The sequence below is a fragment of the Fistularia commersonii genome, chromosome 9 (genome assembly GCF_037954325.1).
Source record: "Fistularia commersonii isolate RoL2024-O1a breed Wild chromosome 9, RoL_Fcom_v1.0, whole genome shotgun sequence".
NCBI lineage: Eukaryota > Metazoa > Chordata > Actinopteri > Syngnathiformes > Fistulariidae > Fistularia > Fistularia commersonii.
This window is the reverse complement of record NC_141292.1, coordinates 10,789,344-10,932,568: the sequence shown is the minus strand read 5'-3', so window position 1 is coordinate 10,932,568 and position 143,225 is coordinate 10,789,344. Positions and strand designations below refer to the sequence as shown.

The 143,225-nt window shown below is 41.2% G+C and overlaps 9 protein-coding genes across 13 annotated transcripts in view; 2 read left to right on the top strand and 7 right to left on the bottom strand.

Annotated features, from left to right (window-relative positions):
• Positions 1-13,695, bottom strand: part of nsmfa (NMDA receptor synaptonuclear signaling and neuronal migration factor a) — a 48,580-nt gene extending 34,885 nt beyond the window's left edge. Inside the window, exon 1 of the mRNA XM_086152463.1 lies at positions 13,348-13,695. Coding sequence (XP_086008589.1) covers positions 13,348-13,418 — 71 coding nt within the window. The 5' untranslated portion in view covers positions 13,419-13,695. The remainder of the gene's footprint in view (positions 1-13,347) is intronic.
• A 25,953-nt stretch (positions 13,696-39,648) lies between these two features.
• pnpla7a (patatin-like phospholipase domain containing 7a) lies at positions 39,649-62,756 on the bottom strand. Of its 2 annotated transcripts, none has more exons than XM_086152460.1 (36): positions 62,632-62,756; positions 60,893-60,944; positions 60,502-60,576; positions 59,602-59,689; positions 59,228-59,310; positions 59,036-59,136; positions 58,760-58,900; positions 58,513-58,672; positions 58,270-58,350; positions 57,376-57,504; positions 57,194-57,274; positions 56,365-56,491; positions 56,202-56,273; positions 55,931-56,007; positions 55,645-55,800; positions 55,429-55,506; positions 54,949-55,154; positions 54,724-54,855; positions 54,454-54,577; positions 53,701-53,814; positions 53,390-53,456; positions 53,031-53,180; positions 52,480-52,543; positions 52,079-52,247; positions 50,196-50,378; positions 49,936-50,054; positions 49,011-49,167; positions 45,951-46,067; positions 45,767-45,836; positions 45,559-45,675; positions 44,475-44,623; positions 44,192-44,344; positions 43,962-44,081; positions 42,501-42,585; positions 41,865-41,980; positions 39,649-40,396 (listed from the first exon to the last, which is right to left on the bottom strand). In XM_086152460.1, the coding sequence occupies exons 1-36, from the start codon at positions 62,661-62,663 to the stop codon at positions 40,259-40,261; spliced, it is 4,083 nt and encodes a 1,360-aa protein (XP_086008586.1). In that variant the 5' UTR covers positions 62,664-62,756; the 3' UTR covers positions 39,649-40,258. The 2 variants fall into 2 exon arrangements, with proteins under 2 accessions (XP_086008586.1, XP_086008588.1); XM_086152462.1 differs by having other exon boundaries at positions 40,262-40,396; positions 41,843-41,980.
• A 644-nt stretch (positions 62,757-63,400) lies between these two features.
• Positions 63,401-68,267, bottom strand: clic3 (CLIC family member 3). 2 transcript variants are annotated; one of them, XM_086153090.1, is made up of 7 exons: positions 68,155-68,267; positions 67,926-68,049; positions 65,799-65,908; positions 64,813-64,938; positions 64,609-64,715; positions 64,355-64,530; positions 63,401-64,204 (listed from the first exon to the last, which is right to left on the bottom strand). In XM_086153090.1, exons 2-7 carry the CDS (start codon positions 68,001-68,003, stop codon positions 64,040-64,042), a joined length of 762 nt encoding a protein of 253 aa, XP_086009216.1. In that variant the 5' UTR covers positions 68,004-68,049; positions 68,155-68,267; the 3' UTR covers positions 63,401-64,039. The 2 variants fall into 2 exon arrangements, with proteins under 2 accessions (XP_086009216.1, XP_086009217.1); XM_086153091.1 differs by lacking the exon at positions 68,155-68,267 and having other exon boundaries at positions 63,893-64,204; positions 65,799-65,861; positions 67,926-68,032.
• Positions 68,268-71,400: 3,133 nt separating this feature from the next.
• On the top strand, positions 71,401-75,421 carry fut7 (fucosyltransferase 7 (alpha (1,3) fucosyltransferase)). Its single transcript, XM_086153088.1, has 2 exons — positions 71,401-71,511; positions 73,307-75,421. The coding sequence occupies exons 1-2, from the start codon at positions 71,458-71,460 to the stop codon at positions 74,390-74,392; spliced, it is 1,140 nt and encodes a 379-aa protein (XP_086009214.1). The 5' UTR covers positions 71,401-71,457; the 3' UTR covers positions 74,393-75,421.
• A 1,530-nt stretch (positions 75,422-76,951) lies between these two features.
• On the bottom strand, positions 76,952-78,993 carry pou5f3 (POU domain, class 5, transcription factor 3). The gene is made up of 5 exons (XM_086153089.1): positions 78,262-78,993; positions 78,031-78,142; positions 77,810-77,940; positions 77,352-77,516; positions 76,952-77,273 (listed from the first exon to the last, which is right to left on the bottom strand). The coding sequence occupies exons 1-5, from the start codon at positions 78,991-78,993 to the stop codon at positions 77,013-77,015; spliced, it is 1,401 nt and encodes a 466-aa protein (XP_086009215.1). The 3' UTR covers positions 76,952-77,012.
• A 4,358-nt stretch (positions 78,994-83,351) lies between these two features.
• npdc1a (neural proliferation, differentiation and control, 1a) lies at positions 83,352-107,448 on the bottom strand. Of its 2 annotated transcripts, none has more exons than XM_086152458.1 (9): positions 107,042-107,448; positions 94,290-94,436; positions 86,499-86,612; positions 85,656-85,796; positions 85,284-85,353; positions 84,928-85,018; positions 84,705-84,784; positions 84,499-84,598; positions 83,352-84,362 (listed from the first exon to the last, which is right to left on the bottom strand). In XM_086152458.1, the coding sequence occupies exons 1-9, from the start codon at positions 107,145-107,147 to the stop codon at positions 84,291-84,293; spliced, it is 921 nt and encodes a 306-aa protein (XP_086008584.1). In that variant the 5' UTR covers positions 107,148-107,448; the 3' UTR covers positions 83,352-84,290. The 2 variants fall into 2 exon arrangements, with proteins under 2 accessions (XP_086008584.1, XP_086008585.1); XM_086152459.1 differs by having other exon boundaries at positions 85,284-85,350; positions 107,042-107,305.
• A 2,587-nt stretch (positions 107,449-110,035) lies between these two features.
• On the bottom strand, positions 110,036-124,050 carry LOC147231204 (ER degradation-enhancing alpha-mannosidase-like protein 3). Its single transcript, XM_086152457.1, has 21 exons — positions 123,944-124,050; positions 123,131-123,634; positions 122,951-122,996; positions 121,968-122,068; positions 121,237-121,276; positions 120,905-121,017; positions 120,575-120,728; positions 120,285-120,419; positions 120,030-120,135; positions 119,820-119,917; positions 119,543-119,668; positions 119,329-119,412; positions 118,419-118,502; positions 118,011-118,135; positions 117,652-117,817; positions 117,293-117,450; positions 117,080-117,197; positions 116,692-116,862; positions 116,387-116,552; positions 116,079-116,270; positions 110,036-112,210 (listed from the first exon to the last, which is right to left on the bottom strand). Exons 2-21 carry the CDS (start codon positions 123,223-123,225, stop codon positions 111,933-111,935), a joined length of 2,556 nt encoding a protein of 851 aa, XP_086008583.1. The 5' UTR covers positions 123,226-123,634; positions 123,944-124,050; the 3' UTR covers positions 110,036-111,932.
• A 2,008-nt stretch (positions 124,051-126,058) lies between these two features.
• On the top strand, positions 126,059-131,489 carry anxa3b (annexin A3b). Of its 2 annotated transcripts, none has more exons than XM_086152455.1 (14): positions 126,059-126,163; positions 126,376-126,426; positions 126,507-126,554; positions 126,671-126,761; positions 128,420-128,514; positions 128,585-128,698; positions 128,897-128,987; positions 129,080-129,159; positions 129,482-129,538; positions 129,733-129,826; positions 129,938-130,033; positions 130,106-130,164; positions 130,517-130,639; positions 130,980-131,489. In XM_086152455.1, exons 2-14 carry the CDS (start codon positions 126,415-126,417, stop codon positions 131,037-131,039), a joined length of 1,020 nt encoding a protein of 339 aa, XP_086008581.1. In that variant the 5' UTR covers positions 126,059-126,163; positions 126,376-126,414; the 3' UTR covers positions 131,040-131,489. The 2 variants fall into 2 exon arrangements, with proteins under 2 accessions (XP_086008581.1, XP_086008582.1); XM_086152456.1 differs by having other exon boundaries at positions 126,075-126,163; positions 126,379-126,426.
• Positions 131,334-142,848, bottom strand: rcl1 (RNA terminal phosphate cyclase-like 1). The gene is made up of 9 exons (XM_086152454.1): positions 142,664-142,848; positions 142,225-142,296; positions 141,438-141,613; positions 140,040-140,114; positions 139,821-139,945; positions 139,138-139,263; positions 138,842-138,998; positions 132,602-132,705; positions 131,334-131,643 (listed from the first exon to the last, which is right to left on the bottom strand). The coding sequence occupies exons 1-9, from the start codon at positions 142,791-142,793 to the stop codon at positions 131,490-131,492; spliced, it is 1,119 nt and encodes a 372-aa protein (XP_086008580.1). The 5' UTR covers positions 142,794-142,848; the 3' UTR covers positions 131,334-131,489.
• Positions 142,849-143,225: the final 377 nt, after the last annotated feature.

The following is a 143,225-nucleotide window of genomic DNA, read 5'->3' as shown; positions in this document are numbered from 1 at the left end:
TTTTCCTGACATGCAGGATTTCTCCGGAGAGGCCCGTGTGCGGACCCGAGCCGCTTCACGTGTTGAAATGAAATATCCTGGGGGGACAAATTAACTCGCGCAGCAAGTCAATCAATGTTAAATATGCGCTTTGGAAACACGAGTCAGGTATTACAAGAGAAACTGCGGTAATCCCTCGTGATGTGGTGTCCGGTCCCTGCAGTGGATTGTGAAAATATGACAGCAGAGGTGCTGCAAGAAAAAAAAAAAAAAAAAAAGCAACTGCTCAGTCTTTATTACTGTGCATCCAGTTCCACCCTGCTATCTTACAAATGATAGCTCACCATTTCATCTCCGCCAGCATCCTCATACATAAAGCACGCAGCGCCAAAGAATGTGCGCTAGAGGACAAAGTCATCTGATAAAACATGAAGCCTCTTCTGGCAAGCCTGACGCCAAAGTCTAACATTTTTTCCTGTGTCTGAGACTGAGATCTGGGGACTCGGTACATCCCGCTGTTACCCTTTTAACATGTAAAGGACACTGCATCATTCTTCATGTGACAAGACTTTCAGTTATTTATTCATTATCTAGACCGCTCTTCCAGCACTTAGGGGTGTTGGGATGCCGGAGCCAATGCCCAGCTGTCATTGGACAAGAGGCAGTGTTCACCTTGGACTAGTCGCCAGTTGATCACAGGGGTACAGATACATACAACGATTTGCTTGCTCATTCACAGGATTGGACAATTTCAGGTCCCCAATGCAGCATGTTTTTGGACTGTAGGTGGAAACCAGAGATCACCTGAACCACTCAGGCGGAGGAAGAACATGCTAACTCATGGAACAGGCCCACTTCAGGCAGAATTGAACCAGGGATCTTCTTTCTGTGAGGCGGAAGCGCGAACCATGCCGCCCCGTTCTTCGTTTCATTTTGTTGGCATTTCTTTTATAAATTTGATTTTTTTTCTTTTTTTTGCATTTTTTCCCAGGAGGGAATGTCTGAATTTTACTCCAGTTGCTCAAAATACACAGCGACATAGAATAGAATAGAATATTCCTTTAATCCCACAATGGGGAGATTTCAACAACTCACAGCAGAAAGTGGACATTTACTGCAACATATGAACATCATCTGTATAAGACTGAGGTAATTTCAGTTGAGCGCAAAAGTGAAGTCAGTGAAAAATATTTCAGTTTTTGACATTTGTGCACATGCCAATGATGTAGTATTACAACCTACAAATTACCCCTTTCTGAGTTGGATGTTTACATTTGTAACAGGTTGGTTTATGAGATTTCATATATGCTTATGCTGCATCTCAGCATCACATCTTCTTTATCTATTGGGCTAATCCTGATAATTTCAACCTTTTTTTTTAAAGCTGTTTACTATATTTGTTTTGACCACAGATAACAGCACTTTGCAGTGACAGAAGAGAATCCATGACACTTAGCTGCAGTAGCCTGATGAAGATTGATCTTCATAAGGATTGTAAACTGAGAGGGTATTGTTGATTTGTGTAAGCTTAAGTGCAGACATAATATTAGACTTAAAATACATCATGAGACTGGATAATGTATAAAGGTAATATGAATTCCACAAAAATGATCACTCTCAGAAATTCATTAGCCATAAGGAAAGTCCAGTGATCTTAAGCTACATCAAACATTTTCTTTTATTAATGAAAGCACATAGTGCATGTGCAAATGAGATATGATATCTACCTTAATTTCCGGACTTTTACACTGATTTGAACACTGCGACTTAAACAATGATGTAGCTTATAAATGGAATTTGTTTGGGCTTCATGCCGCCATACACTTTGCCTTGTCACATCAGGACAATGAAATTACTGTGTCGCAGTTCAATTGCGACACTGAAGAAGATGACTTTAATGGTTTCTGGGCGCAGGAAGAAGACAAAGATAGTGATCAGCTGGAGTAGGAAAAAGCGGGGATAGAAAATGGATGGATAGATAGACTTTTCCTTGTGTAATTTATTATCAATCTCTTTCATCAGCTGTGTTACAAGCACTGTTCAGAAAAAAAAGCACGGAAAAAAAGCATTTTCAGTTCATATTTGCTGATGTTACCGGTATGTATTGAATTACAAGGGGAAAAAGTTTAGTTTCTATGTAACATCTTTCAGTGTAAATCTCATGTTACAACATGGACCTATGGCTTATAGACAAGTGCAGCCTGTATATGTACACATATATTTACTCATCTATTTTTTGCTGGTACGACTCATATTCAGGTGTACTCAATAGTCCGAAAATTACGGTAATCTGATAAGTTTAAAAAAAATAAATAAATAAAAAATCATGACAAATAGACTTTTAATGTTTGCAGGGTTGGTAGCGGGACTAGGATCAGGTCATCTGTTTGCAACCCATCTAATTTAAAGCTTTGAACGGTTAACAGAACCGTCACCCATTTCTCCTCCCTCACAAGTCATCCAACAGTCCCACTCGGACTTGTTGTTTCCTCAAACCTTCTACTGCCGGCCGACACACAAACTGCTCACAACTTAACACATAAACGTCAAGGTCTGGCTGTCACCACTGAATGAGTTGATGGCGTACAGGAATTAATCTCGCCTACTGAGGGCCCCATTTTCAGGGCCGGGAAAAGACAGATCATGGGTACGGACAACCACAGACCCTTGCTGCAAAAGGTCTGTTCATCAGGTTACTTTTGGTCAAATATTCCTCATTCTTCCCTCTAGGCTGTCTCGCACGCAGTGCGAGACAGCCTTTTTGTAATAATCTCACATTATTAAGCATTGATAAGGCATTATTAAAGGCCTAATCCCTAATTCATCAAGAAATTTTCTTAAATGAATAAAGAACAGCAAGTGATTTACATAGAGAATGAGTCCATCGAGGCCAGTACTTTTTAGACAATTTGGAGATAAAGTCAAATAGAGATGGTTTGGATTTGTACACAGGACTGGAGGTCCAGACGACCGAAGAGGGGGTATATGGGTGTAAGGACAGAGGACATGAAGTTAGTTGGTGTAAGAGAAGAGGATGCATGGGGGGCTCACAAATATACACACGCCCCCGCACACACACACACATGCGCGCGCGCACACACACACTATTACATCTATATTCGCTATTTCCTGATAAATAGGATAATTAATAATATGTTAATTGATTGCATTATAACAAAAAACAATATGCATACAATATGTACTATCATGGTACTGACAGGAAGAGAAATGGAGTAGAAATGATCTTGAAGGAGGAGTTTGTTAGGAATGTTCTGGAGGTGAAAAGAATGTCAGACTTATGAGTCTGAAACTGAAAATTGAAGGTGTGATGCTCAATGTTGTTAGTGGCAATGCCCCACAGGTGGGATGGGAGTTAGAGGGGAAGGAGTGCAGAGGAGAAAATGGTGGAAGCTGAAAAGGTAGGAGTGTTGGATGGTTTTCAGGGAGGAGTTGAGAAAGACACTGGGTGGTCAGGGAGAGCTTCCAGATGACTGGACAACTACAGCTAATGTGATTGGAGACCGAGGTAGGAGAGCATTTGGTGCCCATTTTTAAAAATAAGGGGGATGTCCAAAATTGCGGCAACTATAGAGGGATAAAGGTGATGAGCCATACAATGAAGTTATGGGAAAGAGTAGTGGAAACTAGACTGGGAGCAGAAGTCAGCATTTGTGAACAGCGGTATGGCTTCATGCCTAGAACGAGTATTACAAATGCAGTATTAGCTTTGAGAATGCTCATAGAGAAGTACAGAGAAGGTCAGAGGGAGCTGTATTGCGCTTTTGTAGACCTAGAAAAAGCATATGACAGGGTGCCAAGAGAGGAACTCTGGTGTTGTATGAGAAAGTCTGGAGTGGCAGAGAATTATGTTAGACTGGTGCAGGACATGTATGCTAGCTGTGAGACGGTGGTGAGATGTGCTGTAGGGGTAACATAGTTACTGGTGGAGGTGGGGCTTCATCAGGGATCAGCTTTGAGCCACATCTTGTTTGGAGTGGTGATGGACAGGATGACAAATAAGGTTAGACAGGAATCTCCATGGACCATGATGTTTGCAGATGACATATATGATATATATGATGATATGTAGTGAGAGCAGGGTACAGGTTGAGGAACATCTTGAGAGGTGGAAATATGCTCAGAAAAGAAGGGAAATGAAGGTTAGTTGCAGCAAGACAGAATATATGTGTGTGAATGTGAGGAACATGGGTGGAACGGTGAGGCTAAAAGGAGTGGAGACCATGAAGTTGAAAGATTTCAAGTACTTAGGGTCAACAGGCCAGAGCAACAGAGAGTGTGGAAAAGAGGTAAAGAAACAGGTTCAAGCAGGTTGGGATAGGTGGAGAAAAGTGTCAGGGGTACTATGTGATAGAAAAATATCAGCCAGAATGAAAGGAAAGGTGTATAAAACAGTAGTGAGACTAGCAATGTTGTATGGTTTGGAGACAGTGACACTGATGAAAAGACAGGAAGCAGAGCTGGAGGTCGCAGAGATGAAGATGTTGAGGTTCTCTTTGGGAGTGACAAGGATGGATAGGATCAGGAACGAGACCATCAGAGGAACAGCACATGTTAGATGTTTTGGAGAGAAAGTCAGAGAAGCCAGACTGAGATGGCTCGGTCATGTGCAGAGGAGGGATAGTGAATATATTGGTAGACGGATGCTGGACTTGGAGCTGCCAGGCAAGAGGTCCTGAGGAAGACCAAAGAGAAGATTTATGGACGTAGTGAGAGAGGATATGAAGTTAGTCAGTGTGAGAGAGGAGGATACAGAGAATAGGGTTAGATGGAAAAGGCAGGTAAAAGAAGAAGAATAAGCACACACACATATGCATAAACACACACATACATACATGCATATATACATTTGCATACATATATTCACACGTACGTACATACATATAGACATACACATATGCATACCCTTTTTCTTGATAGCTAAGATTTTCATTGTTACAAATGGTGCATTGAAGACTTCGAAACCAAGTATTTCATCAAGTATAAACCAGCAGTCAATAAGTCACTTACAGTTAATTATCCGATAACATGTAAGTTTAAATGATTAATGACCTATATAGGTGCACTGGTATGGGTTTAACAAAGCTTTCTACCAGGGATTGTTATGCAATTGCTACCGACCAAACACACACACTTTTGATTTCAACTCCGCAAACTAAGATGTCCTCTTTTGAAATCACTTTCAGCAGCGAGCTGCCAAAGCAAACCAGACTCCTTCGGAGTCTCAGAGTCTTAAATGTCCTCCTCGGAGGCTCGGCACGTGCCACAACATCATCCCGCTCCCCTCACTACATACTAAAAATAGCTCGCCATGCATGCCACTGCAACTCTGGCGTACCGCAACCCTCTTCCGGAAGGGGGAGAGATCGTTTGTTTGTGTCGGTGTTTACTTGCACCCTTCCGGGGACATATTTTCATTTTTTAAACTGCATTTCGAACCATTGTCACGGACATGTTTGGGTTAAATCAAGGGCAATTAGGATAGTCCTCGCTTTCCAGAGCATCTTCAAAGGGCTTTCTGATGCCCGGGTAATTCCTAAAGTTTGAAGTTACAGTCGACGGATGATTATGGCCGAGAGGAAATGGGAATATTCACAGAAAAATTATGTGTATTAACAAGTGGCAAACGACTGAGCAGTGCCGGCGGGACGATGGGGAAGGAGATTAAGTTGACAACAGGCTCCATCTCTCCCCGGGGACACGCGTCTTACAAATGAAAATCACCCGAACCGTAACCCTAAAGCCCTTCCTCCTTCATTCTCCTTCATCTGAATGCAAAATGAGGGAAATAAGATGTGCGTTACTCCATGTGGGCTGAAAATGTCATTTTCATTGGGAATGATGGTCCAAGTACAGTTGCGCAGTTACATTTTTAACTTCTTGAAACTTCTGCATATTTGACCTCATTCAGTTATACCGCATTAACTGTATTTTTCTGGCTCAGTTATTTTTCTCTAAGTGCTTTTTCTGTCATTTGACATCATGGTTGTCAAGGAATCGTAGATGTTCACATGGTTCTTCATCTCCCCTGGGATCAATATGCTCTTTCCTTGGACTCCATCTTGGTTGCTACCTCGGAAACTACAGTAGGTGCTCTGAGGCTTTGGCTCATCACCAGTTGTCATGTGTGCAGAAAAGTTCTGTTCATTTTACTTTAAGCGCCAAGAATATATTTTTACGTACAACCCACAGGATGAACAAGCCCTTCAACATATGGAGTTTCTATATATTTGTACTCGTGCACTCCTTCATTTATTATCTTTACTGCTTATCCTGTCATAAATCCCCTATACTTATATAGCATTTTCAACACCTGTAAGCTGGAATCGCACATTCATCCAATGTCACACCGCTGGCGGCGTGAGATTCCCCGCAAATCGCAAAACGCACCATAGGGAGCACCTTGGGGACGGACCGGTTGCCAGTCAATGACAGAGTCGGAGAATCCAGAGTCCCCGTAGAACCCACTGCATGTTTTTGGGCTGTGGGAGGAAACTGGAGAACCCATAGGAAACACAAGGAGACTGTGCAAACTCCCAAATTTGGAATGGAGCCGTCAAAGTACGAACAGTTGCCACGTTCTCCCTCCAGTCTTTGACTCCCAAAGCTTCTCCTCCTGGTTCGTTTTACATTGGCAAAGGGGCTGAAGTAACTGTTGCTCGTCTTTCCCCCGTCGTCATAGAAACTCATTAGGTTCATCAGTAAATGTGCGTCGTGACCTTTTTTCTGAGCACCTGGGCGTGATTCTGATTGTGTTTTTGCATTCGTCTGCATTAGGTGTGAGCATGCATTTGTCAGATTTATAAAATAACGGGTAAATAACTTACCGTAATTTCCGGACGATATATGGACTTTTTTGGGTGGGGGGACGCTAACGAGCTTCACGCCGCTAAAACATTTATCCTCGTCACATCGGAGCAATGAAATGACCGGGAAATTCTGAGTCCGTTCAAGTCTGACACCGAAGAAGACGACTTTGACGGTTTTAGCGCGCAGGAGGAAGCCCAAGATAGCGATCGGCTAGCTGGTGCGGCTTATATTGAGGTGCGCTCAAAAGTTCGGAAATCACGGTACTTATACATGTAACCTGGAACATTGCACACATTCACCAAATGACCTGATCTCTGTAGTGTCATTGAATATTGGGAATTAAAGTGGAATCGAATAAAACAGATCTAAAAAAAATATCGCGGATCCATTCGAGGCTCAGGCCGGATTCTGACGACTCAAAAGGTTACGCAGAGATAAACGGCTTCGCGTCGGGAAAGCTGAGTTCTTTGAGAAAAGCACCGGTGATATATAACGGCGCCATGTATGGTATTTCACTGGTTATTGATCCATATCTAACAAACTCATAGCTCTGCCCAGTGAGTTCTAATAAGATCTGACAGAGTGACCATATATCTTTAGAGGACAACAGCCTTGTGGTTGAAAACAGGCCATCAGTCCCCTGGCCGTGTTCCCATCGGTCTGAATATCATCAGAGCTAATGTCTCCCCAGGCATCTCTCCTTTGTAAACAATGAGCTGCCAAGCATGGAGATCCCTCACTCTTAATGCTCCTTAATCGAATCCTCCTCGCGGACGGACTAATTGAATTGGGTTTCCCACAAATAAACACACATGCACAGCTGGCGTGATTAGAACCTGTAGAGAGGTCTGCGGTATGTGCTCAAAGCCACGGGGACTTTTGAAATTGCAGTCTTGAGTTATTAGGTGACACATGGGAGGGGAGCTCCGGGAGCCGGGAGCCAAGGGAAATGTCAACGGCTCACTGGTGAAACAATCTGGGATACTGTGAAAAAGAAAAAAAAAAAAAAAAAACACAATCCACTGCTGCTTCTACCATCAAACCTTATACACGTCTCACATAAATGGGTTGGTCGGCCTTTTGGTACCACGTTTGGTAACTTAAAGAACGACTCCCATTCAATTAACCCACACCCGAAGTGTTATCTTCATATATGCTCTTTCCTGTCAATACTTTTGACCGTATTATGACATAATGGGGGGGATTCGTGATTTATAAAACTGGGATTTATAAAAAAAAAAAGGAAATGTGGCTCTTGGTGGCGTCTGAGATCAGTTGTTGAATGAATGAACTCATAAGAGCAATTTAGTAGATGTGTGTTTTATTTCTTATTGGGTACATTTATTGAGAAATAAATGAATATGTACTTTGTGAGATTTGGCCGTGCACTTTCTGTTGCTACCTTTTAGAGGGAATAAAACCCAACTTAGTTTCAGGCAAGCTCGCTGACTCTTGGGAGCTGAAATGCTCATTCTGTCACTGTCAGGAAATTAAAGATGGAGCACTTTAGATTACCTTTCAAATGGGAGGCATCATCCATCATATTAACACATTTGGAATCTTGATGTCTGAATATCCTTTTCAAATGTTTTTTTTCCTAAAAAAGGATATTAAAGATAGGACCTGGAATTTACCTATCAACCTACTACAACAATGTGATGACTTTTTCAATGTATCTATAATCTTGTGCATTACACACAGATACAGTTATTATGACATGGAATAATGATTTTTTGTCTTTTTCATGCCAACACCAGTCCTTCACAATTTGCTGAAATTAATGAAAAACATAAATAACGTTTGATTGACCAAAGAACAGCTATATTCGGGGTTACAGTTTGGCTTTGGCCACACTTTCCCTTTGTGCATTGAATTGGCTTGGCCCTCGTTCAGGTTTATTTATATGGGGCCAAAATTCTCATCAAGGTACTTTACATTACAAGCACCAGTAATAAATTTCAAAAAATGCCATTAGCTGAGACGCTTGTTGAACATTAAATTATACCTGTAATAATGTGTTTTTCTGTTTTGTTAGTTTTTTTTTTCCTAAGGTTGTTGTCAAACAAGTGTGAGGTACATTAACACCACCTTCTGGTGAGAGCACGAGATGCTACATGGGACGATAATTGGATTATAACGAAACTAGTATTACTTTGATAACAACAAAGATATTTGTATTATTTGACTTTATTATTTTAATTATATTAGCAACAAAGTGACTAAATGTGAGTTTCTGTCCTCAACTGGGAATCTGACTCCAGCTCCCAGGACGACGATCTGAACTGACCGTAGATGAAGCAGAAGAGCGATTTTTTCCAGGTATTTGGAACACAAAGCAAATATTTGTGATTTATAATTGGAGGGGCTGGATAGGAGATTATAGATAAAAAAAGTAAAGTTATGAAGGGAAGGTCTATATTTGTCTGAGAACAAAAAAATAAATAGAAATCACATTGAACTCTGAATGCACCTCCTGCCCTCTGCCTCTTCATCCCAACCCTGGCCACACGCTTCTCCGCCTGGCAGAACTATCAACGCTTTTTCACTTTGAATTTATAAAAACAATTAAATTGTGAAAATCGGTGTATCCCGGGGGGGGGGAGTTTGGGGTGGGGGGCGGGGGGTGTTTCTCATAAGTAGGTGTGTGTGGCCATTTAAAAGGCAACGTCCCTCAGATTCTTCACATTCTGTTTGTCCAATCCATTCCCCTCCCTAACACCATGCACGGTCTTAATACTAAACTGTGACACCTTCAAATGTTGATATTTTTATGGCTTATTACTAATAATGCCCACTCTGTGTCATATTTCATGATTTGCCAGTCTGTTTGAGATTAGCGGTTAGTTTAATGTGAAGGATTGACAGAAATACCCAAGTTAGGGTGAAACTAAAGCAACAAGGCGCAGCTTATATAACAGACCCGTCAGTCATCAGTCGCAAATCAGCATTGACGTTAAGCTTATTCTAAGTTGGATTATGAGCATGCACTGACCAGAAAATGGTAATCTGTGTTCCCAAAATTCTATAAATGCAGGGACCCTTTTTTCAATATTATTAGTTGCTTAAAATCAAGTATCTGCCACACCACTGACTATATTCGCTATATTGGTCCAACAGGCTACTGAGAAAGTTTCCCTCTTGAGTGCAACTTGTGTAAAAATTGACTTCACTGATTTTATTTCTTTTGAGCTACAACCAAAGGGCAAAATCATGACTCATATTAAGATTGTGCAGAAAACAAATGCCACCATAACAAGTCAGGGTTTGAATATATTCAAAATCTCAATATTTCTCTTCTAAAATGAACAAAGCAAGAATATTGTAGAGTGCTATATGTACTGAGGATTTCAAACTATAATGAAAGTGTTATTGTGCTTTGCATTAGCCTTCATTACATTTAGCCTCCAATATGTTTAGCAAAACCTGCTTTAGTAGATAATGCGACAAGCCAGAACACTTCGAGCAACGAGTTGACAATTCATTAATTCATTCATTATCTCTACTGCTTATCAAGCACATTTGTTTTGCAACAAACCTGAAGCGTCATGTCTACACTAGCACCCGTCTCTATTTCACAACCTAACATTAATAAAAGCAGAGTTTTTCATTTCCAAATATTTCTGTTGTAAATGAGAACTTGTTTTCCCTCCACTGACACTGTACCAGAAAATAGATGCTTCTCATGATGTTTCAAAGAAATCAAGCTCCAGGTTCATTGAAAAATTACAAAAAAAATGGGCGTCCAATGCATCGGTATGTGACGCGAAGGGAACTTGCACTCAGGATGGGGGTTCGGGGCATCTTAACGTGTTGAGACAAGCAACCATTCACTCTCTCATTCACACGTCTATGCAATTTAGGGTCTCCAATGAACTTTTTGGATGTTTTTGTTTTGTCCACGAAGAAAGTCCCCCCCTGTTGGAATCGCACCAGGGACCTTCTTGCAGTGAGGTGGAATTGATCAACACTGCGTCTGACTGATTATCCCTTACAGCATTTTGGTGTTTTTGTTTTTTACTATTTTAGGCAGCGAGGAATTCCTGTAAGGTTGAAGTGCAACAACTCAGCAACTGCATAAACAGGAAATGAATGAGTGGAATTTTTACAACTTGAACGTCTCTGCTCCTCAAGGCTGGAGACGCTCAAAGTGCATAAAACAACACAAACACACAAACACTTGAGAGCATTATTGGCTTTGCAAATAATTCAAAGAATCCACGGTATCATGCATCTGTTGACGAAATGCACGTTGTAACCACTCATATCCTATAGTGTCAACAAAAATGTATATTTGGTGACATGTACTGTAGTTGTGCTACAGTAGCAGTAAGTGAAGAGCGAGCAGCATGTTTCATATCACTAACATCCACAAGTCAGGCTATTTTACATGGATGGATGGATGGATGGATGGATGGATGGATGGATGGATGGATGGATGGATGGATGGATGGATGGATGGATGGATGGATGGATGGATGGATAGATAGATAGATAGATAGATAGATAGATAGATAGATAGATAGATAGATAGATAGATAGATAGATAGATAGATAGATAGATAGATACATACATACATACATACATACATACATACATACATACATACATTGATAGATAGATACATTGATAGATACATAGATACATAGATAGATAGATAAAGTGTTCAGCAGTAATATCTGGGTTCCCTGTCTAGAGCATCTGCTGTTTGCCAGTAGCTGAAGCATCTGGGGACGACCGTTTCATAACTCCTGACAAATTTTCGTGCTCAACTGAAAGGAAAGCAGCAAAAAAAAGAAATAAAGTAAGTTAGCCGGTGCCGTGTCTCAGCGATAACTTTCACTGAGCGCCGCCCGCTGCTCATGATGTGAGAACTATACGCCTGACGGGAAATCCAAAAATTGAAATCGTCCCGATTGGATCGTATCTAGAGCCACCTGACTAGAAGATGAGAAAACACTGCTCGGTTCTGAAGATCAGACGGGAGCGACAAAGCAACGTGATTTTTAGGAGGAATTAAAGTGAATGTAATTCCTCCTTAAATGAACGCTGGCAGCCATTCACTTTTTCCCGAAGGGGAACCGGACGGGCCGGCACACGGGACAGCGTGTGTGTGTGACCCTTGTGCATTCAGACGGGAGGGCACGTGTTGAAACCGTGTGTCAGGGCTGAAAATCATTCGATGTCAATGTGCGCCGCACCGATCCGAGACGGAGGCCAGAGAGCTGGAACGTTCCAGAACCACGGAGAGAGGAGTCCAGCCTGCCCTTCAGACAGAATGGAGATCAGAGAGAAACATGCAGATGAAACACAGTGCAGAGGACACACACACACACACACACACGCACACACACACACATGCCTGACAGTCAGCATGAGGACATGAAGTTGTGTTTAAAACCTCCCCTTAAAAAAATGCCTGCTCACAAATCCTCGGGGTCACGTGTCAGAGAAACACTCATGAATACTGGATGTGACTAAGCTGCATTTCCCATCAATCTATCAACTCAGACGTGTGTGTGTGTGTGTGTGTGTGTGTGTGTGTGTGTGTGTGTGTGTGTGTGTGTGTGTGTGTGTGTGTGTGTGTGTGTGCATATGATTCTGCCTCTATCTTAGACCAAAATCAAACACACCTTCTCAGGGCACCCTCCCACGTCATTAGTATGAGCGACACAAGTCCCCCTTCTTTAAAAGGCAGTGCACATGCAAACGTGCACGCTGCACCCTACGCGCACGCATGAGAAAAATCCAAGGGGGATGACGTCATAGCACATCAGCCAACATCTGTAGGTGCACGGCGAAGTCAAGGTCATTCAGAGAAGAGGGGATTAGTATTAGCAGCTCAGTGGGGGCTACAGCTCCCCCTCTTGCAGATGAAGATCATAGTTACACGTGCTTTCCAGCGAGCTGCGGCTCAGAGATGCGCCCCCCCCCCTCCTCCCCACGCACACGCGTGTACCACCAAACCTCCACCTCCATCCCTTCCCTCCCCCTCCTCCTCCACCCCTCCACCTCTCCAAGCCAGACGCAGAACCAGCACTCCGTGGCGCTTCAACAGCTGGGTACACATGCAAGAAATAAGAGCAGAAGAAACAAAAATCCACGCGTGTCTCTCAAGAACGAGTCGCACTCCTGCAAATAAGTCCATTTTACCCTCCCACTCCCACCCAACCCCCCCCCCCCCCCTCCCCCGACCACTGCAATCGCCCACGAATCGATCCATCACACCTGAAACCAACTGCGCCGTCCGGCCGGCGTGACGGGCCAGAGGCCGGTTCCGGTTCTGGTTGTGGGGACACGGTGGCGGTCTCGGGTGACGCTTCCACGGAACCGCTACTAAGATGTAACGACACGGTAATAACGCGTAAATAACACCTTGAGAGGGGGAGACCCAAAGAAGAGGGGGGGGGGGGGAGTCACGGCAGGACGGGACCCACGGAGAGTGAAGATGCTGTCCGACCCCGCCACGCGTGTCCTTCTTCGCCCACAGAACTGCAACTCTTCCCCGGGAAACCGAGCACCGGGAGACCGGAGATACTCACCGAACTTTTGCCGCCACGGAAGAAATGGCATCGTTTCCTAGACTCTTCCTCCTGGACGCGGCGGTCCCCATGCTGGGATGGAGACGGCGCACATAGGAAAACACTTCATTCCACTGGCAGGAGGAAGAGGAGGATGGAGGAATGCGACGGCGATTGCAAAAAAATAAAAATAAAAGAAGGAATACTGAAAAAAAAAAGAATATTTGGAGAAATATTCGTGGGCGTGGGGGGGGGGGGCGTGGGTTAACGCGTGTGTTTGCTGTGCCCGCGAAAGTGGGACGTCTGCGACTGGTGGCGCGGAGCTCTGGGACGTGTCTGCCAGGATTGGAGACGCGCTTCTGCGCCCCCCCCCCCCCCCCCCACCCAAACACACACACACACACACACACACACACCCACGCTACACCCGCCCCCACCCCCTCCCTTCCATTGATGTGGAAATACACGGGTGGGGGTGGGAGTGGGTGACTCCAGCATCATCGCAGTCGTGATAGAGAGGGTGGGGCTGGGTGGGGAGGCGGGGGGTGTTGTTGTCCTGAATGAGGGACGGTCAGCCCACACCCACGCGTGAACACTCGGCTTTGTGAGCGCAGACCTTTTTGGTGACGGCGACGGAGGTGGATTCCCGCCTTACACGTACGCGACCACGCTCTCCACGGACACACGCATCAATGGTAGAGGAGGCTGCGACACACACACTGACACAAGGTCAACAGATCGATAGATCGATGGATCAATAGATGAATAATGGTCATAAATACGACCTGACCCTGTACAAATGTTATTACTATGTAAGCAACTCAGCGTGAAAACTGCTGGGAAAACAATAAAATACACAATCCTAAGTAAAGATCATGTGAAGATTTTAGTTTTTATTTTCAGGATTTGTAAAGTGTTTACTTGAGTTTAGATATAAGTTGTGGCAATCAATGATGATAATTCAATAATCATAATTCCATAAGTTCATTCATTTATTATGTAAACGGCTTTGGGCTGCAGGATCCTATCCCAGCTGTCATTGGGTGAGAGGGCGCATTCACTGGACCAATCAGAGAGCTGCATATTGAGGCGTGTGCCGTTCACCCTTTCATTCACAGGACACATGGAGACGCTTTCATTCATGGCAATTTAAGGTCTCCCGTTTTGCAGACGAAGCTGGAGGAAACCCACGCAGAGACGGAGAGAACATGCAAATTCCACAGAAAAGTCAGGATCGAACTTTCTTGCTGAGAAGCAGTAGCATTGACCAATGCGCCGCCTTTATTTTGATTCTGATATAAATAAAAGAATGATAATTCATACACTAGATGACATTCCTTTTCAAATATTCATGATATACAAGAGAGTCTTAGCAACAATCGTCGTCAGACATTTTCAGATCAACTGGCAAATCAATATCAAAGCAGTTCACCGTGGCCACCGGTAAATCGCAGACCATAATATCCGCTTGGGTCTAATAGTCTCGATGTAGAAATGGGCGTATTCTCAAACCTCCTCCTGAACCCGTCCGAGAAGTTCAAGTGTATCTCCCGCCGTTACCGAGTTCCAATTCACAATGAAAGTTCCGGATCTGACGGTATTTCCCAATCTCAAGCGCGACTAAAAAACGTTAAATATATTCAGTCGCACTTCACCACATACAATAGTAGGTCCGATTTTCACCTGACAACAATTACCCAACCGGATGACGGTAAAGACCTCATTTCATTATTTGCAAAAGACATCCTGTTTCACGTCGAAGAATTAATCTTTTGCCGGTAAATTGGTTCCCATCACGTCTAAGTCACGGGGCCGGGGTGAGACGCTCCCGCGGCGCTGCCTATTTAAAAACATACTCTCTTAAGCATAACTGACAGTTTCACGGGCTCCCTTCACTTAAAGACGGAGAAAAGACCAAAATAAAAAAACATCAGTGTTGGCAAAACACCAAGCAGTAAAGGAAATTGTTGCCTCCCTCTTTATAGCCACCGTGAGTGCTAATCATGGTACACACACTTGCACACACACACACGCCTCTATAGTGATAGGAGCACTGACATCAGATGAACTGCTCGGAAACAACCGATTAGCCTTCAAAACATCAAATCAATCAGTTCACCAATCGACGGGTCATTTTACCAGCAGCGGGAATTTGCAAGATGTCCTTGGGCTTTATACAGGCTTTATTTGCCCGTGCACACACACACACACAGTCACACACATACACAAACACAGTCATACACAACGGGGGGGGGCAAAGACAAAAAGTAATGAAATCAATAAATAAAATCAAGCACCAGCCGGGTGCTGTGAGCTCCTGCTGGCCATTAAGTAGTAAATAATCCCAAGTAACTCAGACAATGTGGGGGAGAAAGCGCGCGTGGACGGACTGTTGATTACCGAGAGCTGGACGAGGGTGAATGTGGAGAACGCCGAGGCATGAATGAATCGCCGCGGCGTTGGACTCGGAAGAGGGTACGTGGATGGCACGGGGCCAGGGTGACGGACGGATAAAGAGACAGGCGATGAATGAAAAAGGGAACGCCATCATTTCCTTTCTAGCAAAGGAGCAGCAATCTTCTCCCCGCTGATAAGGCGGCGGGGGGGGGGGAGATGGGGAATACAAGACAAAATACATGAAATGAAGTGAGAATTGGACGGCGCGAAGGAAACGCCGGGTCGTAAATCTCCGTCCGCTCTGACGCCGGCGAGTTCTTAACGTTTGATTGACCTCAAGGCAGATCAATACTCGAAGATGCGACGGTTCCAACAGCCGGCCGCCGGATTTCCGTATATGGCTCCTTTTTTGAGGCAAAGCAGCGACTAAAACCGAGCAACTGCAAAGTTTGCCGTCACCTCACCTCATGGTTGATTTTCCCGGAGATTAAAATTAAAAGCGCTTCGTGTTACTAAATACCTCTCGGCCAGCTGGCCACATGGCTTCGATCTATCAATCAATCCATATTCAATACTCCTATCCCGTCAGGGCCCATTGTGAGGCCCGTCCTACCATTTTTCACCCGGTTAAGATTATAGTAGTCAGTGCTCGCCTCGTCCCCATATGTCCCTGGGAAAAGCTGTATGGAGGGCGACTGGAATTCAATATGAGGCGACCTTCCTCAAAGATTTACGGCCTGTGTGAAGGACAACGTTATAGATGGTTGAATTCCACTGTAAACCCTGAATCCCAATCCATGCTAGCGCCCAGACATATTACCTTGCTGAATTTTAGCCCATCAACCAGTCAGTATCTCTGCAAGGGCAACAACCGGGCGTTATCGCGGTCTTGTGGTTGCTAACCTTCTTTGATAGTTCAAGTTTTATCGGCGGAGCGTCCGCAGCATCTCCCCCCCGTGGCCATCGACACAAGGGGTTTGAACAAAGCTGTTATTTATCGATCCAAATTCTTTTGTTCTGAGACAAGTTTTTCTTCTCATCGGCCACGGCGAGGTCTAAGGATTCTCTCCGGTCACACGGAATCAGAAAAATAAAAGTGCAGTCTTTTGGATGTTTTTTTCTAATATTAATCACATCCAGACTCATTGTATTCAGGAGACGGGGGTTCCAATTCTGAATTTTTAGCAACTCACAACCGGGTGAATAAAATGTCTTGTCCGTCAAAAACCTTTCAAAATTGTGCATGTTTGCTTTGCCTCCTTTTCCTGTGTGCAAAGTAGAAACTCAAGTAAAATATGAACAAAATGACAAGGCAGGTCCTATTTTTAAATAATCTGAGGTGTTATGAGGACACTTTAGAATAAAAATTGGAGGTGTGGACATGCTGTCACCAGTGGTATGGACTACATAGTAGTATATCGCTATTACAACTTTGAATGCTCAAGATGTTGTAATTAGGAATATATTAAACCTCTGGTATCAACCAAAGCGATTTAGGATAAAATGTTGTATGCACATCTTTATTTAAGATTAATTATCCAGTGTTAGACCCACAGTAAGGAACGGCACCTCCCAACTTTAATGAATTCTGATTTTGAAGCACGTCGTCATTTGCTTTGTTTGGCTGCTTGATGAAGTCGCTCATCCTCTCGACCAGTGGAGAGGATTTAACCCGGTAAACCCAAAATAATAAACGATTCATTGCAGAGCATCTCCTGTGAAGTCTGACCCTCTGCAAGAACATCTAAATGGATAATCCCTTGCATATAAGCCAATATTTCTAGTATCAGTTTCATACATGTCCCTTATATCTTTGAACTCAGTTATTATTATTATTTAACTGTTATTTTTTTTTTTATTTCCCCCTGGGTCTCGCCTTGGATAAGCATTTATCGTTTGAAGAAGGCTGAGTTCTGGTTAAGGTTGATCCCTCTTCAAAAGCCAGATGAGGACGGCAACGGGGTTGCTTGGGTTTGCCTTTTTTTCTTTAGATCTATACTTTAGAGTGTTAAAATTACACAAAGATAAGTTAAAGGACTACAAGTAAGCTGCAGGTACCGCGTAAAGAGACTGGGATTGACTTGAATCGAATTATCAACTTCTATGCAAGTGCTGGATATTTTGAAAGCATTTTGTATTTGCAATGTCATTTGGAATTTTTAACCTGCACAGCACGTCATGGAATTATTTAACAAACATATCAGTTGATTATCTTTTTGGTGTCAAAAGGGTGATCCCAAGTATGGTTTTAGAAAGATGGCTAGCGCTTCCAACCCACGGCACGAAGGACCCTGGTTCGAATCCCGCAGAGGGCTTTTCTGTGTGGAGTTTGCATGTTCCCTGTTTGGGTTTCCTCTCACACTCCATACAGAAGATTAAGCAGAAAAATTGCCCAGATGTGTGAATGAGACCGTTTGTCTCAAAGTGTCCCTGCGATTGACCGGTAACCCCCGCCTCTCGGCCAATGACAGCTGGGATGGACTCCAGCCACGTCGCACCCTCCTCCAAGATAAGTGATATAGATAATGAACAAACGGATGGTTACAGCGGACGGTTTGATTCCAGAACGGTCAGAAAGAGTTACGGTTGAGATGCGACATCTTTGAATTTCACAGGGGCGCTGCCAAGGCATCACGGGGCAGTAAATAGCATTTTCATACATTTTAGATGATCCTCTCACCGTCTTGCCGCCATGGTTGATCCCCTCCTGAGAAAGCATTTCAGTTACACTTCTGCGTGGGCTGTGGGCGTCGTACTGCCCGGCCACTTTTCCTTTCCCGCCGGACTGCTTCATGCTCAGCCTGGAGAATTCCAACCATTGCTTAGCATCTTTGCTGCCAGCACTGACAATATATGATCACAAAAAATAGAAAATGAACAGTTGTCCAGTCATTTACAGGCAACAATTACCTTTTGCTCGCTCTAAGCGATCTCAGGCAAAACTGTTCTCAGTTCCACTACCTCAGTGGTGGAACAAACTTCCAGAAGCAACAAGACTAGCATGATCTATCTCAACCTTCAAGAAACAGGTAAAAACTGTTCTCTTTCAGGACTTTTTACTGCGCTGATGCCCCAGATCAGGTTAGGCAGCAAGTTAGGCTATGCAGTGTGTGTGTGTGTGTGTGTGTGTGTGTGCGTTTGTGTATGTCTTTGTCAAAAAAAAAAAAAAAAACCTCACTAACCCAAGCTTACTGTTCTGTATATTTCCTGTGCATTGTGTATTTGCAAGTGTATTTGCAGTCCCTATGTCCTCTATTGTAAGTCGCTTTGGATAAAAGCGTCTGCCAAATGCAATGTAATGTAATGTGATGCAACAATTATATCTTGACTTATTTTTGAGACTAGGAGAACGAGCTCATTCGCAGTTGATTTTTGGGATGTATTCTGTCTCCGGTGATTTGTGGGATATCAGTTCAGCACCGAAGGAACTGATAAATCGACTGTCACGTAGCCGTCACATATTAGCACGGAGTTCATCTGAGACCAGCCGAATGTATTTCCACAGCTTCAAAACATCTCAACCCATAAAATAAAATTGTAGAATTGACTTGTGCAGAGATTAGACGGCTACTTAAAACTAATTATAAATGAAGCTAATTAAAACAGTGACAGAAGTCAAACGGGTTCGGAATCAATTGAAATGTCATCTGTTATGACTCAAAGGGCGGCTGTCGATAAGAAGCCAGAGTGAAGGAGGACGGGGTTCGGTATCATTGTTCTCCGACTTGGCGCTGAAGCCTCCCAGCTGTGGACGCTTGGGTGGAGAAGAACATGGTGCCGGTTAGAGTTTTAGCTGGTCACGTACCTTCACGTAACGGTCAGCTTGCGTTAAACCAACGCTCACTCGCTGTCTCTTCACCGCAAATCGCACAGGTTTAGTTGAGCTAAATATAAACACAGAAATGTAAAACCGAAGTACGTGAGAAATGTAAAATAGTTATATGCAACTTTACAATACCGAGCGGGAAATCTCAGCAGCAGAAGATGTCCCACTCTGACACAGTTTTTCTCAGTATCCTATTTTTTTATGGCGTGTTTCAAATATTTTATGGTTGGGGTTTATCTCACAGTCGGCCGGTTCGTTTCCATTCTGTAAACTATATCTGTTTTCTGAAATGTCAGTGGCGTAAATGAACGATAAAATCAATTCCGTGACCAACACTTGAAAAAATGGGCAGTCACTGCCGAGCGTTTCTGTTTTTGTTCTCCCCCTTCGCCCGTCACTCCATCAGGCTTTCTGATATCTTCACCACAGTAACCATTTCCTTTTCCAAGCAACCGATAACCTTTCTCCGACCACATGTCGGTAAACTGCACCATAACCGCCTCTATCTCTATGTTAAAACTCTGACCTTTTGTTAGTTATGAATTTCAAAATGATGTCCAGCACAGCACTTTACCACAATTATACTGGCTGAATAAGGTACTTGCGGTACTTTTCCAAGGAAAACAAATCAAGAACACTTTCACTTTGCAGGCCTGCTTCTAAGGTTGTCGGTCAGACAGCTTCGATTTGAAAGAACCGCTTAGATTACAAAGACATCAGCTACCCACGACTGCATAGAGTACATTAGTACTACACATTTCATCTGATAGTTTTGGGCGTTTGGTATCGTACGTCATAGTTATGTATTCAGGTTTCGGTGTATTTTTCCATGTTTTTCAGGATTTGGGCTTTTACAGCCTTTTACTTTCTCTGTGTGTTGTGACCTTCGCCAGTGTGTCTTCCTTAAATTTCTATTGCTTTTATAAATATGCGTTCTAGTGACTTTCTTAGATAGTTTTTTTTTTCGCTGTGAAAACCTGCAGAATGTCTTTTTAATAAGTCGGACGAGAACGATCTGCCTTTTCTCCTCCGGTCAGCTTCCAATCCGAACACGTTTTCCACCTCCATCAAAAGGTCATTAGTAAAGTTCTGTCTCCGGTATTAATTCCTTTCGGTGTATCGCCTCTGTGTTTCTGGAGTTGTTTTCCACTTTAATCTCTAACTGTTTACCAGTCATCTTCGATAAATACAGGATTCTTCATCCTGCCCGGAGCTGTAACAGAACCCCGCCTAACCCTTGTGGCTCAGATCTGATTTAAGAGTCATTTATGTCGCCGTCCCATGGTACTACATAGCACGTTAGCCACACAAACTTCATATATTGCTTTATAATAAGATCAACTACTTTTCTAGTTAGACTGTTCTCTTGAGGCTGGCTGTCAGGAGATGAGAGGGAGTTGGAAGAAATTAGGGAATAGTTTGCGGAGGTGAGACCTGGATTTAGAAGCCGACGAGAAAAGACAGCGTTTTGTTCGGTGTATTCAATATTGAAATTACAAATCGTCGACACCGGTCGCTCTGTTTTCATTCGTTTGGTCAGTCCCGTGCAATACGATTCACGTCTGTTCACAGAAAGAAGCAGTCTTTTCCTCTGACCGTGCACGTGAGGACGGTGCTTACCTGAAAGAGCAGGGAGGGAAGAGAGGAGATGGATGACAGCAGTAAATGTGACAGAGCGGAGGGAGAGAATGGCTGCTGGAGTGGGAGATATTCATGAGCAGAGGCAGAATGTGGGTTTAATGCATGTGTGTGTGTGTGTGTGTGTGTGTGTGTCTGTAACTACATCCAAGCAAGTGTGAGTCTAGACCACGAGAAAATATCTTCCAATTCCAAGTGAACAGACAACACAAAGTACACTTTAAAAAGTGTCAAGAAGAATGACTTCGCAAGACTGGAATTGGTTGCAGGCTCGCCAAGGTCAAACTGTGCTCTTACATGTTTTGTGATAAAGACTCCGGAGCGCTAAAAAGGAGTGACCACCATTCTTCACCCTACTTGTCTATTCTTCTCAACCCTGCAAGGATCCTTGAATTTCTACAAATATGGGAATATGGCATATTGTCTGGCACAGGGATTTTTTTTTTTCTTTCTCCTCTGCCTCTCTGGCTTACTTTTCCATGCCTTCTCCAGCCGCGCCAGCGGGGCTAGCAGAAAAATATACACGCAAACAAGGTCGGCGCAGAGACATTTATTCACTCTGTATACGTGAGCCAGCCACCGCATCAATCTCGTGTCAAGAAGCCTGCGTGAATACAAATACGGCGGCGTACCCTACAGCTAATAAAGAAACCATGAGCGCTTTCACGGGCACGAAGGCATGCCGTGAAATACGCTGCAATGAGGGAAGATCCCTCTTATGAAGTGCTGCGTGCACACAGATTTGCGCTTGATGTTTGTGCCTCGTAGCGGAACGGCGGACAAGCTGTCAACAGCGGCTTAAGTAAGTTGTTCAGTCTATCTAAATAGGTAATTGGGAATTATGTTAATGTGGCTTTTGACAAAAGAGCCAATTTAAAATGACAATGACACTGCAGTTTTGTTTCAGAAGGTGACCCGTTCACACAGACAGGAATTTTTCTTTTTTGACGACAATTATTACTGCATAAAATGGGTAGACGGGAGTGAAAATATGCAGTGAAAGAAGAATAAGAACCGACCTATATGAATCTCTATTACAAATTCTGCCGCAAAGCCAATTACAGTATTGCTCTCTGTCCCACTGCTCCTAATCCTGTTGGTTAGTTTTGACTAGTGACTTTTGTTCCCCTCCCTTGACAGAGTTTCTCTGTTTGGATGTTGGCGTTTAAGAGCGCGACCCCATGTCTCCATGTTGGATTGATGAGGGTCTTTTTTCCAACAGACAAAATGTGCGATTGCAGCCAAAAACGCTTTTTGCCTCTTCGAATCTGTTTTTATTGCTGACAAGATGTGAAATCTACATTATACATCCACCCGTTCTAATCCGCTTATCCGGGAAAGAGCGATAGCAGACTGGGTAGTTCAGCCCAGCCGTCCTTGTTACCAGCAACGCATCCTGTCCGGGGGGGAACCCAAGGTGTTCCCTGGCCTGACCAGACAAGATATATAATCCCTCCAGGGTTCTCTGGATTGAACGTTGGGCCTGATGCCAGCTAGATGTGCCCAGGACACTTTAGACAGGAAGTATACAGGGCTCATCACGACCAGATGACCTAACCACTGTTCTGGATACGAAGGAGCGGTGCTTCTTCTCCCCCTCCCATCTTTAAGGATAAACCGGACCATTCTGAGGAACAGGGTTTATGTCTGTGCATCTGCAATCTGAGATTATTATGCAGAGCCTTCCCTTTTCCCCTCAACAGACCGATGAGCTGCTCGAATCATTTCTGACCCGTCGATGAGCCCCCTGTCGAAATGTGCCGCAACTTTCTCCCGTGCTCAACCCTCTCAAAATCCCGAGATACCTGAAGTGCGTCACTTGAGGGAGCGACTCTTGCCCAACTCGGGGGCGGCGATACAGATATTTCACGGTCTCTATCTTGTGCCTGCTGGGTCTCATCTCTGCTGCTTCACCCCTGGCTGCATACTGTCCCAAAGGTCTGCGTGGCGTGATGGAGGGACAGATGCAGTCGAAAGAGGAGATGCCATCCTGAAGTCTCCTTACAGGACACTTTCCTGTCCGAGAAGACGACCAGGAGGATCAATGACAAAGATCCATGATTGTGGCCGGGATTACAGACATGGCTATCAATCTCAGCAGTTAAACACTAATGGGATGGCTTCTGAGTGCGACCACAGTAACAATACGTCCATAAAAATTCCAAAAGTATACAAAAAAAACAAGTCTATCGCATTGGTGAACTTCTTCTACAAAGACCCAATGTTCCATAAACAGAGACGGATCATCTTCAGTCCTCTTGAATTAAAGGTTTGAAAACTGGGTCTTGGGCCTCCTTTCAAGTAGCATGACATGAGTTGTCCCTAGAGAGATAAGAAGTATGACCCTTTGGTTGTCTTTCTCCATGGCTTCTCCAAGCTTCTAACACTCACTCAAGCATCCAAGGTTGCCAACATATCACGCCCCACCGACAACAGGCCATTGGCCACTACTAAGACAGATGCTTTAGACATAGCACAATACTCTATAGTCATGGCCAAAAATTTGAGAATGACAATGTCACAAAGTCTATCCCTTCAGGGTTTTTAAGTGTTTGCCAGATGTTTCTATGGTTGTGTCATTCTCAAAACTTTTGGCCATGACTGTAGCATCCGCAATGATTTAGCTGAATTTTCTCCACGTCTATATGAAATACCAGAAAAAAAACAACTTTGCTTGATATTCCCATCCCAAACTCACAATCATTTGGTTTGTCAATTTTTAGCAGCACAGCTTCCCACTGAGCTCCTCCCCTCACCCAGCTGTCAAAGATATACAACCGCAGATTTTACAATTTAACCGCAAAGTCAATGGTCAGTCTTCGGCCTGAGGTTCCACATTCGTTAATGAACATCCTCATGATCCCTGTTTCAGATGACCTTAACCTGACCAACTCCGTTTTGCAAAGATAGTTCCAGCTCCTCTACCCACCACAGCTCCCTCCCCAGCAGGGAGCCCAGGCCTTCACCTCTGTCTGATGCCAATGTGGTAAGACAACAGTCTCTGTCAGCATTTAATCCCCTGCTAGCGTAAAGGTGTCAATTTGCTCTAAGGACAAAGAATTGATAGAGGTTTTTTCCATAAATCCTGCAATGTTTTCAAATCATAGCTATATGAAGTGAGAGTAAACATTTTGTGCTGTTGTTAGCACTACATATGGATTTAAAGTCTTTTTTTTTAGAATTTTTTCTTGTAGATTTTCAACAAATCATTTCTTGCATTGTCACACATAAGATATCACCAGGTTTGGGATAAAGTAGCTACTCTGTGAAATTTTATTTATCATATTTGTATTTGGAAAATGGACTGGGCTAGAGGAACCACTGAGGCAAATAAGGACTAAGGATATTAATCTTGTATTCAACCTGCACAGGGCCTTTTGTAATCTAGGAAAAATATGGCAGACCTTTAAAGCCCAAGGAAAAAAAAGGAAGGCCAGAGCATAAATGTTGAAATAGAGGTGCAAAGCATGTACAGATTGGTATTGGAAGGGAGATGGGCTGAGGAAACAGATAAATGAAACAAGATGTTAGACAGAAATACTTGAATACTACAATCTGTGCCAAAGGGATACCTTTTTCCAATCCAAATATACGTCTTGTGATAAGATTCAATTCGCCGTGCCCTCGTCCAATTCTCCAAGCCTCCACAAAATGCGGGGATATCCTTCAATATTTATCACCTCAGGGTTCGAACCTTATTAGGAAACTAAAACGTGTTTCCTCTGCCGGTGACTCATCCGCCACTGCGCCGCGTCCATTCCCTTCTGCACTGGGCAGAGGTGGCAGGGCGGTAATTGTCATTCTACCCCGGTTAACGGGAATCCCCGCAGTCACGTTGTCCACCCACGTCCCTCTGACATTCAGCTGACAAAGATGAACGAGCCCTGGAATCCCACGGATGATGTGGGGGATTAAAGGTCTCAAATCTTTGTCATGATGAGGGAGACGATTACACGGCGATGGATGAAACACTGTCTGCACCTCCAAGGCTCAACCCTTCAATCTAATATGATGTTCCTTCTTCACAACCCATAACTCTCTCTCTCATTCGCTATTTCAAACCTCAACTCCTACTCATGTGTCCTCCTGATTCAGTGCAAAGGTGACATTAGCTTCCTTAAACAATCCTATTGACTAATCGTAAACATTAATTCATTCATTATCTATACCGCTTGGAATTGGAGCTGCCAGGCGGGAGGTCTCGAGGAAGACCAAACGGAAGATTTTAGCGAGAGAAAAAGTGGAGGTAGTTGGTGTGAGAGAGGAGGATACAGAGAATAGGGTTAGAAGTGGCGACCCCTGAAGGGAAAAGCTGAAAGAAGAAGAAAAAGATTCTCTATACCGCTTGTCCTGCACTCGGGGTTGCTGTTATTGCTGTAGGTGGAGTTCACCCTGGACTGGTCGCCAGTCCATCACAGGACCGTATATATAGAGACATATAACCATTCGCTCTTCGTATAGACATAAAAAAAACGTTTGTTCACTCATCCACAAGTCACATAGACAATCATTTATTCACACGTCAAATAAAGACGTCCAAACATTCACTCTCTCATCCAAAAGTCCGGGCAATTTAGGGTCTCTAATCAACTATTGTGCACTCCTTACCTCACTTGTTACTAAGACACTTATAGTTTTATCACTTGTTTACTAAGACACTTTATAGTTTCACTGAGACACTTTATAGTTTATAGTTTATTTTTATTTCTAATTCTGCCTTTTTCTTTTCATTATTTATTGCTGTTATATTTTCTGTAACTCTGGCACAACAATTTCCTTCGGGATTAATAAAGTTGTTCTTATCTTATCTTATCTTAACCTATTGCATGTGTTCGGACTGCGGGAGGAAACCCGGAGGAAACCCACGCAGACTCGTGCACGGACGAGCCCTCTGTCAGAATCCCACCAGCAAAGCGCCGTACCACCATGCTGCCCCTTCTAACGAAAACGTTTCTTTTTAGCGCAATTTTAGCCGCATCCCTGTCAATGTCTTCTCCAATGTCACCACCACTTTCATTGTTATTACAAGTATTTTCCACTCAGGCTCGGCTCGACACCGACGGGGATGAGATGTCCCTTTGCTCGGAAGAGCTCGCTGTCACCGTCAGCCTCGTCATCTGTGTGGCGCAAAACTAAAAGTGGCTCTCAGGAAAGACAGAGGAGAGACAGGAGCTCCCTCGGCTGCAGAGGCACTTATTGCTACTTTCAGGTTAGACGCGATGTAATGTTTTTTCATTCAATTAGCGGATATTAGGGATATTTATAAGAGCCTAGGTGTGATGAAAAAAATACATGTCTTTATTTGATATTAATCAAAACCTTTCAATTCAGAAGATATCACAAAAGGTAAAGAGGTAAATAAGAATTTAAGGACTGTTGGATTTCCATTTGTAAGTTACATTTAAACATAACGGTCCCAAAGGTTGTTTACGCAAATTGACTTGTTTTTGCCACACTTTGTTGATATCCACTTTGTTTTTATAGATAAGTTCCTGATTCTTAAGTGGGCTTTAAGAAAGGGTAAATAGGGCTGAAAAACTCTAAACTCCATAGAACGTTCATTTTTTTGTGGCACAAGCAGCAACAAAGTATAAATGGTATTTCTTCTATAAATAAACGGCGCAGAGATACTCTTTTTAATATGCAAAGCTATTTACGTTGGTTCAGAGCTGTAGCAGGAGTCCCGTGGTATGTGGAGGAGTTATTTAATAGAATGGACACTTTTAGGTTTACCAGCAATTATGTAGATCCATCAATATTAGAATAGCTCTTCTCTTAACAATTTCATATCGTCAAAACTTTTTTTTCCTCTTTTCTTGAATGAACTTATATATTATAACTGTGTGTTGATATGTGAAAAGGAAATAAAAGGTAAAAAGTTAGCAGCCAAAGAACGATTCATTTAATGCGTTTACTATTTTAGGTTTTTCAAATATCAGGGAAAAAGAACAGTAATTTCTCAGATTACCCAACCTTCTTATAATCACCAATAATCTGAGATATTCCCCCAGTTGAGAATTCCCACTTGTCTTACCTACAGATTCTGAAATCCTCTCCCAGTCAGGCTCCACTTACACCACCTGCAAGATCGAATAGGTCTAAAGTTTGATATGTTTCATTACTGATATTTTACATAAATCCAGCTTGAATCCATTGCACTTTAAAACGAGCTCTTCCCCGCGACCTCGGATGTCTGGATGATTATTTGATTGTTTGTGGATTATCTCGGATTTCTCCTCTTAACAGAGTAACACCAGACTTACCTGGATTTTCATTACTCAGCCGCGCCGCACATTTTTTTCCATATTTTTTCCACTTAAATGAAATATTTATCTTTATTAATGTTTGCTTTGTGATCATGCTTTTATGTCTCAAGTGAAATTATAATTCATTTAAATGCTGAATATTGATCAGTGAACCTCTTACTGGCATTGGGCCTGCTCTTTTTCCGAAAAACAAGATTCACTTCGCTTTGGCTATTATAGGTTTGCTGGGCTTCTCTTCCAATAATCTTTCTTCTAGTCAGGTCTCATTTACAAAGTCCATGGCCTCAAGCACAGTGTGACGTTATCGGATTAGAACAGCTCTTTGGGACAAAAACCTAATAATTCTGCTCCATGCTTATAAATGTAATGGTAGCCTATATACTGTACATATCCATGAGGGGAGGATATTCTATAACTTGATACATAAACGCTGCTAATTCTAATTTTGGTGTCTCATCCGAAGCCTGTTATACAAAATCAACATCCGATGTCGGCGTGTTGTTAAAGATCCCCTATTCTGATAGGCTTCTGTCACAGTTACAATGCAATAACATCACTTTGGTCGGCTTATAATATTATCTGACCGGATTCTGCTTCATTGATTCCCTTACAAACCTGAATTCTAGACACATTAACATATTTAAATATGTTACATTTGGTGTTTTCCTCACAAGTCACACATCTGTACCCTCCACTCTTCAAGCCTGTATAGTCTGTGAATGCCTCGGGGTGTCTGAAAGGACAGAAAAGACACTTTTGATGATATATCAGTTTTATAATAGTCTAATTTTACTCAGATGTCTTAATGATCCCGGATAATATCCACCATCGCACTTTCAATGGCTGTGACCGGGAGGCTTCAAATACCACCAGCTTTCACAGGTTCCTTTCGGTCATTGCCTTTCTTACAACAGCAAGTCCCGAGGCCCGAAAAGAAATCACTCACAGAATGAATAGGTCAAGATTATTCAGTTCCTGTTATCTAACAATTAGTGCCTGATATCAAAGCAGATTTTTTATTTTACTTTGAAAATGCCTGAAAATTTGAAATAATCACAGGCCCGTTTCTGATCTCGGCTCCGGTGTTGGGGACCGAGTCTCTGGTGAGCGAGCGAGCGAGTAAAAGAGCCGTGCAGCTCCCTGCTCTCCCGCTATTGACTTTTCCACTTCCCTCTAAAAGGAAAAGCTGATCTCCTCTGTGTCCTGGACCCTAAACAGCAAACCTAATGCTAATTGAATCCAGGAAATATGGTGAGGAAGGAATCCTTTAAGAATCTGTTGCTTGCATAAGATGAGGAAGACCTAATCATGTTTGGACAGGTTTTAACTGTCAATGGTTGCCGTTCTGAGGACGGATGAGGACCGACGGGAAAGCGCGGCATGACATAAACCTCACGACGTGCCCAACAGGGGAATAACGCCATGAGGATGTCCTCACTGACCCCAGAGAAATTAAGCTTCCTCTGTATTTACTGCTGCTGCTGGCATTTCCCGAGGGTCTCCTCTGTGTTGGAGGTGGGCTTCAACAGTGAACGGCTGGTAAGGTATTTGTCCCCCATCACACACACACACACACACACACACACACACACACACACACACACACACACACAGATGCACTCAAACCCCCCCCCTCCACAAAAATCCTGTCAGACCTCCTGTGGATTGTGGTGGTCACTGCCTCTACCAATCCCCTCTGTTTGTTTTAGAAGGTCACAACCACCTCCATGGTCTTGTTTGCTCTCAGGTGCGGATTGTACCACCTGGTAAATTCGTTGAGACACGAGGCTGTCGTTGCGTAACCATTCTGAGAGCAGAAGCAGGAGGACTGTGTTGTCAAGGAAATCCATCAGGTGACAGCTTGGCTGGTTGGAGTCGCAGTCAGCATCGTAAGAGGGGAGGGGCAGTTGAGACGGGACACTGATTTGACACAATCGCCATTTGAAGTTAGTAATGGTGCAATTATTTACCAGATCTCTGTAAATATATAACAAAAATGAGGGGGGGAATTTTTTAGGATGTGCAGCTGCATCTCTAATCTGTTCAGTATAGTACCAGAAGTAACTTTCACTGACCCAGGAACTGTCAACCCCCAAATCCGGTCCCGAGTGAATTCAAAGATTCAAAGTGTTTATTGCCATATGTACAGTGTGGAAACATTGTTTCCCCGTACAATGAAATTCTTAATTTTCTGTCCACAGTGCATTTGGCCGGTATGCAACTGCGGAGAGAGCAAACACATCTGCCACGGAGGGGAGAGGAGAGGGGAAAAAAAAAAAAACATTCCTAAAATAAGCTCCCGTAAGGGTGCGCAGTTTGGGATTAGGAAAAAAAAACACCTCAGCGCATAAGCAACATGATAACAAAGAAGACATTACAACAGTGCTCCAGACTTGCACGTATGGAAAGGGGGGAGAGTGTTGGAGTGGGTATAGCCAAAAGTGTCGCAGCACAGTCAGTCAATTGAGGTCGTTTGGAAAAACGTGCTGGACGGCCTTTGAGCATAGTTCAAAACTGTCTTTTTCATCAACAACTTGGTGATGAAAGTCATTTTACCATCTTTAAATACTGAAATCAGCATTGTTTGATGAAAGCTTGAGCAGAAATTGTCAAAAAACCAAGTTGCTATCTTCTTTTAGGAGTTTTTCATTAAAGGTCCAGTCAAATATTGTGCATGGGCGCGTGTGGGGTGCTGAGATTCCTGATAAAAAGTGGTTACCCTTCATTGATTTAAGAAAATAAAGCATCATCATCTGGTTTAAAGAAAACTTTGATATTTTAAGTTTATAGAAAGGTTTTGGTCTTTGAGACTGATCTGTAACATCAGATCCCAACAACCTTTACTGACCTGAAAGCTCTAGTGAAACCAAGCCTGTTGCAAATGTTTTAAAGACTCAACTTTAATCCAATTAGGGGTTTTTTGCCCTTTTTGTAAGGGACTTTTAATGTTGAATGTGCAATGGTGCAATTCTTCACCAGGTGTCCCCGGGAAAAGAAAGATCCTTGTATAGACAGTCTCTGTCACAAATGCTTAGACATGGGAAGATGAGGTACCATGTATGTTGACTGCTGAATAGTCAGCTGAATTTTGTGCGTGTGTGTGTGTGTGTGTGTGTGTGTGTAAGAAGTAGAGGAGGGAAGGCCTACTCTGTACGTGACAGTCATGCCTATACCCACCTTGCCTCACCTTGGCACTGCAGCACATCCTCTACCCTCCTCCCCTCCTTCTCTCCCTCCCTCCCCCACTAAATTGCTCATAACATCGAATCCCGGGTGACATATTTCCCCCATGGTGCTTAATAGTTACTCCTCTGCCCAGCAAAGAAGCCCAGGATGGGAGGCGATGGGAAAAAAAATGGTGAGTAATTGGACGAAAGCCAATGGGAGGGATCGCAGATGGAAAATAGAGGGATAAGAGAAGAGAGCAGAATAAGGGAAAAAGAAAAGTATTCTATACATAAGGGGAAAAGGGGTGGCAGCTTAAGTGACAGGATCCAAAACATGTCACTTTTGAAAGGCTCAATGAAGGCATTTTGTAAAACACTTTTTAAAAGATCAACTCAACTCTAATGTAAAGTAACATGTCAGCTTAAAATGGATCTTGAAGGAAAAAATAGCCTCATTGGTGAAAATTGCAATTGACTACATGCATATATCAATCTAATATCATTACATGAACGCACAGGATTAGCTTGAGGACATTTTATGGTTGTCATTTTATCAAGAGAATAGGTGGAAAAATTATCAATGACACCATTTTTGTGTTGGGTGTATGAATGAGTTGCAGCACTTACCGGAACTGCGCTGCAGACTTGGCAGGTATTTCAATACAGATCCATTTGTACACGTCCTCCAGGGACGTCTACCGGGTGGATCCAGGCTCTGCCCGGGGTGAACGGGGCTCCGCCACAGCTGTAACACGTTGCGGATGAATGAAAGTCCGAGGCCAGCACTGGCTGTCCTCCCGGAGGCTCAATGATGAATTACGGCGGCCCTTATTGTGTCTGTTTACCCCGACAAATGTGACTTTGCCGGTTTCATTCACTTCCCGTGAAGGAGACAGGAAGGCGAAATCACAAAGGCGGCATTCAGCTGGGTGATGTCACCAAAATCTCTAACACCTGCACCTCTCTTTCAGTTTAGCCATTGGCGTGTCAGCAGCAATACCTCCTTGGCAAGGACCGCAGTGATTTGCTGTCAGTTTTGGTTTCTTTGTACAGTTACAGCTGCTCCCTTTGTGAGAGATAGTCCTGTGCACTTCGTATTGAAAATTATTTATTTGTTTCTGGGTTCTTGCTTTGTGCTTTGCCAAATCAGTCAATCTTGACAGTTCCTACCGATAAAGTAGGAACCTGGGCGACTTGGACGAAGTTGCGGTGGCCGTTCGCTCCCTGGAGGTGGGTCTTTTTCCGAGTCACCCAACGTCAGGCTGCCGGAGCTCCTGATCCGGAGCCACTGGTTCCCTCCTCAGGAAGTCCCCCTCCCAGTCTGTGTCGTTGCCGGGGGAGACCTTTGCACCTCATGTTGTTACCGTTCCTCCATGCCAGGTGACTAGAACAGCCTGGGTTTGCGGGAATTCTGGTCCCCCTTCCAGTGCTTTCGCTTGCAACATCAGGAGCTGTTTCTTGAGGGGAGGCTACTGTCATGACCGGGAAGACTGACTGTCCACACCTGTTTTTTTTTCGCTTGGTCAGGGCACGGTTCATCTTGTTCTCTTTCCGATGTCTCAGCATCATGTCTGAGTTTTGTATTTTTGATTTTTTATGTACGGTTGTCCTCATTGAGGTTTTTCATTGGAATTTGCATGATAGTTTAGTTGCATTGAGCTGTGTGTTTGGGTTCTCACCTTGTGCTTCATCAAGTGGGTCCTTCTTGAAGTTCTGTGATGCAAACCAGGCTTGTTGTTTTTTAACACATACTGTTGTAGAAAAAAAGAAAAGATGAACAAGTTGATGTCAGGAAGGGTGAATTTTTGAACAACATGAGAAATAAATGAAAGCTTAAGTGGAATACAGCAGAATTGGTTCAACTAGAAATAACATTCAGTCCTGGCAGACAATTAAATTGTCTGGTTGTTTTGGCAAGTTATAAAATGAACTCAAATTCTAAGGTTTTGAGATTTAAACAGGTGAACAAACAATCCGCAGACAAACAGGGAAACCAATGGGCGAACCGTTACATAGGCTGACAGGGTAGACAGCAAAATGACAAAGGGCACATTGATCTGATTAAACCCCTTTGCTTCTCACTTGGCTGTTCTGTCTCTCGGCTCTGCGGGGAAAAGGTCAGATGCTCCTGACTTGGTTTCTCCCTCACTGTGGCCCGATGCCTCTGAGGGCAGCCCTGCCAGGACGTCTCACGGGCCGACGCACGATGAGCCAGAGAGACAGTTTACAGTGGGAAGGAGATTCTTTTTTATCTTAAAAGACAACTAAGAAGTAGGGAAGAGCAGAAAGATAAAATGCATGGAGAGGTACAAAGGATGGGGACGGTGCATTAAATAAAAGAAAGTTTTCCCAGAGAGAGAGTGAGAAGGTAATACAAAGCTATGCTTGCAGATGTGGGAAGCGGCGTAAGAGGGGGGTTATTGAGCTCAGCCTTGAAATGGCGCAAAGCAGCGAGCACGACGGTAGTAATGAAAGGTCAGGCCCTCCTCCCCTTCTGACACTCATGCACACGTATATATCCACCCTTGTGCCTGAACTAAGAAAGCCAAAATATCGGTCCATGTGCACAGACAGCGTGCGTGGTCTCAGCTAATGGTACAATCATTGACCCCGGGGAATAATACCGGGAACTATCGTCTCAACTTCTGTTGATTTTTGCTATGACAGAAAATCTGTTATTTCTCCTCTGTTCAGCAAAAGCTCACACGTTGATCGAGTTGAAAAGTGACACTTGTTCCACAAGGATCCAAACATGCATTCAAAGTAGCTACAAGAATTCAATTCAAACAGCAACAGCCATGGGTGCGGTTTGCACAACAACACGGTAGAAGCAGGTCACCGAAGTCCTTATCATCATTCTTTTCATCTCTTTTCGGTTGGCCTGTTTCTCACCGGCTGAAAACGCAAAGTATCGACCACGATCTTACGCCACTTGTGCCGACCGAGGCCAATGCTGTCAATGAAAAAACAATTATTTGCGTTGAAACAATCAGCTGGGTTTCAAAGAAGAAATTGAAAGTCATCACCGAAAGTAATATATTTTTTTTCCAAGCTGAGGAAGCCGGTTTCAAATCCGTATTGCACATGATTGCATTCTTTCAGGAGGAGTTCAGGAATGTAGAGGTGTTATTGCTGCTGTTAAAGGAATTTTCAGTCTCTATGTATCGGTCTTGATCTTACTTGAAGCAGATTCTAAACCTTGTGACATGTTTGGGGCGGCGAGATGCTCTCACCGTCCGTTCCCGGCAGCATCAACAGGATATTATTTACCCGGCAGGGAAGCTGCAAGAAGAAACAACAGTGGCCCGGACTGACCACACCTTAGACGACATTGTCCTGTTAATATATGATGGAATGGATGACGTGCACTTCCTCATACACACATTCTAGTCATATATTACACCCCCCGGCGCACACACACACACACACATTCATATGGGCACACAGAATATTTAATATCAACTAGTAATATTTTCAAGCTTCTTTGGGATGATATTGAAGACATCCTTCATGTATTTATGTATTTTGTTTTGTTTTTGTTTTTCTGGTGCTTGAAAGTAAAATAGTTTCAAATATATTTAGCTTTCTGGCCAACTTCTAGATTCAGGGTCAAAAACTTTTGGGTGCGATAAAGGGGGCTCTGTTTACGACAATATCTTTCACACAAGCATGAATTATTTGTTTTGGACTGCACATTTTAACATGATAGCAGGCAATACAATCTTTGTTCATTTATATAAAATGAATTGGCTATATTAAATACCCATTCAACATTTTGTTCACTGCAATGATATTCATTTATTCATTCATTATTTATTCACTCTTCACATACAGACAAACAACCATTCAGTCTCTCATTCACGCCTCTGGGCAATTTAAGGTCTCCAATGAACCTACTGCATGTTTTTGGACTTTAGGAGGAAACCAGAGAACTCGGAGGAAACCGCAGACAAGGATAGCACATGCAAACTCCAAACAAATCTAACCATGGACCTTTTTGCTTTGAGACGGAAGTGTTAACCGCTGCGCTTCCCGACCGCCCTGCATTGACATTGTTTATTTAAAATGTGTAGGCTGATGAAAGTGAAACTAATATGTATTACAGGCTACGTCTAATGTTCATGCCAGATGCATGTACGTGCACATGCGTGACCCGCCGCCACCCCAAGCCCTAGCTTAACTTTTCACACTAACGACAAAGTGTGTTTTAAGTGGATTTCCGGCTTAGAGCTGCATGATTGAGTTACGCATGAATATTACAGCAGAGTGTTCACATCTAAGTGTTCCATCACATTGCTGTAATGGGCAAGCATCTCATTTATATAATATCACAAGTAAAAGTGAATTATCTCCCCCGTTTGATGACCTGCGTCTGATATAAAACGGAAGAAGCATCAGTCGCTGGTTGATGGTGTCAAAACATAGACAGAAGATCATTTTCTCGATTCATCACCTCAATTGAATGAGAAAATGTGTTTGAAAAACGGGAGGACTGAAATGAGCCTGTAGCCCACAAAACAGTCACTGAGATAAATCCCGGCATATTATCTCTGTGTAAATCTACTCGTCATATTTTTGTTTTTACACCCAAGTCACCTTCCGTCTCGTCTGTTAATAAACCTCCGACAAGGATGGAGGTTACACGGCGGTGCAAGTGTTTGCACTGTTGTGTTTGTAAATGGCCATTTTTTTCATTTGATTGTTAATCCAATAATATTGTTGAGCATTTTTTGGGCACCATAAATAAACAGTTACACTGTTTTACTAAAGAAGATTTCATATGCTGTATGTCCATACAGTATAAAAACGTATATACTTCCATAATAGATATGACGAAAACAGCAGTTACACTTATACCCAGAGGCTACTTGGATGAATGGATGAACTCTTTGATTAAAATTTGATTAAAAACTATTTGATTAAAAACTTAGATTTCATTTAGATTCACATTTTTGTCTCGCTTGAACATCTTACATCAGCTGTGTCTTTGGATTTGGATTCCAACAGGTTGACTTTCCTGCGGTATGTTAAACCTCTAAGTGATAAAACTCTTGCCAACTATGCATGCTATTTATATATTTTTCAATTCACTCAGTCATTTATTATCAGCTATTAAAACTACATATCTGCTCTGACAGTCTATTAATGACACATAAGACATTTAACTCAGATTGGACTTGTAACTTCAGAGGCGTTGGGATTTTTCGGTTTCTGCAGTCTTTTATAAAAATGACATCTTTCACACAGACATTCATCCTATGCTACATTAATGAGACACCAGCAAATACAAAATCTGCTTTTTCACTTTTTTGTCACATTCAGTTATACATGGAGCACAACATCAGCCAAATTTGACCGCTGAGCCGCGGACAGAAGAGCAGCGCGTTCCCCCTGGTTCGTCTTTCTCAACAACACTTCACAGACCAGAAAGTGGGCTGTGACAGTAGAAACAAGGAAAGGTGAGTTTTAGATATAAAACGGGTTTGTCGGAGATGGAGGGAAGGCCCAGGGTCCCCCTCTTTACTTTTGTCTTTTGTCTGGTGTAAAAAGGAACAAAATCGTATTTAAACTGCGAAACGTGTGGATGTCAAGTTAAGAATATATTTTGTTCTGTTTAATTTTCTACTTTCAAAGTTTAACACCATCTACTTTGGTCCATGGACATTCAGTTGATTAAATGATCTATCCCAAAAAGTTAACGATAAGGGAATAATTCCTGAATCTGCATCGTGATTGGATCCACTCCAGAATTTAATGGATTTTCTCTTGGCCCTCCTTCTGCCGTCCACTGAGTCTAATGATCTTCGGTCTGGTCATCTCCGTAAAATCACAGTAACAACACATGCTATCATGGCTCGGTGCTAATTTTTGATATTATAAAATATATTACCTCTCTCCTTTCAAGTTCAAGTTTCGGTGTTCAAGTGGCAGAAATGATTTCGATCCTGTTTAAAGGACACTTTTAGCTCTGACGGTATTCAAAGATATAGAAAATCCAAAAGGCTACAAACAAAAACCTGTACCTTTGTCAGCCAGAAGAAATCAGTGTGATGCTCACTCATTTCCTAAGTATTTCAGATGACGTTATAACCATTCGAGGAACGAGGCACAAAACATTTCAGAGCCCCTTCCTCCCCCACCCGCCCTCATTTTCCTACGTTTCTAAGTTGAAAGAATGGCATTTTGCCTGTTGAGTAATTGTGGCTGGAAATACTTCTCGCAATGTGTTATTCACCTACAAATACCAACAAGACCACTTGCCATCAGGGAATTATTTCCAGCGGTGCTCGTGCACAGGGGGATGAGGGGACTTTCTGTTAAGCAATGCATTTGTATCCACGTGTTAGATTTACTTCCAGAACAACAAAGGCAGCAAAAAACGGTGACCTATTTACCTGTTTAGGTCCTTTTTATGTCCCCATTTCATTTAGGCCTGCAGGGGGGATGCTGACACCAAAGGAAAAGAATGGCGGGGAGCAGTGGTGTGTGGAGGGGAAGGATGGGAATGCGAAACGTGCAAAGCATCACACCCCGCTCTCCCACTCAGGGACACAAAATTCAACCCTCTATAAATCAAATGGTCCACCTTTTTTGACATCTGAAATTTTTACCTCATGTTCATTTTCCTCACTTTCCTATAAATTACTCTCAATCTCCCGGTGTCTGCTGGAGTAATTCAGTGGTGTGTGTGTGTGTGTGTGTGTGAGAGTATGACCTCATGTTAACCATCACCTCTGGCTTTCTGTCAATGCACCGATTTCTTGGAAGTGTGTCCCCATTCACCCCTTTTCTTTTGTCCTTCCATGACATATATCGATTTAAGCCAGAGCTGCCTCCCCAGCCATCCTTTTTCTTTTCCTCCTCCTCCTGCTCCCAGCGTTTCTTCTGACCTAAATTCCCCTTTGTCTGCTCATTAATTAGCTGTTGCACGTCTAAGTTCCCTGGGGAAGGTGAGATTGAGGAAGCTCATTACACAACATCAATAAGGTGGATCCTTTTTTTTTTTTTGCTTTTGTTGTTGTCATCGTAGGTATGTTGGATCTATCGCTTTGTGTATCTGTTTATATAATAAACAGGCCACCGTAAATCTTAATTTATGGTGAGCTCCTCCTGCACCGTTTCTCCCTCGAGTTCATAAATGTCTACTTCTCCAATTTTTATTCACTGATGCAGCAATTCTGTCTCCCCGCAATGTGGGATCCTACTTTTTCCGTCATTGTTGTGGAAGGACTTACACAGGAGGCGCTGCAGGAGGATCACACCTGAATGGCTCCTCTTCTTTTCATTTTGTCCTCAGGCGTTCCAGCTGGTCAGACATCATGTCACAGATCCTGCTGTCAGATATATAATTTTCAGAGAAAAACATTACAAATCTGACACGTATTTCAAAATATTCAAGAGTGAGATCATCTTTCAACTACAATCATGGGCTGAAGTTTCTATCTCCTCCCGTAACTTCTTACAGAAAATAGGATACATTCATTGTGACTTTCTGTCATTGGCTAGGTGGCCCATGAAGCGTAATTCTCATTTGTAGAACTGCTCAGTTTTATCCTTCGTGCAGATGTTTTTTATAGGAATTAAAAAATTATTAACACGTCTGCAGACGAGCGGACGGTCCTAGGTGTTCTGCCATGCAAACAGCAAAAGAGAGGTAGCAAAGACACGGTCAAATAGTGTTTTATTAGTCATTAGAAGACATTATCAAAAACATAAATATTAGATGTGGAAAATATCATACCTTACAGGCATAGTGGTGAACATCAGAAATCATTGTATCGTCAACGCCATCTGGGGGCAACCAGGCCTGCCGCTCAGTCCGGGTCGGCTAAGGTTCTATTACAGTACCTTGGCACTGTCTCACATTACATCACCACCTCCTCCATTACTGGGGCCGATGTAATAAACTAATGAAGCCTTCATGCTGCCAGAATACATCACTCATTGTGCTCTGAGGTTGTTTTTTTTTTTTTTTTTTGGAAACCAACCAAAAGTACAGCGCACACCAGTGCGAACAGATTCCCCGCGCCAGTCGGCAGCATCGACGGCGCTTGACCCAGCCCTACCCACACGCTCTGTGTCCGATACTACGGCCACATCCGATATCAAGAGTGTCTCTTTCGGTTGGACTGCAGGCCCTGGAGGCTCACACATGGTGGCAGACACACACAAGCAAAAGCATTGACGCACACACACACACACGATTACTGATAATACCAAGGTATGGCGTGGCATCAGTCTCTGATGTGTAACATGTTTGCTTTGAATACTATCTAAATAGTACAGGTTTTTCAGCTATCAATTATATGGGATAACAGCATAATCACCATGAAAATGAATAGTTTATTTTAGTTGATTTAGTTATTGCTCTGCATGTGATTCAAAAGCATATTAATGAAGGCCACAAGATTATTAATTCATCTTTGCATTGTACTGCATATCAGGGATGATTGTCCCACTTTCCTGACAATCATTGGGGTGAAGGGTTCTATACGGCATAAAAAATAGATCATTTAGCAGTTTATTGATTGGCTCTTACACATTCATTACCAAAAAACATTATCTCAGTATAAGGCTGTTTCAAACGATGCCTGAAATCTCTGTAAAGGAAAAGCTATGAGCCGAATGTGTCAAAACATGATTCCACAAAGAAGACTCAGGCTTAATGTAACATTGTAATACTCATAAAAAAATGATTTGTAAAGACAGACTCGTCAATAAAAACTGAACTTGGACCTTTCAAAACCACTACTTCATTTTAAGTCAAAGCTTCAACTGCAGTGAATGGACGGATTCTCCCCTCGGTTTCTGAGCTCATCTGTTTCGCTGAATCCAAGGCACACTTGGTGAACAAAGCCCTGGTGGATGCGTTCCACACGCCATAACTGCAAATTCAGGGTTGCGGGTTTGGAGAGAGGAGTCCATGGCATTTGCGGTTTGAGGGACAAAAGTGTGGAGTGCAATTATTTTGGTCTCTTTCAATGACAGCCTATTTTCTGAAGGGCTAGAGTTTTTGTTACAATCTGAATTTTTCTCTTTTTGCAGGTAATTTAGTGATTATCGCTTTAATAATCTTTTCTTATTTCATTCAAATTTTTTATAACCCACACACTAGGTAACATGTTCATCAGTTTTCTGACATGTATAAGCAACTATTCAAGCCAATCATTTTTCCTTTTTGGGAAAGATTCTTTTGAAGCATTACTTTTCAGGCGTTTAACAAAATCCTTTTAAGATAGAGTTGTTAACTTCATTAACTTTTTGAGGTTGTCTAGGTTTTGCTCCCATTTTCCACATGTTTCTTTCTTAACAAGATATTTGGAGAACTGCTCTCACGGGTAAACTTGTTCTCTTATTGCACTGGATCGGTGCCGTCATTGCAAATCAACAGGAAGCTGTCTCGACTAAACCAACAGAGATGATGATTAGTATTGGCAGCACGACAACACTTGAGTCAAATTTTTTTGTTTGCTTGTTTGTTTTGTTTTAGATGAAGACGCCCATTGGATAAAACAGCAACAGATGTAAAATCCTATCGCACATATGGCGCCTATAAGAATGGCAGGAAATCAAACGAGGAAGAAACGGGCAGGTTATCCTGATGCGACTTGTTCCACAAGCATTTAAAAGGTTAATCTTCACTGCGTGGACTGTTTGGAGGCGACTTGCTGATTTGACAAGATGTTCTGTGAATGGTCTGGGGTGGTGGAGGACTGGCGTCCGCCGCAGGACAGAGGGCTAATGTGGTGGGTTTGTCTTCCTTCTGGCTCTTCATCCTAAAATTTTCAAATGATTTTTCATTAGCAGGGTTCAAATTTTTTTTTTTTTTTAAGTGGTTACAACAGCTTATCAAGGACTGAATGTCACATTTAAAACTATATGTTCTCAGACTAATTGTGTTCCCTGACATTTAGAAAGGAATAGAAAAAAAACTAACTCTTACTCAGGGGAATATTACTTGAATTCATTGTAATCACTGAGCTCTACTTTTCATTAAAACACTTAAAATGTCCAGATGATTATCCCTGAAATAATAAAGCACTGAAATGAAAACTTACAGCACTTTGTAGCATTTCTAAAAGTCACTTCTATGAAACAAACAAAGAATTCCACCTGCGCCAAAAGAATACTTGTTTTTCAAAAGCCCTTGTGTCGAGGATTCTAAATTTTTGGATCAAATGAGTCGTTTGTTTCCCATTTATTTCCCCGCTTGATGTGGGTGATCTCAGTCTGCTGCTCAAATTAGCAGTGATCCGACTTGAAAAGAAAGCAAATCAATCATTCCTGAATAAAACCTCTAATACACTTCAGTTCAAGTACAAGATGCACATAACTAGATCCAACACTTCACTGCATGTTCTCTTTTCAGAATTGTTATGTATACGTATAAATGTGTGCCCCATGCGTTCAACCTTGAATGGAAACTGGGAATCACTTCCTTTATTTGCGCTCCGGTGTGTGAGGCACAACACCAGGGGAGGTACAATTTCACCCTGAAAATTTCTATAATCACCTCAGGAAAAGAAGTGCATTTGCTTTAATCACATTTTTGGGAATCACAAGTAAATTGAAAATTGTTCAGGAGAAAAAAAACTGACCTGGGTCCATAAAATCCTAATTCACAGGAATTTATAGCACCAATTATTAACACTCCTTCCCTTAATTTTTTCCTTTCTTTGACTTGATTAAAAAACATGCAGTGATAGTTTACTTACCCCCATTGGAGAAACTTGTAATGATTCAGAATAAGGAATGTTTTGTGACTGCTTCAAAATTCTTTTTTTGTGTGTGGGCTTATTTTTCTTCCCTATCACTTATTAGCCTAATTGGCTTTGCATGTTTTGTCTTGAATTGAATAGAGTTGTTTTTAATTTTTCAATGAAAGAACCCATGAAACTCTGAACTTATCAGTGATTCCAGCACGATACCGCTTTAGTCATTTGGGGTGTGTTTGAATGTTAAGCTATGTTTGAATATTAAAAAAACAACTTGGCTAATACCTTACTGAGCATATAATTTTAATTAAAGTGTGTGGACTCAAAGTGCTTTCATATCATTCTACAATATATTTTGTTTAAATGTAAGCTTCTGCATGGACCCCCAAATGTAATCTTTGTTAAAAAAAAAAAAAACGAAAACTCATAGGGCTAAATAAAGAAAGCAATAGGTTTTGTGTTTTTGTTATGTGTTACTTGAGTGCTGTAGTTTGAAGAGATCCCCACCAGAATGACCAGAGGTTCCCACCGTGTCTGCAGTCTCCTCGCCCTCAGTGTGATCGCCATAGCGACCGTACAGTTCCATGTCAGACAGTGCGCTCTCTACTACCTCCTCGTCATAGTCAGTCTGGTAGTCTGACTCCTCTGACAGGGAGAATGTGAAGACAGGAGAAAGAATCATATTGTGGTTGGAGAAGCTAGAGATAGGAGTGTGTAAGAGGTAAAAGAAAAAATTAATGGCTCTGGACTGAAACGTGGTACCAAATGGAAATTTAAAGCAAGCATAAGGACTGAGTGAAGAAGTTATCTTGTCTTGCCTCCTACGCGCCAATCCAGAAAAAAAACAGGAGGAGAATCAACGGCTGAGTGTGGCAGAGGTGACAGGTGAACATGGGTGTGAATGAGTCAAAGTTAGTGGAATTTAAATGGAGAAGTTTGATGTGAGACAGAGAATGGTTTACAGGGGAGACAGATGTACAGCACATGCCACATTTATTTATATATTCCCTGATGGCAGAACATGCTGGTTGAAAAATGTATTAACGTATAAACGACCCGATACGTTAACTATCATGCAAAATATCAGACACGAGGGAGGATGCAATGCCTTCTCAAAATATTGTGTGTGCCAGTGTTTATTGACAGTGGTTGTCAGCTGTTTTACCCTCCACTATGGCAGGCTTGACAGGCTCGATGCGAGACACGATTTCCGCCAGGTCAGTAAAAGAGGCGTTTGGACATGTCACCACCTGAAAGACAAGCGGCGTAGAACATATGAGCCTAATTACGGAGTTCTAATGTAACAAATTGGGGTCTGTCAGGTCTCTGCACCTACAGTATATTTTAGAGGGTTGTCACGTGGCAAACTTATGTGATTCAGCTCAAAAAAAAAAAAAAAATCAGAACCATGTCCATATAGTGTCTCACTTCTTTGAATAACATAAGCAGCACGTGACAGTGTGCCTGGGGATGCTGCACGAGGAAGTGCAGATGTTGGTGACAGAGCTTTGGCTGTAGCTGTAAGCACCGAGACATTTTCTATTTGTGGCTCCCTTTTTGAGTTGTCTTGCTACCCCTGTCTGTCAATCAAATCTTATCCAAACGCTATGATCTCAAATCCTTCACATTTGAATTCAATTTTATATTTGGACTAAAGGAAGGTTTAGCTATTCACACATACCTGTAAGGATGCTAATCCATTTTTGCCAGACATGCTCCATTTTCAGAAATCATAGAGAGGAATTGCTTAGTTGGTGTTTGTACACTCCTGGCTCTCATTAACTGACTTGCGAGGGAGAATAAATGTATTACAACAAAAACAGCCGGTTAATCAGTGTGGATTTAAATGTTCACTTGCATATGTTTTGATCATAACTCAAAAAAGTACAGAGTTGGATTCTTGGACATTTTCTTTAAGTCAAAGAAACCTCCCACATTTGTGGTCATTACGCACTGAACACAGTGGGAGTCAGTGGCAACAATTCTAAGTTGCATGTTTTGTTGTTTGTTTGCTGTAATTGCTGATATGTTGAAGCAAGTCAGTTTTACTCCCAGATATTTGTAGGAGTAAAACAAAAATAAGGAGCAGCCAGTGTGCTGTTCAATGAAGAACTACAGGTGATAGACTGGAACCTCTCAGCAAGGCACCACACTCCCTTTGATCACCCGCTATTCACAGAAAAGGATCAATAACTCTCAACCATTTCTAGTCAAACAACAATAGTTTGTTCCAATGTTTACAGAAGTTTGACTATTGCTGTATTTAACCAGGATGTTTAAATAGAGTGTTGCTAAGTCAACCAAGGGTAAGGCTGAAAAGATTAGAACTCAATGACAGAAGATAAATTTGTAAATTGGGGTACGTATTTTGGAACCAAACCATCCATGGGGATGTGGACGTTACAGAGCAAACCCTAATGAAGAACTGAGTTAAAGTTTTACAACCTGTGAATTGAATTTGTTCAATTATCAGCTGCTTTACTTGTTGATCTCCATGTGTTTTACTGCTGTGTAAAACACCTGTTTTATAAGTAACAGGAATGCTTTTAAAAATATGCAAATTTGAGATTCCCTCACAAACCTGTTGCAAACATATATGGCAGCTCAGTTGGCAAAACGAACTTACATTGTTCTTGCTTTGTGTATTGTGAAACTCCTCTTGGTGTCGGTCTTTGATCATTTTGTCCACCACACCACTGCGACTCCAAACGTCAAACACAGTCTTGCCATGCTGGTATCCCACCTCCTTTATTATGCAAACACAAGGCATATCATTTTCATGGCATATAAAAGTAATTTCAAAAAGTGGAAAATGCTATTTAGAAACACAAGATGATTCGGTTTCCGGAAACTTACGGCGATCTCGTCAAATTTTCCAAACTCCAGCGTACGGTATCTGTCAATCGGAGGTCTGATATACTCGCAGTAGTCGCTGTTCTTCACCGACTCCAGATGCCTGACACAGCAGACGTAGGCCAGCCTTGTCTGGATCTCTGCCATGTTCAACACCTGATTACAAGTGTAGACAAGAATATATTTACCACTGATGAAAAATATCCTAAATAAAATTCAGTCCTGTTTTTTCAGCATATCGCTACACAATCTGCTATATTTTTTTAATTAGCCATCATTTCTTTACCTTTACTTTCTCCGATAGGGGGTTGAGGCGTTTCCATAGCAGCCACCACCCTGAGAGGGAGTCGCCGTAATTGGTGAGGTTGGTTTCATCCCGGCTGCCCACATCAATAGCTATCACCACTTTGGCCCCCATGGAGCGCGCCACATCAGCTGGCAGGAGAGGTGGAAACAAAAGTTGGGATATGTAAAAAGAGGAAAGAAAACAATAAGCAGCTTCAACAAGCCCTGATCACATATAAAGGTGTGAAAAATTCTAAGCCACCCTGCCAAACCCTGTGACTTATAAGATATCCCTTGGATTAATTTTACTTGGCACATATGGATGTATTGCTCACATCACTTGAGGATAGAAACAGCAGTTTCACCATTATATTTTGGGGGATCATGTTTGAACTGGCACTTCTTTTTAATGAGACCACTTACAATTTGAAATCATTCTCAAGGGAATACCACTTTGCTTAAGATGATCAGGGCGGATGATTGCAGGGGGGAAGAGAAGTGGGGGGGGGGGGGGGTCGCTGGTTGGTTCCTACTGAAGTTGTCTTGTGCAAACAGCTTTTAGTTACCTTTCTGCTGCCATTCAGACAGTGTATTTTTCAGGTATGTCCTTCTTTAATCCAGCAGGAGTGCACTGAGCCACACAGTGCATATAAACTTTTTAGATATCTATTTACCTAAATATATCATGATCTAACTACTATACTTTATCAAGTGCTTTTTACGTACAATTAAGAATTGAATTGTAATTTAAGGAGTCCTAATGAAAGGAGTCTTAAATCAGGAAATCCATCGTGTTAATATTTCTTTCACAAAAGTTCAGGAAATTCTTTCTAAAATATAATTTCTCACCCATTCCTATCTCCTTTATAAAGAATTCTTTTGGTCATTTCTCACAGTTTTTTGCCCTGTTTTCAGCTAATTCATGGACAATGTTACTTGATGGTTCAGGCAAGTCATAATATATATCAACCTTAAAACGCCTTCCAAGCATTGTAAAAGATTCTTTCATTCCATGCCATTTACTTTCAGAGAAAAATAACATCAAACTACCGGTACTAAAGATATTAAATAGTAAATCAGAAAACCTGGTAGGTTATTGATGTAGCCACCATCCATAAGAAGGTGTCCATCTTTCGGATCACAAAGAGGAGGCAGATACCCAGACAGAGACATGCTGGCACGGACATACCGCCATAAAGAACCTAGAAGAACAAACCAACATGATTTCTGCCTATTCAAACACTTTTGAAAAAACAATGAAAACAAAACAAACAAGACAAAATGCTGACCTACCATCAGTGTGTACTCTCATGGCCGAGGCAGTGATGTCAGCTGTGATATTAAAATAGGGGATCCAGAGATCCTGCAAACACAAAAGGTTCAAATTTATCCATGTAATTCATTTATGTGCCTTAAATTAGAGGATTGTTCAATTTATCGTACTCTCTACTCCCTTCTGTAACCTTGTTTCACTTACCTCTATTTGTTTGCCCTTGAAAACATTACTGATGCTGGAGTTGAAGGCAGCACCGGAGAACATGGATGTCACTGGGTATGTCAAATCTAGAACCTTCTTAAACACAGAGGTCATTTCCTGGTGAGAAATAAGGTGAGACCAAGGCGAGAAATGAAGCATAATTGAAGTCACTAATGAAAGATTTTCAGTAATAACCTGTTGGATGTATTCACGTGATGATCTGTGTTGTTTCCCTTTAGGGTGGGGCGGGGGGGAGCTACCTACTCTCCCAGTGAGGATTCTCTCCATAACAGAAATACATTTTTCTCTGAGTATTTTTTAAAAAATAATGAAAAGAATTTCACTGAAGATACAAATATTTTGTCACAGCCACCTTTCCAGCTTTCACTTTGGTTGCTACGGGCAAGACTAGCAAATCTTGAAAATGTGATACTATAGAAACCAAGCCAGCTGTTTGTAAAATTTAGATTCAGAACAAAGGACAGAGCCATAGGGGAGGAACATACTGTGACAAAAATAAATCCCAACACAATATCTGCCTGCAAACCTGCTGTCATGGGTGGTTGCTGCATTCAGACCATATGGTTGAATTAGTTGCGGTGATAAACTAACATAGCATGTTTGATCAAAGAGAGAGAGAACCCAATTAATATTACAGTCATCCTTACTAAGAAAGTTTTCAGGTATTTTTCTCTGAGACACAATGCTGGAATGTGGAGGTGGACCTGAGCTCAGCCTGTCACCAACAAAACTAATTAAGGACATTTTAACTGCATCGTTTATTTGTCCCAACTGTTATACTTGGAAAGCTGACAATGGGAAATATGTGATCAAGAGAGAAAACCCACAGTTCTGCCATAAGCAAACATTATGAAAATGCATAAAAGGCATCTGTTCAAGGACAGGAAGCATTACATTTTTACAATACATGTTCAATTTAGGACATTAAAATGTTCCAATAATAATATCAGGCATAGGCTTAGCATTTTAAAGATACTGTAAATGTTTTATATCTGAGGCTCTCTGCTAGGATACCATGAAGCTAATCAACACATGATCAGACTCTCTTTTGTGGTATTTAGGTTTGTTAAAAATCTTCTTCTTCCTCTTTCGGCTTTTTCCGTCAGGGGTCGCCACAGCGAGTCAACTTTCTCCATCTAACCCTATTCTCTGTATCTTCCTCTCTCACACCAACTACCTTCATATCCTCTCTCACTATGTCCAGATATCTTCTCTTTGGTCTTCCTTGAGACCTCCTGCGTGGCAGCTCCAATTCCTGCATCCGTCTACCAATATATTCACTATCCCTCCTCTGTACAAACTGAACAATCTCAGTCTGGCTTCTCTGACCTTCTCTCCATGACATCTAACACGTGGTGTTCCTCTGATAGACTCATTCTTGATCTAATCCATCCCGGTCACTCCCAAAGAGAGCCTGAGCATCTTCATCTCAGCAATCTCTGTCTATACCTCCTGTCTTTTCGTCATTGTAACTGCTTCTTGGGCACACAGCATCGCTGGTCTCACCACTGTCTTGTATATCTTTCATTCTAGACGATAGTCTTCTATCACATAGCACCCCTGACCCCTTTCTCCACACATCCCAACCTACTTGAACCCGTTTCCTTTCCTCTTCTCCACACTCCTTGCTCTGGACTGTTGACCCCAAGTACCTGAGATCTCCAAATTCTTGATCTCCACTCCCTGTAGGCTCACCGTTCCCCCCCGAGTTCCTCTCATTCACACACATATATTCTGTCTTGCTGCAACTAACTTTCATTCCTCTCCTTTCTAGTGCACACCTCCAACTCTCTATATTTTCCTCTACCTGTTTTCTGATCTCACTACGGATCTGAATGTCATCTCCAAACATCATGGTCCATGGAGATCCCTGTGTAACCTCATCTGTCAGCCTGTCCATCACCACTGCAAACAGGAAGGGGCTCAGAGCTGATCCCAGATGGAGTCCCACCTCCACCTTGAACTTTTCTGTTACCCCTACAGCACACTGCACCACTGTCTCACAGCTAGCATACATGTCCTGCACCAGTCTAACGTACTTCTCTGCCACTCCAGACTTCCTCATACAATATCAGAGCTCCTCTCTTGGCACCCTGTCATATGCTTTTTCTAGGTCTACAAAAACACAATTCATCTCCCTCTGGCCTTCTCTGTACTTCTCTATACCATTCTCTAAGCAAACACTGCATCTTTCTAGGCATGAAGCCATACTGCTGTTCACAAATGCTGACTTCTGCTCCAGTATAGTTTCCACTACTCTTTCCCATAATTTCATTGTATGGCTCATCAACGTTATCCCTCTATAGTCGCCGCGATTCTGCACATCCCTTGTTCTTAAAAATAGGCACCATCACACTTTGTCTACATTCTTCAGGCATTAACTCACTCTCTAAGATCCTGTTGAATAATCGAGTCAGAAACTCTACCGCTGCCTCTCCTAGACACTTCCACACCTCCACAGGTATATCATCAGGACCAACTGTCTTTCCACTCTTCATCCTCTTCAATGCATTCCTCACATCACTTTCACTAATCTCTGCTACTTTGTGTGCTATAATAGTCACCTCTTCTACCCATGCCTCTCTTTCATTTTCCACATTCAGCAGCTCTTCAAAGAACTCTTTCCATCTTCCCATCCCTCTTCTAGCATCTGTCAATACATTTCCCTCTCTATCCTTAATCACCCGGACCTGTTGTACATCCTTTCCATCATTATCTCTCTGTTTCAGCAACCTGTATAGATCGTTCTCTCGCTCCTTAGTGTCCAGCTGAGAATGCAGGTCATTGTGCGCCCTTTGTTTTGCCTTTGCTACTTCTATCTTTGCCTTACGTTGCATCTACCTGCACTCCTGTCTGTTGTCTTCAGTCCTCTCAGTATCCCGCTTCTTTTTTGCCAACCGCTTTCTCTTTGTACACTCCTGCACTTCCTCATTCCGCCACCAAGTCTCCTTATCTACTTTCTCTCCTTCCTTAGGTTTGTTAAAAATATTGATCTAAAATTAAAAATGGTCATTCCTATATGCCATTTTTAAAACTCACCATTGCCCATTCTCTGGCTCTCATCCTCATACGGCTGTGACTGCGACCTTCAGCGTAAAGCGCCCCCATCAGGGAACCGATAGAAGTGCCACCAACAAGATCCACTGGGATGCCAGCCTCACAGAGGGCTCGAACAATCCCCACCTGGGAGCAACCCCTGAAAAGGAGGATATAGAAATAAACAAGAAGAAATACGATTCAAAGGCAAACATAAATTATCTTATCATAATAACATTAAGAGCAACAAATGATTGTGGTGGTGCTCTGAATTAGAATGTCAAGATCACAAGCATTTGAGCAGTTATGGACATTGTAATTGCAGTTTTGCATCTACACCATCACAAGGATTTGAGATGTATGTCTTTAAGGGAAGACTGAGGTTGAGACCTTCAAACAATAACACTGGGTACAACTACTTAAAAGTACAAAAAGTCCTTCAATTGCAGAGACTCAAAAGCCTATTTCACACTTTGTGAAAAAGTGACCAGTCGTGGGCAGTTTCCTCATTATTCCATGAAAAATAAGCAGATAAAAGATCTGGCAATACTCCCTTCTGCATGTTTTTAGACTGTGGGAGGAAACCAGAGAACCCAGAGGAATCCACACAGACACAGGGAGAACATGCAAACTCCACACAGAAAGGATCGGAACAAGAAACCTTATTTAGGCTTCTCTAAACTACAAATTAAATTATCAATAAAATTACAGAGGGTTTACAACAGCTCTTAAACTGCTGTAGAATTAATGCTACTCCACAATGTAAACTGTAACGTTTTTGTGAAAGTTAGCATTTCAAAGAGGTTGTTATAAATTTATTTCAAATCTATTGTGGTACTGCACAGAAGCAATGTTCAAAAGTTGTGTTGCTGGATCTGACCGTGTAACAACAGGAGGCATTCTAGAAACCAGTCAAGTTAAATGTTACCTGGCTCCTCCCCCTCCTAAGACAAGAGCAATAGCATTTCCAGTAAGGACTCTTGCCAAGCGGGAGAAGTCTGAGTGACGATCTGCAGGCTTCTCAAAGACACGTTGATACAGTTCCAGCTGGTACAAAGGAGAGTATAATTAGTCTCAATAAGTATGTGGATGGATTTGCAATGAGTTGATGGCAAATTACACATAGATTTTGTATGTAGGAGATGGCATCATGTAAAATGAGAAAGCAACAATCTTTTTCATTCCAACCAATTTAGGGAGGCTCCTCTTTGAGAAGACCCTTCGCGGACAGGAGAGGTGGAGGTGTCGAGAGATCCAGCTTCGCATGTTGAGCCAGTCCACAGTTCCTTTGGGTGGTGGGCCATCTTCTCTGTGCAACAACACCAGCTGCTTCTGGGCACGCACAGCACTTCCCTCCAACATACGCTCCAGCTAGAGCAAACAGAAACAGATGTTTTAGAAGATGTTGGAGTTCTCCTCTTTCTAAGAGAAGCTTCTGTGCACTACTTACTTATTATGAGAGAACCAAACATACTTATTAACTAATAGGGTCTGAGTAAACCAGATACAACCACATGTGCACAAATTAACATTAAATTGGGGCCTAATGAATTTATATAGTACCAAGATTAGCATTAACAGATGAATGGGAAGGTTATTAGAAGAGGATATTTTTGTCTCATGAGCAGTCTGTGAAATAAAAAAGAAAAAAAACAACACACAGATAGGAAGGTCAGATTCGGCAGTCAATGAGCCATCTGTTAAAGGTTTAGAAAATGTGAGAGGTGAGAGGGCACCTGTGTGTGCGCGCTCAGAAAGAAAAAAGGGAGGGAGAGCTATGACTCACTCTCTACCTGAGCTTTATTGATCCATCCCTCCATTTCTCCCACCTTGGCTTGTTAAATGAGGATAAATTGCATTCTTTTCTATATGCCCATTCACCCCTGTGAAAGCAATTACTTCTCTCATCCACTGGACATGCACTTCCTGCCCCTTTCACAATACCCGTCCATTTGCTCATTTCTCCTCTATGCCCAAGGGTCAAGTACATAACCATTCACAACTCTTTGACTGTAAATCTGACTTAAGACCTCGTGTATATCTAGGCTTCCAGAGAATAATGATCAAAAATGACCTAAATACCAGATGAGAGCGACCTACTCTACCCAGATATATGCTTGAGTGCCAGCCCAGTTAAAAATAATTGCTTGGGGGAGGAGTTTTCCAAAGAAAGAAAAAAAAACTCTGTAGTCAGCTATAAGACACCATAAACTTATACCAGTAGATGTTCTTATATTACTTCACAGGAACAAGAAGCCCACATTTGAAAGTCCATTTAATGTATGAATCCCAATTCATAAAAATACCATTTCTCAAGAATATTTTAAATGTAATAAAGAATATTGACAATTTGTAATTACTTTTAAATAAATCAACAACCATTTTCCAAAGCTAGCCACTAGTATGTGAGGATTCCAACTGTAGATACAGGTCAAAAGATGATCAGTAAATGGTAAATAACTTGACTTCGGTATCCACCATTGCATATACTGGCACTTTTTACATAATATTATAGTCTAGCCAATTATAAAAAAAGAAGAATTCCATTATATTACCAATTTCCCAATTTCTTTACAGATAGACAACAACATCCACAATTGTTTGAAGCGGATTTCAGTTCAGGGTAACTCTGTCACAAACTTCCTCTTAAAAATCAACACATTCTATGCTTTTGTAGACAAAAACCTTGTATGTGAATGCTGCTATTTTTAATCATTCTGGTCACAACAAGTCATTTTAGCCACATTTATTTGTGTGCCACATTGATTTCTGGCAGTTAATAGCTGATATCATTCTTGAAAGAAAGAAACAATGTCAGTCAAGCTGAAATAATACGTATAAATAAATATGTAAAAATAAATATTTGGAACTTACTAATTTGACTTTCTTCATTCTTGTTTTGCTTAATAATAAGGCCACATTGGCTGAAACATAATTACTGTAAATTCTAATTAAGTGCGATCCCAAATAGAAACTAAACCCCTAAAGATGGTTAAAAGCAGCCTTTTTTAAACTGATTCTGGCACTGTTCACATTTTTACACCTGTCAACTGTCAACTCTAGCATCTTACCTCCCCAACAGTGGGGTCCTGCTCCCCTAGTCCCACAATAATAATGCAGTCAGCTTGGCGAATGCAGCGCTGAGTCCATGGGGTCAGTGTAGAGTCCGTCTGGTAAAGGACTATGCGATGGATATCTTCTTGTTGACCCAGCCAGCTGGACAGTCGGTATTCATGGACACTGAAATGGAAAAGAGTCCATTAATGACAGATCGCCTTACTTAGCTGGAAGCACACAGTGGATCCATTCTGCCGTTATGCCAGGAAAGCATGGACAAACTGAATAGAATGAGTGAGTCAGAATAGCCAAAGCTACAAAAGTAAAACCAGCTCTTCAGGAGAATAAACGTGTCCAAGCCTAAAAATGTAAATGCAACATCCCCCAAAAATGTTCAAGCTGCCATAAAGCATACCTGTCTAGTGCAGCGACTCCAAGGCGCTGCTTGATAATATCACTGGTGAGCAGAAGAGTGGGACCTGGATGTGTGACACCGCAGTGGTTACATACCTTGCTTGTTTTAGTGTGCATCAATAATCTGCTGTCTCAAAAGAAATATTGGAGGGTTTTCTTAAATACTACAATTACATCAAATCAATCAGACAAATATGTAAACCAAGTTCCTTAGATTGAATAAAAAACTTTAAATAAATATATTGGTCAACTGAAGAAGGTTTTGGGAGCCATGCTGACATTTCAGGTATCATAGTTCACCCTGAGTGTTATGCCACAGTGCGTCGAATGTAAATTCTAATGTCTGTCTTAATTTCATTAAATAGACCCTCACTTTCTTACTTAATCTAAAGTGAGTATCTTTGCAGTCAGATGAAAGCAGATGAGGTCACCATTAACATTCAAATTTAAAAGGATATTGAAAACCCATGAACACAGTTTTATTGTTGTATCAGGAAGTAACCATTAAAAGAAGATAGACAAACTATTCAGAACAAGCTTTTTTTGTTTTACCTATTGCCATGAGAGCATGCCGCAGCTCCAGGGTGAAAGCAGTGAGTGGTACCTCTTCTGATACAGGCAGGACCGCCACCGTGGAAAGGTTTGAGGCTTGGTTTCCCGCATCCCATTTACTGCTTGGGGTGTGGAGGGCCAAACTGCGAGCTGTGGGACAAATATTTATACAAACATATTTCAATAACAGTATTGGAAAACCACCCGAAGAACAGGAAGTCATGAAAATATGTATGCCAGTGGAATAATTCTAAGCAAATGCAGAGCTTCACCATGCGTATGTGTTGCAAAGCAAGGAGCCAAATCCAAATTCCTATGCAAAGAAGTGAACATGCAAATACGCAAACACCTCCACTCACCTGTCAGAGGGCCGTTGACTTGCTGCAGGATCTTCTGTCCTAGTAAGTGTATTAACCTGGTGACAACCTAAGATGGAGAGATGTGTTTTGAGGCAGCTTTGTCTCTAGACAAACAGCTATAATCTCATACGGGAGTACATCTGCCTATCCCACTCAAAAAGGTTTCGAAAAGACATGACAAGCCTTTACACTAATTATGAATCAAATAGATGATCAAAAACAGACTTTTGTTAAGCTGTAATTTCCATAGATAGAAAATAAGTTTATCACATCAGCAGAAATGCAATTTTAGAACTAGAACTTGGCCTAACCTGCGGGAACTTTCTCTTGATGGAGCTGAGAGCACCTTCCGGTAGCTTGGCAAGCTCAGAGTCTCGAACGGCATGGACAGTGGTGGCTCTGTTCTGATGGGTCAAGGCTTCCACCTGCAGAAACATGGGACTCAGTGTTACCCTTAAACTTCATTTGCCGCAATGAGCATTCAAAAATACTCTTAACTGGCATTTCAAATCAGGCCAGTTTAGTAGGATACATACAGAGCAAACTACCTGTACAACACCCATTTGTGAGGTTTATAAACCCATTTTCTTTGTATTGATTTATCTTGATAGTCATTTAGGAGGCTTTAACTTGTTGTGTTGTAGTACTATAGTGAGAAGTATCTTTTATATTTGTCAAGCCTAATGATGGGGAAAAAAAACAGATGGGTCAAATGACTTATTGGACAAAAACTAAAATGAGGGGCAAGTACTTAAAAAAACTGGCTGGAGAATTGATGAAGTATCCTTACATCACTGCTGAAGCCAGTGAGAAGACTGAGAACATCTTTTGTGTTGAGAACAGCTTATAGCGCAACGGTTTGCGGAGTCTCAGTTGCTGCAACAGTGGTTTGATGGCAGACTTACAATAGCATACATGCTGCCCCATTGTTCTTTATCAAACAGTGATTTGATTTATGCATTGATTCAATAAAATGTGCACCCAGACTCTCAATTGAAGAAAATATGAATGAAGTGTTTCTGCCTATAAACATCAGTCTTCTATCCCGTCTAGGCGGCCCTTACCACTCCAATTAGGTCACCACGACCATACTCTCCTATCAGCTCCTTCTTCCCGTCCTCCTTCATAATGACAGAACGCAGTCGACCACTGAGCACAATAAAAGTGCTGTCTGATTTCTCCCCCTGCCTGTAAATTACACAAACGACTTCAATCAACTCCAAATCTGCGAACACATTTCAGGCATAATGTCATATTATGAAGTCAATGTCCGCAGTGGATAATTGCTTTTGAATGTAATATCCAAATCGTGGAAGATGTCCTCAGTAACATACCTGTAGACAGCCCTGCCAGCTTCCACAGCCATCCAGTCGAGAGCAAAGTCTATCTGTCGGACAAAAGATGACATTCTCCTCACCACTGTGTGGGCAACATTCAGCACGACTTGTGGCTCCACACGCATTATCCTAAGTAGGGAAAAAACAATGCATAGAAAATAAACAAAAATACTTAATATCTGTGCCAAACCGGTCATTATTGCATGCATCTCTGTGACTGACTCATAGAAGTGGGTTTTGGAAATGGAGAGGAAGCAGCAGTCTCGCTGAGCTCGGACGGTAAATATGAGGGGCTCTCCTGTCAAGACAGCAAGGTGGCCAACAAGTTCTCCGGGATGTGTCACAAACAGTCGTGTGTCTTCTTCTCTGTCAATCATCCGCTGGTAGACGTGGAGGAGCCCAGAGATCACAAACTGAATGCTAACTTCCTAAAATAGACAAGAAGGCAAAGAAGCATTTTGTGCTTAAGAATCAGATTATTTTTAATAATGTAAGAAATAAAAATTGTATTACAAATATCCCACTTATGTGGCCATTTAGTTTAGGTATGTTTTCCTGTAAAATGTATCTAAATTTTCTGTGAAAATGACATTTAAAAAATGATAACAGGAGATGTACTGTACATTGGGTGCAATTTCACATCACATCATTCACAAAATCCTGAGACAACAGTGCAGCTGAGCGCTGTATGTTTGGTCTGACCTGATCTCCCTGACGAGCCACCACAGATCCCGCTTTGACATGGTGAAGGGTAACCCTTCCCTCGAGCAGGTTTGGATCCTGCAAAAAAAACCTTTATTCAACCTGCTAAATTGCATTCTTAAACAGACATGTAGTAACAAAGTGCAATTTCAATCCAGTGAAGGTTAACTTGTTTTTTCATAAAATAATATAAACCCTGAAAAATCTGCCTCTCACCTGCAACTGAATAACTCCCAGCAGGTCTTTTTTCGCGGCCTGGAGGATGGTGCTGCTCTTGCTGAGGTGGATGGCATCAGACTGCCCCCCACTGTCTGTATAGTGAAAGACTTCTGAGGGTGTGTGCTGCATTGTCACACTCTTCTTAAGACTGGACTGCAGAGGCAGACAGAAGCAATCAAGCCCAAAGACACAATACAGTAAGTTGAAATATGAAGAAACCAAATCTCATGTATTTGTGGCTGAAACTAAAGCGCAAAAAACTGCAGTTTCCAATGACTCTTACTTTAAGAGTGGCTGGGCTGGGAGGAGTTTCATCTACAGCAACTCGAGCTCGTTCATAAGCCATGTTCAAGTCACCACCTTTAACATGGGGAGAAACAGGATTTTATCATTTGATATCATCGTAATTTTTTTTACTGCGTTACAGCGTGACGACAGTACACCGTCACCTGTTTAATAAGTCTGCGTGTCCCATCTCTGTGTTATGTGTGTTACGGAAATTAATGGAGTGATACAGTGGTTGGTAATTGAATACGTCATGGGTAGTGTCAAACCTTTGTGGTCAGCGGGCGCTGAGATGGATCGTACCCTCTTGTAGCTGTTTGACGGGCTGTCCTTTGTACCATCTGTGTGATGTAAATAAGGGTGGCAGCTTTAGATTAGCTGCATCACAACAAAATGCAAAAGTCTTAATTTGTGTTCGAGTGGGAGAGGGACCTGATTCTGTAGGGCTCTCAGTCCCAGCAGAGAACTCATCTTGGAAGTGCAAGCGACGAGTTGGCTTCAAAAAGCTTGCATCTCCAATTACACTGTTCACATTGGACAAGGGCACGGCCTGACTTTCCTGTCAATTAGGCGACAGCCATGGACATACATTTCAATTAGCTGGGACTTTATTCAGTCTGTCATTTTGTCACTTAGACAAATGTAATACATAATACATTTGGAAAACAGGGAAATTGGCCTATTTACACCAGGGGGTAGAGAATTACAGTTTAATTACCAGTAACTAAAAGAAAAGATATAAAACCTAAACCCACATATATAAAGAAAAATGGACATACAAGTGGGCTTTTACCTACCTATGATGAGTAAATTAATATTTGTTTTCCAACAAATTCTATTTGGAATATAATTAGAAGAGAATGGGTGATCTATTTACATATATTAGATATTCTCATGACAAAAACAATGTTCTAAAGCCTTTAGGTATTGACTACCCATTTCGTCCATTTTTGGGTGAAAATAAGTTCAAAGGTGAGTTCCTTTTTTTATCTCCATGAAGAAGTAATAATTAGTTCATGTTTTCTGCGCTATAAGGACATGGTTATGATGTGGTGAAAGTTATTTGAAAGTGCATGGTATGGGTGTTTCAGTAATATTTAATTGCCAACAGTCTTACATACCAATGTGCACTACCTATGTGTGTGATATACACACACACACACACACACACACACACACACACACACACACACACACACACACACACACACACACACACACACACACACACACACACACACACAAGAAATTTCCTGCTTACTGGATTGAAAAGCTCAGTCGTTAAGCCTAGATAATTATGTAATGCCAGGAAGGTGACTCTTTGGAGGCGAACCATGATTATCTGCAACACAGACAAGAATAAAAAACTGAGGTAAACAGAGCCGGTCATATTAGACTGTAGCCACATTCAAAGGGGATATAAACAACCAAGCAATACTTAACCTGGATTACGCGCACAAGCATTTCTGGATATCTCTTGAACACAGACTCAAAAGCTGATGCAGGTAAACGTAAGATGGTGGACCGAGTGGCCGCTCGTGCTGTGACGGTCTTGTAAGGGGCAGGATAACCCTGGAAGAGAAAGGAGAGTTAATAAAACATAGACAGCCATTTCTATCTTCATCAGTAAAAAACAACATTAAGCTGTCGATTTAGCTTTCTGTGTTATATCACATTGTGGTACTCTACTGGTATTTCAAATGTATTTAAAAAAAAGAAATACATTTACCTCTCTGTTTATACTGACGTAAGTCTCAATAATATCACAGCTACTCTTCAAGTTTTTGCTAACAACTTGAGTTTGTCCAGAAACAACAAAAGACTTTTGATTGTACTCAGAATAGAACAGAACACATAATAAGATTTTATTACATAATAACAAACAACGCATGCTCCTGAATGTAGCAAGACAATACTTGAGGGAATAAACAATAACAAAAAAAAAACAAACTTGTCACAAAAAAAGATCAACAATAGGTTGGAGGTTTTAGTCCAAATGTGAGACAATTCTTATTTGAGAACAAAAGTGTTTTCTTTAACTTTAAAACTATATTTCTGATTATGAAAGTACTATTCAATAAGGGGGCGAAGTTTTCTCTCACCAGAATTATTTTCAACTGTCAATAAAAATGTTTTACAAATTCTAGCGTTACTTGTGTAAAGTGCATCTTGCTGGTGACTGGGCAAAAGCTAAAAACAAGTCTGATCCCATACTTTGTGTTTCTATATCTTCTTAAGGTATTTGATTTTTGAGACCAAGGGAAACAGGGGTGAAGGGTCAAGAAATGGAAAGAGAATTAGTATAGACACAGGCTGTAATAGAAAACCGGAACTCACGGTGATGATGTCCAGAATACTGAGCAAGCTGTGGACACTGTCTCCTGGGAGAACATCCTTCACCATTGCTTCTGGGCCATCCTGGAATGGACAGTGAGAGGCAGTGACTTTTCAAAACTGAGTAAGAAGAATCTAATAGCCCAACAAAAAAAAAAAAAACAGTCTGGACCGTCGGTATACCCTTAAAGGTCTAGGTCACCCCACCTAAAAAAACAATAGTGAATTAAATAGTAGTCCACTTACATTCTCAAACGTCCACAGCTCAAGTCGTCCATCCTGGACCACGTAGATGCTGTCATCGTCATCTCCTGGTCTGAACAAACATTCACCCTCCTGGAGCTCGATAAACACCATGTGGCGACACAGTTCCAGAAACAGGGGCTTGTCAAAATGGCCCAAGACCCTACAGCAAGTAACAGAACATAATTCCAGCTTCAGTAGGTATGACTCAGGATATGGACAATAGTTCTCCTGTCATAGCCAAACACACCTGACATTCTTAAGCATATAGAGGACCTCGGAGGGCAGATTTGAGCTTTGTACATCAAATTCTGTAAGGTCAGCCTCCAAGAGAGAAGGGGGCGGTTCCTTTGGCTGCAGGGTGGGAGGATCCTTACGAATCCTAAGGATTCTGTAGAGATAAAAATGACAATTTCAAAGTATTACATTTCTCCTGATAGTGAGCAGACCTCCAAATACAGATTGACAAACATGTCAATATTTCATTTTCCATGGATAAAATATAAAATGTATTCAGGGAGCATACTTGCGAGCTATGCTGAGAACTTTGGTTCTTTTGCGAACACGCTGTGGCTGTTTTGATACTGAGGTAGAGGAGGAAGGAGGGACTGAGGACAATGTCTGGACCTTGAAAAATAAAAACAGGGCAAATATTTGAAATGGGCTCTTCTAAATGTTTCTGTAACAAGTGTGAGAAAAAATTGTCTGAAAAGTAGACCTTGCGCATTATTTTCCTTCCATAAAAGAGCACTTTGTCTCTTTTTCTGAAGCGATAATGAGGTACACCAGGCTGTTGTTCACCTTTACAGAGGAACAAAAAACATAAGGTTAAACCAATAACAGCAAATTATTCTTTTGTTTTTTTTTCATGTAGTTTAACTGGTTTGTTGAAAAAGTAACAAACTTCAGTTTTGATTCACAATGATTCAGAAAGGATTTTAGGCAAAACATTATGAAGAGACAGGTTAAAATGAACTCCACCATTAACATCTTAGCCTTAAAAACAACATTAAAATGAGAATGAAGCTGAAAGAACATCTGGATAAAGCGTCTGCCAAAAATGCAAGAGAGAAGAACATCTGGACTGCTTACGGGCAACTTTGTATCTTCTATAAAGGAAGAGCACTACAATCCCAATAATCAAGACTGCAATTCCTGCTCCAATCAGAGCACCTGTGAGCTGACAAATAAAAAAATAGCCATGAACAATACATCAACATGATGGTTATTTTGAAACATATTGCAGTGTTAGAACAAATAGAAAGGGGAATATCAGCTGCTAGATTAGTTGAGTCAGCCCTTGTGTCTGCTGGTATACTGTATACAGATTTTCCATTTAAAAACTTAAGAGTTGACTGATAAAAACTTCTTCTATTCTTACTAATAAACATGTTTAATTTAATAGAGCTGTTGGTTTGTTCACAATGTTTCTCTTCAGAGTTTAAAATATTTAAACACATTATGTAAAGTGGTGGATCAGAACAAGGATGATGGATTTAATGTTGTATGTACGCATTTTATTCTATCATCTCTTTTTCAACTTTTTCAAATTCAATTGGCATGTCACATTAAGCTTGCCAATACTGAGAAATGGAGCCTGGCAATCATTTTTTTTTTTTATCAGGATGTGGTTTCCAAAGATCATAAGAGCAACAAGTGTGATTATAGATAAGGAGTCACACTCCATTTCCAAGTGATGCTCATGTAAAAGAATGACAGAATGAAACTCTTTAGGCACTGAGAATAATAAATACCAAATCGGCTGTCTTTTAAGCTTTCATTTTGAAAATGTTTGTTGGGAAAAACATACAAGAAAGTGCCATCTTTCCATTGTTTTCAATTCAATGGATGGTGATTATTATAATCACTATATCGACCACAAACATCCTGTCTATCATCTTTGTTGTAATCAAGCAATTTGTATATTGATGTAAGTACATTTTTGACAAAACACTGCAACCATAAACACAGGAAAGGGCAAAACTAACGCACCATTGTAGTCTGCATCCTCTCCTCCACAAACTGTTGCACTCGTAATGTGATCTCACTTTTGGTGGTTGCCAACACCTGCAGTCATAAGAAGTCATAAGAAAACACTGTAGAATTCATGACAATCAAATATAAAACATGGTTACTGACGATGAACTTTTGATAGATGGAATCAGCAGCCAACAGAGCATCACTGTCTCCAATGATAATTTTAAAGAAAGCCTAGCATCTCTTCAATGGTTTTTGTCTTGACCCTTCACAAGATATTATTGCAACAAGAGGCATCAGCAGGTTGGTGAAAGTGGCAGCTCCACCATCTCTGAAGTGAGACATATTTTTTGCAGTTTACCTACACCCAAAACTTAACATTTATAAAATAAGGAGAGCTACTTACTGAAGGGGCCCATCTGGAAAGCTCATCCTGGCCATCATTTTGGCAGTTCATCCTGTACAAGCAGAAAGATTTAATCTTCAACTTTAGTAGGGGGCGTGATGCAGTTGGACTGAACAAAAAGGAACAACTCCAATTTAATAGTTAAGAGCATAACTAAGGGACATAACAGTCCCTCAAAGAGATATTCCCAATGTTTTGTACATTGGAAAAGTAACTAGATACTGTCTTTTTTTAAGAGTCAGAACTGAGCCCTGAGTCTCTTCTTAACCACCGAATCTGAAGATGTGTATGGCAGTGTCAACCAGGAGGACAAGGATGAAACACTGGCAAAACACTAGTCTAAGTTCTCTGTGGAAGATCCCCACAGCACAAACCTTTCAGTTTAAATAAAAAGTTTCATTGGGGTAGATTACTCATTCTGCTGTTGGATGCTTAGTTCCTCCTGCTCTTGATCAGTTAGAGGAAGACAATATTGAAATTTTAATGGAAATTTTAATAGAAAGATAAATAATATATATACATACCCATACCCATACACACATACACACACACACATGTATATATATGAATATATATATATACTGTTTATATATATATTGGTACACAAATTCTGAAATTGGAGTTGCCAGGCAGGAGGTCTCAAGGGAGACCAAGGAGAACATTTATGGACGTAGTGAGAGGGGATACAAAGGTTGCTGGTGAGAGAGAGGAGAATGTAGAGAATAGGGTTAGATGGAGAGGGTTGATTTGCTGTGGCAACCCCTGTAGAAGAAGATATCTATATCTACCTATCTATACATATATATATACCTAGATACATACATACATACATAATGAGGGATGAGAAGGTATGAATCCAAGTAAATCATTGAGTGACTTTAATCAAAATACACTTATTTCATGAAAAATGACTCAAACTTCAGAGGTTTTGTCTTTTTTTCAATGAAATTATTTCCAGGACACCAGTGGTCTTTGAGGTCACAAAACGGAACCTTATTAATGTTAAGATTTAAGAAGGCAATATAATCAATAACATTTTCCAACACGGGAAACTGCATATAAATTGATCTCTGGTTATCTAAACCAGGTTGGACCTGTCCTGTTATAATGGATTGTAACTAAGACAAGGTCTCACGTAGTCTACTTAAATTTTATGGCTTTATATCTCACGTGTGGATTTCACAAACAATATGCGCCTTATAAAATTCACCATATGAATCTGGCAAATCATGAAAGCCTTCCTCAATACTCGAACCAGTCATGTCAATAAGAAAACAAAACAATAACACGACAAGCAGTGCAATGAAGGCTGTGTCAGAACTGAGCCCTCAGTCTCGACGTAACCGCCGAATCTGAAGGTGTGTATAGCAGCGTCAACCAGGAAGACCGGGATGAAACACAGGTCTAAGTTGAAGGCTTAAAAAAACGAGCGGCTAGAGCTTTGTTTTGGAATGGCAACCCGTACAGTTTTCTAGAAACTTAACCACAATCTCACGCCACAAAACCCGCTATACTATAGAGGATATTAATAAGCAAGCAACACATGAATTAGCACCGAGTAGTGACTATCGGTAATGAGCCTCCCTGCGGGTCGTCGTTAGCTTGGGTGTTTCGTTACCATAACATTAGCTTGGGGCTGGCGGGCTAGCGTTCGCGGTGTTGATCAATAACTATACACAAAAGCGGTATCAACATCAGACTAAGAGCGCTTCTACGAGTTCGGAAACGGCTGTGCTTACTGCTTGTAGATTTTTGGTGTGTCTGCTTCCATCTTTTCACACTACATTCTCCAAACAGACGGTGGAACGAAGTTAGCAAGTAGCTAACAAAGTTTCTCTGTGCTGTCACTTCCCTAGCTCCGCCCATGTTTATTATCCACCAATGGACAGTTTGATGTCGGCCGTTGCCATAGAAGCATTGAAGCCAGCTGTCCAATGAGGAAGTGATCAGGCACACTGTGCTGCTCCAGATAGCATCTGCAGGAGAGCCGCCTTGTTTGCTCAGCGTTCATCAGCCCCATTCTTCTCAAAATCTTGTCACTGTTAATGGAATCACTTTACAATACTATATGTAAGCCTATGTTTAGAGATAATATACTTTTTGCCTAATTTTTCAAATACTCTAAATTTATCACCACACAAATGTCACATAAATGCTGTGTTGAGTCGAGGACATTTGAATTCATAATTTTAGATTTTCTTTCTACAAAAATGTTGTTATTGTTCTTTAATTTAAATAGCAAAAGTCATAACTTCTTTTGGAACATTTTTAACATTATATGAAACTTGAAATATACTTAATCAGTTTAATATTTCATTCTCATTAGCAAATTCCAGTGACAGATACAATCATATTTTAGACTTTATTCAATTGTTCAGGGGAAGGTAGATAAAACATTTGTATACATCATTTGTATAAGAGAGTGGAAGCAAATACATAGAGAAAAAAAATGCATATGTTTTTTCCACATTCTGGTTTTCTTTCAATAATTATTTCAGACATCAACGCTTCCTTTCAAAACGGCCATTTTTTAGCATACATTTTATGGGATGGAAAAGCATTTTGTCCACAACAAATAACTGCCATTTGTTTGCTCGCAAAGGATCCAAGAAGGACAGTGATGCTGTGTGCCTCATCTCCACAAATTCTATATAAACAGCATTCACATGTGTAAAATAAGATAAATATGTCTTCTGATTCAAACCACACCGCACGGTTCTTATTGCAGTGTACATCGAACACACACACACACACACACACACACACACACACACACACGCACACAAAAACACATACATATTCACACTCATGCACACACATACAAGCACAAAAATATATATATTTCTGTGTGATTTACATTGCTTTTGTGTTCTTACTGAAGTTGAGGAGGTAATCTGCATAACAAGAGAATATAATTGGAAAGACAACAAATACTAAGCATCTTAGCGTAGGAGTTTGATCACTATATCAAAAAAAATTCTAGAACACAACACGAGATATTTTTAATAGCAGAACATGCATTTAATCAGTTTGAATGACAAAAAATGGAATATGAACAAACCATTAACAGTAAGCATTTTTTGCCTTTCTGTGCCAACCTGGCTGTTGTCATTTTTGTCAGTTACCAAGGTGCGCGCCCCCCTTGACCTATTTATTGAGGTACTTTGCCACAGAGTGGTAGGCAGCAAGGATCTCTGAGTCATTTGGGCAAGTGTAGCGAAACTCATCTTGTTTGGAGGCATTATCCAGATAACGTGTCAGGCCTTTCAGCTCTGCAGGGATGGCAAAGTTCCGGTACTCCTTACACACCACCTGTTAGAAAAAAGGGATTTAAAATAGTGTGCGTGGTTAAAACTACATAAATAAGTAAACAACGGCTGAGGACTTTCCAGTCCACCTCCGGTTGGTTGTAGACATCGCTGAGCTTTGCATGAATTATGTTCACTGCTTTACACAACTGACCTTCACAATGTTGAGTTTTGGGAGCAAGTTGCAGTCGGCCAAAGTGAAGCTGTCCCCATCCAGGTAGAGACGAGTTGACTCTGTGGCATTTCGGTTCTTTTCCAGTTCGTGAGGGAGAGGCGACTCAAGGAACATGTTGAGCTTCACCAGAGTTGTAAGGAACTTCTTCTCCAGCACTGAAACACAGTCAGGTGGTCACTTCTGGTCCCACGTCACTATGAATAAATCGCCAGTAAATCAATTGTGACTCTTACTGTCATTTAATCCAGGGCTGGGATTCTTTATATATGCTGAGAATTTACGAAAGATGTCTTCTCCGGCCCCGTTGGACTCTTTGTACCGGCAGTATAGTTTTGGATAGCTGCCATTTAAAAAAAAAAAAAAAAAAATGTGTGTTTATAATTCAGTCTATGAGTTTGAATATCTCCACATTTGATTTTTGACTGATATCGTCTTACTCGGGTGGCGCTAACACGTCCTCCAGGAATTCTTCGATCTTGTTGGTGTCTGTTTTGACATCATCGTTGTAGAGGAGGAAGGGAGGCTGCGAGCCGGGAGCCAAATCCTTCAACACATCAGGTGTTCTGTTGCACAACAAAAGAGACAAACATTGTTTACTTCAAGTTAATTTGTGATGACTAGTGACTGCAAACAAAGGCAGGATCAATATAACAGAGAAACTGTTTTTTTTTTTTTTTTTATGAAAACTGCCATCCAAAATGGTCCAAAGTGGTCCAAAATAATATTACAGTCACTCGAATTCTAGGTGTTTCTACTTATTTTTGAACATTTTTTAACCTTTATTACCCCAGGTACAGTATGTTTCATTGAGAGTAATAGTAAGAAGATATTCCTTTATTTTGTCACATTCAGTAATACATACAACACAACATTAGCGAAACATGTCCTCTGCATTTAATCCATTATGGCAGAACCATGAGCAGTTTGGGGGTTTGGTGTCTTGCTCAACAAAACATCTATGGGCTTGGAGGAGCTCAGGACTTTAGCCAGGAACTTTAAGTTACCCAACCACTGCACTTGGTCCATGCTGTAAGAATTCTGTAAAAGCGGCCTGGTGGGTCCAGCAACTTTTTGACACAAAATGTCAAATGTCAAATATGTGCAAATATGTGTAAATATGTCCAGAAAGTATTACACCAAAAGCATAAACAATTTCATGCAAAATTCAGAAACAAATAAACCTTGTGTTTTCACCATGTAATTTTGTTTGTTTTAGATTCAGCAATATCCATCCCAGTTTTGAGAGGGAAGTTTGTGTTTCAGCGAAGTGATGCAGGATAACTGAAAGCCAAACAGTATAAATATACAGTAGTTTTCAGCTCACGAAGGATCACTACAAAATTTTCTAGGTACTCTCTAGAGCAGTGTTAAAATATAGTTTGATGATGATCATTAATATAATCAACAATCAGCAAAAACTTACCTCCTCATGTCCACTGTGGTGAGTGTGAAGTTAGCGCCCTTTAACCAGAGGATCATGAAGAGTCTTTGACAGAAAGGACAGTTTCCCACGCTTTCAGCATCCATACTGGCCTAACACACAAATAGTCACTGCTTACATGCCACCTTTTATATTTATAACTCAACAATGTTAAGATAATCAAAAGTGATGTTAACACATTATAAGGTGGTTATTCTATTAGATCTGTTATGATCAGATAACATATACTTTTGATTTTTAAGCATTCCTTTTTTTCAATAGTAATTTACTGCAGTAACTTGCTCTATGCTTTTGACAAAGCAAGCAATTTTCAAGGCCATTTTCCAGATCTTTTTGAAAAAAGGGATTTGCTTCAACCCGCTATCGAAAATAGATGTGTTTAAAGACTCCAGGAATAAGATGCAGGGAGAGTTTAGCAGGTTCCCCATACGAGCAAGTGAAAAAACATGGTTCCAGGTGCGGGGCAGGTTGTCCAGATCCAAATCTAGAGTAACACATTTATGACCGATGTCAACAGACGGTAAAATACGGCAACGGATAACCTCATAATCCCAACATGTGAGTCTGAAACCAAGTTCATTCCTAAACTGTGACTTGCCAGTGTTCACCTGCCTGCACACGACCAGGTATTTTGATAGTTATCTGCAACTACATAGATACTGTAAACTATAGATTGGCGTTTTAATGGTATAATGAGGACAGATTCTGGACATTCTGGATTCTGTGACAAGAACCCAGTATTCTTTGACAGTAATGTATGGAGGCAGACTTGCAATGCCCCCAAGGAAGCTTGGATCACAGAATCAATCCCAAATCTAACATCTCCACAACTCTTTCACGTGTGTAGTTTCACTTGAGCTCGCGCAAAAATGTGCTTGGCGAAACTGCAGGAGCCTGTAGGTTTGTCGCCCGTAAAGAACGCACAGTTAGGAGAAGCTCGTTTTATTGTTATTCTTGTCCAGCTGAAAGGATCACAGAAAACAGGACGCGATCGCTGCTCGCTCCCTTCATCATGTTGATAGGGGTCAGGAACTCAATCTGGACGGATTAGATAACACGCTTTAAAATCAAGTGCGGGCCTGTTGTAAGGTAAACATTGCAGATAAGGAAAAGTAATTTTAATGTTTCAACTTCCCAGCAATCCCTGTCATACCAGAGAAATATGGCATTCTTTTTGCTCAATCAACTGATCGAAATCTATCAGATTGAAATGTCCAAAGGCGGGTATTCATTTAATTCATTCAATCATTATCCTTCATTAATCCCCATTGGGAGATTCATTCTCTGCAATGAATCAATCATGGATGAACCATGGGCAGTAGGTTGCCGTCCACCAGCGCCAGGGGAGCAGTTAGGGGTTCAGTGTCTTCCTCAACACTTCGACACACTCAGGAGCCGGGAATCGAACCAGGAATGTTCGATTCCAAAGACAAAAACGTGCAGCAACTGGTAAAAAAATTTTGGATCCAAACCATGTCCACTTGAGGTACCCACGGAGATCCCACACCTGCTTTCTCTATATCTTTTACACTGTCTCCGTAATCTAAAGATAAACCTGATTTTCTTTTTTTTTTACAAAAGGCAGGCTTTTGATGACTTTGCCAAGTTTTTAAATGTATTGGCCAGAAGGTATAATACTGGAAGTGATATTCTCGAAGAGCCTGCTCCACTCTGACATTGTGAACCCAACAGGGAAGAATTTTCAAACTGGGGTTTAACGTTCACACCCACATCAATCACATATTTAATCCCAGTCAGCCATACATGGTTTACTGTACAGACAGATACGGGTGTATTATCAGTATAAACAAAGGGGTATTCTTCTTGATTAACCACAGTCCAACTTCGAATTGTATCTGAAAGTGCTTTACCTGCTTACACAGAGATCTTCGATACACCCAAGGAGACATTATTTAAAATAACTCAGAAATTAAATCTCCCTGAACCGATTTAATGTGAATTAGCCGTTGATGACTAGATCATCAGAGATGATTCCATGTCAAAACAGTACTTTTATCTATTTGATAATCTAATAGATTAGATGGATTTTCGCTGCATTTTCTCACAATACTGTTAAAAGTGCAATAGAACTACTATTAATGGCCTCACCTTGACAAAGAGTTCGATCTTTGGGGCATCTTTGCTGTTTTTTTCCCGATCTCTGTCTTTCTGTCTCGTGACATCCATCTTTCTGGACCAGATTCACCAAATGTTTTGTTTTTGTCGCTTTTCCCTGCAAAGACACAACAGATATCCAAACTGAAATATTTCATCGGCACGTCTTTTGACTAAGACATTTTCCGTCGCAAGCTACCGAAATTAGTTGTTGAACACTCACCGAGGCAGAATTCTTCTTTATATCCACACAACCTGTGTTTTGCTGTTTATTTCCAGAATTTCACTTTGACTCTCCTCCGTCTCTGTTGTAGTTCTGATTTTCCTACCACACCTACTGAGCTCCCAGAGGCATCCCTCACGCCTGTCCCTGCTTTACCAGTCAAACCAGCAGATCTGGATCTCACCTCTCGGCCACATAGTCTCGCTGCACGCTGAAATCTGTTTCTCTTTAACTGTACCTGTCTCTGTTTATCACTGCTTTTATAATTTGTTGATTATTGCTGTATATCATTGCTGTATAAAAAAGCACAAGATGACCCATGGATAAAACATCCCAGCGTATTCTTAGCAAGTCAACTTGGATCAATGGGGGGGGGGGGTGAATTACATCATTACACATCTACAGTAACATAAATTAAATGGTAATGGAAAATAATTATACCCTGCATTTGTGACCCACGTGCGTGCTACATGACTAAGTATACAGAATGTGTAAGTGTAAATCAAGGCATGAGCCGAGATTTAAGGGAGTGTCACACCATTATTTCAATTCATACTTTGTGCATTTATTTAGGATCAATGTTGTAGTTGTTACATGCCATTGACGCGTCAGCACTGCGAGCTGAGATGCCGGTTGGGGTCAGATGGCATAAACATAGGTCGAAAGAGAAACGGGTAGATTTGAAGCAACCAAGCGAACTGTGTGCAGAGATGAAAGAAAGTGCATTAAAGGGAGGTGTATGAAAGTCTAATTCAGAGGCTGAACAAGCATCCATTCAGGACCAGGTGAATTCTTATATTTTTTTACCCCGCTACAATCCAGTTGGCCCAGTTGTCTCTGCCAGTCTTCATTATAAGCGTATGAATCTGCGGTCACTTTTTAAAAATAGCAGATTGTACTTATCCATTAAAATGTACTTTATTCACAAGTCTTTGTTGGCATCATGATGCTGTTTCTCTGCTATTCCGTTTTTCCACGTCGGTGTCGGATGGGCTCGGGAGTCTGATCCAGGTCTACAGAACCAAACATGAACAGCTGTTATCATAACCACGTTATCAATCAGTTGCAGTTGTTTCCTGGTTGTGTAACAAACCTCTTTGAATGTGAGAGTGTGTTTTCTGCTTTTTTCCGTGCGTGCTTGTGTGTGTGTGTATATGTCCCGGAGCGGACTGTCAGTTGCGGATCAGCATTCATGTCAGGTAGAGAGTTCTCTCACGTTACAGGTATTCATGGAGGACACAGAGACACCTTAAGCCAAACTGATGCTAAGATAAACAAAGCTGCACACCAAGAGTGGATACACACATCCTGGAATATAAATATAACGTGAAACCCCGCATTGTCGCTTATCACAGAAAAAGGAGAGGAGAATCGTAGATGTGAGAGTCAGTTACAGGTGACTCTGTGCTGCAGAACCCACTTGGTGGGATCTGCTGTGTTCATTGGAGTGAATCTCCTGGGAGTATCTTTATAAGGACTGGATCAGAATCAAAATCAAAATATTTGATTGATCTCCAACAACTATATTTCTCACACTGTGAGAGGATTTTAAATTTAATTTTTTTGTTCATGTTGACAAAAAAAGCCTTTAACTGACAATTTGACGACAATGAAACATAAAATGGTTTATAGATTTTTATCTATTTATTATCTATTCATAATAAACCGATTAAGAATCATACAATACGTAAAGAAAACAACTGGCATGGTGTTGAGCGCCCTTCTCTTGTTTTCCATGTCACCCACTTTGCAATTCAGAGTATTTTCTGCCTCCGCTTTTTTAATTTGATTTATTTTAATTACATAAATTAAACCTGATAGTTGGTCTGGGCTCATCGGGTTTAGAATTTTTTTAAAGCTTATTTCTGGTGCCGTCATAATACAATTCATTTTGTCTTTATGAAAGACTGCATCGTGTCAAGAAAATGATTAAAACTAATAACACGTCTACGTGTGTGAATGGTCTGGGTCTTGACTTCAACACTCCCGCACTTCCTCATTCCACCACCGCGTTTCCTTGTTTACTTTCTTTCCAGATGACACACCAGGTCTCTCCTTCCTGTCTCCTTCATCACATTAGCAACAGTTGTCCAGTCATCTGGATGCTCCTCATTCCCGCCCGGGGCTTGTTTCAACTCCTCCCTGAAAACCCATTCTACTCCACCTCTCTCAGCTTCCACCACTTTGCCCTCTCATCTGCATTTGTCCTCTTCATCTTCCTCTTCATGAGTCATCCTACAAACCGCCATCCTATGCCATCGGACTACACCCAGTCGCCAATCTCCTACAAATCGTCCTACATCGTTCACAAAAGATGTAGTCTACTCGCGTGCTCCTGCCTCCGCTCCTCCCTCTTCTAGAGGAAAGTAAACCTGAGCAGCCATTTCCATACTTTTTGCAAAGTCGACCACCATGTGTCCCTCTGTGCGCCTATCCTGGATGCCAAACTTGCCCATTATTTCTGCATCACCTCTATTTCCTGCACCAACATGACAGAGGGATATTCTGCATCACTTCATCGAACTCACTCCAGACCTCCACGACCACTAATAACGATGACCATCAACCTTTTGGTTTCTCGCTCCGGACTCATTCTTAACTCCTGCTCCTTTTCTCTTCCCAACCTATCCTGTTTATTCATTCCTGCAAATCTCTTCGAGTTATCACTCTTGTTTCTTTCTGTTCAGAGCATCTGAGGTCAATCAATTCAATCTGATACAGAGACTTACAACCATCATCCTCACATTCACGTCACAATTTTGGGTCTCCATTGAAGCTTCAGCAGGCTTTTTTGGAATGTGGGAGGAAACCAGAGATGCCTGAGGAAACCCAGGAAAAAAACAGAGGGGAGAACGTGCAAGCTCCGCACAGAACGACCCCCCGCTGGAATTGAACCACGCTTCCCTTCAGCAGAGGACCACAATTTAAACAAAACTAGGTAGACGGAGAAAATAAAGATGAACAATTCAACTTTTTAAAAAAGAAATCAACCAATCGCAACAGCAATCCGTCAAAGCAGGAAGCATAGGAACACCGAAGTCGTCCTCCTCTGCTCTCTTCAGTAAATACATACGGAAAACACCTATTCAAATTCCAATTTCATGCAATAGGTTTACAGAGCATTTTCAAGAAAGGTGGCAGTGACTCAGGCGGGTCCAGTGGGTGACAGATCGTGTAGCATATATGACTTTACTTTATGCCCACCTCTTTCAGACAGAGACACACCCCTTCCCTGAAATGTGCCAGGTTTGGTTTGTACAGCTTTAATGCTCATCATCATCTCATGCAAACCTCCGACCAAGGATGGTATCAGCTGTAACCGGGGGACACCATGTAATGGTCTCGCGCTGTCATCAGGTCAGTGGAGAAAACTGGAACAGTTTTGGAAAAAAATAGCATATTATCAGCCTTATGGTAAAGCAGTTATGTAGCTCTGGGTATGTAGATAAAATAAGGTTATGTACTCCGTGACCTCTGGGCTTTTGTGATATCTGCAGTGATAACTGAGGGAGAAAGGAGGAGAGAAAGATATGCCGATGCCATTGTAAATACTTTCACCACATCCTGTTCAGAATTGAAAAAGGTATTTCAGTTTCAGTCACTTTAACACTGCTGGTGAATTCTTCATGTGGAAAATTTGTTTTAAAGGAATGAGCAACTTAAATGTGATTATTATAGATGGGCTAAGCGACTGATATTCTTATGTTGTTTTCAATTTAGGAAGAGTCAAGTCTGAGTAAGAGCTAAGAGCTGAATAAGTCTGACAAATGCTCATATGTGGCGTTTCCTCCATGATATGCGGACTTGTGTGTGACATTTCACAACTTTACCGGGATGGGTGCTGCTCCTTGTGTCAAATGCAAGACAGAATATTAAAAAAAGATCATTTTAACAGTCAAAAAAAATGAACTGCAATATTATGATAGCAGCAAGATGAGGTCTTTGCAAATCTGCTGCTGCTGCTGCTGGGGCTTCTCTAATGTTAGACAATGTGACTACAATTAAATTTCACATTGCCATGAAAATGTGCACTATTAAAATGAAATAAAATTAAATGTAATCAAGAGACAGGTAAAGGGAATCCTTTTTTAAGATTTAATCACCCCCTCTTCCATCACAAATCAAACAAAATAGTTTCTTTAACCAAGCCGTTCTTTGGCAGAGCTTCTGTGTGTCCTGTGGCTCACAGTTCTCACATCCTGTGACTCTTTCTTAGTTCCTCTTTTTTAACCAAAATTTGACCTTCTGAAACGTCTGCTAGGCCTGCGCCTGATGATGCCACCTACGAGCCAAATCTGCTTTCTGCACATTTCAGGGATTTCTTTTTCATATTTTCTTCAGTGAAGATTTATTTTAACCTGGGTGGCCAAATACATGATGGGAAAAAGTAATCAATCAAAATATTTATAAAGGATCTGTTTATATGATCAAATGAAAATCATGTACTTTTAATTTAAATGCAAATCAAGTACAAGATTTTTCATCTCAAAATGCTTTTGAGACCTTCCATCTTCTGTAACTTGCTTTTTAATTGTATCCCAAGAAACTAGCTCTGCATGAATTTCTTTTCTAAGAAGTACATTTTACTTCAAGAAGGAAAGTCAGTTACAAGATTGTTAAGCTTTGTGTTTAAGTCACACTGAACTGTGCAAGGCTTTCAATTTCCTTTATGGTTTGTGCATGTAGAAAAAGGAAGCTTTCGCAAGTTCTTTCTGAGAAGTGGTAAAACAGAAAAAAGGACTGTTTCTCTTTGACTCCTGGGTCACGTTTTGAACAAAAAAAAAACTTGAGGGCGAGTCCTAGTGAAAGCCTCTTCACTACCCAGTGAGTGGACAGTGCTCCCAAAGGTCCTTTAAACATGTATAAAACAAGAAAGAAGTACCTTTTGATTGGCTTATTGGGTCAGCTACCCCAAATACTAAGCCCAAGATAGGCTGACAAAAATATTTTCTTGTGATTCTACTTTGTAAACAATAACCGCGCTGGCTCCAAAATATTCACTCATTTATTATCCATACCGTTTATCCTGCAGTAGTAGTGGTGCTGGAGCCTATCCAAGATTTCATCAGGCAAGAAGTAGAGTTCACCCCGGACCGGTCATCAATTGATTAAAGGGTTCTAAATCAATTTTTCATTTTGCTTGTTCCGGCAGGGTTATAAATACGTTAAAAAGAATTTACTAGTCTCGACGAAGAAGCACCTCCTCTTCCTCTTCCTCTGTGTTCTATCCCTGTGTGTCCTCAAAGGATGGCTGATTGGGTTGAAGGCCAATATCTCCCACAGCTTGAAACACAAAAACATCACCGTTTTGCTCTGGAACTGGCCCTTCGGTTCAAGACAACACCTGGAAGGCGATGTTTGCTGGGACCTTTACCACATCCCCAGGTGCCGTCTAGTGGACCGCCGGTACCTGTACATGGCTGCTGACGTGGTGGTGTTCCACAACAGAGAGATGATACAGGGATTAGTGTTGCCTCTTGAGCTTCCCCGACCGAAGGGCCAGAGGTGGGCTTGGATGTCCCTGGAAGCCCCGCGTTTCAACGGAAACCTGACCAATTATGGAAATATCTTCAACCTGACTATAAGTTACCGGAGAGATGCTGATATCACTACACCCTATGGGGAGATGCTACCAAAGGAGGTCAAAGGAGGTCTTGAGAAGCACATCCCGCTGAATAAAAGCGCTCTGGTCTGTTGGGTGGTCAGCAACTACAGGAGCAGCCACAGGAGAAGCAAAGTGTACAATCAGCTCAGAGCTCTAGTTCCAGTACAGGTTTACGGACGCTGGGCATACAAGCCCCTCCCCTCCACTGCCCTCTTACGGACCATCTCCCGCTGCTACTTCTATTTGGCGTTCGAGAACTCCATCGCCAAAGATTACATCACGGAGAAGTTATGGAGGAATGCCTATGAAGCGAGGGCGGTGCCTGTCGTCCTGGGACCGCCGCTGCAGGACTACCAAGCCGTGGCGCCGCCCGATTCTTTCATTCACGTTGACAATTTCTCATCGCCCGAAGACCTGGGGGCTTATCTCCTGGAGCTCGCAGGCGACGAGAACCGATACAACGAATACTTTAAGTGGAGAAACAAATGGGATGTCAAGCTGCATACCGGCTGGAGGGAGAGACTGTGTAAGATCTGCGCAGAGTACAACAACCTACCTCAGTACCAAGTTTACACTGATCTAAATGCCTGGGTCTACTATGATGATTTAGGAGGAAGGTCAACCCAAAAATAGAAAGTCTGGCCGGTGATCCCGTTCAACTTTTGTTTTATTATAAACCGTAACTATTTTCACCAAATGAATGTGTTCCCACTAGAGTCTAGCTTCCCATGAGTCCAAGAGGTACTTTTGCTTTTAATGTCTAACACCATTTAATTCAAGAGGTCCAATGTTATATCTCAATGCCAAAATGGTTACTACAGGAAAGGGGGGTCTTTACTTTTGGTTAAACTGCCATTGGGTCCCTCACTATATAAACAAGGGTTTTGTCTCAACATATTAACTGGTGTCTCAAGTGATTAGCAGTGCTTATCTCCATTCATTCCCTTTAACTTAAATTAGTGTTTATTCGACGAATTATGGCAATCAGATCTACAGGGAGAGGAGGTACCATCTAAAATGATTCGTTGAAATAATTAGTCCTGGCAACTGGACTTTTACTTCACGGGCTCCTACAGTTCCAAAGCTCATGCCCCCACTAAAATTTTTGCTTGAGTGGGTGGCAGGTGATTTGAAGTTAAGCAGCGGTTTTAAACACATGTTGCAAGGGACTCCTCTGTGACAAACTTGTGTCTGTTTTTGCCTATGATGGAGAAACCCCTTGTAAACTTCAACAGTGTAGTAATACGTTACATTAAGTTACATTCAAACAGCCGGTCACTTTGTTTGTCCCTCTCTAATGGGACCGTGATAGAACATTCAACTAACTGAGCACAAAAGCTGACAAATACCCTGCACGTAGACATAGTTGAAACGATGCAAATGATTTTACTTTTTCGGCATCAATAGTATTAGAAGGCTGTTGGAGCTCCAGCAACTTGGTAAGGGCTAAAAATCAAGATCCGGTGATTTGATCGACACGTGCACTGCTAGCACTTAGTTGGGAGCCAGGTTTGTGGGTTGTCCTCTGGTTCACAGCTGGATCCTGCACTCTTCAGTGGACTCTGAATAAAATCTGCTAAACAATCTTTTTTTAACGTCCCTTGAGTCCAGTTTCTGTGCATCTGACGCCACAGATAGACATATAATTCAGCACTTTCCTAGAACAGGTAATATATGTCCTAAAATAAAGCTTCTATTGGAGTGGTCAATCACATTGGTGAAAAGTCAATGGCCTGACTGAATTTGGGAGAACATATTAGCAATACTGTGGCAGCCGGGTAAGAAAGGGAAATGGAACAATGACAAATGAAGTGTTTTACTCAGAATGGCTCATACTAATACCCTCAAGATCAATATGGAGTTGTACACTTTGGCATCAAGAAAGAAAAAACAATTTGCAATTCATAAGTAAAAAAAAAATCATGATAAAACAATCCGTCAGTCCATGCACACCCCTGTTCAGAGAAGATCCGGTGAAATTTGTAAAATAAAAGCCTGGAGTTCACTCTTATAGATGAGAATTCCTACCAAGCCCTTTGAGTTGAAACTTCAAAACCGCAAAAAAAAAAAAAATTTGAGAGCCCCAACGGTTAAGAATAAGGTCCATGTCCATCCTTTAGCAGAAATGAGTTTCGTTCCTAGTCTGACTTCTCACTTAGACCCCGTAGTACCTTATAAAGTACAAGCAGAGCAGGTCGAGCTCCAAACTGAGGTGTGAAACGCCACCTCCATGTGGGGTTTTAAAGATAGATCAGTTCCCTTGCAGAGTTGGAGAAATATGTGACCCTGTTTGCCACAGCTGACACGTCCAGGAATCAACAAACCTTTCTACCCAGAGCCGAGGATGCACTGGCTTCGTGTGTAAATTTCATCGAAACTCTCAAAATACAAGACCGATGTAACTCAATCGAATCTTCCAAAGTCCATTATTCGATAGTTGTACAGTAAAATCCATTGACAATTTTTTTTTCTTTTAAAAGTGAGGTGTTGCGAGTACAATGCAGCTAATAAAGTCTTCTCGAAAGGTCAGACCTGGGACGTCAAGGACAATGTGCAATACAAAAGGTAAACAAGACACTTAGCAGCAACAACACCTGTGAACGGAACACTTCCACATTTCCCAGCAATTAATTTGGACGCAGCACTCCTAGCGACGATTTTAAAAAGAGAAAAGAATCAATGTTGGTGGTGATTGCATGTAGTTTGGATTTGGTCGACAAACATTCCTAGAGGCAAAAAAAAAAAAAAGTCTATTATATTCAATATTATGAAAGGCACTTTGCTCGAACAAAAAAAAAAATTCTAGGTGAGAAATGGCAGTTAACACGTTCAGTTTGATGACGTGGAAGTGAGTTCACACCTCGAATTGAACATCTGAATCGATCACAAGATGAGACGACGCCTCTAAAACCCTGGCAACTCATTTCATTACCCAGCAAGCAGTCATCACCTCAAACCGATCTTTGGCATCATTATTTTTTTAAGCAGCATTGACTGAAGCCTATTGAATAACTTACTACAGATAACCAAGATTTTTTTTTTTTTAAATGGGGGGGGGGGGGTAAAAACAGTAGTTCCACATCAGCTCAAGTTTCCCCTCCCAGCTCTGAAGTCAAAGTGGTTGTTTTTGTGGAGCTGCGGGTCAACCTTTAGGATCCGCTATATCGTCACCAAAAGAGGACTCGCTCCTTATCCCGCCATCCTTCCATGTGAACTGCGGATCTGTGTTCTGGTCGGGGTTAGCCGGGCCTACCTATCCAGTCAGGTGATTAACCAGTCCAGAGTGTAGGGCTTGCTTAAGGATGTCAGGCCGGTGCAGAGGGGGCATGTAGAGCGTCGGAGGCGGGGCTCCCGGGTAGCCGGATGCGGGGTAGCCCTGGCCGGGGACCGGCGAGGTGGTCATGTTGAGTGGGGACGGACTCTGGTCGTAGTACTGGCCGTCGCACTCCTCATCCAGCGGCAGCGCCAGGCGCTTTCCCTTCTGCCTACGGTTGCAGAACCAAACCCGCACCACCTGGAACGGCGAGACGGTTTAGCGTCGCGATCGACGAACGGTAGGTTTAAGAGCACCTTGAAACCGACTCGTACTCACATCTCTCTCCAGGCCCAGGTCGTCGGAGATGTGCGTGATCTCCTGGGTGTTTGGCTTCGGACATTTCACAAAGTAGGACTCCAGAGCGGAACGCACCGCTCCGTCCAGGCTGGTCCTCCTCTTCCTCTTCCTCGTGTCAACAAACACCCTTTCGATCTTGTACATCTGGGGGAGCAGAAAAAACAAAGAAGGGATCTTGCCATAATGAGACTTCCGGTTGACTTTTTGATGTTCACATCAAAAAGGTAGGGGTTGCGGCGGAGGCCTTTTTTTTTTCTGTGGCCACCTAGTGGCCGATCCTGAGCGGTTCACAGGAGACGGCGGCCTCTATCGAGACACGCTCAGATGGGTGCGGGCAAGTTCCTAGAGGCCGGGCCAATCACACCGGCTTCATCTGTTGTCTTGGTTTAAGCAGAAGGGGGATAGAATTCGGCAGATGTTCGATGCAGCAGACTTACATCTTGGGGGTTGTCCGAGGTCTCGGCCTCGTTCAGCCAGCGCTGCAGAAGGGGCTTCAGCTTGCACATGTTCTTGAAGCTCAACTGGAGGGCCTCAAAACGGCAAATGGTTGTCTGGCTGAACATCTTACCTGTGCGACAGAGACGAGCGGTGTCAATCGATCATTAAGAAATAAATCTAGATTTCCTGATAACAGGTGTTTGAGCAGACTAAGACGTACCATAAAGGTTTCCCAGGGCAAGGCCGACATCAGCCTGAGTGAAGCCCAAAGTTATACGTTTGTGTTTAAGCTCTTTGGCAAACTGCTCCAACTCCTCCGTGGAAAGATTTTCCTGTGGAATGGGGTATGCGACACATAATTCTTTTTTTTTTTGCATTTAAAAAGAAGCATTCAATGTTTGACCTTTCAGTTGTTTTCTGCACAGGGTTCCACATAGATCCCCCACCTCACCTCCTCTGAGTCGCTGCAGCCGCCGCTGGAGGAGCCGCTGCTCCGCGTGGAGGAGGCCGGGTTCTGCGTGGGTGTCGCACCGGGCGTCGCCTGGGTCGCGCCGGCGTTGAAGAAGGCGCCGCCGGGGAGGGAGCTACCCGGCGGGGAGGGGGACATGGACGGGGACGACGCAGCCGACGTCGGGGGGTTGTGGCCGTGGGAACCGGGTGGCGTGATCTGGGTGATCCCGGGCCATAGTGGGGGGTTCCAGGAGGCCGAGTAGAAGACCCCCTGGGGCACGGAGGCCGGCGCCGCGGGGTACTGCTGGACCTTCACCTCCGTGGAGTATTCGTCACCGGTGTCCTTCTCAGTCTTTATCTCGGGCAGCTTGATCTGCTCCCGGGTCTCGGCGATGGGTGGGCTGAGGTTGGCGGGCTGAGTGGCCGCGGTCACACCGGGTACCTGGCCGGTGTACTCGGGCGCGGCGAAAGGGTACCAGTGCTTGGGCTGCCCGAACTCGTCGGAGCCCCGGTAGTCGCCGCTGACCGAAGCGAAGGGGAAGAAAGTCTGCGCGCAGGCCGCCGGGATGCTCCCGTAGGCGGGCTTGTTGTAGAGCAGGCTCGGGTCCGGGAGGACGCCGTGAGGGAGCTGCAGGATCTCCGGGCCGAGGACGCCGGCGCACGGGTTGACCCGACTGAAGTCGTACGGGCGGCTCTGGCACTCCGGACCCGGGCTCTGGGGCCTCTCCGACATCGTGTGCAAATGCAAAAAAGAAAAAAAAAAAAAAAAAAAAAAAAAAAATCCCAAAAAATTAAATAAATAAATAAAACTTGAAAGTTTTTTTTTTTTTTTTTTTAAAAAGAAAATGCTGCTGGTTAAGTTGACATCACTGGAGAGGAGTGACGGGATGTCTCGTCCGAGCAAAATGAATGAAAGGATTGCATATGATGCGTTCAGGCTCCGTGCGTAACCCCCCGGATTCGTCCGCGGCCTCTGCTCCACGCTTACCGCTCCCGTCACGCCACCTCACAACCAATGCGCCTCCCCGCACGGCGCCGCACGTTTTCCTAATCAAAGCCTGCGGGAGTCAGAGGTCGTTTCACCTGCGCGCCGATTGGCTGGCGGACACAATTACGCGCAGCTGATGGTGAATTTGTGAATGACCTTGATGCCGCCACCCACCTCCACCTCCCACCGTGGAAGAAAATAGGAGGCGTAAAGTCGGAAAGAAAGTTTCTACATTTTTACAATAATAGATCACCTGGGATATTTAAGATTTAAGTGCCTGGGGGAAAAAAAAGCCAGCGCGCCTGCGTGGAAATGGTTTCCGCGGCAACATGAATTACCCGTGGGTGGATTATTATCAGATTATTTCAAGTCTCGACCTTGACTGCAGACAAAAAGAGCTCCATTATGGATCCACTGGATCCTGATCCGGTCGGACCGAAATCCGGATCAACACCGCAGGAACAAATTGATTCATTCTGGATAAATGTCGTTTGTACTCAGATTACCGTAACTCACCGAGCGAATGGCCAATCACTTTTCTACTGATCTCGATTAATAGTTGACAAAGACACCACACAGTATTTTTGTATTTATTTTTCGAAGTGAAATCATATTATTCTCATGATTACCATCGCTGAATCACTTCATTGATGCCTGTTTGGATGCGTGGCGGCTTTGGGTAAGATTTTGGGGGGCTACTTGAACTAAAAAAAAACTTTTCTTTTTGGAGGAGGAGGGGGGTTGGAGGTTTATTTAAAAAGAAAGAAAAAAAAAACTCCATCCAGCATTCAGGTAAACTTTTTCCTATTCAGCCCTGATCGGCGGTCGTTCAATGATGGGGGGCCTTGGATGGCCGCGGCTCCTGCACAGTTGCGCTCCCCCCGGCGCGGGTCGTCGGCCGCAGATTGCAACAGGAAGAGGCGCTGCGGGAAAGGAGAGGGGGGGGCTCCATTGTACGACCTGGCCCCGGAGGGCACCCCGTGGATTTCAGATCCCGAGTTGCGATGGTCGACCATTAGCTCCTTTTCAGATTGAAACAATAAGTCTCAACCCTTTGATTCCTCCTCACCCCCCAGCCCCCTCCCTTTCTCTGAAACAAACACCAGACTGAAGTTTCACCCTGGTCTGGAGGTCCCAAACAGGCCGGGGCTGCTCAATCGGTGCAATTGATTTAACCACGCATTCAATTTCTGGCTTGATAGCGATGAGAAATAAAACTGACAAACAGCTAAATAAAGGGTCCCGCAGGAAATGGGAACATTGGATTTTTTTTTCCCTTGAGCCTTGAAAGAACCCCTATCACCAGAGGTGTCCTCCCGGATACAAAGGCCCCTGTGGGTCTTGGGGAACCTGAGGGAGACGCGGGAGACGCTCAATAGCTTGAAAAGGTAGAAAACGCCGGGCTTGCTGGCATTGTCACGGCTGGGCCATGGACTTGGGAGGACGATTGTCATGCAAAAGACAGACGGCAAGAGTGATAGAAGACTTCAGGCAGGCCTTTAAAGAGCCCAGCTCTCAGGGTGTCCGCGGCTGGGGAGGGGGATTGATGTTGAATAGCTCAGTACAGTGGGGAGATGTGTGAGGAGGGGAGTATCTGGGGATACAGTTGGAAGCCCCTTCCCCTCCCCTCCCCTACACCAAGATGCCTCAGATCTGTTTCTTTTTAAGTGGCCTCTCGAAAAAAAAAACACCTCAGTGATCTGCTTTGCTGTTCACAAGTTTGACCTCACGGGAGGAGGGGGAGTGTGTGTGTGTGTGTGTGTGCGGGGGTGGGGGGGCGAAGGAAAGCGCATTGTCAAAACGGCCGCGTGAAGATAAAAAAAAATAACATATCTCAGTTTCACGGAAAATCTTGAGCTTGTGATCAATGTGACCGCATTTCAGATTGTTATTTTTCTTTTAGAGCTTGGCATAAAGGATAAGTCGCTCAAATTGAATGAATGCTGATTGATTGTGGTCTCTTCCCTCAGTGATACCACCAACACACACACACACATACACACACACACAGCACTGTCATTTAGTAGATTTGGTATCAAATGGTTTTAGATATGCTCAGGACTTACATGTATGAATGTTCTCATAAATGACAAAATGCTCTCCCTCCCGATATGTACACACACACACACACACACACACACACACATGCACACACTGAGGTCGTTGGGGGCAAGAGTCTCTTTGAAAAGGAGCGTGAAGAGTTGCAGCACACTCACTGATGTATAAAGGAAAAATTTGATTTTACCATTTTTAAACCTGTCTATCTAACCATGTCTATCTTTTGTATTTAAAGTAACACACACAGGTATATATCTGCACACTGGCGAGTAAGGGAAATAGCACATTCTTTATTTTTGAATCTCACCCAATGGAGGAGTTTTAAGATCATGTCAGAAATTGTTTGATAAAGGGGTCAAATATGCATTTAATTCATTGGACCAAAAAGGGGTAATCAATGATTAAGTATAATAAACGGAGGCAAACACCTGTTTTATCACTGACGTTTTCATTTAATTTGAACAATCCATAACACGTTGGTTCAGAATTTCAAATAAAAGCTTTTTGTGTAGCTGCACTTCTCTGAAGAGACATTTGTGGGCCATTCAGGACATTCCATGTTAGCAGTGAATTAACCGAAGCCTTGAATTTTCAAAAATGGATTAGAAGTGTCACATAGACCACATTTCAGCTGTATACTTGGAAATAACAGCCAGATAAAGCAATAGGGCTGGAATCTAAGTACTGTCCCTCCTGTTGGGTAGCACAATCATCCCCCACAAACAAGTCTGATGGCTTTTTGATTTTCTTCCAAACGGCCCTGCCTTTGACACTAGCTCTCTGAGACCCCCCACCCTCCCAGGTTTTCATCCTGGCGGACCAATGGCTGCCTTCCCTCCACTGTCCACCGGCACAATGGGCTTTAACGGCCCTTGGCATGCCGCTCAATAGGGAGAGGAGACTGACCTATCCCCCTCCCCGACAACACGGACATACACAAAACCTACCAAGAGCTACATGCAGGCCTTTTCTCTGCCCCTACCCCCAACACACACACACACACACACACACACACACACACACACAGACACACAGACACACACACACACTTTCTGCAAGTGTGGCCATTTGTGGCCTGAAGGGAAAACACAAAGTCAAACAGGATCAACCGGGATTGGGCCGGAAGTCAGCAACGGCAGAGGAAACTGTACACTTGAAAACACACGATATGCACTACTTCTTGTTTGGAAGGTTTTAAATCTCAAGTGTGTGTGTGTGTGTGTGCATGTGTGTGAGCCTTCGTCTTACACAAAACAGACAAACAATCCTTAAAGTCAGTTAGTTAAACGGATCGGAGTGGATCTTGAGTCTTTCTAGATCCCGCTTACCAGTCCGTCTGGACACGGACACGACTGCGATTGATCGAATTAAAGCTTTCAGAAATGGTTCGTTTGACCTGGGAACATATCTTCTTCGCTTTAAATGATTCCCCTCTGTGTTTCATGAATGGGCCCAGTCGGCCTGTCCCATCACATGTCGAATACTTGCACTAACAATCTCATCCTGTACAAATAATTGCACCAAAAGGCCATATTTTCATGGTCCTGTTCAGCTTCTTTATGATTTCAAACTCACTCTAATGATAGAGTTATTAGGGGCTCACAACACTTAATATCCAAATGATTATCTGAATTGCAACACATTTCGACTTATTTGGCTGATGATCCATTGATTTAAAATCTTATAATTAGTATTGTCACGAAGGCCCACTATCAATCAGAGACATGACTATCCAAAATGCACACAGTCAAAGGGAAAAACAAGAAAAGATTTATTCATGAATCATTAAACCTGGTGAAGACCATTGCCGCCACTTTGCCACATCTTAAATACCAGCAGAGAAATAGCCGGCAGTGTTGGTGACATGCAGGGAAAAACACTAAAATATCCATTTCAATTCGATCCAATAGTTATTAAGAAAAAAAGAGTCTACTTTCTACATTCAGTGTACTGATGCTCTTTATTTGAGATGCTTTGTTTCTCTCCACAAATGCTTTCTTGTTTCAAGGTGAACAAGAGAGAGAAAAAAAATGATAACACACTTGTTTTCATGAGGTAAAAAGTTTTATTTCTGATTCTTGTTCTGCATGTACAAATATCTATAAAAGGTGAACACTTTCACTCTTTTATGTACATTTTGCAGAAGGTGGTTTATTTGGGATCAATGAGAAGGACAAATGGGAAAAGGGGGGAAATACAAGTAAGTGAAAATCACCATCTACAATTTTATCAATATAGTCTATTGCCAAAATATCATTCAGATGCTCAGAAGTCACTTTTACTGTACATTCCTCGTCCGCCAACTGGATGCGTACATACAGGAGGCGGATTGTTAAAAGCATTTCCATGATTCAAACACAGTACGGTCAAACCATGCAGAAGACATCAACAAGTACTCCAACTTCCTATATATTGATTTTCTTTAATCTTAAAATCTTTATTTGCAGCTTATATGAAAAAAAAAGTTCTAGTAACACAAGTTGTAATGTTTTCCTTACTAACCCTTGTTGTGGTAAGAGTATTTCTTCCTTTTTTTTTTTTTTTTCCAGGTGAGATATCAGAGGTTTGAAATGATTTCCTGGGTATGTGTTAGGAATGTGGTTTAGCCATGAGCTATGCGGGATGAAACAAGGGAGGGCACCTGCTTTTCAACTTATGTATATGTGATTCGGGGTCGTACATTTGTCTGGTATCACATTCTTTGGAAAACAGCTGCGGAGGGTGACAGGAGAACAGAGGTGTGGAGGATACAACCTAAAGTTTGAATTTTACATTTAAAAGACGGCTGTGGTCCCGAAAATAGACACAGAAATAAATTAACAAGGAACCAAACACATTTAGGATTAAAAGCTGTACTTAAGGAAGAATTAGTAAAGGGGCAAATAAGGAACCCATCACAACATATCACCTCATCATCAATCAGGACCTTCAATTTACCTGCAAGCAGTTAAAGATCAAGTGGTTTGCACCAGATATCTACATGTTCACTTCTGACTCCCTTGATAATGCATTGTTGAGTCATCAAAAAGAGGGTTCTTCACCTCCATCTCTCCTGTCTGTAAAAGAGAAATGAAAAAATGAATCATGCGGCAAAGTTCTGCAGTGAGTGCTGTTTCACATAATAATGTATTTCGGTTGGAATATGTGTGTGTGTGTGTGTGTGTGTGTGTGTGTGTACGCCTTTTTGCTCACTGGTGCAAGTCCAGGACACTCATATACTGTGAAGTCCCCTCCCACTTCTTCCTCATCAGATGTGACCTCAGAGTCAACCGCTTTTTGCTCAGGTTTGTGGCTGGAAAAGAAAAAAAAATACAAGCTGAGACAGAGAGATAACAAAGTAATGGGATCAGTTTGGTAAAAAAAAAGGTGGGGAAGTTCCGATTTAATTACAAACCTACTTTGCCATTGAAAGCATCTGCTGTTTTTGATGTTGGTAGTGATACATTTGAGCACTTTGGGCCAGAGTTTTATCCCCCATCTGAAAAAGGGAAAAGGGATGCATGTATGTGATGAGTTTCAAAGAAGCACATGGCCGTGCTGCTATGGTTGCAGGTTTTGTTGGGGGGGGGGGTGAGAAACTAAATTGGTCACAAGTCCACGAAACAACAGCTTTCCACTTACTGCTGTGCCGTTGGGTGGATCAGGGGGTGAACCACCACCTCCATAAGCCGGGTAGTCAACCTTTTGCGCAAGACGAGACTCTCTCTGCAGCCTAACACATGGACAAGGGGTTAGCAATGATTGGATGTTTTTCTTTTTCCAATCTTCATAGAGGCTCCAAATATGAAACTAAGGCTAAAGAGCTAAAATTATTGAATCTTGAAATAATCTGGCGCTTCCCAAAAAACTTTGTCCGAAGTGAATGAAACACACATACAGCTGGCATATTTATTCCACTGTCGAGGTTCAGTGTGCTCCTCTTGGTTTCAACTGAATGCATCAATGATACAGTCACACGCAACAAAAATACAACTTACTTGATGTAACAGACAGTCGCCAGGATCACGGCCACCGAACCCACCGCGACACAGAGCGAAATGATAACTGCTGGTTGATCAAAAGGAAGAGGAAATGTCAGGACATAGTATGTTAACTGGTATAAAGAGTGATTGAGTAGCTGGCAATTAATAACCCAGCAGAGGTATTTATTTGAATTAGTTTGAGATTTGGATTCCGTAATGTGTAGTAAAACATCAATAGACTCTAAGCCGGTGTAGTGAATTAAAGGGATAAAGTGATACTGGCAGAGAAGCAAAGAGTATGAAACGTAGATGGGCTGAACCAAAAATGAAAGTGTCACAAGACCAAGCCAGACTGCAATTCCAAACCGAACGCTGGATCATACTCACTGACAACAACACTGTCGCCCTTGGGCCCTGGCACGAATATGGGAACGACTCTGCCCCCTGGTCCGGTGACCCTTGGCTGAGGGGTCATGGAGGCTGTTGCGTGAGGGCCTTTAGTGGTGGCATTCCAAGAGGTGGCAACCACTGGGGAGAGGGAGGAATAGTGAGATGCATCATCAGTTTTTATGTAGAATTAAATTTATACCATTGTTTAATTTTTGCAATTTTTTTTTCTGTTTTTTTTTATTTATGTGAAATATGCCACTGAATATATATGAAAAGGCATCACAGATAGCACAGAAAAAGCATAATCTGGAATGGGATATATACTTTAGACCAAAGCAGGAGATTAATCGTGCAAGTTGAAAGGGGCACATCCTTATCAAACCTTAAACTGAGCTTTTGCATTCTTTAATTCATGTAATTTCATTGTTGAGTTTTTGGGCTTTTTTTGTTTTGTTTTGTTTTTTGCTTATTTTTCAGTAATTCTATTTCAATTACATTGTTCTCTTACTTCATTGTAACATTTGGAGATCTGATATATTTCATTTATTTATTGTCAGGGATAGAACTTCGGCTAGGGTCGGGTGTGATTGATGTTGTTTTGGCACTTTGCCTTCCAGTTATTTCCTAGGAATTCTTTTGTGACCATAAGATTTTTTTTTCCTGATTTTCAGGTCAGTTCTGCTGATATTCAGCTATTCGTTGACATGTGTTGCCCCGCTCGGCACACATTGTTCTATCCCCTGGTTGCAAACCAATTGCCCTTCAGGGAAGTTCAGTTGAAACGTAACAATTCCCTTTAAACTGACCGTCACCGCCCCCTGCCCCCCTGCCCCTTCTCACCTGAAGCTTTGGGTTTCTTTTTTGTTGGTTTGACTCCTACCAATTCTTGTTTCTCAATGTAAGCGTGAAGGATGTCGATCTCTTCATCCAGGTCTGGGTAAGATGTCTCTTTACCTGTGGAAAAGACAAGACTTTCAGAACAAGTTTCATGTATATACAATATGGATGGACAATTTAGTTGTTTTATTTTTTTATCTTATGTTTTTTTCTTCTCAATTGAAAGTCAAATGTATCAGTAGATCAAACAAGCTGTAAAACAATAAACACAGAATCATCTAGATTTAGGGAGATGACCAAGAAACTTTTTGGAAGAAGAGGTAACCTGGCTTTCAAGACACAGCCACTTACAGATTTACACATATTCCTCAAAACTTGGGACATTCTTGAAAACACACATTTCAAGCTTCTTAGTTGCTCAAAAGGGTGTGAGGGAGTGCTGTAGACAGTAATGTTTCCCCTGGGAAAGAGAAAGCGTATCAACGTTACCAGAGTGTGTTAGAGGGGTGCAGACATGGAGTGTGCCTTTGCATGTTGTTTGTTTGCAGACTAGATACAAACAGAAGCAGACAATACTAAACGGCTGTTTAAAAGCCCTTTGGGCCAGACATTCCAGTCAAGCTGCCAAGGTCTCTGGGGTGACCAGAGCCCATACTGTGTGTGTGAGTGTGTATGTGTGTGTGTGTGTGTGTGTGTGTGTGGCCCAGGGGGTGGGAGGAAGCACAGCAGGGTGCAGGAGCAATCAGCCAAAACTTTGCCCCATTGGATTTCAGTTTGCTGTGTTCACAACCCAGCCTCTGCAACCCCTTCTCCAGGTCATGCTTCAGTACATCATATTTGACATGAAATACATTTTACAACTGTGCTGTCAGTACAGAGTACAGCAAGTCGTGGAAAAGATAGTGAAGAATATAAATTGTCCAACATGAAGACCTGATTCACTTGATCATGAAACTATATGAGGACTTGACCAAAAACTTACAGAGCCTAATTTCAAACATTTTGCGTGAGATAAATGATTTCACTCTGTACAGTCATATCATTTTTTTTCCTCATGTTGCTCAAATGAGCAAATATTTACTAAGAGTAAACATTGCTGATGGGTTCCCCTTAAAAATCAGCAGGCATCCCTTGAATTTTGATAGACAAAAAAAAAATCAGAAAATTAATTACAAGGACATGAGTAAGAAATGATCTAAAAACAATCAGGAACTTATAATTAAATTGGACACTAGTTATCAGCAAGAAATGAGTGTGACCTCACCAAAGTGGGATCACTGATTTCAAAAGAAAATGGCAAAAAAGCTGAAATTGTTTAAAATGTCATCTTCAGATTTTTTAAATTCAAATGCTTGTAACTGATGCCAGTGCTTGAATGTGAGCTCAACCTACTCCTCATTACACTGGAGATAAATTAATTTATCTCCTATCAAAGCGCACATTTGTACCAAACATACACATACACACGCACACACATACACAGACACACGTGTATTAAAAAGTTGGCTTCTGAATATCCCTCATATCCACTTTTTAACTTTTATACTACCCTTCCCAATAACATGCATTGTGCGATACGGTGCCGTGAATGGCAGCCGCATTGCATATGTGGCGAATAAAAAGGCAATGAAGGAGGATATCTGAACTTATACGTAATTATTCATTGTTACTCAACATGCACGACATTAATGATTACATTGCTACTTTCACTCCATAAGACTGGCCATCTGGCGGAGCTATTGTGTATCATACGACATGCCAGTACTTTCACTGTCCCCTTTGTTATTTTCTGACCCCCCTCCACTAATGGCCATTTAGTGCACTGCATAGCAGGTGTCTGTGGAGGCGGGTTTAGCCATCTGTACTTTGCAGGTGGCTGAGAGCTCCAACAGGGCTGGGCTTGGTTGTGTTTCACATCTCGGTTTTCTTTCTAACGCGTGGGGTGTTTTTAAATCCTTGGGGGAAATTGGCTTAATTATAATATAATGTTATATATATATATTTTAGTAAGGGCAACCCCCTAACCCACCCGGTAGGTCCTGTCCGGGGGCTAGTTGATAATTTATGTAAGAATCCGGCTAGTGCTTGAATTTGCGTGGTTTGTCACACACTGACAAAGCACGCACACCTCAGCTCATGTAAGAGAGGTTTGTCACTAGCCTGATAATGACCCATAACCTCTTGAGAGGCACCCAGGGGGGCACTGGGTAACTACAAACAAACCCTAAACAGCTTAAAGGGAATTTAGTGTGACACACATCTGTGCATTTCTCTTGTCCAACTCACGCCATTCACATCTCTTCCTGCCTCAAACCTCATCTACATGCACACAAAACACACGCACCAACACAGTCCCTTCCTGTACCCTGTTTATCCAAATTGTAAATCAAGTCAATTTTCCCACTTAAATTACTACTGTCTCTAATTGGGATTCAGATTGATAATTTTGCAGAATATCCTGTATAATAGAAAATTAAGGGCACTATTACCAAAAGCAAAAACAAAAAAAAGAAAAACAACCAACACAATGAAGGCAGGAGGAGAACAATGTGATGCTGTAATTCAGTTTATGGTCGATCAGGTTTTAACTCAGAAATGTAAACCTTAACATTGTGTTTGAATATTCAAAAACTTAAGACTGAAAAAAGAGTGAGTCAAAATTACATAAAACACAAGTGTCCAGAAGAGATAAAAACATGATTTATTGCAAGGCACTTTGTTTTATTAATGCAGTGACGCTGCAGCTTCCTGTCTGACTTGACTTTCATGAGTCAACTGATGAGTGTTGCTTCCCTCTTGTGGGCAATTCTAGAGTGACAGGGAAGTCGAGGGAGATAGTAGTGGAGGAAATCCAAGCCAGAACAGTTAGGTTTAGGGTTAGATAAGCGTTCCTGTCTGAACGGAAAAAAAAAAAAAACAGGGAGTTGGTTTAATTAATCTCTGAGCCTTCTATGGACCCAAAATATGGACCTGGGAAAATGAGGTTGAGTATCTAGCTGGTTGGAGCACCGTTGTCTTACACTCAGCCCCTTCTCCCCCAAAGCAAGAAGATTCCCCGTTTAATCTAGTGGTTCACTATTGTGTGTCGATCTTGATTCTCTATCTTTCTCCCACAGTTGAAAAAAAACATGCAGTATGTGAAATTAAGAGTCCAAATTGTCCATGACTGTGAATGGTCATCATGTCTATATGAGACCTTGTGCTCTACACTTGTTCAGGTTCAGGTAAAATCCCATCCTATGTCGGCTGGGATTGGCTTAGATCCCCTTGAACCCTACAAAAAAGGATAAGGTGTGTAGACAATGCATGTCTGTTTTATACAGTATCATTGCACGGTTTGAGAAAAACTGTCCTGTTTTGGTTGTTAGAGATTTATTCAATTGTGACTACTACTATATGTTTATTACCTCGTGGCGTACCTACAGTAGTGAGAACAAGTATTATAAACAGAAGCCAGAAAATCACATTGTATGACTTTTAAATAATTAATTTGCTTTTTATTGCCTAAGTATTTGAGAAAACTCTGACCAACCAGTAAGAATTGCATCTCACAGACCAATTAATTCTAATCCTCCTGTTCTCCACTCATAACCTGTATTAACTGCACCAGTTTGAACTCGTAACCTGAATTAAAGACACCTGTCCTCACATTCAATTAAACAATCCAACCTCTCCACAGTGGCCAAGACCAGAGAGCTGTTTAAGGACATCAGGGATAAAATTGTAGACCTGTACAAGGCTGGGATGGGCTACAGGACAGAAGGCAAGCATCTTGGTGAGAAGGCAACAACTGTTGGTACAATTACTAGAAAATGGAAGAAGTTCAAGATAATGATCAATCTCCCTCGATCTGGCGCTCCGTGCAAGATTGCACCTCAGGGGGCATCAATGATCATAAGGAAGGTGAGGGATCAGCCCAGAACTACACAGCTGGACCTGGTCAATGACCTAATAATAAGTTCTGCAATTTTGATGTATCAAATACTTATGTCATGCAATAAAATGCAAATTAATTACTTAAAAATCATACAATGTGATTATCTGGATTTTTGTTTTAGATTCCATCACTCACAGTTGAAGAGTATCTATGATAAAAATTACAGGCCCCTTCATGCTTTGTAAGTGGGAAAAGCGGAAAAATCAGCAGTGTATCAAATACTTGTTCTTCCCTCCGTATGATGACAAAGTTTAATTAAAAAGAGATTTCCTCACATATTCCCTGCTTTGATTCTCTGGCTAAACATGACGCACATCTATATCAACTGACACAGATGTAAAAAATGAATACAAAAAAAGACAGTAGAAGGACTGACAGCAAGCAGTAGAATGCAAAGTATCCGGCAACATGGAGACACCTTTAGTACATACTAAAGAATGGCATACACACTCGAGTGTTCTGAGCACTGTGGCTTCGAGGCGTAGCAACAGTGTTTACCAGTGGGAGTGCACGCCTCAATGGCAAACAGAAGCGACTCCTACTACCAATAAAAAGGCCTTTCGACTCCCTCATTAAGCTTCTGCTCTCTCGCTCACAGCTCCTTTGTCACGAAAGCCACTTTCTGTCTATTGTAGTCAATACATGAATCTCTCAGACATATTAGGTCTCACAGCTGAAATGTTCATACTCACATCTTGATTTTATATTATACCCGACACAGATTTTGGAACGTGGGTAAGTGTTAGACCCAAACATATAGCAGTGTTAATGAAAGTCAGCTTGTATCAAATTAAATGACAGATGGAAAAAAAATTTATTGATGGAAAAAAAAAAAAAAAAACACTGCAAAATACTTAAGCAAACATTTATTCGTACATAGTGATGGAGTTCATCAAGGCTCACTCAACGGGATGAACAGACATAATTCATTGCATCTAAGACTTTTTTATGTAGTTTTCTTATATTTCCATTGCTTTTGTTCAAGCTCAGCATCATATTCTCTGAATCCTCTAACCCAATAGAGCTTTACAGTATTATTGTATTTATTCAATCAGTGTAGAAATTCAGACTGTGCTGCAGGACCAGAGATGATTTCCAAAGGTGAATTGAAGGGAAACTGGTAGAAAATCACTTTCTGCATTTTTTGAACTGCGCTCCTCTCAAATGGATTACGTGGTTACAACTGGGAAGATATCTAATGATAGTAGGAAATTAAAAAAATCACTTTCATCCCTTAAATTCAACATTCTGTGTTTCTGTTAGTGTGGGGAGAAAAACAGATGTGGATTTTCAATGCGGATCATTCTGTCCTGTTGTGGCTCAGCACTTTATGTAACCACTTTAGGGAGCTTAGCCACAGCCTCTACTGGATGCATTAGCAGATGGAAAAAAGTACAAGAATACAAATACTATAGTATGCAGAAAAAAACAAACAGACCACATCCTCTGACACTGATAGATAGATAAGATCTATAAATACAGCTTCCTCTCTTTAGCACAAGGTGACTTTTTCAATCAATACTTTGACATGTTCTTTCAATCATCCCTTCCAAATGTTTAAGTCTCCCTGTCCTCCTGCCAAGTCCGTACTTTATCCTCCGACCACACACCCATCTAAATTATTAATCCCTTCAGGACACACACACGTGCCTACTAAACTACTGAAAGACACGCACAACACACACACACACACACACACACACACACACACACACACACACACACACACACACACACACACACACACACACACACACACACACACACACACACACACACACACACACACACACACACACACACAAGTGGTATTTCAGACATTTCAGCAAGGGCACAGGTAAAAAACAGGATCACACTACACCTAATGTGTCATACCAGACATGGACAGAATAAAGATGGAGAGCAATGGCTCAAACTGAAATGTACAGAGATGAGAACTAAAAAGAGATCAGGCTGAGATGGATAGGGGAAGAGAAAGGTAGCACAGAATCAATAGCAAATTGAAAGGAAACAACTGAGTGATGTAAGCAACAGGATGTACACGTTGGCAAAAAAAGAAAAGACCCAGTGAGAGGGAAAGCGGTGGGCACGGAAATGCAGGGGAAAAAGGCAGAAGAATCAGTGAGTACGTGTCTCTTCAGTTAAATAATTTGATTAGTGAAGCAATTGTCGCACAAAATGGTAACGGCTCATTTTGTAAAAACAACAGTTATCAACACATACCTCCTCCCCACCCCCACCCCACCCTCGCAGTGTGAAGTGCTTGAGTCCGTCTGTTCCTCTGAACAACATCATCACAACGACTGAGCTGATTTTCACGCAAGCCACTGGATAGGCAGAGCAGGAGTGGGGGAGGAAGACTTATGGAGCACCTCTGGCTCAAAGAGATTTATATCCACATTTGTGTTGAACATTGTGAGATGGAGTCATTTTATAATATCTTGCTTATACCTCAGGCAATAAAACATGCCTGCAAAAGGTTTATTTACAGTTCTCCAAAACTCCTTTCTTGAAACACAATACCATCATAGGTATAACTAACAATATAAAACGCAATTAAACTGAGGTTCTCTAGCCTAAGTAGGAATCACTTTTATTCAAAGTGACTCATCAGGGCTGATCCGAATTTTAAAATGGTACAACATTAATTAAACATGACATTTTCCACACTGTTAGTTGTATCCACTATGAATTTACTGCTTTTCCGAACAGATTATTTCTGAACAATTTTCATGTGATTTTAATTATAGTTTGAATTTGAATTATATCGTTAATATTCAGTGGATCTGTGAATTACCTTTTTTGTAAGATAATTTCTTGATGATACAATATGTCAGGCAGTTCCTCATAAAGCAAGTAGCAAACATTTGGGAAAGAAACCACAAAGAAAAAATTAACGCAATCTTCAACAGACAATCAACCATGTCTTATCGGTTATGTTAACAATAGAATGAAAAGCATTCATAACCGAAATTCATCAAAGGAAATCAAAGTAATAAAATCTTTAGTGCAAAATCCAGCCTTACATGTTAAACTTATGATGTGATTGATTGTCACTGATGGAGGCCTCTGCTATCCAAATGCATTTTTTTACCCCAAAGAGAGAAGGTTTGGGGTTCAAACTACTTCAACAGAAATAATTTGAGGGATTTTCTATCCCTTAAAAATGTCTTACATGTTGTATTTTTCAAAGAAGAATGTTTCAAATAATAAGCACCAACCCCAGTGTCTTTGGCAGGCTGCAAGAGATCCATGCATTCTCCTTGCCCTTCATTGTCGTTATTAGATGTTGGCCATCAGATTGCTAGATGGACCAGCCACACAGACTGACACTCGTGTCATGTAAACAGCCATCAGTCATGTTTTCAGTGTAACCTGGTTTATTCACTGTAATCTAGTTTTTGTGTGCTTTGAGTATGAGTTAATGTATTTCAGTTTGGGGATGGATGTCATTTTTGTTACACTATCGCTCTGTATCTAAAGAAAGAGAACTGTTGTTATTAGGTCTTGGTCATTTGTTTAACTAATTTCTCCATGTATCAGAACCAATTTTAATTGGTATTTGCATTTAACCTAATCCCTGTTCTATTTTGTCTTTAACAAATCTAAGCAACACATACATAGTCAAAGCAATGAGACAGACTGGAGAGTTTTGTCACAATAAAAAAACTCAAAAATACAAAAGTTCAGATTGTGGTCATTACTTTTAAATGGACACACGTAGTACTAAACCGTCTGGTATAAACTTCAGTAGATCCCCTGGGTATTTTAATTTACATGATGTGGTATTTGAACTGCCACATTTGTCAAATCCTTCAAAAATGAAAGCAGTCGGTAAATGAGCGTCAAGTCTTTACCATGTGGATGGTGTCTCCTTCGGGTCACACAGCGTCCCTCCTCGTTCTCCTCCAGGGGGTAATGGCAGGGACCACAGTGGGAGGAGCCAGGCTTGCAGACCTCGCGTCTCGCTTTGGCACAATCTATATGAGGGCACTGACTGCTGGCTGTGTGAGACAAAGAGGCAACGGCTTCATTAATATTCCATGTGACGCTTCCACTGCAAAACAGACATGACTAGATACTTGGTCTCCGCAGCTCCATTCAGAATCCAAACATTTGCCCAGTAATCTAGCAGATACATCCCACCTTCAAAACACTTCTTATATTAGCTGCTATTTTATTGCAATTGAAAAATAAAAAAATAAAAAAATAATTTAACTTTTGGCTACAAAAAAATATCAGTTTAAATTTCTCCCATGCTTTCCTTTACTTGCCAGCATTGTTTTTAAAAATAAATGGCAATTTCTTTATTTAAAAAAAGATAAATGACAATTGATATTTCATCTGGCAGTACAAAAACTTAAATATGAACTTTCAAAGCCTATAATGAGATTAACATCTGGATTCAGTTAATTGATATTATATTTACACACAGAAATACTGCAACAAAGTGGTACATAATATTTTTTCTCCTCATAATGCACTTTGGGGTTTATGGCTGTCGTATCAAACAGAGTATGAAATCAAATTCTAAATTCTGAATGGGAAGAACAGTACCAGACAAAATGTTCAGATATATTGTATGTCATATCACGCAGTACATATTTTTCATTCTCAGAAAATTAAGCTCAGGTGAAACTTCCCAACATGTATCTGAAAATGAAGGACTTTTAGAGTTCAGAAAGACCTACGTCTCTGACTTCCTGACTGAGTTTCTACTGAAAGGGCAGTAGCATTGGAAGGATGTTAACAGTCCAAAACAAGAGTGTATGGTATTAGATGTATACAGGACCACAAGTGAAATCAACATCCAGCTAAATAAGCTTGTTTTTCAGGTAGAGCTCTATCCTGCTTAGACAGCTTAGCTTTACCTGACACGTCAAGTGGGTTGGTGATTGGATGAGCCATCTGTTGATTACCGACCACCTTATAAACTAACACCAACTAATCAGATGCTAGTTTAGAGAGGAGTGTTTTTATTCTTTCCCCCGCAAGAAAGCTTTGAGTGCCATTATTTGGAATCGACACTATAGCGGTAGCTAAACTAATTTCCATAGGAGCCCCCTCTATTGTTTAAGCTACTTAAACTGATGTGTTTCACTGTCATCACAGTTTAAAACCTTGTAAAAAGAAGCTAATTTATCAAATCCATTCCTGTGTGGACAAAAACAAATAATCCGAAGGACTGCCGGATGGATTCTCATACAGTCTTGCAGACACAGCTACAAGGTCATAGTTATCTAGCCAATTAATCAAGGACTAAAGCAGCTTGCTTGCCTGCGACAATGAAGCCTTTTGCACGACCCTTGAATCGGTTAGCCGGGTTGTTGTTGCAGTCACTGTGCACAGTATGTGGTTTGTGCTTAGTAGACAATCTGCTGATTTCAGTAATGTTAGACAAGTATACACTGAAATTCAGTGAGAGGATAGGGCGCCGTGGGAAGGTCTTGAAATATACAACATACCAAGGATACTTTTACTGTGGTTTTCTCCAATCTGAGATCGGAACAGTGTTTGACCTGAAGAAAAGTATATTTTGATTGGCATTTTGCACCCCAATCAGCCCCACCTCTTAAACAATCCAAGACAGGTTCAACCAAAGTAATTTGCGATTAACACAGCTGCGCCCTCACAGATACCGTCACTCAGGTTAGATAACCATTTGACTAGTTTGCCACAAAAGCTGTGCCCACAAACCGTGCATTAAAATAAAAACAAGCATAAACACACAGCTTGAAAGACGTACATAGGAGGAAGTGGGTCACAGCATCACAGCAGGTGTCTCTAGTAACAGAGTGCAGATGGAGCACTGAGACGCAATCAGAGCGGATCATGAGCCTAATAGCTGCACCGCAGCACAGTCAGTATGAACACTCAGTGTGATGTTGTGGCAGACAGACGGTTAGCCAATGGGTAGAGAACAGTGGATCAGGCCGTGACTGTTGTCACAGAGTAGATTTCAATAGCCAGGGTTGTGGATTACTTCAGGTGAGGGATCATTCTAATAAAATGTTTCACCATTTTAGGAGGATTCAACGATTAAATATAATGTATGTTTTTTTAAGCCTTTTCTTGCCAATTTATAACGGGAGAGAGATTTACACGTGATAACAGATTACTGCAGCAGAGACCGAAAAGAACTCTATGGCAACATGGTTTGTGGTCTGAGGAAAGATTTGAGGTATGGAAGGTACAGTTTGTCATCACAAATGTTGATGAAATGAAGAGCAGATAGCAAAAGGGGGAGCAGACTGATATTGATATTTTATCAACCTGTGTATTAAATGTGCATGACAAATGTGTTATTATCTATCCATATTCTTCTTGGCTGTCAATGGTATTGTTTATAAATCCAAGAAAATCTTAACTGAACCCAACAACTAAGCAAAAGATAACACAGTGTGAAGAATACTAACGATTTTAGGACATATTTTGATCATGGGTTGGGCTGTAGTGTTATTTTCTTAAAATTGATATCCGCACTTACCCTTCACTGATACACATGATATACGGTATTTAACTACTTGCATAGCCACAAATGATATTGTTGTTTTCTCTAAAGTGACAATTAGTACAAAAGCTTGCACAGCACACACGTTTTGATGAAGGGTTGGATCAAGAATGCACAAATTCCCAGGGTTCGATAATCTGATGAATTACTGAAAAAGTAATGTAACAACACAACACCTGCACAACACCTGTGACAAAAAAGATAATAACACAAAGATAGTATTAGTTTCTCCAGGGAATCCCTGCGACCCTGTGTGTTCGAAATTGAATACATGAATACATAGTGTCATCTAACTCTGACATTGCATGAGGCTTTCCTTGAATTCGATCATACCATAAGTGAATGAACGATAATTATCTATATCACCTATTTACTTCGATATTTGATCATGAGTTGCATTTAATCAACGAGAGAAATAAAAACTAATGCTTATCTTGATGAGGTCACGATTAATTTATCTTTCACGTGTTTAAATTACATAAATTGATATTAAGATGTAAATTGATTTTTTTTATTCTTTATTTGCTTTAGTCCATCATTAAAATATATCAGATCTTCCCTGGAACTTCTGTTTTACTGGCACTTCAACTACAGCAGCAGCACAAAGAAAAACAGAAATATTATTAACATAAAAAGCATATGAAACTTTTATGACTTGTGTTAACTCCAGAATACATCAAACCATGTAGGAATACATACATTTAACCCACAAATGTTGACATCACGACACAACTAGACACTACGACAACACATAAACACCCACCCACCCACACATAACTTGTCACTGATAACTCTGTTGCCTACAGGAGTGGGAGTCGAGTGACTCATGGGCGATTGAGCGTGAGGCAGAAAGTGAGAAGAAAAAACACAAATTCTCAGTCCGAGGAGGGAGCCGGGGTTAAAAAGAGCGTGAGACCGGTGATGGAAAGTCAGATTTGTCTCTAATTCCCGTTAAAACACCTACTGCTGATACCGAGGCAGTTTCTTAGTAACTGTTGATACCAAAAGAATTACACTTTATGTCTTACAACAAATCACAAAACTAACGAGGCACCTCAGAACTTGAGGACTCTTTTGGATAGTAGGTCTTTTTCTTGAGTCTTTTTTTCTGTTCCCACAGCAACCACGGCTGACAAAGTCCGCCTTTTAAAGTGCAGTCTCACCTTCTTTGTCTTGCCAGTTAAACATGCTCACTGTAGAGCCCACTTATTACTCCATCACCTCCTCCCTCAGCTATTGCTGGAGCTACTGTTGCCCGTTACATCCATTCTATTTCTCTCTTCTTCTGCCATCAAAACTTCCCTGAATCACATGGCACTTATTTTGCGATTTATCCCTGATTTATACCATTTATACCTGAGCTGGGTTGTTTCCCCTCCTCAGTCACTTCTTCATTGGCTCCTCCTGCTTCCCATTCCAGAGTAACCTCTGTATATATCTTGTATCAGTCCCTTTGCTGGGGGGTACTAGTGTTGGTATTTTCACACTGGTTTCTTGGTTTGTGTTTTCTTCTCATGCCTCAAAGCTCATGTCATTGTTTTTCGGTTTCTGGTCAGTCAGATGATTGAATTGTCTATGGTAGTATTTTTCTTTACGTCATTTATAAAGGACAGTTGAGATAACGCCAGCATCAAGTCGCGTGTTTGGGTTGTCTTTAACCGTGTCAAATCACTCATTCTATTCTTGGCATAATGTGGCATTTAGCCCCAATTATTTGTAATGCAAGGTTTTCACTCAAGGAATAAAGCTCATGTGAGGAAAATGTAGTATTTGCCAATGTTATTTCTTTAGTGTTTAATTGTAATAGGGAAAAAATGAAAAACATGCTCATCAGTGCTTAGCAATGAAGCCAAATTCATGTACTCGAAATTAAAAGTACTTCAACAAACAACACTGTGTACGACTTATTACAGTGATTTTGAAAACTTCTTACACATACTTTTATCAGCATTTCAGAGCAATTCTGGGCAAGAGTCATGTTAGATTATTTTTGAACACAAAGTTTAATTCTTCTGCAAATGAACATCCATGTTCAGTCTAGTAATCAGTCTTACAGATAAGCAGGAATTGTGTTTGCACCAAAAAAGCATAGTGGATCAAACCTTAGCCATTGATGCCACTAAGTACCATTAAGCAAAGGGAATGTCATGTTGCAGCAGAGGCTACTAGTCCATGCAGCTAACCACATGTAATGTAGGAGGCCATCATTGAATCATTGAATCTTACACAATTCCCTTATTGATAAACAAATTCCGAATTCACCAAACAGCAAGATGTAGTCGTAGGAAGTGTTTTTCCAAGGTCTTCTCAATGTTCATGCTACCATATAGCTCAGAGTGGCATCTCTGTCTCCACACCTACCTGTTGAGTCTTAGTTGTTGAGAACAAACTTTTCAAAAGAGGCAGGATTTTCCCCAATTAATAGTTTCACTTCTTTGTGAAGTGATTTTAGACCCTATGTTTGACAGATTAGACCACCATAAGCTTTAGTATTGGACACTGTTAAAAATCAACACATTTACATTTACTTTCATGCAGATGTGAGGAGGAGAATAATCAGAACACTATGGAGGACGCTGTCAGTAATATCTTGGCATGTGGTATATGTACATATATTATCTGAAAACACAGCTGTGATGACTGTAATTAGTGTCAAAACTAAGTGTCTTCTTGTAAATAGCTAAATTGTAAAGAGTTTTTACCGCTTAGCATTTAATTAGCCAGCAACAGCACAACAGTAAGCATTACCTTAGATATGAACTGGTGGTTCAAAAGTTGTTACAATTGTCTGAGTCTGAAAGAGTCTGGCACTTCTTTGGTTGATGTGTTTGTCCAGCTGGTAGATTCGAAGGGACTTACCAAATTATTTTGAGAGTATATTCTTAGTCAGCAACCATGATAATCCTTTTATGTTTTACACAACAAAGTGGAAAATGCCGCCACACAAATCCTGAAACAGAAACTGTCTGCCCCATGACTTTGTTCTCATGACTCATATTTTACCTTGATGAACTGATGCATTAAAACGTTTGGTGGAAAAAGTGGCATGGTTTTGTACCTGTAAAAATGCAAATGTGCCATCTCGGTCATCTCGGTACACATCACAATGCTGAGAAAGACAAGGCTAACAATATAAGCGGTAAAGGTTGAAAGGAAGCAAATGAAAGTCATCATTTCCTATTTGATTAAGTTTGTCACTAACGAGGGAATGGATGTGATTATTCTCTGATAGCGCGGTCTTGACTAATTTCTTCTTGCTAATGTTGCTTTTCTACTGCATACAGTTCATCTCAGATGATCCTCCCCAATATTATGATAATTCTGTGCTGTCATTATTACCGTCAGAAGATTACATCCCATGGTAAAGAGGTTTATGCCAATAGGTGGGTGGCAAGTACAAGATTCCCATTTCTGTTTTCATGGAAATAACCTATGCCTTTGGATGATTTACATGCTGGATTACATTTTTCCAGAGCTGAATTAGTTTTGAGTGTATTCAATGGGATTATTTATGGAATAGCTTGAGTTGGGAAACATGTATACACTCATAAATGCATACAATGACACAAACACATATTCATACAAATGCGTATTTTTAAATACATAGATATAAATATACATAAACATAAACTACAAAAATATATACAGATGTACCCAGGTAAAATCCCACTTGTCAGCAGTGTGAATAGTCCTAATTAAATTCGTTAAAAAAATGCCTAAGATTGCCATGAAAGAAATCTAAACATTTTCTTCTGAACAAATTGTAAGATAAACAAAAAACAAATAAGCAAGAATAAAAAGCCACACATTTTCAGGAAGTTACAGAAGAAATTATCTACACAGCATCTCAAAATTATCAGCAGGTTTTCTGAGAATTATGACCAGAACTTAGATAGAGAACATTTTTTTAAGCATTTCTAGTTATTCATGTGTGTGCGTGTGTTTGATGTGTGACTGGCCCACAGCCAAGTAGATATAGAAATACACACTAAGACCCTGAAATACTGGCATCTGAGTATTTCAGTCCGCCTGCACCATTTCCTTGCTCATCAAGGAGCCACATGATGGGAAAACCTATCATATGAAAATGAACACTCCTAAGCTAGGCAACTCCAGGTGTTAAATCATCTCTGATTCATCTAAATCAGAGCCTTGTGATGGAGGGCGGTCTCATGTGCATGGATAATTACATTTACACACAAATCTAATGTATGTGCACTTCGCTGAAGATGTGAGTCAGGGGAAGTGAGAAGAAATGAGGGTAAAAAAAAAGGGCTGAAGCTCAATGATCATTTACGTTCCTTACTGAATAAAGTTTTCATCTAACGTGCTTTTGGCGTATACATATTGTTCTATAAAATCCGCGCTATCATGCTTACTGAAATACTAGTAAAATTGCTTCTCCCGATAAATCAGGGAATAAAGAAGTTGCAAGCTTTGGCATAACAAAGGTGCCACAGTGACAAGTGAATGTCACCGTGGCAACATTCATCCCACGCAGAGTTGTTGCCAATTAAAGAGCTCAATCAAGGAGACAGACAGAAACAAAACCAAGGACGGTCAGGTAAATGGAGAAGGGGGAAGATAGAGAAGTAAAGTGTACATAAAATGGGTTGTTGCAATAAAGTCTGTGGAGATGCAAAGTGAAAAAAACATTATGTAAACCCGGGGAGTCAAAGTGCTCCATGGAACAAGTGAATATGACTTTCCAAACCATCTGCTGCTGTGGCTAGGCTGTGCGCTCTGCAGCAGCCCAGCCGGGGAGAAACCAAGAGGTAAACAGGCTGGAATACATGCGCACACGCACGCACGCACAGACACACACACACACACATGCACAGACACACACACACACACAGACAGACAGACACACACACACACACACACACAAAACAAATGTCCTCAAATCAGTGATTCTTGGAGAATGTGAGTGTTGATGAGGAAATAGGAAACAGGCCGGGTCACCCATTGCCATTGTGTGCGTTTCCTGTCTTTTAGATAGTGCAAAGGAAGTGAGCTTAATGCTCTTAATCAAGTGGAAACATTTAAGATCTTTGCAGAGCACTCTTCACTTGATCCACAAACAGTTTCTTTCCACATGCACGACCTACATATATGTGTCTGTTGGCCACATTAAGGTGGCTTTTTCTGTAACTATGGCAATTTCACATGCTATGTAGCCTCGTTCAAACACTTGCACACAAAAACAGGCAATGCTGTGACTGCAAATGAAAACTATGAGACAACCACTGTCATAAATTGGCTTATACACATATACACATACATACATCATACATATGTGTGTGTGTGTGTGTGTGTGTGTGTCTGTGCGTCTGTGTTTGTGTATATTTATATAGGGAGAGAGAGAGAGAGATTTAAACCAATTTAACAATGGAAACCGTCTTGAGGTGGATAGTTACTTCAACATTATTCAATTACTACTGAGCCTTGACAATGTACTGATGTAATGTTGCAAATAAACTTTGTAATCTGGGGCAGTAACACCTGGTGCAGTAAAAGTGCTGCACAGGAGGCGGGAAATGGGGCATGTATTTGCACCTGTTAGATGCAAACATGAGAGATTGCAGATGCAGAGATACCTCTTGACAGAGGGGCAGGAAACAAAATTGAAAAAAAAACAAGTGGTGAAAAGGAAACAAAAAAAGGTTGCTCTTTCCTTCAATGTGGAATTCAAAGCAGTTTCCTGGTGTTTTTTGCTATTGTCTTCCATTGTGTCTCCCTCTCCAATCAGGCTAGCAAAATGGGACGTCATTCTTAGCTCTTGTGTCTTTAAATGCTTCCAGGTGTGGTTAACCATCGCTCCCCCCAAGCACATCTGGGGGCTGACAGTGGGTTCTCAGCTGACAAAAGCAAAGTTAAGGTGATAGATGGGTGGTTTTTGAAAAAGCCTCAACACATAGGCCTTGGCTAACCACTAATTATTCTGACACAAGATGACTACTGTGAGGATCAATATTATCTGTAAGTATTTCCCGGCTATTTTACATAATACTTTATATAATGGTTGGCAGTTTCCCCGTAGGTTCTCTGGCTTATGCCAAAACCTCTCTCTCTCTCTCTCTCTCACACACACACACACACACACACACACACACACACACACACACACACACACACACACACACACACACACACACACACACACACACACACACACACACACACACACAAACACAAACACAAACACACACACACACAGCCAGGTTCATTAGGAACCAGGAGCATTTAGTAGTTTCATTTTTTGAGCAGTGTACTTTTCTGCATCTTCTCACAGGGGAAAAGAAAAACAGATATTTCAAGGAATACTCTGACAAGAGAAATCAGCGTGAACTAAAAGCTACTGGTTTGTCAATTTTTATTGGCTACATTAAATGCACCGTGATGGTGTCTATAGTAGCTGAATTGTCCTGTGTTAACAAAACAAGTGATGGATAAATCAGAGTTACATTCTCCTTGCCTCTATGATCCTTGCAGTAGGCTGTATTTGATACATATTGAATCATATATAACCTTAAAGTGTACAGAGAATCTTTCAAACCTTAAAATTTGATGTATAATTGCAACCTGGATCATCATCCAATAAAAATGTGGGTAGGAATTGCCTTTTTCTAAACAAATGTTTGCTAATTTTTAGTTTTAAAAATAATGTGTTCTGTAAATTGACTTGAAGGCCAGCAAGGTGGTGTGGTGGTTAGCACCTTTGTGCCTTGGGATCCAGTTTCAAACTGGGGTTGGTATGTTCCATATACATACATACATACATACATAAACACACACACACCATTGTGTAATGTGATACAAAACAGTAGCTTCTGTTTTTTTCTCCCCAAACACATCACTAAATCCCTCTTGATCCATGTGTTGAGAAAGTCATGTTTTACAACACAGTTCAGTCCACTGCAACGCTCCGCATTCCAACCATATTTGACTCTAATGAGATTTCCTGTTGTCTGAGAGCTTCAGTGAGTTAAAAGAGCGCATTCAGTTATTTAATTGTGTACATTCGCTCTGCAGGATCGGCTTAATGTCCCCTGGCAGTCTGTGTGTGGCTTTTCACCTCACTCTTTACTGCTCTCAATAGCTACTACAACATTGATGACTAATTCTCCTGCGGGGCATAAAGAGTGACTGAAAAGCACCATAAGGAGAGACAGAGAGAGAGAGAGAGAGAGTGTGTGTGTGTGTGTGTGTGTGTGTGTGTGTGTGTGTGTGTGTGTGTGTGTGTGTGTGTGTGTGTGTGTGTGTGTGTGCGTGTGTCATAGAGAGAGAGAGAGGGAGACACTGCAGATAGGAATCGTTAATGCTTAATCCTTGTGGAAGAAAAGGTCTGGGTCAGAGACTCTCTGAATAATAATCGCACCAATGCTATGTGAGCTTGGTAGTGACAAATGTGGCATTTAAACGTGGCAGCACAACAGAGATGAATCTGAATTAGATTATTGAAGATAGTGGGTGACGTTTACATAGGGTGACGCTGAAGCGCTAAAATTAGCACAACCAGAACAGCCAGAGAAGTTGTTTTGTTGGTGACAAAAGCAATTTTCTGTTGCAGTTCATGTCATTTGCCCCGCTGAGCAAGAATAAAACAGCTAATCCAGCTCGCTTTTAACTTTACATTCACAACAATACATTTGATCTGATGTGATCAGTCAACTTTACAGGTACACTGAATTACTTCCATCCCAAGGCCCTAATTTCTGTGAGAGCTTTTTGGTGTATTTTGTATGCATGATGATGTGTCAATGTTTGCTGAGGCAACCAACTGATCCACTTCGTACGTTGGTAAATCCTCTTCAAACCTGAATGGCTATCGAAGTGAACTTATCTATCACATGGGTAATATATCTTTCACTTTGGAATTGCTGTGGAATACATATACGTAAATATAATTATGACTCCGGTAATGCAACGTCGTCTCCCTGCATACATTTCAACAACCGGTACACAAACAATAACAAACATCACGGCATAATGTAACTGGTTCTACCAACCCACAACAGATGTCAAACTGTTGGTATCCAACACATAGTCTTATTGTTGCAGGCCAAAAGATAACAACAAACACATTTTTCCTCTCTACAACCGAGAAAATACGAATGACTGTCGGGAAGTTAAGTCTGTGTACATCCTGGAATAGCGATCTCAGCATTAACATGCATGTGGCCTTTCCAAACAGAGGCTCCGCAATGTTGAACTCTGTTGTCCCTGTAAAACATGTTTTAACCCCTAATGGGAAGAGCACTATGTGATCTGAGGCACTATAAATCACTTTATATGGTTAGTATTATGAAAATGCACCCATTACCCTGATCTGAACTGCTATGAATCACTTTACATGGTTAGTTTTATGAAATGCACTCACTACCCGGTGGATACATCTCATAATGTACATTTCAGGACATATTTATATTTCTACAGTCCAGGAAGAGGCCAATTTCATGTATAAGTCCATTAGATATATTTAATGTTTTTTGCTGGCTTACTAATCCTTCCCCCACATAAAATTGGGTTCACAAGAAAATGACATGACCAAATAGTTAGTCTAGGTCTTACAAAAATATATAAATCAACAGTAAACTGGATTCAAAAATCTGGGGTGATGGTTGAAACATTTGTTAAGAACATGCAGAAAAATAAGCAACATTTTTCTGCTTCTTGTGGATTAGTTTTATAAAAATGCATAATGACAGGACTACTGTACTTATAGGGACACATCCAGTAATTTCCCTCTGTTTTGCACCTGACAACTTCTTTTTTCCCCCAACAATGCAGATAAACATGAATATTGGTCACAATTTCTTGCACTCGCTGTGAACGCGGTGAACCTAGATTTTGCTTTGGCTCATCAAATAGGTATGCAAACCAGAGATGAACGTGCAGGCATGCTAGCTCGGTCTATAGGCGGAAAACAAAATCAGACCCGACATGGCTACATCTTCATCTTAAACACAATTCTTGTTTCATGAGTTCCTGTTGTAGTAGTATAAAACTCTGCTAACACGAACAAATGCTGGTCTAATAAATCTAGTCCTGGGCAGTGGCTGTTTTGTGTGAATGCAGTGTAACCCCTCTGATGAAAGCTAAAGATGTCAGGCTGTTGGTCCTCCCACGGCATTTCTGTGTCAAGAGTCAGACGCAGATTATCTCCCCAGCACACACATCAACAGCCTAACACACGCACACAATCATTTCAATTTTTCTTTTTTTTTTAAAGACAAAATGTTCAACCACTTCTCACATATCCATGTAACGTTGGCTCAGTTGTGGCAAACCTTATCTTTCTTCAGCTTTACGAGATAAAGCCTTTTTAGGAAATCTCTTGACTGATTTCCTGATAATTGAAAGCAGATTTTTTTTTTTTTTTTTTTTTTTTTTTTTTTTCAAAAAAATCTCTTTGACAACCCATGTGCACCAAAAAGTTTAAGAAGTTTTTAAATGGTTTTATCTCATTCATGTATTGTTTTGAGCAGAACACATTTTCAATGATGTAAATTCTCATTTTGTTTGACTATAAAGAGTGATTTTATTTTAGTAAAAAAAACTGCCAGATAAATGATACATACGTGGATGCACCATGGGTTTTGGTGTGAAGTAAATGAATGAAAACAAAAAAATAAGCTACTCAAATAACATTAATTATAATATGGTCTATGGAAGTACTTTATAGGCAGGTTATTTGACGCTCGTACGTAATTTGCTATATGTCAGTTCTTTACAGCAGCTGGTAGGAAGAAATGGACCGGAAAAAACGAGTAGGAAGGGAAATTGTGATTTTTCTTCTTTAACTGATGTTTTGTTTTTTTTCTCTTGACATTTTTACTTTTTCTCTTTCACCCGACAAGTGAAACCAGAAAGTCAAAACACACACAACTCTCTCTCCCGGCGGCTTCCCAACGTTAGCCAACATTTGCTTCGACTACGGTTGAAACACCAGCTGCCAGCTAGTCACCTTTAATACTCGGTGCCATTCAAATAATAGGAAGGATAAACAAATAAAACATGTGAAAATAAAACGATAGACACCGGCGGACTTGAGTTTGTGCGGTGGCTATCATTGTCAGTGACGGGTGTTTGTACCTGACGGACGAGCAGCGGCGGGGACGACGCAGAGCAGGACAGCGGCCAGCAGCGGTAGCGCGGCCCGCTGCCGGTGACCGCTCCGCGGCCAGGAGAACAGCAGCATCCTCGGGTCTTCCTCGGCGACGGAGAAACACGGGTGAGGAATATGCGGTCATTCCCCCATTCCTTTAATCTTCTTTCGGTTTTTTTTTTGACGGTGTTAATGTCTGTTTTCTTTTTTTCTTTTTTTTTTCTTTTTTGTTTTGATTCTAAAAGACGGCAGGTCGTCCGCTCCACTCACGCAGAGCAGTGCGGTCGGTAATCCGCCGCCGAGCTAAAGATAGCGGAGCTTCTGGAGGGAGGGGAGAGGAGACGTGTGTATGTGTGTATGTGTGTGTGTGTGTGTGTGTGTGTGTGTGTGTTTGACATGCTGCCTTCATCTCACTCTCGTAAATTCTACCACTTGTAGTCGAAGTCCAATTGCACTTTTTTTTTAATTCATGTCTTTATATTTTTTTAACGTCACCATTGCAACGCGGTCACCTAAGACTATGGTTTCAGTAATTCTATATTACATGTCAGGCCCTTCAATCCAATTTTTGCCACCTGCAGATTTCACATTTTTATCAATGTGTATAAAATTAAGTTTTTTTGACACATTAACACTGAAAAGTTATATTTTGAGAGCTTTCCAACATGAAAAAGCACACACCTTTATTTTTGACACCATAACCGCACTTCATTTAATTTAAAAATAAAATATGCAAACAATACATTCACCTAACTGTCATTCTGACACTGTACAAGAACAGAAGGATGCAAAGGCCCCAGTATAAGAATAAAAGCATCAAGACAAAACCCAGATAAAACAATTGTGAAATTACCTATTTAAATATGAAACTTTATAACAGCTCAGTGCAATTCAAACTCAAACAGGCACAAGCATGAGAGAGCAACTGCAGACATCTAGTACATGCAAAAAAAATAAATAAAAATTGCAGTAACTCTGTAGCAGGAGATGAATGACTTAATCTCAAACACAAAAGAGACACTTTCTGGATGTTTTTTTTCTGTTTGATTGATTCCTAAGTGGTAAAGCAGTGAAGTCACTCATCTTCACCTGCACAGTATGCATCCATGAAAAAGAACAAGCTTCTTTCTATTTCATTTTAATAAGTAGGAGCTAGGTAGGCTTATAGGCAGGACTGAGCTTGGCAGAGCATTATTGAAATAGGAAATACAATGTAACACTACTGAAAGACAGATGCCCACTTTCCTCTGCACCTATTACTGCAAACTGGGAGAAAGAAGAGTGGAAAACATTGACTTCCTCTAATTAAAGATGTAACACAACAGTGGGAGAAAATAATGTATTTCTCTCCTTTCCTCAGAAACATCTTCAAACGCTCTCATCCTGTCCTTCTGCTCTTAAGTGTGGGTAAACATTAAAAAATTCAGAACTGACATTTTCAAATGGAATTTTTGACATAGTTTAAAAAAAAAACATGTTAATAATTAAATTCCAAGCCTCTGTGTAAAACTCTGATGTCTCATTTCACGTCATGTTTGTATTGAAATATACCTATTTCTCACGTTCAAACGCAATTAAACACGTTTCCTGGTGGTCTCGAATATAGTTTGGAATTCCTACCGCTTCCCACAGCACCTGAAGGCAGCAGTGTGCGGACCGATTTGATACGTGATGACGTATTGAACCGGTTTGACTGATGCTCCCACCTGCATTGCAATCTCTACTGGTTCTTCACAATTACTTTGCCTGTCCTAATACTTCCTCCTGCCCTTTCCCTTTTTAAATCATATATTATTAAAACCTAATTTCCCATCTCAATTAATAGCCATGGCACATTTATTTTTAGTTCCCTAAACTTGTTAAAGTTTGAATAAAAAATGCACTGCTCAGGGTAAGCAACATATGTGCTTCCAGTTGCTGTATTAAAAATTCTCTTTGAACACTTATTACTTAATTCAAAACTTGTTAAATACTAAACACTATATGAAAAGCATTTTAAGAAGTCAGCTCCCAGGGCTCATTGATCTTGAGCATTTCATTTATTATGAGCCGAGCCCGAGGACATGCCATCATTATCATCCACTTGCAGCTCTCAGACGTGAACGTTCACACAGGAATGGAAGGGTCGGGTATTATTTAGCAGCCATACAAAAATGTTCTTGCTGTCCGGAAAACAGAAAGAGAGAGGGGACTCTCACAGCTTGACAATAGCCAGGACAAAAACCCAGTAGCAGTGACAAGCTGAAAAGTAAGTGATTACTCAGGATCGGAAATGCATAGTATTTTGAAAAAATAAATGGATGAAATGAATGAATATATCTTCAGTCATCACAGTGACTAAACACACAAGGCTCAGACTCAGTTACCATTAAATATGTAAAATGCCTCAAGACAAATGACAGCATATCTGAAAAAGGAGGGAGCTCTTTTTCTCCTTTTTTTTTTAATTACCGCTACTCCTTTTTCTCAAACATGATCCAAATTATGAACAACAGCCGTTTGACAGGGCAGGCCTGCTATAAATTGATGCAAGGATTTGTCAGTCTGGTCAGCATCAATCTTCAGGATTACTAAATCCTGAAGATTGAAGAAATCCTAGTCTTGTCTGGCCTGGTGATGAACAGTTATAGAACTTGAATAATTGAAAACATAATGGGTATTGAAAACAATTGGTTCTCCATTAATATTTTTCTGAATAAGCAGTACATAAAAGTCAGCCTTCCCCTGAAGACTTTTCTTACCAAATTGATATTAAAAGTTGCATTTTCTCTACTCCCAGCATTAACACAGCCCTTCCTTCCTATTTCTATCTGGATATCAATTAAAAACAGTTTGGAGGCAAAGAAAAGAAATGTTTTTCTTTCTGACTACAGAGGACAGCAGTGCAGTGTCTAAATATTTCCCACTCAGTCACTTGTGCTAAAACAAGAGAATAATATCTATCACTTTGGAGGGAAAGAGCAAGAGACAAAGGAAAGGGGTTTAAAATTTAGAATTTTAATGTGTTTACTACATCAGCTCAGAAAATGAAACGGGAGAAGACATAAGACAGGATCCATGTCATGCATCTCTTTTGGCACTTTTTGACCCTGGAAAGCTTAGAAAACACATGAGCACATTATTATTATTAAATATAATAACACTTTTTTAAAAGGATAACCCTATTTCTAGTACATGGTCCTTTCCTGTGTTAACAGTAATGAACACAGTCCTGAGGTATACAAGGTGGCTGGGCTACACACACACACACACACACACACACACACACACACACACACACACACACACACACACACTTTGAGATAAACTCAGCAGCATCATAAAAAAAAAGTCTACATCACAAACAAAAAAACAACATATTGCCCCCCCATCAAACATCACATTATCGCATCCACAAATTTGAAAATTATAATGTGTGCAACAAACAAAAGTGTGTGAATATGGCCACAGTTTGTCTCTCTCTGAACTGCTACATGCTAATAATGCCCACGACAAGGTTTCCTTTGCGCAGGTGAAAGAAAACAGCACAGGAGACATGAAACTTGATCCAAAATTAATTTTAAGAGATTTCTACTGCGCAACTGTGTCAAATGAGCCTCGGGAACCATTTACAGGATCAAAATGCCTTATCCATTTATGGTCATTACAATAATTTGAACTTACTGTTAAAATTCTTTTTTTCTGACTATCCTATTTAACTTTCAGCATCTTTTAAAATTGGTTTCTTTCAGCCAATGCTATGTACACAACTGCAAAGAGAGGCTTAAAAGAATGACTTCTTTGAAAATCTGCCCCAGGTAGGTTCTCAAACCTGTCCAGCTGCTCCAAGACTAACCTAATGATTACATTGGGTCACTACTAAACAGTTAAAATGTTCTTGAGATGACATGATTAAGAATTAATAATTTAACAGTGACTGTAGGTACTCAAGAGTTGCAGAGAATTTAAAAAAAAATCACAAGGGTTGAGGGATTCAAACTAAATGTATAAAAAAATCAATGATCACAACCCCACAGACTCTACAGTCCTCGGATTAAGGTTTGATCTGATGGTAAAGAGTGTTGTGACTACATGGCAGGTGTAGGTGGTTACATATAAACTGACTTGCAAAAAACATTTGCTAACACTCCCTTTGTAAAGCAGAAATAAAATGTGTATCTTCTCTTGGAATTCCCTGAATTTGATCACTGGTACAAAATTAAAAGAAATCTCCAAAATTGGCCCCTAATGTTAAGCCTTCATCTTTCATTATAGGAAATTCAGTCAGCCTACTCTAACTACTGGCCAAGTAATAATTATACTCCCAGTAATACTGAGTGCTTAACAGTACTTGTTTAGTAAAGGTGCAATTGAGATTAAAAAAAGAAATGCATTGCATAAAAAAAAAATGTAGCTAAGTACATTTTCATTACCTTGTCCAAATTATCTTCAAAGCTGTGGTTATTTTAGGCTCCGGCCAACAGTCTACACCACAAAACCCCTTGTATGTGCCTACAATTTAAATAATACAGGTTTGACAAAACCAGCCTGTACTAACCTACAGCTTTTGGCTCTTCCCCATCTCAATAAACCTCAACACTTCAGAGACCTGCCCTGCAGAGAATGAAAGGTCCACTTTTTTCCTCTTCAAATAAATATAGAACCGTCTTCATTTTCAAAGGCATAACAGGAGACGAGTGCTGCCGCGGCACTGCTCGACCCCACCGCCACCGCCACCAGTTGTGTGAAGGCTGTGTCAGCTGGGGCTCCGCATTGGGCAGTGAGGGGCTCTGAGGCACATGCCAGTCAGAAAACAGGCAGGGGAGAGGCAAGGAGGACAGAGGTGGTGTTGGGGTTGGGGCTGTCAGTTTGAGGAAACTGCTTTGGCTTCGGCAGCGGTCACTGATGCGTATCTGGATCACTGTCTGCATTTGGGGTTTGAGAGGAGTCGGACAGATACGCTTCAGTTCGGTCTCTCTCAAGAGTGCTTTCACAAAACTGCCGCAGTTCTGACTGTTGCTCCCCTTCTGGCTCTTCTTCATCCTCTTCATCAAGAAGTACGTCTTCTTTAGCCAACACAAACTCCAGGGTGGGCCCTCTGTGCTCTACCTTGTCCAGATCCCCCTCTTGCGCCAGTTGGAGTTTGATGTTCACCCCCACAGCTTTTTCAGTCAGATCTGGGAAAACAGTGAGGGAAACAATGAAACAGAGGTCAAATGCAGCTGAGAAACAAACTGCAGGTGTGATTTTTGTGACAATATTAATTAGAGACCAGAAAGAAACTAGTCCCGCCAAAAACAAAACATCTAAAGTCTTCAAAGTCCCTGTGAGAATCAAAGTTGGGCTTTTGATTCAGGTGTGTAGATAGTGAACCTCTGTTTTGTGGTGTTCCTGCTTCTATTCTATGATGATTTCCTCTTATTTTGACCATTAAAGGGTCACAACATATTTGGTTACATGAAGGAATAAGTGCTACTTCAATTCTTTTTGAAGCCCAACTGTAATTCAACTTCAACTGATGGTAAGATTGAAATCCATAGATGAAACAGAATTTGATCTTTTCATCAGGTGCAGCATACATAATCTTACATGATAAATAGCTTTTTTTTTCATTTGTTCTTTTTGAGTCTGTGTATATTGGGGTAGTCCTTTCCACTCAAGATGTGAGTGAAGTAGGCAACAAAATTAGGCACGAGAAATTAAGCAATACTGAGCAAGTGTATGTGAGACATTTGCGACAGATGATGCTATTCGGGATCTCGGTCAGACTTAGATATTAAATATTCAAACTCATTGGGGATGAACTCATGTAAAGGGGATGAATGACAACTTATATTTAGACACACATTAATTTTAAAGGCTGTACTTATTATTTGTAAAAACAGCTGTAGCAATTTGCCGTGTAAATATGGGTCTTGTCAGATGAAAGAAAACAACAAATTAATTATTAAAAAAACCAAAACAAATATATATAAGACTATCTGAAGGCGGATCTAATGGTTGCATAGTGTCCTAATTTTCCAACAGGCCATCCCACATTGACTATTGATATGATAATGGTTTCAACATCATTATCATCATCATACTCATCTCTGCTCTTTCATAACGGAGTGCAGCCATGCCATTATTCACCACAGTTTTGCCAAGACTCTTATATACAGCATCATGGAGCAAATGCAGAGAAACCTTCAAAATGAGTTTTGAAACAATCTTTAGAATTGGTTAACTGAGATTGGTTTCTGGGTCATAGGCAGAAGGGAATTGTAGAAATGTGGGAAGAAAGTTGCAAAGGCAATTGCGAGATCCCCATGATTAGCACCACCAAATGGGAATGAATTAGAGCAAGTATGCATGGACTGAAAAGGTAATGCAGCTTCAGGGGGCACAGGTCAATCTCTCCTTGAATCAGTCCCAAGCCTGGATAAATGCAGGGAGGGGAATCTGGCACAAAACTTGGAAATGGCTGTAGCGAATACTTTTTTCCAGAAAAGACAGGCACATAGGGTAACTTATAAGAGCGGAGGTAGGAGCATGCATGTGGAGTACATCTTGTATAGACGTGGTAATCTGAAAGAAATCAGTGACCGCTAAGTAGTGATAGGTGAGCGTGTAGCCAGGCAGCATAGGATGGTGGTTTGCAGGATGACTTGTGACAAGAGGACAGAGCAGAGGACAAAGTGGCGGAAGCCGAAAAAGGGAGGAGTGTTGCATGATTTTCAGGGAGGAGTTGAGAAAGGCTCTGGATGGTCAGGGAGAGCTTCCAGATGACTGGACAGCAACAGCTAGTGTTATCAGGGAGACAGGTGGGAGAATACTTGGTGTGTCGTCTGGAAGGAAAGTAGATAATGAGAATTGGTAGTGGAATGACGAAGTGCAGGAGTATATCCTCACAGCAGCACGACACTCAGCTGCACACCGGCGAAGCCCCTCCAGCTTGTCCCTGGACTGGCGCTCATCGCCACACTCTCCAATTTGGACTTCTTCCCAATAATTCTGTGTATGTTCTTTTCCCTCTGTTTTTTTTTACTTGTGAAGCGTCTTTGAGTGTCATGAAAAGCGCTATAAAAATCCCATGTATTATTATTATTATTATTATATACAGAGAAAGCAGTTGGCAAAGAAGACGTGGGACACTGAGGGGACTGAAGAGAACAGACAGGTAGATACAGTGTAAGGTAAAGATAGAGATAGCAAAGGCAAAACAAAGAGAGAATGATGACTTGTATGCTCAGTTGGACAGTCGGGGGGGGGGGGTGATTTATACAGGTTGGCAAAACAGAGATAGAGATGGAAAGGATGTACAGCAAGTCTGGGTGATAAAGGATAGAGAGGGAAATGTATTGACAGATGCAAGAAGAGTGATGGGAAGATGGAAAGAGTACTTTGAAGTGCTGATGAATGGGGTAGAAGGGAAGGGTAGAAGAGGTGACTATTGTAGACCACAAAGTAGCAGAGATAAAGTAAGGTAATAGTGAAGTGAGGAAGGCATTGAAGAAGATGAAGAATGGAACGGCAGTTGGTCCTGATGATATATCTGTGGAGGTATGGAAGTGTCTAGGAGAGGCAGCAAGAGTTTATGGCTAGATTATTCAACAGGACCTCAGAGAGTGAGAGGATGCCTAGGTAATGAAGAAGTGCCAATTTTTAAGAATAATGGGGGTTAGGAAAATTGCAGGAACTATAGAGGGATACAGTTGATGAGCCATACAATCAAGTTATGGGGAAAGAGTAGTGGAAACTAGACCGAGAACAGAAGTCAGCATTCGTGAGCAGCTTCATGCCTAGAAAGAGCACTACAGATGCAATATTTCCTTTGAGAATGCTCATTGATAAGTACAGAGGGAGCTGCATTGCGCTTTTGTAGACCTAGAAAAAGCATACGGCAAGGGGCTCAGAAAGGAACTCTTGTATTATATGAGGAGGTCTGGAATGGCAGAGAAGTATGTTAGACTGGTGAAGGAGATGTATGCTAGCATTGTGAACTCTAGTGAGAGCTGGGAACAGGTTGAAGAAAATCTAGAAAGGGAGAGTTACGCTCTGGAAAGGAGAGGGACGAAGGTTAGTCGCAGCAAGACAGAATATGTGTGAATGAGAGGAATCCGGGTGAAACACTGAGGCTACAGGGAGTGGAGATCAAGACGTTGAGTTCCAGAGCAATGGAGAACGTGGAAAAGAGGTAATGAAATGCGTTCAAGCAGGTTAGATCAGGCAGAAAAAAATGACAGCAGTACTTTACGATAGAGGATTGTCAGCCAAAATGAAAGGAAAGGTATCCAAAACAGTGATGAGACCAGCAGTGCTGCATGGTTTAAGAACAGGGACATTGATGGAAAGACAGGAATCAGAGTTTAAGGTTGCAGGGATGAAGATGTTGAGGTTCTCTTTAGGAGTGATGAGGATGGATAGGATCAGGATCGAGTCTATCAGAGAGACAGCATATGTTAGATGTTTTGGAGAGAGAGTCAGAGAAGCCAGACTGAGAGACATGTACCGAGGAGGGATAGTGAATATACTGGTAGACGGATGCTGGAATTGGAGCTGCCTGGCAGGAGGTCATGAGGACAACTGAAGAGAAGATTTATAGACGTAGTGACAGAGGATATGAAGTTAGTTGGTGTGAAAGGAGGATACAGAGAATAGGGTTAGATGGAGAAGGTTGATTGACTGTGGTGACCTCTATAAGGAAAAGCTGAAAGGAAAGAAGATGACGCATGGACCGAAAAGGTAAACTGAAAAGCCAGTTAATAGTAGCAATATTCTGAGGTAACTTTAGAACTGGTCCTCTGATTATTGGTCATGACAAAAAGTTGATCACCATGAAATTCAGTGAAACGCCTATTTCTTGTTTCTCCAGTTGGTGAATTAGGCATTTCAAAATAACTACTTACACGGTTTTGACTTTCGTATGCAACAATCTAAAAACTTTTTGACTGTTTTGATTAACCTCTTTAGTAAACGCAGTCACAAAGGAGGCTAGTCTTTTGTTCATCTGAGAGATTATATGATGATTCGCTCTACATTATTCTGCCTCCTCCTGGTGCTCACCGTGTCCAAACTGTCTCTCTCTGGGCAGCAGCAGCACATCTACATTTCGATGTTCCTCAAGCGCTGTGGTAAGGATGGCGCCTTCCTGGCTGAACAGAAATACCAATGGTATGGTGATGTCTTCGGTGGAATCGCCATCTCCAACCATCTGAAACAGCGGGGTTTCTTCACTATTGCTTCCCTCGCGATGGTCTGAGGAAATAATATACAGAAACAGTATAAAAACATTTTTCACATATACATGTTTTTCAGACTGTCGTTGGGTGAACTTTGACATGGATTGAGCAAGAGGCACTGGATTTCCTCACCTATAAAGATGACCCCGATGGCTCCCGCTTCCTGCAGCCAACGAGCTTTTGCAGCAAACATGCAGTCGCCACGCAGTGCTAGTGCAATGTGGCCTTTGAGCTCAACTGGATTATCTATTGTCCCACATGCTGTGTACGGAGAAGCCATCACAATGCTTCCCTTCACCTGCAGCAGAAGAGAATATATTAATATACTTGTATATCATTTTGTGTCAAAGAAGAGGTGGGAATATGTGTAACGAAACACATCAGAATGAAGCTCTTTATTTTAGCATCATGTAAACAATGTAGTGTCGGTAACACACCCCGTGCTCTTGGTTGGACAAGTCCATCCCGAACTTCGCTGGTCCCGCAGTGAGCACTGTGCGGCCAAGAAATGGGGGGGATATGACCTGAACAACATGAGGTACCACTTCCTCCTCGAGGGTCTGGCTTACTTCTGCCACAAGTTTTACCCGGTATACTCCCTTATGTTCCTAAAAGGGTTGATATTTTTAAAACCTATGATAAATAAATCATTGTCTTTTCATAATGTCAAGTCTCATTCAGTTTAATTGATTCTAATTCTGGGATAAAAAAAAACAATTAGCCTCGCACTCTTCATATCAGGTATGATTTACTTTGCAAATTAAAGTAATTTACTTTATTTGTATTATCTGACCACTGACTTAGAAATGAGTCCATCCAAATTACCCTTGGACTTCCGCTGTCTCCAGTGATGACCTCATTCAGCGGTGTGAGAGAAATGCCCATGCTTTTCAAGAACTCCACTGGCTCAATCCCGTTATCATGGAAGGGTAACTCAATTTCCCTGTGAAGGTAAGAAAGAATAGAAGAAAAAAAACAAAATCAAGTACGAGGGACATGATCCATTCCCAATTCAGTCCCTTTTGCAACTTGTCCCACCTGACAGGTAAAGGATGGACAGCTTGTCCAACTCCAGTGAGGTACTTGTAGCCGTCACGAATAGTTTTGGCAAAGGAAGGGTTGTTTGGAAACAGCGTCTCTGTGCTGGGGCAGGAGTGTGTGAACACATCCTCCTCTTGGGAAAGGGGAAATGTTTCCTGAAGGAAATGACATACAGCTAATCTCTCACTAATTCTCCAATATAATCCTCCAGACAAAATAGATTAGGTTAAGACTATGTATGAACAATAATTATTAGTAAATGGTCTCAACTTTTTATTCTGTAAAGAGTGAAAATATTCTGATCAAATGGGCTTGACTCTTGTATTAAGATTTCTTTGTTTGAAGAAGAAAGTCACCGTATTGTTGCCAGGACAGGATGGCTGAGTGGTGGAGAGAGACACAGGGAGAAGGTGTGCCTCTGTGGTGAAGATGTAGTCGTCGATGTCAATCGGGAGATGGCCCTTCTCCGTAAACAGCAGGTACAGATATTTGAACATCTCGGCAAGGAAGAACGAGTCCATCCTATGCATGCGCACACGCACGCACACACACGCACACACGCACACACACACACACAAATGATATTCACCGCTGTGCATCTTGAACAAACATTACTTTTGTGATCGCTTTTGCATGTCATATTTGCAATGTCACTATTTGGGGGATTGACAGTATACAGTTATACCACAGGTATATATGTGTTTTAACATTGTACCTGTCTTCATGCATTCCAGTGCGAACATCTTGCACTGCGGCAAACCCACAAGGCACCCTGGCGTAGGCATTGAGCTTTTCTACAATGGACTGTCCTACTCTCAAGTAGTATGGGTCACCAGTGGCCTGCAGAGATCAAAATGAAATCTAGGGTCTAATTCTTAAGACAGTACTTGTGTCTAGTAAATGAATGAGATGCTTCATATCTTGGGCCATTTGTTGCTGTAGTTGAGGTGTTTCACTTAAAATGGAAAAGTTGTCCCTTTCAGAGAGATTGTTTTGAGGTTTAATCCCTTAAAATAAAACATGTCTGTTTGGTTTGAGGTTAAAATTTCTTTTTTTTTTTCAAATCTTTTTTCCAGCATATCCAGGAATCATGGTTTATGAGACTGACAAATGAAGATTTCACCTTATAGAGGTAGTATGTACTTTCTGCAAACTCTGGTCTCAGGAGGTGTTGACCCCAATGAACTCTGAACTCCGTAGTAAAAGCCTTGAGGGGCAGTACAAGAATAGGAAGTTAGTGGCACATATTAGGAATTACATTTTCTTTGGCTAATCATACAGCTATTTGTATAAAAATAAACTGGGATCACAGCTTCATGTTTCTGCTTAATTATTTGAGGATGTTAAGAGTCAGAGAACCTCTCTGAGGCAAAACTAGAAATTACAATCATTTACTATTTTCTTTACTTTCATGTTTTGATATTGATTTCAAGAAAAGGTATTGTAATTGGCAGGCTAGCTTCACTTATCCAAGAGACAATTTATCTGGTCCCCCTAATCTCATTTTGGTTTTCCCAGGGGCATTAACAAACACTATACGTTGCTGTGAACAAACACCTTGCTCAACATTCAATCGATCGGATCAGAGTAAATGAACATGTTCTGAAACAACCAATCAAAATGACAGAATAAATGACATTCTTTAGTACTGAGAATGTAAAAGAATCATGGTACCATCAGAAATCAACCAAATACATTCTTCAGGAAAAAGAGAAAGATTAAGGACTGTTTTTGTTGATCTTTCAGAATAATTAAATCAGGTAATTTAATCCTGCCATCCTGTTCCTCGGTAGCTATTGACCCGTCATTGTATTACACCCGCCGCGAATAAGATTTCCTGGCATGGGTAACATAGTTGAAAATCAATCTGACTAGAAGAGGGATTGGAGAGATGCAGTTTGTAATTAAACTGAGATTGCTTTGGCAGTAAGGTTGCCATGGCAGCTATATCACAATACAAAAAATGTTGTGAGATACTATGAAATGTTGCATTTTACATGTTTAATCCCTCCAAAAATAGCATGGAACTTTACCTCGGGAAGGAATTTGTGCTGTTTGGTTACTTGGTAAAGCATCTCATGAGTTTCGATAGCCGGTTTCAGATCACCTCTCAATACCTGTGTAAAAGAAAAAGCATACGCACACAGGTCATGTAAAAAAAATTAATTAAAATAAAATGCTAATATTCCTCCACATACGGAGCATATTTTAGGTATATCTAGGGTACCTTGAGGCGAAATCACATACCTGTAGGCCAGGGAAGAATGCCAAAAGAGAATCCATCCAGCTGCGCACGCTTACAGTGGGGTTGTGCATGTGTACATTGAGCAGCAGGGGAGGTTGACTAATATACTTCATAATGGCACTGTAGTGCTAATAGGGACAAATGTCATGAAAGGTAGCATGAGCTTACTGAAAATGGTCATTACAGACAAAAAACAATGCAAAGATTCTGCAAACCACTGCCCTTGCTAATTGCTTAGCAACAAAAAGTGAAGTGGAGATGCAGTGATGCAAGACCTACGATGTTGAATCTCTCCAGAAAAACATTGTCTCCAAGGAGGATGTAAGCCTTCATCAGATATTCGTAGTACGAGTCGATACCAGCACCAACTCCACTATCTGCAAAGTCAGTGAAAGTAATATATAATGCTTTCTATGTGAACTGAAGTGTGTGTCCTCACTCTTAATCCTTCTACTTAATCCTTGTGTTTATGTATGTGAAAGGTCTCACCCCTCCGGACCCATTCTCCATTATGGATATTGATAACTGTGCCCACTAAGTCACTTCCTCTCTGTCTCCTCTCCCAGAGGACATCAAGAGCTTTCCTTGCATGTTCCTGTGAAAAAAACAATTTGATTCAATTTAACAATTGAGAGTCTCAAAGAAAACACTACATATTACTTAAACATTCCATCTCTAAGTCTTCATATAATACATTAACAAAATGAAAAAAATGCAGTTTCTGAGGAGGTAGATGGGTAATACCTCAAAAATGGATTCTCCAGACAGTCGGCTAAGGGCAGCAAACTCTAGGATCATTGTTCCTGCACAGGCTGTGCAGGTGTCTGATTCAGTGCCTGTGCGTGAAAGTGGGCCCTGAACTCCATATCGCAGATTAACCTGTAACATAAAAAAATGTTTTCCTTTTCCTTATGTTTAGTTTCTTTCTTTCAGTTAAAGAAAACTGAATCTGTTATATGTCTTCCATTCATTCTGTCACTGCAGCACCAACATCTGAAGTAAGACTTGTGATACTAAGACAGGGGAATCAGTGCCTTGGGGTATGGAAGGCCACTCGTGGTGTTGAAAGCAGGCAGTAATCGATGGCCCAGGTCTTTTGCCATGGTTAAGAGCTCATCTTCATACCACTGCATCTTCTCCCCACGTTGTCTGAGCAGGTCAGCCATCACGTGGGCTCCCAGCAGCCCCCTGAGAGATTTAAATGAAAGAAAGAATATAGGACATGAAAAGGACAGAATTGTTCCTTCTTGCAAAAGAAGGTTAAACATCAGTTAAACATCCAGGTTAAACATCAGTTTAACTACATCCAGGTTAAACGTCAGTTTAACCTAGATGTAGTTATGAACAAAAAATACATGTCTTACCCCAAGACTCTGATGTTTGTCTCAAACACAGACACCACCACATCATTGTCCAGGCGTACATCCTTCACAGTTTTCTTCACTGCATCTTCGAACTCGTCCAGTTTGTTTAATACCTGCTCACATTAACAATGGACAAGGTGAGAAGATTCTTTGGTTTGTTGAAATCATTACCAAACATTATCAACACATTATTGAGATATGTAGTCGTAAAATATGTACACATCTCTAGAGATCTCAAGAATACATTTCAAAAAGGGCTGAAAAAAAATTATAACTATTATCACAGTAAACTACTTGTATTCATTTTACATGTAGGACAAGCAAATGCTTACCACCAGGGTATCCAGAGTGTCAATCAGTGTGAGTGAAAACCTGCAGAAATGGAAGGGGAAAGCTTTCAGCAGCAGCCTCTGGTCATTGATAAAGCTTCAGTGCCTCAGTGATCAATCCGCTATTCAACGAAAAATTACATTTCACACCAGCAGGGCAGCTGAAGGACATATGACGTTTAGTCCTTGTTCAAGAGACATCATATTCTTGCTCCCTTGATGTAGGAAGGAAGCTTCTCCATGCATAATTAAGTCAAGTTTAGTGGTGCGTAATATTATGAAAACAGTACTTGAAAATGAACTATAATGATGCATTTGATAATTTGAAATTTCCCCACTGCAGGACAATTAAAGGAAATATTCATTCATTCAAGATATTAAAAGAAGGTGGCAATACAGCTATCATGTGACATATTAACTTTGCATTCCTGAAACAGACAGAATAAAAAACAAATATTTTGCAACCATGATTATGGATGTTGTTGTATCTTGATTTCTCTATCTTTAAAATTCATTACGATGGACTGCATACCAATGGAAAGGAAACAATGTAATGATGTTAAAATATACTGGGATTGCAATAACACACTGGTAAGAAAAAAAAGGATGAGGTTTTGATTATGTCCTGTCACTTTTTACCATCAACAAATTGATTGAAATGATAACTATGAAAGACAAAGATAAAAGAATGAAAGCCCTAAACAGGCAGTGTTCAAAATGAATGAATAACTTACTTCCCCAAGGAGTCATCAATGTCACCTCTGTTAGGCTCCTGGCCCCTGACCCTTCCCCTGCAGCTCAGAGGCATCAGCTCATCAGCTGGATAGGCATATTTCTGCAATGCAAACAAGAACTGTCAGCACACTTAAAAAATGGCTGGAGGGCTGGGAATCAGCTGGAACAGAGTGGAAACTGCAGTCTATATGTTATTCAGTCATGGCATTACTTTGTTTTTTCCACTCAACAACTTTCTCTCTATTGTTCTACCGATTCCAGCAATTCCACCACTCAGACTGAGTCTATATAATTGCCCTAATTATCAATAAAACCAAGATTTATGGATGTAGTGAGAGGATATGAAGTTCTTTGGTATGAGGGAGGGGGATACAGAGAATAGGGTCAGATGGAAAAGGTTGATTCGCTTGTGTTAAGCGAATTTAACTTTTCCTTGGAGGGAAAAGACCAAAGAAGAAGAAGAAGAAGATGATCAGTCAAATGAACTGTCAGCTTAATTTTACTGTGTGTTGACATTATTTTTACAGGTTTCATTTAACAATTATTTATGTTGGCTTCAAAAAACTACAACTGAACCAGACAGAGTCAGAAAGCAAAAATAACTATCTTCAAATCATAAGCACCTGCTAATATTAATTTATACAGAAGCTTTCTTTGATAGAGAATAAAGCATGACAAAAAAGTCTGTTCATCATGTATTCTTGATACAAAATAAAGCCACTCTCCTCCAAAGCCCTCTGGTATCTAAACACCCTTCACAAGCATATAATTCTTGCTGACACTTGATATTTAACTCAAAAAGCTGGCTTAATGTCATGTCAATCAAAAAAACAATTATGCAAATGATCTTTTTCTCACAACTATACTTATACCATCATCAACCCCAAACCCAATGTCAGTGATTTGCATTTTTAAACTATCCACAGCACGACAACACCATGCAGATATAACGATTATGGGTATCAGAAAGTTAAAATCTCACCATGTAACTGCCATATGCATGATCAAACATTTCTATAATCAGATCCCTACAAAAAGGAAAATCACATGTTAATTCAAGTGAACAGTGACAAGAAATCTGGAACTCTGACCAGTGAATGACAGACATCAACTGGTAATAAACAAGTGACCATGCGTGTGAGGGTGAGATGATACAGCTCACCTGATGACAGTCTTCTCCTCTAGTGTCATGCCCTGGCTTTCGTGGCACTCCGCCCAGCCAAGAAGACTGGTTACCAGTAGGATATTCAGCATCATCACAGTGTTTCAGGGGCGGCTTTCTTCCAAGCGACCTTTAGTTTCCCTTTTCCTCACGCCGCTTTAAGCTTAACTTCGGCTCAAGCTTTAGCGTGGACAGATTCACCCCAGAACCATCAGACGCCCACACTTAAGTCAAACAGTCAAGCAGGGCACGGCTGTCCTCCATTGAAAACCCCAAACACCTTCATTTTGACACAGTTGGCCGAAGACGACTTGGTGAACGTCGCCAGGTGTTAGCTAACTCCCAGCTCCGTGTCCATGTTTCCACGCCGGCTGGGATGGCCTCGATCCAGTCCACGAACGATCACCTCGTCCCCACACAACACTTCAGATGACTGCTATCCATGTAAACAATGGAGGAAGGCACCAAGCTAACGTGCCCCTGCCTATGAAAATATTTTGTACCCTGTAAAGATACAAAACACTGGTCAGTTTGAGACAGATCGGGTACTTCACGCTCAGTATGGTATAGAAAATAATTACAAATAACGCAGTCAAATGTGAGTAAACTGGTACACAAGCAGAGGTGCTAACATTCGCTAACCGTCCAGTGTTATGAGCGTCGCTATTGCTAACCGGCTAACAAGTTGCTTTACCCAAGCACGTCAACGAGCTATGTTAGCTCGTTAGCTTCACGTTCAAAAAAAAAACAAAACACCCGAAACAAACAAAAAGTTTATTTTAAGTTTTCTTAAAAGTAAAGCAGTTCACTTGCCGTGTGAACCGGCTGTCACTTCGCTGAATTATCAGTGACACGTCGCCAAGTTAATACTCGGGCTGACGTCGACAGCCGGGCTGTCAGTGGACGGTGGGGACGCGAAGAGCGCTATCAGCGGTAGCGAACCGCCGCAGACTCGGGAACTACACTTAGAGAACCGCAGAAACAAAACAGCGTCTTTGGGTTTCTGGTTTTAACGACGGCGCCTCTAGTGGGTGATCACAGAAATGTCAATAAACTGCGTGTGCGTGTGTCGAAACTGAGAGCAAGCTCTTTTATAGTTTTACCATAAAGTTATTCGTCTGCTAACATAAGCAGTGTTTGCCTTTCAGCTAATATCAACGCATTGCCTTTGGCAGCTGCAAGTAATACTTTTGCTACAAAGGTGTTCACATCCTTTTGCAGAATTTTCATTTGTATTTCGTAGAAGTTTTAAATTGTAATTTATTTATTAGCTGTATTCATACCTGTGTTCAAAAAGTACTGAGAATGTATCACACCCAGTCAATTGCAAAACGACTAACCGGCACATTACAACAGCAGCAGAATTCATCTTAAATCCATTAACCTGTTTGCACTTTTCATTTTGTTTTTCTTTCCCTGCGTTGGAACAACTTTGCTCCTTTGTACTCAATGAGCGGTAAACTCCAAAACTGCTTTGGGCATTCACTGACGCAATATGTTATTCACACAGCAGTGTCACAGTGTCACTTTTAGAGTTTTGAATTAAAAAAATAATTAAATGAAAGTTTTAATTTTGTAGTTACTCTGCAGTCTGACAATGTATACGTTGAGTTACTGAAATGAAATAGAAGAATGTCAATTTGAGATGGTAAAATTTTAGATGACTTTTGATCCAGAACTAGGCTTAAGTCTGTTTATGAATGTGAAATAATCCCCCCACAAATCTTTTTTAAATAATATTCTCTGATTCCTAATGTGCATATTTCACCCCTTCACACCACTTTTTCCCTCACACAAAACAACCCCGCTGCGATTTGTCTTTGCGACCCCACCCACATACGCCGTTCTATGTCATCTAGTATCAAACAGGCTCTATCTGGCAACATTCCCAGGCATATCCAAGTGGCTTTGCCATATCTGGAGGTGTTGAGAAGTCAGAACTGAAATTTTCATGCATGTAGTTTCCCTTGTTTCATGTTGTTTATAGACATTTATTTTTTAACTTTATTGACCGTTTCAACCTTTTTCTTCTCATATTTATTTCTATTTTATATTTATACTTCTAACCCTAACCCTAAACCTGCCCCAGCTGTCTGCACAGGCCCTCTCACCTATGAAACCTTGGTCAGATATACATCTGGATCACCTAACATTGTCCCAATGAGGTCTGTGTCACATAGTTTCCATGGCAACTTTACATAAACATCTCCAGTGGCACTAACTTCACTGAAGTTTATGTTCACTGGGCCTCGTGGGGGAAACGTTATCTGGATGAATTCCAGATAATTCAATGAAGATAAGATATCTGCTTGACTGACTCACATTCTTTCCTGTGTTTAAGAGCCAGTGTCTGTTACACACACACACACACACTATTACTTCAACACACAAATTGTTCAACCACTTCTCACATATGCATTAACTGTCGGCTCAGTTGTGGCAACCCCTAACTTTCTTCATCTTTGGGAGACAAAGCCTTTTTAGGACATCTTTTGACTGATTTCCAGCTAATTTAATGCAGATTTCTTTTTTTTTTTTTGAAATCCCTTTGCCAACCCATGTGCACATGTTTAAATTGTTTTTTTTCTAATTCATTTATTTATTTTAAACAGACCGTTTCAATAATGTAATTTTCTCATTTTGTATGACTATAAAACAAGTGATTTCATTTTAATAAAAAAAAATATATCTGCCAGATACATAATACATATGTGGATGCACCATGGGTTTTGGTGAAAAGGAAATAATCGAAAACAAATAAACAAACAAGTCCTACAACATTAATTATATCATGGTCTATGTGTGCCTATGTACAGATTGAATCCCATCTGTATGTTTTTCCTTTAAGGAGTGACGTTTAAATGGTAGTGGAAAAGCCGGGTAGGGGGAGTTTACTTGGAAAAAAGGCCCCAGTGATTCATCTTCCTCACCCAGCAATGGGCGTTGCCTCCTCCTCTCCCTCGGAAGGTGTGTCGGTTCAGCTCTTTGCGCAATTCCGTTTCTAACTTTCACCCCAATTCCTCTCGCTTTCAGGTATGATCAACTTTACTACTTTTTTTTAAATTTAATTCCAATCAACGAGTACTTCTTTAATACCAACCACTGTTGTTTTATCGCGATGACGTCGTGTACTGCCGACATGAACGCGAACTGCATCTTCCCCCCCGCATGGCGCAAAAGGGGACGTTTGCTTGAGGCGTTCAAGTCGGTCCCTTTTGACATTTTACCCCATTTCTTCTCCTCAGTAGCAGATACTACGTCCAACCCCGCTGCGATCCACAACTATGTCTGTTTGGGTGAGTAGCAAGTGAGAAATCTGCCCATCTTGACTGTGTGTACTTCAGATGACATCGGATATTTGTAACTTGTGTTGTAGGATGACTTGGATCTGCTGTTAGACTCCCCGTCCTCACTCACTGTGACGGTAAGTTTGACTTTTGACTCCTCCGCCAATCTCTTGAGTAGATCTACGACCGAGGCGAAGCTTGAAACACGGATCGCTACATATTTGGAGATAAATCGATGTCTTGTCTTTCTCAGTCTGGGAGCTCGAGAGGTACGGTGAAGGACAAGGCAGGTTTCAAAGTGGATGAAGATGTGTCCGCACTGAGAAAGGCGATTGAGGGCGTTGGTAAGCTGATGGTTCTAAACATTCAGATGAGAAAATGGAGATCCAGTCCTTTAACATATCTCTAGAGAACGTTGTTGGGTTTGACTGACCAATGGATTTTGGATTAATTTGTCCCATCCTTCCTGCATGTCAGTTCTGTGTATCCCTGAACTCCTTGGGTGTTTATATATCTTAATGATATATGAATGGGGGGGAGGGGGCTGTCCCTGAATGCAACATTTGCGTCTCCATAATCTCTTTACCCTTAGAGCATCAAAGGTTTGACTGCATCATAAAACGTTACCGTGACCAATTTTGTTTTCTGTATTAAAATGTAGATAGTGATTTTCATCCTCTGAGGACCAAATGTCAATTTCTTTCCATGAAGAACCTTAAAATACAGATTTGTGTGACTACAGCTAATTCACGTGTCCTTCTTAGACACTTGGAAGTCTTGATGACTGGAACTACGGTTTCAAGGGATCCACTGACATGAGGGACATTACTTTATTCAGGAGTTTACCTTTTTTTCCAATGTAATGCTCACTAAAAAGTCATTATAATGATGGTGATAATGTTGAGAAAAAAAAAGTGATAAATCATCCTTACATGTGTACATTGTCTAACAACACCTTAGCAAATCTATGGCATCATAGATATGTATGGAAGACTTTAATTTCCTTTTTACAATAGAAACAAGTAAAACACAAATGTCAATGGGAGAACAATAAATTGGACAATCTCTTATCTTTTTTAATTTTCAATCCTACCATATCAAAGTGCCGCTAATGTTGATCATTCACCTTTTTAAAGGTTCAAAGTTAAACACGCTAATCCATTGCCTTAGACTTAGAGATGACACTCAGTCCATTTCAAAAGCAAGTCTTCACCCCTTGTCTGAGTTTAGTATTCAAGGGATCATCGATTGATTGAACAATTTTGTCAAACTCCACGGCACATAAAACTGTTTTAAATTGCTTTAAATGACATCGAAGGCTATTCGTCATCAGAATGAAATGGCTAAATGGACGCTTTAAGGCAGTTGACTTGGACATCAACACAACATAAAGAGTGTCAAGATGGTTATGATCGCATTATGATGATGGCATTATATTGTAGTTATAATTCCCTGACTAAGACAACCTTAAACAATCATTTTTGACGAGGACTTGTGCATATCTGAAACACCTTGGTGTTTTTTTCTGTACATTTAAAATCCAAATATATTCTTGGTGAATTTCTTTGAATGGCCAAAATTCCCTCCACTCTGTTAAAATGCACAGCGTGTGTGTCCGTAAGATTTATTTTTGGTATGCCACAAGAATCCAAGGTTTTCAATGCACTTTTTTTTTTTAATCAAGATAAAAATCAGTGTATTATGAACATTTCCTATCCCAAATTAACCTCCATATAGTTTTTTTTAATTATCCTTACTCAAAGAATTTCTGATATCCATGTTAAAATACAGAAAAATTTAACAACAGGCTATTTAATTTTGTTTTGCTTAGTTTGTGTCAAGGGACCATATGACAACACATTAGTCCCACATATGGAGAAGAGATGCTTCGTGTCAGATTCAGCTGAAGTTAATTTCCACTGTTTGTCCCCGGCAACAAAGATACCCAACAGTAGACATTAAGTGAGCCAAGTCATCAATTTAATCATTAATTCCTTTCTAGGCACAACTGAAAAGACCCTCATCGAGGTGCTGACCCAAAGAAGCAATGCTCAGCGGCAGCTGATTGCAAAGGCCTACGAGAAGTCCACAGGAAGGGTGAGGGATGTTCACGACAAGGGTTAATAGGCGCGTTGAGCTCGAGTGTTTATCAGCCTCTCTGCTTCAGACGCTGATAGCAGACCTGGAGGGTGACACGCATGGCGACTTCGAGGATCTGCTGGTGGCCTTGGTAACGCCCCCCGCTATCTTAGACTGTCACGAAGTCATGAGAGCCATTAAGGTGAGAGATGATTTGCTTCCATCCTGATTCCAGTAACTTTGATTTGGGGTTGTAGTGCCAATGTCCCCAAATCATCTTATTTAACAGTGTATTATTGAAATTGTGTTTTGAAGTCATGATTCATTTCACAGTTGAAAAATGTGCTTTGCTTTTGATGATTTCTTGAGTATTCTGCCCTTTTGTGTTTATCACATGCAGGGTGCAGGGACCACAGAAAGTGTGCTGACTGAAATCTTTGCTTCTAGATCCAACAAACAAATCCAGGCCATGTCCGAGGCCTATCTGGCCGGTGAGTTTCTTTGGACTGGTCAACCCCTGTGTTGTAACTTGACTACCGGTACTTTAAAAAGCAAATACTGTGTGCTGCTCCATTTCATCAAGAAACCGGAAGGTCCATGCTTCATGACCTGAAGTCTGAGGTCTCTGGAGATTACGGCAAAGCACTGCTCACCTTGGCGGAGGTATGCTTCACACACTCACACGTACATATACATAACATCAATATGCTTTTCTGTCAGCACTAAGCATACTCAAGTAAAACCAAACCAAAAGCCATGCTGGAGATCTGCCTTTTGAGAACTTTCCTATCCTCTGTCAAAGTCAATATATACCCCCTTTCCTGAAGAATGTTGCATTTTGATCTAGATCTTAAAGTGATACGTAGCTGTAAATCAAAATTATATCTTTGGAGCAACCTGAAAAACTGTCTTGCTAAATTTGAGTTGTTAAAAATGCACTTTATTTATGAATAATAGTCAACCTACTATCTGTTCATCCTCACAGGGGAAGAGAGAGGAGGGCACCAATGTGGATAAAGCAAAAGCCGTTGCAGATGCTAAGGTAGACCTGTTGCTTATATATGGGACTGTATATGAAAAATATACATAAATAATAACCGTCCAAGTCTTTTCTGCATACAGTATTGATAAAGATCTGGCCAATCGGCAATACCTCGGAACCTCCCTTTACTCACTTTTTTAATTAGTAGCAAAGCATTGCACATGTCATTCCAACTTTTTCCTTCATCTCCACAGGCTCTGTATGAAGCCGGGGAGAAGAAATGGGGGACTGATGAGACAAAGTTCATCGACATCCTGTGCCACAGGAGCGTCCCTCAACTCCGACAAAGTGGGTAGACCTCGCGCACGTCGACTTAAGATGCTAGCGGGACAAGGAAAGATACACCGATAAGCTTATTCCTTTTCATGGGTGTAAAAACACTCAAATTGGTTTCTGCAGCTCTGGTTGAGTACAAGAACATCAGCAAGAAGACTCTGCAGGAGAGCATCGAGAGTGAGATGTCTGGGAATCTGGAGCTGATTCTTGTGGCCATTGGTGAGATTTGTTTTCGTAAGCGATTACGGAATCTAGGAATCTTGTTCTGAGAAAATCCTTCTCCCTCTCCAGTTAAGTGTGTGAAGTGTGTCCCAGCATACCTTGCAGAGAAGCTTTTCAAGAGCATGAAGGTAAAAACCCGTGCCCCAAATAAAAAATCCACACATTGTAAGTGTAGCAGGCGAGTTCCTGCGTTGCCACAGTAGAAAATCACACTGTCAGCGACTGGTGTGAAGGAATGTTAAGCTTCACTGACAAAAGCTGCAGATGGCTAACAATGCATCAACAAGGTTTAAAGAGAAAGATCATACTGCAAATTCTGGCACGGTCACATTGTAGACAAGTGTGTTTTCACATATTAGATTTATCCCTGTTTATTTAGCAGACAGGTTTGTTTATTACATGAAGAAGTTGCTATAGAAGTGCAGTCTTGTCACACTGTTTATGTTTCTTTCTCACGATTAACTTGTCTGTTTTGCTCAGGGGTTGGGGACCACCGAGTCCACACTAACACGGATAATGGTCAGTCGCTCTGAGATTGATATGCTAGATATCAGAGCGGAGTACAAGCAGCTATTTGGGTATTCCCTTTACTCACAGCTAGAGGTCAGTATGTTAATTCCATTTGAATATCCAAACTTTCCCGTTCCGAAGCCTCTGATCCTCCCAAGGAAAAGCTGCTAATATTCAGCCATTTCTCAAAGCCAGAAGCCATAAAACGAAACTGGAATTTAGGTTTTCTGGCTTAAACTTAAATTCAAGAGGTTCACCGAAAAAAGCACGAGGACTAGGAACTTCCTGCATTTGTATCTTGTCTACAAAAATTTGGATAACAGTTAGCTGGACTTCAAGCTGTAAATATTTTATTGTTGAGTGATACTCCTTAAAGTTATATATTATCATGGTTTCACTTACTTCTCCTGTTTTTGTCTTCATGGTTCTACAGTCTGAAGTGTCAGGTAGCTATGGAGACGCCCTAAAACGTCTGTGCGGCCAAGATGACTGAAACCCCCCGCCCCCCAATTCCTCTGATGAAAAACATGTGGTGTGAAGACCAGCTGGGGAAAAAGTTCATCTTAAGCCGGCCTGGACCTTTTCAGCAGCATCACCCTGACCCATTTTGCTTGAACTTACACAAGACGATGACTGGAACTAACCCTGATGATTTGCTCTTTATGTATGGAATTCTAAAAATGTCTTACCACAAGTTCATGATTTAAAAACTTAACCACACCGCCTGAGAGACTGGATGGTAAACATGGATATTTAAAGTAGAAGAAAGAAACAAAAAGCTATTGTATATTTTTATGAAAACATAAATATCATTTATTTTATGTAAATGATCAAAGGCAGTGACTGTTCACAAATCGGTTGTCTACTGTAACACAAAACTAAATAGTTTGTAAGAACACAAATGTAAAAAAATTGCAATTAAATCAGACATTTCTTTACAAAATTATTTGATGGCTTTGTTCAAGTTACTGTAACCAACCCCAACACAGGTCATTAAGACTTTTTCTCCTTTTATACTTTCTTCCTCGGATGGTTTCTGAACTTCAATCTTGAACATGATCTGGAAGAAGTCTTTGATGTGTCTGAGGAACTCAATCCTGGAGAAATGGATTAGTTGGGGTGGGAGAGGAGGAAATGGAGAGAATTCAATCACATTAGCCCTTTAAAATGAATGAAAAGCAACCAAAATGTCAAAGTGACACAAAAAGAACAGTCATGGTTGAAGGTCACCCTTTGCATCTGGCATACGTTTGCATCTGATTGAGGGTACGCAGGCAAAAATACAACTACTCCCCCCATGGATTGCTTTTGTGTGTTTGAGGTCAGTGATGGCTCAGTGTTACCTGGTTGGAGAGAGGTGCACTGTGAAGGCACTGCCAATCTTCAGTTATCATAGTACTGTACTTGAGAGGGACACAGCACCGGTACCATGATAACTGAAAATGGACAGTTCATAGTTCGTTTCTTGTTCCCCTTGCTGAGGACAATATCTGAAATTAGTTTGGGTTTTTTTCCCCACGTTTTTTTACATTTTCGCTATTTAAGGATAATGAATGTAAATCCTGCTGTACTAATGAAAGTAGACAACACTAATTTAACAGCTCTACTGCATTTTTGTCAACATGTCCCTGGCTAATTTGACTGTTTTCAGGGAACCGTTGTTCACTGTGTACGAGAAATTCTCTCATGAGGTTTTACTAGGGAAAATAAATTAGATTTTCATGAATTTTTACCCAATGTGATAATTTGTTAAGAAAAAAAAGTTGTTTGGATCACGAGGCTCTCATATATACAGTACCTGACGAGCACCTGGTTGGACTGCCCGAGCTGTTTATTTATCAAGCATCCACTTCCTAGAGCAGGTCGAGAACTTTGGAATATTGTCCCTCCCCAGCAGAGGATTGGTAGAAAAATAACTACATGTAAGGTCCGGTGCTTCGGTGTTCAGAGAAGAACATTTGTCTAATAATTTATTGGAATTCAAAGTTCCTGTTTTGTTTTGTTTTTTTTTAACCCCAAACACTGATGGAGCTCTGTGTGGGTTTTGTTGCTTACGTGTATGGTGAGAGTGGTCCAAGCAAAGCCTTTGACACGTCCTGCTGGCCAAGGGTCATCAAGAGCAGCGCCAGACTCTGATTGGAGGAATCCACACAGCCGCCCTTTAAACAGAGAAAGTAGACTATCAACAAAAACAACAGAAATAGGTCATGGAGGGGGGGCGCAAACGTTTGGGAAATGTCCCCGCCATCTCATTGGAGGATGTTTATCATCAATACTGATGCTGAAAAACACCAAAGCTGATCATAACACAGGTGGAGTCATTGACCCCGAGTAAAGAATGTAGAGTGATGGAGGGTAAACAGTTGTGCACATGGACTTGCTGCCAGAGGCCAGATACCTCTAGTCCATCAGTATGCGCCACTTCTCTACATTTGTATGTTGTCTTAAATAATGTTGTGGATCTTGGCGCACGCTAACACAGCAGAGATTTCAGCAGATTTCTGGACAGGTTGGGGTGCGTAAAGATGCTCAGAAACAAGACATGTCCTGTAGAAAATGACTGGGATGCGATGACGTTACGTCACATGTTCCCAGCTCATGTGTTGATCTAACACACCAGACATACCACAAGGAAACAGGATTTTGTTTGAGGGTGAGCATTTCAAACTTAAGTTTGTTTTCACTTTTTTCAGTTTTCTTTTTTTTTTTCATGAGAATCCCAGCTAATGAAGACATCACAAGCTGCTTTAGTTAGTATATTATTTGACACAAGTAGCTCTTCAAGGTTTTTACTTTTTATTTTTCAGCAGCTGTGTGAGCAATCTTGTGATCAGAATCAGAATACTTGGGGATCAATAAAGTATTCTGATTTGGATCACGAGATTGTTTACCCTGCTAGTATAATAAAAATTAAAAAAAACAAACCTTGAAGAGCTACTTGTGACAAAGCCTTATGATATTCCAACTTAAGTCCCAGTAGGACAAACAGAAAAAAAATTAAATCGCAACATTAAAAGGAGAATAAACGAACATGGGGTACAAAGACAAAATTACCAAATTAAATTGGGGTGATTTCTCTATGCCTATACAATGTCCCAGATAAGCAACACAGCAGGGGTTGAACCATGCTGTGAACACATTGAAAGACATTTATGGCTGTTTGTCACAACTCAGCTCTCAATAAATCCTCCAGGGGGGGTCCCCATAAGCAGCGGCAGATTTTTCTCTGGTACTATTAAAGTGTCCTGCAATAATTACGATATTTTTTGATATTCACAAACAGTACTGATCATGGTTTGGAGTAGGGCCTAACCTGTCTAGTTGTACTTTCCTTTCAAGGGTTCTCGGATTTGTCTTTGGCATCATTTTCCTACACTGTGAATCTCTACCTTTTACCACTTTCAGCTAGACTGTTTATGCCCAGTCTCTTTACCACTTTTCTTTACAGAGTCAGAGGACAGAGGGGGTGGTCGCTCTGCGGATACAGTCACATGCCACTCTGACTGCATGACAACAGCTTTGTGTGAACACCAACCCTGTGTGAAGAGTCGGAGGCAGGACGGGACACGCCCAACGTTGGCTTACATTCGCTGGGGGAAAAGCTGTCGTGGGACTTCATGTGGCAAAGTTATCAGGAAGACCATTTACCATTGGATATTGAGAATTAGCCTAATAAATCAAAATGCCTCATGGTGGCCACAACCCCATCCATTTAATGAGACTCGGTCATGCAGCATTATGGCATTGTGACAGCTTGTCAACAGGAATATGATTTAATTACATAATCACATCACGGAAACCAAGGCCTTGCTGTGGTGACCTTGTTATTGGAGAGGCAGTCATGTTGTGTCTGCATTGGCTCTACGAGTGGATGACTTTTTCCAGCCAAAGCTGTAAAATTGAATTAAGCCCAAATTCCCTGACTAAAAAGCTATACACAGCGGCATGTCTCCACCGATATGCTGCGTTATCAGGTCCTTAAAGAACCACAACAAATTTTCTGTTTAATACAATTGGCACTGATTGATTCATTCCAAATTAATGCTACTTCCTTCACAGTTATGCATAGTGAACAATCAATTAAACACGTCTTTTTTTGTCTGGTCAATAACTACAGTTCTTATATTATACAGAGCTTAAAGAGTACAAAAGGTCAGTAAGAGCACCTTACCCGTTTATGTTACCAATCTTGGTCGCACTAGTTCAAACCCCTCTGTTTTTCCTCAAACAAACTGATTCCCATCACACAATGGGTTTCTTTTCAGTATTATACTTCAGTAAGAACTATGTAAACACCTATTCTGACAGGTTTCAGAGACAAAGAGAAAGAGAGAGGCCTGCAGTAGCCAAGCAACCACAAGGCAAAGTCCCTTGAATCCTCTGAGCCAATGAAAGCTTCTGTTCAACAGCCAAATCCCCCCAAAATGTATGTAGGTATGGATAAAATTACATTACTATAACAAAATTATATAACGGTGGGATCCAGTCAATGAAAGATTAAAATCAAGATCTGAAGTTACAGGAGCAGATTTGGTTAATTATCCATTTTAGGGAGATCCAAAAAAGTTTTTCTTGCTTTGGCTCACAAGTAAACACAAAATAATAGCCAATTTTCAAATTCTAAATTACGACACCCACATTACTGAAAACAATGACAGCAAAAAAACAAGGCCAACCTTGGTCGAGCGCAGCACTTGCATCAGCCTCTGCCCACTGTTGATGTTGCCTCCAAAAACAAAATGTCCATCTTGTGTATTTGGTTTACTACAAGAAGACTGTACTGATTAACCAGAAAGCAAACAGACACACACTTACAGAGCAGCCATGCAGCAAGGTTCTTCCTTTTTCAGTTAAAAGAAGGGGAAAATATAAATAAATAAATGAATCAATACATCAACTATTCCAGTGGGCTTGTGGATCGCTCCGGTTTCCTCTTCAGCAGCAGAAATCAAAGTGCTGCATGTGTCTGCTTAAAAAAATAAAATTGGCGAAAAATTTCCTTTGCATTTCTCAGGAAGTGAATTGACCTGATCCATGAGGAGCTTTGACTTCTCAGAATTCAGGTAAAAGAAAAAAGCCTTTAACTGGACGGGGGGAGATTTCGAATCCCTCGTGTTCTCAGGCTGAGCGGCAGAGGCATTCACTCTACTGCTGCGGGAGTGAAGAAGACACATCCAACAATATTGCTCTTTCAGAGTTAATCAGCACTGCCCTGACCGGCTAACTGGACTCACATGGATCCTATGAGAGATGGGCCATGGAGGCAACTGGAGACACAGATTCACTGGATCTAATTAGGCAAATTCAGATGAAATTCTCCCTTCAGCCTCTTTGTTGACATGGAATTATCTGCAGCTTACTAGTTTGGACTTTTGCGAAAGCCAAGTCATTACAGTCGCGCAGTTATGGACAAGATACATAACCAAACCTCTTTGTAGGGTTTGCTAACAATAAGAGGCACGACAACAATACATTTCAACAGCGTATTTCAAAAGTGATCGATGAAGTGACTGGTTAAACGTGTCATCACTTCTTAGGTTCCCTTCTGAATCCCTCATAAGTTTCGAGAAGCACCACAATTACTTTGGCTTGGCTTGAAAGCAGATCATTTCGGATTACATCATCAATATCCATTCATTGAGAAATAATGAATAGTGTGTTTACTCAAATTTGTGAATACTGATTATGCGTTGACTGAACGTCCCCACGGGCTATCGGAGGGTGTTGGGTCAACATTTCTTGCATATAGGCAACGGAATACACTTTGGTAAGAAAAGAATACAAAAACTGGAGAAACAAACGTTATAAAGAGACTTAAATAAATAAATAACAGGGAGGGGGGGGTCAATTTCGGATTTAATAGCCTTATTATTAGGGACACACTATACGCCACAAATAATTGCAATGATTTACTTCAGCTCACATCACACAGTGCCCGCCTACACCCACTTCTTAATGTTTCAAACCAGAGCCTGTCCTCCAGACAAAATACCTCCTTAAGCCGGGATTCATCCCTCTCTGTAGCATAAAGCCTCTTAGCCTGTTTCCTTGCTCGGGTGTTTGGACAGAAGTCCTTTACTTTGCCAACACAGCTCATGTGTGCCTCAGTTCCCATGGTGGGCTTCACTTGCACCGTTGTTACATGTGATTTGCATCATGGGGAAAACTGAAAGCAGATATGTAACACACTCACGCACGCACACACACACACACACACACAAAGCACAGCCCTGTTTCAGTACAATTTGTAGACACACCACAGATCGTATTGCAATACCCCAACAAGGTGTGTGCGTATGTGTGGGCTTTCATCATTACATCCTGACTTTGCAATGGCACGGCCTTGTATTGAGCACGTGGGTCAACTCTTGTTCTCTGTTCGATAAAGTAGTTCTCCTTTCACAGACAGGAGGGGGCCCCTGACTATGTTCACAAAGGAGGATCATGCAGAGGGGACATTTTGTGCAGCACGTCATAACAGAAGGGGTCTCCCTGAGAATGATCTTGAATCATTGGTGACTCATTTTCCTCAGATTAAAGTTTGCTACCTCGACCAAAGTGGCTTTACACCACTGGGCAGGCAATCAATTCACCTAGCTGACCAGAATTATTTTGACCGCAAACTAACAATGAAAAACTCAGCACACTTGCATGTGTTCCACAGAAAACTGCAGCAGCTTTCATAACAGGGGTAAAGAAACCACTTGATCGAAATGTCTCAAAGGAAACGGCCTATAAATGCTTTCCACATTGCGGCTCAGCCCATAAACAGAATCACAGTTGCATTCCGGACCGAGACTGTTGGTCATTACCAGGGAATGTGGGTAAACAAGGGCAGTGACTGACACTTGCATGCCGTTATTCGATCATAATGTGTCTGTGTATGCCAGGTATTCCCCCCGGAATGCAGAATTGCCAGGGGATATCTAGATAAACAGGGATCCAAATGATCAACGGGGAAGTTAATTCCTGATTTTACTTCTGATGATTATCCAAGTATCCAACTCATAATATCAAAAGTACAGAAAGTCCTGTGTGGATGGTTGAACCATGCTTGTGGTAAAAATTGAGCCACCCGATAGTTCTCAGAGAGTGGGATGTATTCTGCACACTCATCTGCCTTCGGTGAATGTGGGCAAGTCACGATTGTGGCTATTAGCACCTTGGAAAAAAATCGAGGGCATGAATGATGTTTCGAATGGCGCAGATAGTTCTACAAATATACAATAATCCTAGTTATGTAAATCCATACAGGTCAATGTGGATGATATCAGGCTGGTGATAAAAAAAGCCATCAACCCATCTCGGGCGGTGAAAGTGGGCTTTTGAGGTGGAAACCATGCACAGTCTCAGGCTCAAGTCACACATGTTAAGTAACATCTTCCCTCGGGGGTACGCGCACGTCTGTCAGCAATGTGTGCGAGGATTTCCAGTCAAACTCAGAAAGTCCCATCGGACCCACTGACTGCGCACCAAATGTTGCAGTTATCACTCATCCGGTTTCATATGGGCCGGCCGACGATAGCTTCCTTTGAAATAGCTGGAAAGGCAGCAGTGGGGGCGAAGGGAGGATCAGATAGAAAGACCCGTGGAGAGGAATATCAAAACATCCAGAATGCATCTGAAAATGGGCAATAGGCTCTCAGCGATAGAGCCTGAACATGTAAAACTTCAGATGATGGTTAACAAAGGCTACTCACAACTTCCAGGGCCCAGTGTAGCCATGGCCCCAACACACAACTATCACCCTTCCAGCACCCCATCCCTCATCAGTATTAGGGTAAACATTCTCTGTCAAGTCAACTGTAGCACTGATACATTTCCTCTCAATCTCATGCCTGCAATCGTTCGCTTACAGACACATGAAAATAATATGCTCACTACAGGTTTGTGCGCTTATTTGAAACACTAGCCGAACATTTATTTACCCTTATTAGGATATAACTCCTCTGTTTGAGGAGTGAAATAAACCCAAAGTCAAGCGTAGACACACTTGTTACGTGAGTGAAATTACTTTTTAAAGGTTTTCAAAACAAGAAGACATTAACTTTGATGGTCACTTTAGAAATTGCTATGAAGGATAGAATGACCATCTTAGATGTAAGTGGGATGTTTCTTAAAAAATTACTGCAAAATGCAGCACAATACTGAATGCAAGTACAATGAAACTGAAATGAATAAAAATAGATATAGCTGTAACGTCATGTTTAAGTGCGGGATAACTCTGATCTAAGTAAGGATTCTGTCAGAACATTAGTGAGGGAGTATTTACAGTTGTAAGTTTGTGCCACTTACCCGATGAATCTCCTCCAAAAGAAGTTTGGCACAGTTCCTGCCAAGGTCTTCTGGCAATATGGGCTCACCCTGCCCCTGCGGCGTGGATGACATCTCTGCGCTAAGGAAACACCCGGTCAGCGTCTCTGCCACCAGAGTGAGACCAAAACCCGGAGACCTGCGGCAAATGAGGGGACCATGATCAGTGCCATAGTCAGAGCGCAGGCATGACCTTTGTTTTAAACTTGACGCTTCTGTTTAGGAGGAAACGGTGATGGGACAAGGCCCACAACCACATTCATTTGCTAGTCACTTACTTGCCAGAATTTGCCCCCTTCACATGGTCTGTGTGGATGTAGATGTCTGGGAGGAACTGGTTGAGGACGCCCCTGGCTGACTCCACGACCCTGTTTCCCATCTGAGGAGACACTCGCGCCGAGTATCTTGGTTTACACTGTCAAGGATAAATTCTGACTGTGAAGTGAGAGACAAAATAAACAAAAACCAGAACGCCAGTAATCAGTTTTTAATTGAATGTATTACTGTTATTGCTGAATTTAGCAATAACACACTTTTCAGATGTTTTTCTTTTTGCTTGCAGCAGTGTGATGAACACCGCGCACTTCACTTTTTTATGCAAATACATCGTTTTACTTTGGGGCGACTTGACAAAATATGTTGTATTTGTTACTATAAATAGAGGACTATTATGTAAAACAAGATAACGCGATTCAATTAAACAAAGATAACATGCATTACTTTCATAGAGATGAAATCCACAGCTTTGCTTTCTGAAATAATAATGCTGTCAAGTATGCTGTCAAGCTGAGTGAGAATTTTCATGTTTAAAAAAAAAAAGAAGATTTAGACATTGAATCATATTTTGGATCAAAACTTGTGAAATGTTATCAAATGAATTCCGATACAAAATAAGTGGATTGATTGGTAATGAAAACAAAAGCTTCTTATTTTGGCATGACTGCGTCTTTAGGAAGGATACGCCACTCCTCTGATTCTCTTGATCTTTCCGGGGTCAGTCAGCTGCACCGGCCTGATGGTCCTCCGGACAGGACATGTGAATGTAACCTCCCCTCCGCCCCCAGGCGCCATTCCTCTCTTCACCACCTGAGGGAGCAGCAATACAGGCAAAGAGTCACTTCGTCTCTGGCAGCTCAATAATTACATTGCCGAGACGGAAATCACCGGGCTTATTTCTTACCTTGAGTTCGAAGCCTTCTCCATCGATCCCAAAATTCTTCATCAGAGGGAGTGCGGTGGCCTTCAGTAGATCCACCTGCAAGCCACAGATTCCACACCTAAACATTCTATGACTATAAAGCTCTGAAACTAACCACTGCCTTGCCAAGGAACTACGATAACATGCTGCAGCAACCATAGCCAGAGATACGCTTCATTGTTTCCATGACAACCACCATCTTTGAACTCATACTATTCGTTGGCTCCTTGTGTGTGGGGCGTTGAATTTATTGAGGAAAAAAAACGCAGCCAATAAGGCGAAACAGAAAAGGACAATGCTGTGGTTGGGACTGGGTGTTGTCATCACTGAGAAAAAAAAAATCAATTTGATTCAGGGATACGAATGTCAATAGTGTTTTTTCCGCAAAAAAGGAGGATGGATATGAAAATGGATGAATTGAACATTTGACGGTGGTTATTTTGACATTTTTCAAGTGAAAATATGACCTTATTATGTGTTACAAAAACCCTACTGTTCCCCAGACATATTACATAACTGTCTAAAACTCAGTGCCACTGCCTTGCAAACATCCAGCTCAAACGTCTATTCTCTGCCACAAGTACCATCTAAACAAATGTGTATGTTTTCTTCTGTTGAAGTGGCAGATAAATTGGAGAGGGAAGGCAAGGGGGTTGCTCATATGTTGTTCTTTACATCTCACAAAATACAAGAATGGAATAACAACACTAAAGAAAGACTTGACATCACAGCTTAATGACCAGTTGAGTCCAAATATTATTTACATGACCTTTCTTGCACTATCTGCACAGCTTTTAGTCAGAACAAAATGTCCACAGAGAGGAAAAAATGGATCTAAACACAAAAACAAATACATGAATAAAAACGAAGTATGAGAGCTCATTGTTGAATCTCTGTGCTTCTGATGGAGAAGCAAATGGGTAAACCCACAAGAAAATAAACAATCAATAATTAATATCTAAATCAGTTCATGGTGCTGACACCTTTGCTATGTGCCTGATGAGAACATCTAAAAAAAGACACCCTAAAAGAATACTGATTATGGGTCTCCTCCTAACAGCGAGACAGGTGTGTGTATGTGTGTGTGTGTGTGCGCGTGCGTGCGTGCGTGTGTGTTCATCCGCTATTTATCTGTTTTACAAACTAGAAGGTAAATTATGGCACATTAAACTTAATTTTTTTTTCATTAGGAAATGGGAATTTATTTAATTTACCTAGTCTTCCATCTGTATGGTTTACAATGAGGAGAAAAAACTGAATTTGTTTGTCCATTTTGAGGGACTGATTTCTTGGGGATGAGAAGTCACCATTAAAGTATTCAAATACAATCACTGAAGTCATGAAGTAGGAAGCGATCAAGATTTCGATGGGTGTCCTCACCGTTGGGTCAGTCGGATCATTGGTGACGCCCCTAAGGGTGGCCTTCAAGGGGACCTTCACGAACGGAGCCAGCATGATCAGGGCCTCCAGATAGTATCCCACAGAGCGCTGCAGGTTGCAGTCATGTTCTACAGAGCCTCCATACAACAAGCCGGGCTGATAGAACAGCACCGTTCCTTTGATTGAAAGGAAATTGGAGACAGTGAAAGAATATCCACCATAGAATGAATATATCTACATAAGGTATTAACAATACCACTCCTATGATGAATAATTCAATTAAAAGCTAAAAACTGAAACGTGCATTTACAATGGAAGTCATTATGATAGTTAAACTCAACTAAGAGTCCACATTTTAATGAAGTCAGTTCAAATTGTTGTTATGGTTTGGTAAACAGCTCCTCCATTCCTTAGATCACTGTGCTTAGCCAAGGTGTCAACTTAATCATAATGATTTTAAAAGTAATCCTAATGAGTTATACCTGCACTTCTTCTTTTAACTTGTAGGTCATAGAGTCAAGTAGCCTATATTAATCACTGAAATAATAGAGTATTTTTTATGTGTTGACTAAATATCATATTTTAATACGAATATGATGAAACATTATAAATATCAGTGATGTCATACGGCACCCTGACTCATTTCTCTTACAACTCGATATTCTGCATCCTCATCAGGAAATGAGGACAAGACAAATGAAGAACTGACTCCTTCAGGATCCAGAAACATTTAAGGGGAGGGACACACACACACACACAGAAAATCCATTCACATTTTCCAATTTACCCGTTTGATTTATCTCTATTCTGGAACCGTTGGTCACTTTATCAAGAAGTCTAATGAAGCTGGCCTCGAAATCTGCAGAAGAAAAGAAAATCACTGATGTACGCAGATACAAAATATATCGTTTTTTTGATAATGAAGATACTTAAATAAAACTATGAAATTCGTTAGGGGTCGACCTTTTGTATTCAAACAAGTCTGTTTAAAATCGATTTTTATATAACTGGGATACATTAACCTTTACAAATGATGAAAAAGACAGAGATACTTTAACAAGTAGAAAAAATAATCTTTGCGGTAATACGACATTTATTTTAATATCTGTTCATGATTCTCTGCGACTCTGGCGCCGTGACTGAACTCACTCCCAACTGCGTAACAGCTAGCTTGTTAGCACTCTTGCTAACTGCGACGCTGCGACCGGAGTGAGGCAATAACTCACCGCGGAGACCCGGGTCGTCATCCTTAGACCTTATATTCCTTATTTTAACACGCTTTCCGCTGAGCGTGGATAAAACCAGCCGCTGTCGGAGGAAATTGCAACCTTCGTAGGCGAGTCCGTGACTTGCCATGTTGTTGTTGTTACTGCTGCCAGGCGTCAGTAGAAATCCACGTGTGTTTGTACAGGAAGACGACGACTGAAACTTAAGGGTACGGAAAAGCAGGAGGTCCAAAAAGTAGCTTCCCCCTTCTAACTGCGTATCGCCTGGGTTGACCAGTAGATTTGTTTTTTACATTTCGAACATACTAGAAACGGGATGTTCACGACAACTGTTAAAATCAAATGAAATGTTGAGGAATTGCGCAAAAATTCGCCTTTTTATTCGTATTTAGATATCTCGTGTGATCCCTTCTTCGCGCTTTGGTCAAACTGACAATATTTGATGGAATGGATGACTATAAGCTTGTAGCATTCACCTTTTCATTTACAATGGATAAAATCGTCTTTTTTTTAAGTGTAAAAATCGTGTTTGTATATATTTTTTTCTATCTTTTAAACCAAC

Excerpts from the sequence above, each read along its gene's own strand:
- rcl1 (XM_086152454.1), bottom strand. The coding sequence starts at position 142,793 with ATGGCAAGTCACGGACTCGCCTACGAAGGTTGCAATTTCCTCCGACAG. Across the intron at positions 140,115-141,437 it reads ATGATCCGACTGACCCAACG|GTGGATCTACTGAAGGCCAC; the intron begins GTGAGGACACCC and ends TGTGGCTTGCAG. Across the intron at positions 139,264-139,820 it reads AAGAGAATCAGAGGAGTGGC|ATACTCGGCGCGAGTGTCTC; the intron begins GTATCCTTCCTA and ends GTGTAAACCAAG.
- npdc1a (XM_086152458.1), bottom strand. The coding sequence starts at position 107,147 with ATGCTGCTGTTCTCCTGGCCGCGGAGCGGTCACCGGCAGCGGGCCGCG. Across the intron at positions 86,613-94,289 it reads AAGGAGACACCATCCACATG|GTAAAGAGACATCTTACCCA; the intron begins GTAAAGACTTGA and ends TCTTTTCCACAG. Across the intron at positions 84,363-84,498 it reads AGTGTCCTGGACTTGCACCA|ACAGGAGAGATGGAGGTGAA; the intron begins GTGAGCAAAAAG and ends TCTCTTTTACAG.
- clic3 (XM_086153090.1), bottom strand. The coding sequence starts at position 68,003 with ATGGATGTCACGAGACAGAAAGACAGAGATCGGGAAAAAAACAGCAAA. Across the intron at positions 64,939-65,798 it reads ACCACAGTGGACATGAGGAG|AACACCTGATGTGTTGAAGG; the intron begins GTAAGTTTTTGC and ends GTTGTGCAACAG. Across the intron at positions 64,531-64,608 it reads CAGCCCTGGATTAAATGACA|TGCTGGAGAAGAAGTTCCTT; the intron begins GTAAGAGTCACA and ends ACTGTGTTTCAG.
- pou5f3 (XM_086153089.1), bottom strand. The coding sequence starts at position 78,993 with ATGTCGGAGAGGCCCCAGAGCCCGGGTCCGGAGTGCCAGAGCCGCCCG. Across the intron at positions 77,517-77,809 it reads CCTCGGACAACCCCCAAGAT|ATGTACAAGATCGAAAGGGT; the intron begins GTAAGTCTGCTG and ends CTGCTCCCCCAG. Across the intron at positions 77,274-77,351 it reads ACCTGGGCCTGGAGAGAGAT|GTGGTGCGGGTTTGGTTCTG; the intron begins GTGAGTACGAGT and ends TCGCCGTTCCAG.
- pnpla7a (XM_086152460.1), bottom strand. The coding sequence starts at position 62,663 with ATGGAAGCAGACACACCAAAAATCTACAAGCA. Across the intron at positions 58,901-59,035 it reads GTTCTCAGCATAGCTCGCAA|AATCCTTAGGATTCGTAAGG; the intron begins GTATGCTCCCTG and ends TTATCTCTACAG. Across the intron at positions 54,856-54,948 it reads TCCAAAACCCACTTCTATGA|GATAATGCGTGTGGAGCCAC; the intron begins GTCAGTCACAGA and ends TTCCCTACTTAG.
- anxa3b (XM_086152455.1), top strand. Across the intron at positions 130,034-130,105 it reads GCTGATTCTTGTGGCCATTG|TTAAGTGTGTGAAGTGTGTC; the intron begins GTGAGATTTGTT and ends CTCCCTCTCCAG. Across the intron at positions 130,640-130,979 it reads CCCTTTACTCACAGCTAGAG|TCTGAAGTGTCAGGTAGCTA; the intron begins GTCAGTATGTTA and ends ATGGTTCTACAG.
- LOC147231204 (XM_086152457.1), bottom strand. The coding sequence starts at position 123,225 with ATGATGCTGAATATCCTACTGGTAACCAGTCTTCTTGGCTGGGCGGAG. Across the intron at positions 121,277-121,967 it reads ATTGATGACTCCTTGGGGAA|GTTTTCACTCACACTGATTG; the intron begins GTAAGTTATTCA and ends CCATTTCTGCAG. Across the intron at positions 118,136-118,418 it reads GTACATACTACCTCTATAAG|GCCACTGGTGACCCATACTA; the intron begins GTGAAATCTTCA and ends TGATCTCTGCAG.
- fut7 (XM_086153088.1), top strand. The coding sequence starts at position 71,458 with ATGGTATCAGCTGTAACCGGGGGACACCATGTAATGGTCTCGCGCTGT. Across the intron at positions 71,512-73,306 it reads TGGTCTCGCGCTGTCATCAG|GGTTATAAATACGTTAAAAA; the intron begins GTCAGTGGAGAA and ends TTGTTCCGGCAG.